This window comes from Natrix helvetica, assembly GCF_964273705.1.
Source record: "Natrix helvetica genome assembly, chromosome: 2".
Classification (NCBI taxonomy): Eukaryota; Metazoa; Chordata; class Lepidosauria; order Squamata; family Natricidae; genus Natrix; species Natrix helvetica.
This window is the reverse complement of record NC_138552.1, coordinates 137,888,413-138,010,700: the sequence shown is the minus strand read 5'-3', so window position 1 is coordinate 138,010,700 and position 122,288 is coordinate 137,888,413. Positions and strand designations below refer to the sequence as shown.

Here is a 122,288-nt window from a genome sequence, read left to right as displayed (position 1 = left end):
TGTCTGAGCATTCCTGCATGGTTAAGAATTTGCACTATTCATATTTACAACTAGGAAGCTGTATCATATCCACAGCTGTAACAGCATGTTTAAGTTAGCTAGATATCTTTAATCACCAATATGGTTAGTCATAAATGAAGTATTTCTCCTGGATTCCCCATCACATGTCTGCTTGTGGACAAGTGCTAGCAACACTGTTTGGTGGGGACCTGCATACCAAGTATTAGGAAAACTGGATGAAAAATAACCCCCAAAATGGTAGGAAATAAGACTGGGGGCTTTAAAAATTAGGAAACAAGACTGAGCTATAAAAATTATCTTTGGCTTTCAGGTAAATACTGTTTCACATCTTGCTATTCATAAAAAAATACCTGACTTAATGGTAGATGCTTTTAAAAGTTTCATAATCTAAATGGTTATGGCTTCAATCAGGCTAAATTAGAAGTCTGAAATGAAATGGGCTCTTGTGTTAAGAGAGGGACCCTGCTTTGTGCACAATCCAAATCATTACTGGACTGTGTGTAACCATATTAAAAATTGGGGCCTCCAATGTAGAAGCCACAACTGGAAAAGTCAATTGGGGGTGGGGGGGAATACAAGGAATCAGAATGACCAGTAGATATTAATAGCATTCATGAGATTTCCAGAGTTGGCTGATAGCTACTGTGTTGCTTGTTCATCAGGCAGGTAAAAGCAAGATACTACTTGTTTGTCTTTTAAACACTGAAGATAATCCTGCTAGTTATAAAGAGCTATTACATTGATTTTGTTGTATTTTAATATTTTTTATATTCTGACCTTGCTAAGCCATAAACCATTGGCCGAGTCGGAATATTGACACACATTTCCTTAGACTGCTTCAATCATTGAGCAGTTTACAATTCTTGTATAAGGTAATTTAATACACCAATGTTTAGCTGACTAAATTATTTGCAAGATGCAGCAAGGGAATTCAAAAGAGATTTTTGTTAACTCAGGATGGAGCAAATGGTTCTGAGCTTGCTTCATTTTGATTCTGGATCTTCACATAGCTGTTACAGGACTGACTTTCCCAAATTCCACTCAGGGAGAGGTGTACTCTCAAATCAATGATCCCTGTGATTAAAACATTGGTTCTCCCAGTCATTGCATCTTGGGATTGAAAGCTAGTCTTTGTGGCACTCTGAAGAGTGTTCATTTAAATGTGTGTTCTACCTAATCTGAGCTCTTTTAGCTGTTTTGTGAGTGCTAGTAGTCAGATTTACGAATTCATTCAATCACTATGAATAGGAGTACCAATAAGTTAATTCCTTATACTTCCACTTTAAGCATCATCTACTTGTGTTTCTTCATTGCAAAAAAAAAAAATCATTCTGGATCTGGTATTGAGTAAAATTGGACTGGATCTGGTGCTGTACTGAGTAGAGGTTAGGGTTTCATGGCCATCTCCAGTCCTTTACCAACTGCAGCTTGAAATGAGGCTGCTCAGTACCTCACTTGCTGTGGAACAATGGGGTAGAGTAAGGGTGTCATTGCCCCTACATTTAATCCAGGCAATATATTACAGCAAAAATCATACAGACCTGGAAATGATACTGTCTTCCAGCATGGCTGGCAATTCTAGCATTATCCATAGACTTATTCAACAGCATTGGGAATAATAGGCTGCTCAATAATTTGTTCCTTTGAGTTAAGAGTATACACTAGTGTAATTTGGAGGAACAAAAAAAAAGACGAGTGTATACTGTAAATCAAAGGAATATTACGTTTTTTTCTGTTTCTTTGATTCCTGGTGACGATTGCTTGAACTAGTTTCAGGATTTTCAGAAGTGGTTTTGCCAGAGGGACTGGCCCAAAGTCACCCATTTGGCCTTGTGCCTACGACAGAACAAGAACTGGTCTCCCAGCTTCTAGCTTTGTACTTTAACCACTAAACCAAGCTAGCTCCGGAGTGCTTTTTTTGAAGAAAGGCCATTTCATTAATTTCAACCTAGGTGGGAGAAGGGTGAATGGAAATTGAGTATTTGGGTCTGTTTTCCAAATGGCACAATTCAAGCATCTTTTCCCAGAACAAAGCATCCATATTCTGAGGAGAGAGGATAGACACTATCATAAAACATGCTGGAAAATACAAGAGAATGGAGCCAACTGTGATTATTCCAAATACCCCCTATCACATTACAATGGCAGAGTAATTCTCTGTCATTGCCTAAATATTCTTTGTTGTTTTTCCAATCTCTTGGTCAGATCCAAGATGCTGTATAAAGATCTTGTAATACTTTGGATCAACTCTTCATCACAAAACCAACCAATAGGAACAAAAGGATAACTTTTGATCTGGAGCTTGCAGGCACTTAGAAGTTTGGGCTACAATAATTATGAGGCCAAGTGAGATTCCCAACTTTTAAGCAGTGAATTCAGAAACCTGGATACTTTATAGCCTATTTGTGCTAGTGGCTTTGCCAAGAGTACATCTATGCAAAGCGTGGCAAAAGTTAGCAAGAACATATAAAGTAAAAAAAAAATCAAATTCTTTTCCAACACTCTAAAATCCCCCAACAGTAGGTGCATTCTGGGCTCAACTTCATGAGCAGTGGCAGTTGTGACTAGGAGGGCCTTTGCACAACTTAGAGCTGTGCATTAATTGGCCAGGTCCTTGATTGCCAGGTTGTACTCTCATGCCCTGATCACCTGAATTGATTAATGAGCTCTCTGTAAGGGGCTACTCTAAATATCAGGAACTTAATTGGTACAAAATACAGGGATGCAAACAGTTACATGTGCCAGTTTGCTTCTGGGTTCAATTCAAGGTGCTGATAATGACCTAGAAATGCGTAGGGTTGTCCTATTACGGTGGACAATCATTCTAGTATGTCTTAAAAGGCAAGTGTCAAAATTAGGTACCTTTTCTTACCCATATTTGGTGCCTCTTAATCAGGTCAGGGAGAGAATGGTATTATTTTTTTTGCTACTCATATGGGTGAGTTTCTGAAGTCGTTTTGTTTGTTTAAACAAACAAATATTTGCTCTTCTCAGAATATCAAAGAAAAGCTGTTGGCACAACAGGAAAAAGAATTGGAAGCATACTCAGCGTTTTAAAAAACTTAACCTTCGCTAATGACATTAGCGATTAACGGTTGAGTGGAAGAATCATGCTTGCATTTCTGTTCAGATATGGCCACAGATTTTTTAGTTCTTACCCTAGCACCTCAGAAGTTCCTCAGAGATGTTGATTACAAATAAAACAAATCAATAAGGATTACTTTTTTTAACTACTCTCCAGAAGAGCCTGGAAAGAGTTGCACATATGGTTTATACACCAGTGGAAAGTTTGGGAAATAAAATTTCCCCTATCCTTAAAATTAACTATGCAGCTACTGAAGAACCCACCAAGTCCTTATAAAGAGACATATATATTGGATAATAGAATTCATTGTTAAAGTCCAAAAGGAGGAGAAAGCGATTGGAAAAAAAAGGCACAAGTAGTTAAGGTCAGTGGGGCTTCTGAGCGGAATATTAAAAATCCACACTTCAAATGCTGTATTTTCACCATCGCTTTGGAAGGTTGGGAGGAGGGAGAGTAGTTTAAAAAAGTAATCCTTATTGATTTGTTTTATTTGTAACCAACATCTCTGAGGAACTTCCTATCAGAGGTGCTAGGGTAAGAACTAATAAATCTGTGGTCATGTCTGAACAGGAAGGCAAACATGATTCTTCCACTCAACCGCTAATCGCTAATGTCATTAGCAAAGGTTAAGTTTTTAAAAATGCAGAGTATGCTTCCAATTCTTTTTCCTGTTCTGCCAACAGCTTTTTTTTTGATATTCTGAGAAGAGCAAGTGGAATCTTTCTCCAGGTGACTCGGGTGATTTAAAAAAAAACCAATTAGTCTGGGAGCAAGAATCACAGCTAGGGATATTAATGGTTGGTTGAAAAAGTTATCAGATAATGTATAATTTACTGATGCTTAAAACCAAATGAGATCTCTCATTACTGTCTTCCTGTCAATTTGCATGTCAGGATTTCCCCAGAAGTGTAATTATTCCAGGAACCCATTGTTTATTACATTTTTAAGCAGTATTTTTCTGCTTCCAGAGGCAGGAAGAGGCATAAGCTAAATGTAGGTCAGCCCTATCATTAGACATGAGGCAACTATCTCACACTCTAAAAACTGTTTTGTGGTCAACTTGTCCAGTCTGTGGTCTAGTTTACTCATAGAACAGACTATTCGGCCTCCAAGAGGAGAGAGTGGGCTAACTCATATGAATGACAATAATTATAAAACCAACTCTTTTTAATGAGCAAAGTAGCACAGCAAAGTTGTCAACATACTATGCCATGGTGTTTTTGAGAAATAGCCTATATTAAAAGTACAATTGTTAATGAAAATCTAACCAAACCCTGTGAAATACAAAAAGGAACATGATGGGGCTCCTCACTGTCATCTTTCTTTTTTCTTCTGGTTTTTGAAATACTGAATAGAAATACAAGATGAAAACATTCCGGAAGTAAAGACTAAAAAAAAAACTTATAAGAGCTTTTGCAGATGACTTGGTGTTGGATGGAGAAGATCCTTTAAAGGGAATTGAAATATGAACGGGCAAATTAAAAGAATTTGTGCATTAGCTGGCTTCAAGATTAATAAACAAAAGATGAAAAAATTAAAAACATAAAAATGAAAGATAAAAGAAATGATCAGTAAAATGGGCTTTAAGATTGAAAAAAAGGTAAAAGATTGGGACATAACTATGACAAAAACAAATTGTATGTTATTTCAAAACAACTATGTTAAGCATGGAATGAAATTAGAAAAGGCATGTCAAGATGGGTGAAACTACAGCCGTCATTATTGGCAGGAATGTCTTACCTGGAATGATCTTTTTATTTCAGACAATACGTACTTTGACAATTGAAGTATCGTTTAAACAGTGACAGAAAGATATATCTTAATTTGTGTCTCAGGAGAAACAAACCATAAGTTAAAATATAATGTGTTCCAAAACACAAAGGAAAGGGCAGGATTGGGTTTGCCTGATTAGAAACAGTACTCTGCAGCTTGCTGTTTGGTTTAGATGCAAGAGTGGGTGCTGTTAAGGAATAGAAGGCTTTGGGAGTTCAAAGAATGATGTGAGATTTGGTTTGCCTAGATATTTGTGGTACGGTACGAAAAGGTTAATGCTGATTTTAAGAGAATATGGAACGTACTGGGAATATGGAACAGATAAAACCTAGGTCAGTGATGGCGAACTTTTCTTGGCTCGCGTGCCACAAGTGGGGGGAGCGCAGGGGGGTCGAGTGCAGGCGTGCCGCACCCATAATGCAACGCGCAACCCCCCCTAGTGCGCATGCGTGCACAACGCGCGACCCCCCATTTTTACATTTTTTTTGCCCTCCCCAGGCTCCAGGGGCTTTATAGGAGCTTGGGGAGGGCGAAAAGAGCCTCCCCCAACCCCCCGGAGGCCCTCCGGAGGCTTCAGGGACTGTCCGGAGGCTTCCTTGAAGCCTTCGGAGCGCTTAAAACCACCCTCCGAGCAAACCGGAAATGACTTTGGGGTTCCTCGGAGGGTCGTTTTAAGCGCTCCGAAGGCATCAGGGAAGCCTTGGACAGTCCCTGAAGCCTTCGGAGTGCTTAAAACCACCCTCCGAGCAAACCGGAAGTGACTTCCGGGTTGCTCGGAGGGTCGTTTTAAGCGCTCCGAAGGCATCAGGGACGGTCCCTGAAGCCTCCGGGGAGGGGGCGGGGGGGCTCTTTTCGCCCTCCCCAGGCTCCTATAAAGCCTCTGGAGCCTGGGGAAGGCAAAAAATATATTTTAAAAAACTTGTGGCATGCGTGCCATAGGTTCGCCATCACGGACCTAGGTTATGCCTGAAAACATCTCTTTGGCTGTCAGCACAAGAAGCATTTTATAGACAAATAATAAATACAGCCATCTTATCCAGAGATACTGTAATTTTCTCAAGGGGAATGTAAAACAAAATGAAGAGAAGGCCTGTTGACAGAGGGTAGTTGTCCATCTCTTGCTAATTACAAGTATTAGGAAGATTTAAAGTAGACAAAATAGTTTGTGGTTTTGAACATTGCAAGAGTTTGAAATAGAACTGTGTACAAACAATAGACGTGTGATTGCTAAAATGTATACATTTTTCCTGAAACTTGAAGCCGAAGAACAAGTGAATGTATGATAAAATTCGATTAAAATGTTGGTTGTAATATGCAACATGCAGATGGCACAAAGGGAAAATATGTGGCTGAAAGGATTGACATTTACTTTATGTGATAATCTTAATGAGATTTTTTATAAAATTATGGTACTGTTGCTATATCATCAGAGAAAGCCTTAAGCATGTATAAAGGCACTTCAAATTTAGGTGAAGAAGGGACATTTTACTAGATCATGTTTGATGGAAGTGAAAAAAAGCTGAAAAATTCTGGATTCAAATACATGCAGTATACCGACATAGGGAATTTTGAAGATTAATATACAACTGAGACTAAAGGTCTTTCTTTTGGGAATAATGGGACAAACAGTTGGGAAAAAAGCCCCTTTTGTGGCCCTGGAGCCATTGCTGCAGCTTTGGCCAGTTACCCAAAGCTGCAGCACTGTTTCCTATCTTTTTGAAGTGGGACACAAACAGCATTCAGTCATTAAATATATTTTTAACAATTTTTTAAAAGATAAAATCTCCAAACATCCATCTAAACAAAACAAATCTTGACACCATCTACCTTGTGTCATCAGCTTGTCTGTGGTGGTTTTATATACAATGCAAGGTTGTCCATCCCAGTCCTGAAATTAGGTTTTATCTGGATAAAATTAGCAGTCTTTTTTCCAAGTTTATCTTAGATAATTTATGATGGCACTACCACAATCCCAAAATGGTAAGCCCAGTAGTGCTTTTAAAGACATCTGATCATATATTGACCCTGTCACATCTCTGATCTGTTAATTTTTCTCTAGTATAGTATCATGAGGAATAGAGCTAGGGTTTGTTTAAAAAACAAAATGAAATTATGAGTTTTGAGAGAAAGATATAGCAGCTACATTTAAAAAAAATCTAGTACAAATGTATGAATGTTACCTTGAAACCCTAGAAATGTTATCTAAAATAATGGAAAGAGATGAAATTTGATAAATACGAGTTAGACAAGCTGAAAATAAACCCAAGTGCCTGTTTGCAGGCGAGAACGCAGTCACATACGAAAAGCATACCAGGGACACCTTGGTGACAACCGATTATGTGAAAGCAGCAGCTACACACATTGCTTTCTATTCTCTCCATCTCATTTACCAACTATTGAACATACTAGGGCCACCAGTTACAAATAGGATTCTGATTTTAAGATGAAAATGTTGATTTGTCAATCTAACATCATTCCCCCCTCTTCTTTTTAAGATATAAAGTCAGCAAGGGCCAAAAGGAATTACTTTAATTGATTTCAGCCACATTGGGCTTAAGGCACCGTCTCTCAAGATTACTTAATAGATGGAGATCTCTACATTTTGAACTAGAGACAAAATGAGTTAAAAGCCATTCCGCCTGCCTTAAGGGAATTAAAAATCATTCTGAACTACCCTGTTTCATACAGGCCTTGGATTTTATTTGGAGACCCACCACAGCTTTGTTGGGTACAGCATTATCCTCACTCTAGATATGCATGAAAGCAATACAGTAAAGACTCCCTTAAGCTGAGCTCAGCCTCCATTGTGTCTATGTGGGGAAGTCCATGTAATTTTCTTGGCAATTGTATGGTAGGATTTGCTATATAGGGACATGGTGGCTCAGTGGCTAAGACGCTGAGCTTGTTGATCAGAAAGGTCAGCAGTTCGGCGGTTTGAATCTCTAGTGCTGCGTAACAGAGCGAACTCCCATTACTTGTCCCAGCTTCTGCCAACCTAGCAGTTCGAAAGCACGTAAAAATGCAAGTAGAAAAATAGGGACCACTTTGGTGGGAAGGTAACAGCGTTCTATGCGCATTTGGCGTTTAGTCATGCCGGCCACGACTACGGAGATGTCTTCAGACAGCGCTGGCTCTTCGGCTTTGAAATGGAGATGAGCACCACCCCCTAGGGTCAGGAATGACTAACATATATGTGCAAGGGAACCTTTACCTTTACTATTTGCTACATGAGATGTGCAAACTATACTGGAGAAGTGCAGAAAATGCTATTTTCCTGCCATAATGTGCCAATCTGTTCCAGGAGTGCCCCGGCAATTTTTGAGAAGCAAATCCACTTTTATGTTCAGTTTACTTCTGAAAAATGGTTACATCACTTCCCAGAATTAGTCATTTTCCTTTGGAGGAAGAATAGAATATTTCATTCTAGCCTCTAGCTTTTAGAGTTGCAGGTGGTCTCCCGTCATGTTTTGTACACATACAAATTAGAAGGAAGAAAAGACATGATGCTACAAATCTTTTGCTTCATTCACTGGCTTTAGCAGGTAGTTTATGATCACTGCTAGCATGAAAAGGTGTCTTATGAAAGAACTGATGGATCTCGTTTAAAAAAATTGGCTTGCATAAGGAAAAGAAACATCAAGAAAAAACAAGCTTTTAAAACATTAGAGTGTGATTACAAGAGACTTGAAAAAGAGCTATAGAAATCTCCACAAAAAAGGACATTAAAATAAAAATGGAATAAAAACAAATAAAAAATGCAGCCTATACCACTGTTTATAACACACCAGGGCAAGAAAAGCCGCAAATACAGCTTGTTTCAACCTATAGTGAAAAAATAGAAATTACTCACAAAGTGACCGTACCATTTCTTAAACACCTAGCATAGGATAGATCAGTGGTTCTCAACTTTTTCTTCACCACAGATCCCCTTTAAATACCTTTTGTGGTCACTGGCCATGGACACCCCCCCCCCCCAGACTTAAGATCTAAATCATAACATTTCTTTAAGCCTTCACGGACCACCTGTGATGACATCATGCCCCCCGGGGTCCGCAGACCACAGGTTGAGTACCATGGGGTAGACAAAAGGAAGTACGGTAGTACTGCTCATAGCCCATGGTTTACTTTTGGAATCCAGTTTACTCGTGGAAGTTACCACTAAAAAAACCAAAAAAAAAAAAAACCCTGCCTATTTAAAGTGAATTTAAACTATGATTATTAGTTATTTAAGATATAATTATCCAGAGATCATTGAGAAAATTTTCAGAAGTAGTAGTTCAACAGAAAAACAGCAATATGATGAATACATTTTAAAGGAATATCAACATTTCCTAAATTTGTTTAAAATAGTAGTTTGGAAATATTAACCCACATTTTAAGATTTATATTAAAAATGCCATTTTCCAATGTAATATGATTTTTCCTCCAAACTAAAAATATGAACCATGGGGAGCATAATGTTTAGATACTAATTTCCCAAGGGCTAAACATTAATGCCCTGAAAATCTGACTATGGAAACTCAGCTCTTCCATATTTCTCATGCATTACACTGGACTAAAAGTAAAAGATCCATATTACAAAACTCCTAGGAATCTTACTATAATAATAGACTAGACAAAGAACGTTTAACAAAGCAGGAAGATGTTTAAGAAAACAGGAGTCCTGGCCCAAAACTAAGAGAAAGCAAATGCTTTAAATGTAATCAATTCAAATTATATTTTGTCCTGGCACTGATGATATTCATTAATGACAAGAGAATAAGCCCTATTAGCTTTGATCAAAGAATGAAAAAATAAACATGTTAAACAAGATCCAGATTTTCTCAGACACTGGTGCTGGAATATTTCAACCTAATAAGAACAATTTAAAAAGTAATAAGCCAAGGCTGTGTATATCCTTTATAAAGAAATAAAGTAAAATATTGAGATGAACAATTGGAAACAAAGTAATTCCAGATAGGGGGACTCCCAAAACAATCCAAACTAATGTCTTAAATCATTCAGACCATTTTTTCCAGCAAGCCCTTCCCCATAACCCCCCACTCCCCAAACTTCTAGATTCTACTGATCTAGTGCTATTTCAACATGGTTACTTTCAGTATAGGCAATCATAGGTACATGACAATCAATTCTCTACAGAGTTAATTTTACACAGAAGTACGTCTAGAATTCCCACAGGGCAGGGTATGTTTTGGTATGTTTTTAAAACATGAACATTAATTTCACATTTTAAATTGGCAAATGGTAGGCAGATCACCAATTCAAACTATGTCATTAGACATCCTCAGGAGTTTAATTCAGCAAAGAATGACTAGATGCTAAACATTTATTAACAATAATTGTTTTTATTTAACGTTGAGTTTAAAAATAGGTTGCCAAGTTTTAATGATTACAAAAATCTCTTTAAAGACCATATCTAACATTTTAAATGTCCAAAGTGATATTTTAAGCATTTAGACTTTTATAACTTATTATTTTTCCTTTTAAAATATTTATTTTTATGTTTTTTTCTTAAACTACAGGTAATCCTTGAATTGACTGTTCAAAGTTACAATGGCACTGAAAAATGTGACTTAGGACCCTTTTTCACAGTTGACATTTGCAACATCTCCATGATCATGTTATCAAAATTCAAATGCTTGGCCTTCTGACAAAGAAAGTCAACGGGGAAGCCAGATTCACTTAATAACTGGGTTACTAATTTACCAACTGCAGTGATTCACTTAACTGTGGCAAGAAAGTAAGTGGGGCAAAACTCACTTCAATTTCTTACTTAACAACAGAAGTTTTGGGCTCAATTTTCATTCTACGTCAAGGACTACCTGCATTCTTTTGAAACTGAACATAGAACTCTTGTTTAGGGATGGAACTCTACCTTAAAAATGAAACTTGCCCTTCCAATTGTCATCAATCCACACAAACAATAAGCATATTGTTTGTGTGGATTGATGACAATTGTAAAGGCAAGTTTTAAAATATAAAGTTTGAAAAAAGATCAAGTAAAGCGAGTTGAGAGTTAATGGGTACAACATTCATAAAACAGAAAAACAATTTTTTGGCAGCTTCCCCATGAAACCATAGCTGCTCAGAAGAAATGTAGACATTTCCAGAGAAGATGCTATAAGTGTGAAAATTCTTCTAATAAGTTGACTCATACTGATTATATTCTTTTTTTTTTATTAAAAGAGTTTTATACAAACAAATTTTCCCCGTTTTCACCCCCCCTCCACACAATATAAATCTCATACAAATGCTATACCCCCCCAACCCCCCCGCAAAAATTCACATTCAAATATTATACCAAACACTTTACCCCCTCCCCTCCCCCCATCTTAAAATAGATTACTCATAACCCCTCTCCTCCCAACAAACACTATATAAATTTCTCTTAAATTAATAATAACACATTGATCATTTTCTAAGCTAATTTAACATCTATAACTCTTAATATAAATTTCTCCTAGCCTAACAATGTTTCATTAATCCCATCTTCTAATTTATTCATATATATATATTGCCCCACCCTCCACCCTAACCCTCCCCCACCTCCCACACAAACCCACCCCCCTGACTTCCGCTGTATACCACTCTAACAATTCCAAACATCCCATATACTATTTACTCTGATCATCTATCGGTCTAAACATTCTTACCTAAAGACTAGATAATAACTCCTAGTCTGATATTTATTCTGTATATAATCAATCCATTTTGCCCACTCCTGTGTATATTCCTCCTGTTTCTGAGCTTTTAAGAAAGCTGAGATTTTTGCCATTTCGGCGAACCCCGCCACCTTCTGAATCCATTGATCAATTGTCGGTAAAAAATCTTTTTTCCAATGTTGCGCAATTAACAACCTAGCTGCTGTAACCATATACAAGGCCAATTTTGTTTCCCCTTTGGTAAAATCCTTAACTATACCCAATAAAAACATTTGCGGAGTGAATTGTATTCTTTTCTTAAATACATTCTGCATAACCCACCATATCTTTATCCAAAAAGCTTTCACCTTGTTACAAGTCCACCATACATGAAAAAAAGTAGCATCTAGACACCCGCATCTCCAGCATTTTGGTTGAACATTTGGGTACATGCATGATAATTTTTTAGGATCTAAATACCATCTGTAAAACATTTTATAAAAATTCTCCCTTAAATTCTGTGACTGTGTAAATTTAACATTCTGAATCCATATTTTTTCCCACGTTTCCAACATAACCACTTCACCAAAATTCTGAGCCCATTTAATCATACAATCCTTAACCAATTCATTTTCTGAGTCTCTTTCTAACAGTACATTATATATTTTTTTAACTTGTTTTGGACCAGTCTCTTTTATCTGCTTAATCAGTTCCACTTCTTTATCCATAAAACCGACCCTGCAATCTTCTTCCCATCTCTTCTGAAGCTGTATATAATGTAACCAATTTAAGGTAATTCCTTCTTCCAACAGCTGTTCCAAAGTTTTTAACTTCCATTCGCCCCCATCAGCAATAAGCACATCTTTATATAAACAACCCCCGAGTGACTTAATATTCATAATCCCCATGGTATTCTTATATAGTCAGCATATGAATATGAATTTTTATAAAGCTTGCCTTAGACTGGGCACACAAGTAATGCAAAATTTCCAGAAGCACTTCTTTGTATTTACACTTTGAGAAGCCCTTTTAAGTGTGATTTTCCAGCAATTCCATCCATCAAACAACTCTTTATTTGGAAATAATCACACAATTTTCTTTAGTCAACTGGAACCAAGACAACTTTGTTGTTTATGTTTTTTTTAAACATGCTTGTGGTGGATCAGCTGATTTTGATTCAACATATTCTGAGAAATCATTTTAGCTGGAATTTGAGGACATTTAAAATATTTTTTTCAATACTTCTCAAAAAGCCCTTTCTAAGGCACAATTCTCCAACTCCCAGATTATAAATCAAAAGTGAAAGCAACAGCAAGAGAATAAAGGAAGATCTCAGAAACAGTTATAGTTAATAACAGCTACGATTTGATTCACTAAGAACGTTAAACATTGGATCTTTGTATATTATCAAATGCCAGAGGAAGAAAATTCATTTTCTGAATTATGTAATGATATAAGGTAAAAATAAAGGTTCCCCTTGCACATATGTGGTAGTTGTAGGGGGTGGTGCTCATCTCTGGTTCAAAGCCGAAGAGCCAGCGCTGTCCGAAGACATCTCTGTGGTCATGTGGCCGGCATGACTAAATGCCGAAGGCGCACGGAACACTGTTACCTTCCCACCAAAGGTGGTCCCTATTTTTCTACTTGCATTTTTACATGCTTTTGAACTGCTAGGTTGGCAGAAGGTGGGACAAGTAAAGGGAGCTCACTCCTTTGTGGTGGTAGGGATTAGAACCGCCGAACTGCTGACCTTTCTCATTGACAAGCTCAGTGTCTCAGCCACTGAGCCACCGCATCCCTATATAACTTTATACACAGTATTAAATTTAGACCGCCCTTAAATAAACGTAGGCATTGTTATTCACTTTAAGTTGTGCGTTTGCTGTCTGTTTTTAATTTTAATATATATACAAAACATCAGCGATCCTCATTAGAACTTCATGCAAGCACCTCCATCTCCAAAGACTTATAAACCGGCCCATCTTTATATAGCGCGGTCGGTTACAATCTCTGAAGCTGGAGCTGCCTTCTCGGGATCCCGATGACTGACCGCTCCAAACCGAGCCGGCCAGAGCGGTGCGAACTCCACCGAGGGCTTGCATGCGAAGGAGACCTCCCTCATAGCAGGTATTTCCTCCACCACCCGGAATCCGCGGCCCGAAACCCGCCAGGCCCCGTCGGGCTGGCACTTCGGCTGAGGCCTTTTAAGAGGCGAGACGGAACCCGAGGAGTGTGACTCAGCATGTGGCAGCTGCTGCGGCCTAGTCATCTCTCGCCGCCAATTCCAGGAAAGGCCTCCAGAGAGGAAAGGGTGGACCCGCGGAGCCCTCTAAGGAAGTGCGAAGATACTTTATTCTTCCAGCAAATTCCGAACTCTCCCCCCCCCGCCCCGACAAACCCCCCGGAGGAGGGAGGGAGGGAGGGGGGAAGGGAGGCAGACCTATGCATGCTGGGAAACGGAGTTTTCTTAGGCCGCTCCATCCAAGAACAGGTGGTTTTTTGGGGGGGTCTTTCACCCCCTGCATGTCGGCCTGTGTAGTTTTTTTCGCTCCGGTGGCCGCAAAGCATGTCGGGTGCGGTGGTTCTTCGTTCCCCTGCGGCGGCGGCGGGTTGTCGCATCCCCGCAGCCGACCAGGGCCGCGGCGTTTGCCGCTGCTGTTGCAACCGCGTCGGCCTGCTATCTCACTTCCTCTTCCGGGCGCGCGGCCGAGGAACAGGAGGAGGAGGAGGCAGCGGCGTTGGTGGTGGCGGCGACGACGACGGCGGGTCAGTCGGTCGATCTGTCGGAGCCGGCGACGGCTCTCCTCCTTTTCCGCCTCCTCTCCGAGCCGAGGGGGTCGATTGCGGGGCTTCCTCTCCCCCTTGCCGAGGAGGAGCCGTTTTCGCCACAACCGCTGCCGCGCGCGATGGAGCCGGAGTCGGTGATCGAGGATAAGACCATCGAGTTGATGGTGAGTGAGCGGGGCTCGCAGGAGAGCCGGTGCGGATCCTCTCTCTCTTTCTCTCCCACACACCTATTCTTCCCTCAGGGCGGCCTTCGCTCAGGGGGCTGGGGGAGGGAGGGAGACGCCACAACGGCGGCGGCAGGAGGGGGGAAGGGGAGAGAAAGGAAGGGGAGGCGCCGGCGCGGTGGGAGATGGTCTTTGTAGGCCTCGATTTCGACAGAGGGGCCTTTCCCATCTCCCTCTTCCCATGGCTGGGAGGGGCCGGGTCTCGCCCTGAGGCGCACTTCTCCCCCTCTCCCCCTCCTCCCCCGGTTGAAGGACAAGAGCCTCCTTCCCTCATACAGTATAAAGGAGCCGCGCTGGATCCGGCTCTCCTTTTCTCTCTGTCTCTCTCTCTCTCTCCCGCTCGTTTCCTGTTCCTCGGGCCCCACAGACGGAGAGAGGAAGGTCCGGCCTCGCTGGCTTCCTTCATCTCCGGTTAGCCCGCTCGCATCCTAAGCGACCGAGACAAAGCGGTGCAGGTGCCTGACCCCTGTAGGTGCCGAGGGCTGGGCGTCGCTCTCCCTCCCCCCCCCACCTCATTCTCTCTCTCCTTCCCTCCCTCCTCCTCCATCTTCCCGCTTTGCGGACTGAAGGTGACATTCCCCGTAGTGATGCCTTGAGCGGGAGGAGCTACCACGTGATGAGGCGCCCACTTCCTCAAAAAGAGTTGGGTGGGGGTGGGGTGGGGGGAGGGGCTGAAATCCTTCTCTGGAAACGCTGGGACCCCTAGCAGGGTCACCGAGCATTGACTGCATTTGGCGCTATTCGGATTGTGTGTGTGTGTGTGTCCCACCTTTCTGTCCCTTACTAGATTTGGGTAAAAGCAGAGAATTTGGGGCCTTGGTCCTGCTGAGCGCCCTGCAGGCTTGCCCAACAAAAAAAAATGTTCTGCTTCAAGATGGAATTTGCTTTATTGTGTTCATTGATTTCCAGCGATTTCTTTCACCAAACGTGTCTCCCCCTCTTTTAGAAGTTCCCCTTTCGGATATTGGTGATAGGTACCTGGACCCCTCCTGCCTTTCGATTTAACTCCGATTGCGAGCTGAAATTTGCTTTGCCCCAGATTTAGTAATGTTTTTTTTTTTTAAAGCGTTTTAACTTCTTTGGGGGAATGCTTTAGAATAGATTAATCTGCAAATTATCTGAAATTTGGACCTCTTCCTAAGGAGGATTGCATCTGTTGTGGATGCATGTGTGAATATCATGATCCGTAAAAGGAATGCCTGTTCTATGAAAAAGGCATATCTAGCCTTCCAGAGTTCAAAATATCCCTGATTAATTCTATTTGCATATCCAAACATCATGATAGTTTCCAGTTATTTTTTATTAAAGTGTTGAATAGATCAAACAAAATGCCTGTGATACTGTTCCTTCAGACAGACTTTAAATGCCACTTTTAGAACAGAACAATTTAAATGTTTTTTAAAAAATTCTTTATCACACATTATTTCCTTCCTGACATTTTCTTTGCCATCATCCTGGCTTTTGGGGTTTTTTTAACGGTATTTCCCCCTAAACCATGAATTATAGTAATGGAAGTCAAAAATGCAGTGATTCATAGGTGGCAGTGTTGTATGATGGCATTTTCAGTTTCTTTCAGTAGAGGATGATAATCCATATGATTGCACTAAAGCAATAAATGGGGCAAAGACTGAATTTACACATTTGATAGTTTTCCAGTTTTAATATGGCTAGGTCCTATTTGCAATTTAGAAACAATTATATCATAACTTTATTCTCCTTTCTGTTGAAGTTTTCGAATGTCAGATCAAAAACAATCTTGTGGATTAAAGGGCACTTAAACATTAATTAATTAATTACAATAAACTTGTTTTAATCTGCATATAATGAATTTGTTCAGCACAGCTGTTCGCTATCATTGGTATAATGTTAGTGAAATGCAGTATGGCTGAATATATTGTTGGGGAGGCCATAGTAGATAAAATGGCCACAGATTAAATGGAAATGGGTGATATCACTATAGCAAATATTGAAGGTGTTTTTCTACAGTTAAAATGTTCAATGTATTGATTTTCAGGAAATTAAGTGTATGTTTTTAATGCAGTTTTTTTATGTCAAAAATGTCCTTGAATGTTTGTTTGAAGCCAATGTGTATTGCTAGATAATGACATTACTTATGAGTTATTTGAACTATCAAAGAAACTGCCACCTTATCAAACATGAACTTTCCAAAAATGCTATTCATTGTACTTCAACTTATTCTCTTGTGTTATTTTTGTGTTTCTTATTGTTGGTCAGTATGAGTTTCATGAATCAAATAACATATTCATGTAGCACTTACAAGTCTGTAGTAAAGAATATGCTTTTAGTATTCATAAATATATTGGACTTTTTCACACTATTATATAGCTTTATTTATTTTCATTGAGCATGGTGTGAGACCCTAGTGTGTTCATAAACTGCATTTAATCAAACTGCCTTATCAGTAATGGATAAGCTGGTCAGAGGGTGATTCAACCTGGAAATAAGGAGGAATTGTTTGACAGTAAGAACAATTAATCAACGGAATAGCTTGCCTCCTGGAGTTGTGGTGCTCTATTGCTGGAGGTTTTCAAGAAAAGATTCGATAATCATTTGTCTGGTAGGGTATTAGGATTCCTGCCTTGAGCAGGGGGTTGGACTAGAAGACCTCCAAGGTCCCTTTCGGCCCTGTGATTCTCTGACTGTAGGTTAATTCAGCTAATGCCTGTTACTAATAGAAATCCTGGGAAAGTTGCTAGAAAGCAGCTTTGAAGAAAGTTGCTGGATCTTCCAAAAGGCTGTGATCGGATCATTGGTAGGGACACACCAGGCGTTGAACTACTGCACCAGTCATTGATATAAACATATTTCTTCCCTTCTCCTTTTCAGTCATCTATATTGCAGAGACTAGTTTTATTCAATTTCCCCTTCCCCTTGGGAGCTGTTACAGTACACAATTCTGAAAGATGAGAAATAGCTCTCATCAAATGCAACACTCCTTTCTTCTCTGTGGATTTCAGTTGCAAAACAATTGGGTTTCACAACTTGGATACAGGCCTATGCTCGTATTCATATGATAGTAAAAGTGTTATGAATGTTATTCCCATTTTTGGGGATTTCTTTGTGAATTCTTACATCATTTTGATGAGATTTATTTCAATAATTTTGGGGAAATTTTTAAGAGCCCAGTTTTTATAGTGGGGAAAAAGTACTTACAGATAATGCTATACCTAGTTTGTATTTCTTTTTGACTGCCAAGTCAAAATAGTTTAAATGGACTGTGCTACTAGATTTACAGTCTTGACTTTATCCCAAGTCCTTAGTAGATTTGTTATTTAGCGCGGGATATTAGTTTATATCGGTTGAAGGCTCTGTGTATATGAAAAATAGCTTGTGAAAGAATTTATGTTAGTATGATGTCGGCATAAATCTATATAAGTATGAAAGACTATGTTTTATAATTGAATATTCTGTTACCCTTTAAAGCCACCAGGCTTTACTTTGTGTAAAGTTGTAGTCATAAAGAAGAATGAATCTAGCAAAAGATGTTAGGTAACATAATTTACCATTGCTGATCGTCTGTTAAAATGGAGATAACTATTGCTCTTGTTTCACTGTATTTGTATCCTACAATTTAGCTAGTTGTGGAAAAAGCTGGTCTACTTTCATAGACCAAAATCAGACATAGATTATTGCTCTACCAGGATGTATGTATGTATGTATGTACGTACACACACACACACTTGAATTGTGGTTGTTTTGCTGTCTTGGTTAAACCTGCTTTACAAGAAGAATAAAGGAAAAACCTTAAAAAGGCTTTTCTAGCATAGAAAACATGAACTTTTGCTGAAAAGGCTGGGAGACACAAGAAAATGTTTAATACAGCTGCCATTTTTACCCATAATTTGTTGACTGAGAATGATGGCCAAGCTGTTGGCCAAACTAAATACAGAAAATGTGAAGATACAGTGCATTCATCCATGAATATTTAATTGCCTCTTAAAACAATTACAGGAATTTACCCAATGGAGAGTGGGATCACATTAATTTTGTGTGATTAGTTAGATAGCTCCTTAATAAAAAAAATGCCCAGATATTTTTTATCACATCCCATTCCAGTATTGACTAGCCCCCCTCCTCCCCTCCCCCTGACTTTTACAGAGAAAATCTCATTAACTTTTTGAGTTCAGTTTGAAATGGTGACAGACATCAACAGGAATGAAGTCAATCTTATCAAATATCTTTTAAGGCAAATGAGTTGCACCCTGTTCCTATCTGGGATTCCTTCTTATGACACATAGAAGCTTGTTCAAAAGGCCCCTGGCAACTCATGAGATAGCAAATGAGTTCATATCATTTTGGGACCCTTTCAGAAGCTACATACAATATTTAAAATTATAACTTTATACGCACATTTTTATTCATATGTGTTCATTTTGTATAGGTAAACACATATATTAATTATGAAACAATGGCTCTTTTCTGGCACAGAAATTGGGGATATTTGTAAATTTTCATGTTACATGATCCTAAAAGTGAACAGGTTTTGCTGCGTATCCCTTAGCAAATTATAAATATGGTACTGTTCTCCGGTATTAATCGCAGGAGGTCCAGGAATGGGATTATCATGTCCTAATCTGCCCTGAGACTGTGTCATAACTTTAGCCACACCTCTCTGATTCTTCCTCCTTGGCTCTAGTTTCGACTCAGTCTGGCCCAAGAGAGGACTTATTTCCCTTGGCTCTACTGATTCAAAATTCCTAACCTTCTTCCCTTCCATTTTTACCTTCCTAACCTTGATTCTTTACAAGGATAATTGGCAATCTGAGTGAGTTGCAGTTACTATGACCATCAGCAGTTAAGAGTGCCGACGGCGCCCCTACAACGGGCTTATGTCACATGGAGCTCAGAAGAACTGGGCTTCTTCAGCTTCGCTCCGAAGACTCTTTAACAGCCTGCGGTCTTTGGAAATCGCAGGCTTGGGTACGCCAGAGCGTGGCTGGTTCTTCTCAGTGCCAATGGTGCTGCTCCTTTGGACCAATTGGCCAACGTGGTGATTGGAGGAGCAGGGCTTCTCTTGGCAGCATCCCGAAGATCGTCAACAGCCTGCACCCTTCGGAAAGGCCAGAACAGTGTGCCAGAGCGTGGCTGCTGCTTCCCACCGCGGAAGGGCAATTTTTTTTGGTGTACAAAAGAGTCCTGCGTGTACCGGCAGCCATTTTATCACGGCTAAGGTGGATCCGGCTAAAATCACTCCTGCACATTGAGGACTGACTGCAGGAGGACAGGACAACACAAGCCTTACCTTCAAGAAGCCTCTTGTTTCGGTTCGGTGCTCAGGAGATGGACAGAGATCTGAGACTTGCTGGGCGCAAGACCGTGAGTAGAAGGGACACAAAATGGCGGACACCTCACCAACAGGGGAGGCAGACCCTTCATCTTCGGCTACAACTACGGCAACCAGAGCCAGGAGTCCTAGAAGGCCACCTAGATCGAAGCAGCAAGGCAAGTCACCTTCCAGCCGTGCCTCCAGGGCTGCAGAAAAGGATGAGAGGAGGAGGCAGAAGGTACTTGAGAAACAAGTTGCCAGAGCTGGGCCTTGTGCTCGTCAAACTACCACCAGTAATGTATCTGCTTCTCCACGGGATTCTCTATACCAAGATCAAGTATCCCCTGACAGGGACCGCTCTCTTTCTCCTCTATCTTCTGGGAACCCAGGTGACTTTCGGGGGACCCTTTTGAATGTACAGTCCCCATGGCAGGGACTCAGGAGCAATCTAGGCCTAGATTGGCCCCCGAGGCACCTCTTGCGCCCACAGCGATTGACTTTGGGCCTGAGCCTTGCCCATGCCGGAGGTTCCTGAGCAACTGTGACTAATTATTTCCCAAGCCATTTCACATGGCATTGCATTGGGTCTCCGGCAACATAAGCCACCAATACCACCAGCCATGCCTTGGCAAGCGAATCCTAGGCATTCCCTGGCACAACCTAGCACATCTCATATCCAGACCTAGGTCGCCATCCATTGCTAGCGAGGGATCCATTTGGGGTGATGAAGAGCACAGAGAAACTGATCTATCAGATGACGAGGGTCTGATCCCATATCCCTCTGCCTTTACGGGGCTCTTTCCCTTTAACCTATTCAGATCCTTGGTTCACAAGGCAAGAACCACCACTAAATTGGGATCTGTTGCCTTAGCATCCGAGCAGTTCTCTAGCGTTCAGGGACAGGATGGGGGTGTGTTCACAGAGGCAGGAAATCCCAGGCCTTCAGCTGTTTAGGGGTGTAGTCAAGAAGCAATGGTTGAAGCCAGCTTCCTTTCCTAATCCCGAGGGTAACAATAGAAAATTTTACAATTTAGAGCATGAATTTTGCCAGGACCTTGACCCCCGGTAGGAGGCCGAATTGACCTTTAGAAAAACATCCCAGTCAGCGGCCTGGGCCGTTAAGGCAGCAGCTTTGGCCTCCTATTTTAACCACATGACTCTCTGGATTAAACAATTGCAGAAAAGGATACCCATTCAGGATGTCAGGCTGCAGAAAGATCTCAATAAGTTTCTAGCAGCTACACAATTTTCTGCAGACTCCACCTTAAATGCGGTCAAATTTGCATCCAGGGCCCTAGCCTTGTCTGTTACTTCCAGATGCTTATTGTGGCTTTGTAAGTGGCTGACGGATACTAAGTCAAAATGGTGATTAGCAGCTTCCCCTTACTCTGCCGGGTCTTTGTTTGGTGAGTCGTTGAATCCTATCCTGATAGAGGATAAGGATAAACATAAGGTGCTACCCACATTATCCAGATGATCTGATCGTCTGCCCACACCATACTTCTGGAGTCAGGTTTTTCGCCCCACAGGTCAAGACTGCCAACAGCAGAGATATTTTCCTGCATGAGGAGATAGACAGGCTGACCAGTCATCCTTCCAGGACACACAAAGGTTCCACTCCAGGGGTAAGTGGCCCTTTCGAGGGAGCGGCGGCCATCCCTTCCAGAGGGGTAAGTGACTCATACCTGGGTCCTCCCATAGGTAGTCGCCTGACACTATTTGCGGACCTATGGGAGAACCAAACACCAAAGTCCTGAACATTATCCGTTTTGACCTCGGACTGGACTTTCTCTCCACACCCCCGAATCAACTCAGAACTTTTCCTGTCTCCACCAACAAAACAAAACACAGACTCATGAGAGCCACAATCCAACACTTGTTGGACATCGAGGCCATCAGGGTTGTCCCGGAGGCTTACAGGAGGACGGCGTTCTACTTCAACCTCGTTGTGGTTCCAAAGGGTTCAGGGGTGGTGGTGGTGGAGGACAATTCTAGATCTCAAAAGATCTAAATTCTTATCTCACCTACAAGAGGTTCTTCAAGATGTCCTCCCTGAAATCCATCTTAGAAGGCATCAGGGAGGGAGACTACATGGCCTCTAATAGACCTGACGGAGGCTTACCTGCAAATCTTGATTCTTCCGGAACATCAGAGATACCCCTGGCTCTCCTACAGGGGAACCCACTACCAATACAGGGCCCTGCTGTTTGGCTTGGCTTCTGCCCTCAGGACCTTTACCAAGCTATTCCGATAAGAATAGAGTACTACCAGGATGACATTCTTGTCCAGGCAGCATGTGCAGCTCAGACCCTCCAAAGCCTTCAACTCTACAGGAGCATGGCTTCCTGGTTAACTTCGAGAAGAGCCATCTCATCCCTTGACTAGAATCCTCCACTTAGAAGCCCTGATAGACACCAAAGTGGAAAACTTATATCTGCCTCCTGATCACATAGACAGTCTCAGGTGATTGCTTACACAGATTCACAAGGAACGCATGGCCCCAGTCATTCTTCTCTCCAAACTACTGGGAAAGATGATTTTGTGCATGTGCCATGGGCATGGCTTCATGCCAGAGAATTGCAGTGGTTCCTTCTCCCCTTCCAATGGAGGGGCACCAGTGCCTCAACTTTGAGATAAGGGTCCTGGCTCAGGTGCTGCTCTCTTTCCGCTGGTGGTCGTCCCCCTTGCTAACCAAGGTTGTACATTCAAAGAACCGCACAGACTCACCCTCACCACGGATGCCAGCCTGTTCAGCTGGGGGGCCCTTGTGGGATCGCAACCAGCTCAGGGACAATGGACAGGAAAAGACATAGCCCACAACATCAATTGTCTGGACCGGAGACCAATCCACCTGGCCCTTCGCCACTTCCAATCGAAGGCCAACACGTGCTCATATTGACAGACAATGTTGCAGCAAATGTGCATGCCAATTGGCAAGGGGGGGGGACCCACTCAAAGACCTTATGGCTCGAAGCACATCAGCTGAGAATCTGGGTGGAGAGACATATCCTCTCGATCAGTTTGGAACACATCTCGGGACAAGCAAACCATCAGGCAAATTGGCTCAGCAGGGCCACAGTGGACCGTGGCGAGTAGCTTCCTGAGCTGTTCAAACAGATTTGCCACAAGTTCAGTCATCCGGAGGTGCACTTGTTTGCAACCCCACAGAATGCTCAGCTGCCCAGGTTCCTTTCCTGCTTCCCAACTCGGGGGGCGGTGGGAACCAATGCCCTTCGTTGCCAGTGGCCCAAGGTTCTCCTTTATGCTTTTCCTCCCCTTCCTCTGATCCCGGGGGTCCTCAAATAGATAGTGCTGGAGGGGGCGGAGGTCGGTATTTCTTAGGAGGGTCCAGGCCCTGCCCTAGGTCTGTAGTTAAGCCGCTGGGAATGAGATGAGGTGTGGGGGGGAATCTTTTCCCTTTTTCTCTCTCCTCATCAGATCTCATCAGCTTCATCCAATGCACATATATATGGCTGCGTCCTTGTCGAAATGAGCCAAGGAGGAAAAGTCAGAGAGATGTGGGTAAAGTTATGACTCAGTCTCTGGGCAGATTAGGACATGATAATCCCATTCCTGGACCCTCTTGCAAAATACTGAGAAAGGTAGGACCAATGTTCCTTTTATTACATTAATATAGCTCATGGGATTTTGGTAGTGATATGGAGTGTAGGAGAAGGAAAGCCAAGCATCATCTTAGCCTACAAATTAAAATATGTTTGATGAATATTTCCGTGAAATCAGTGAGATTTACTTACAAGTGGAATACTTTTTCAGAATTACTTACTCAAATACTGTCTAATATAAGATAGAAAATATACTTCTGCAGTATTGTTTCTGAAATTTTCATTTGACTTTACATATAGATTCATATTAATTTATCATTGGGGATATATTATTCAATTTGACAATTTAGATGGATATCCTGTCTAAAATAAAAATTGTAATTCATGAATACATATGTATATATGTATGTTTATAAAATCTATGCAGAATTTCAAATATGGTATATTAGTAGTAGATTTACAGCTTTTTCATTCTTTTCTTTGAAAGTCCAGCAATAGGAAATGCCTTTGCTCTTATCAAATCTTAAAATATTTTCAAATATTTCCATAAAGTATTTGGAATGTTGAATATAAATTGACTGTTTTTGAATATTATTTGTTGAATTTTTCTTTCATATTAACTATTTTATATGTTCAAATATTTATAGCCTACACTAAGCTGACATGGCATATTTTAATATTTTTTTATTTTTTACCTAATATCCACCAGGTATACTAGGTGTGTCAACTTAGGGTAACAATTTCTAAATATTTTTCCAGCATTACTGATCGTATTCTAGGTCTGTAAAATGTTTTGCCCCTCCAAACTTGAAATGTTCACTGTTAAATCTGATTAACATAGTCTACAAATTATAGCAAGGCTTGGTAACTTCTATGTGCTTCACCATTAAAGAAAAACAATATTTCACCTTTCATTTCTTAACCTGTGATTCATTCCATTGAATTTCTCTTTAAATAATTCTGAAATTCTTCAGATATTTCCAGGGGTGGGCTTAAATTTTTTTAGCAATGGGTTCCCTGCCCAGTTGCTGGGTGGGCATTGCCTAGTCGACCTCCTGCACCACGGTGGGGGGGGGGCATTTTCACCCTCCCCAGGTTCTGGAAGCTTTACTCAAGCCTCTAGGAGGGTGAAAACGGCCTCCCCGGATTCCGGAGGCCGGAAATGGGGGCCCTTCTGGAACTTCCAGGAGGCCCATTTTTCACCCTCCCCAGGCTCCGAAGGCCCTGCAGAGGCCGGAAACAGGGCTGTTTCCGGAACTTCCTGGAGACCTGTTTTTCGCCCTCCCTGAGCCTCCGCGTGGGCCCTGTACTTACCTGGCATGCCAAACGGGCTGCGTGGTTCACCAAACTGGGCAAATCCTTAGCTAGAGGATTGACCGAACCCGCAGCAGCCCACCCGTGGATATTTTTGAAACACTTTCAGATATTTAAGGTATTTCTACTTTTACCACAAGAACATACTGTAAATTTAGGTTTGAAATGCCAATTTTTACTTATCAGGTTCAAATGCAAACCTGTTAATTTTGATGCAAGCTATTAAAATTTGTATTATTTTCCTAGGTTTTTTTTCTATTAAAGTAATAGTAAATGTCCAACGTTGTAACTGCATCTATCAGTGGAAAGGACAATCCTGCACCTTTGTATGTTTCCCGGGTCTGCTTTATTTGATTTATTTATAATCTGTACCACATTCATCCACATTCATTCATCTAGCAATAAATAACAATTAAAGCCATTATATAAGAATAATGAAAACAGTTCTTGATTTGTTGGGATGTTCCAGGAAATATTTGCAGGACATGCAATGGGAGTGAAGAGAGAGAGAAAAATCAATTAATAAGTGAATATTTACACATGTAAAAAGAATTAGAGCTCTAATTTTTGTATGTGGCTTTGTAAACCTGCTTAGTGTTATTTGTTATTTTTTTAACATGGATAAGCTTTGTCAGATTCCGTGGTCTTCCGAATGTGTATATTTAACTTAATATCAAAGCATGCTGCAGATATCCAATGCTATGCAAGTGAAATTTTCTTTTACCTCTTCCTTCTTCTTCCCCCGTAATATTTCTTCAATGAATAAAAACATAGCTGTTTAGCAAATTTAGCTCTTAATTAAATGCAGCCTTATTATTAAACTGCTAGTCTGAAATAAGAAAGGGAGAGAAATATATTGCTGTTTCTTTCTGTATTTTTTTCCAATGATCATTTAACTCGGCACAGTTAAAATAGCACTCTCATTAGCTTGATAGGTAGTCCTTGACTTACTTACATAAGTTCATTTAGTAACCGTTCCAAGTTATGACACTGGAAAAAGTGACTTATGACCATTTTCACACTTATGACCATTGCAACATCCCCATGATCACATGTTTTACATTCAGATGCTTTGCATCTGGTTCATATTTATGATGTGACAAGTGAAGTCAATGTAGAAGCTAGATTCACTTAACAGCCCTGTTACTAACTAAACAGGTGCAATGATTCACTTAACAAATGTGGCAAGAAAAGTGGCAAAACTTTCTTAACAGATTTCTCACTAAATTCTGGGCTCAATTGTGATCATAAGTTAAAGACTACCTGTACTTGGATTGTATGCATCCAGGAAAGTTATTGAATAGAGCCCTCTATAACACTCTGCAAAAAGCTATTTTAATGAGACTACAAGAGAAATTATTAAATGAGTAGGAAATTGTTGTTTTAATGTATTTGTTTCTATCTAAGTGTAAATAAAGTCAAATGAAGTTTTGTGCTGGGTTCTGTTTCTTTGTTTTCCCTCTGTCTTGCTTCTTAAAAGGTCTTCAGTTTCTTTGAATCTGTTTATCAAATTTAGAGGCCTCCTTTACCTCTAAAGAATCTGGCTAGCTTATAATTTAAAAGTTAAAAAAAGATCATAAAGTCCCCCCTCCTCCATTTTTAAAAAACTTTGGCCTACTTTTTATTCATGGAAAGCCCAGTAGGCAGGAAAGAAAAAGGTTATATAGTAGCACATTGTCTAATGTTGGCAATCCCAGGTAATACATGCATGGTGAAATCTTGATTTAATGGATCATTTAGTAGGGTTTGGAGCTGTCTATTAATCCCAAAGGTCAATTGCATCTCAAAGTACATCATTTGCAGCAATTTACATTACTTGTATATACATATGATGTAATTTAACATTGATTTTTATGAATCATCTGGACTACTTTGGATACTAAGGACTTACACATTATTTCAGGCAGATGTCTGGTTGAAGATTTTGTTTACTGAATAAAGACCTGTTAAATCGATGTTTTACTATACTGTTGCTATGAGAACCAGCAAGCTTTAGTAGTTATGGGGCTGGAGTAAGAGCAGAGAGGTTCTAGCTTCCTCCCTTAGGCATGGCGCTTGATGATGTTGGGCTAATCGCTTCCTCTCAGCCCAAATCAATGTCAGGCTCTGGAGCAAGACTGCTGAAAAACATATGATAGGCTTCCCTATAAGAAGAAAGCGAGTATGGTTTAGAACAGGCGCTGTGGCTGAGCTGGACACTAGTAGTATTTATGTAGCCTTGTATCCTAGTTTTATGTTGTGCATTAATACTACTTTAAAATAACACATGAAGATACTGGCTGGTTGTGAATTGCTAAAAGTTCTCCACAAATGCCAACAGACCTGTTTCATGAGAAGAAAGCATCTGGCAGTCTGGTTTCTCTGCTACATATAAATCCTACTGGAGAAAGATTTTCAAAAATGTCCATATATTTCTATAATTTAAATGATAGTAAAATCCATCTATGAAAAGTATGTTTTTTTGTGTACATTCTTTTTCCTGCTCTATCTCTCAGAGCCAAATGTTGAGATTATGAGAAATTTTGCTATGACATTCATTTCTCTTAATTGCTTTAGTCACAACAGAAAGCAAGGACTGTGCCTGTGCTAACTTTAGAATTTAGCAAATTATTGACTATGTATAGCAGGTGTGAGCAATTTATGGCCCCCTCTAACATTCTGAAATCAGAATTAGATGAATTTTAGATAGTGCTTTTTTGATTGTGTTAAGTACAGAAAGGTGATTTGGCAGTTCAGCCTTTGAAAATACCAAAATGTTTGAAAACCATAGTTGTACTGCTTCCAATGATATCTCTGCGTCTGTATATGGTCATTTGTAACTTTCCAAATCATCAAGAGACTAGCTAGGAGCCCAGTCCCATCTTAACTATGGTGTACAGAGTAACTCCTACTAAATTGGAGTAATTAAGTAATTAACAATGTTAATTACTGTAAATTATGTAGACCTTTACTAGTAGCTTCCAGTTCTCTTTACTGTCCAATCTTGATTTAAATAAGACTTTTTAAAGGCTTTCTTTTATAACACATGGGGGCTAAATGCCTTTGTAAATTTCAGAAGGATATGAATTAGTTCCATTGAGTCCAAAGAGCAGCATCTTTCCTCCTTGGCTTTTTCATTTATAGCAGATCTCTTTTGAAACTCAGATTTTCTTCCCTCAGAAAATCTTTATGATCACGTTCAAGTTAACTCTTTGAATCCTGGACATGTTCTAAAAATTTGCTATAATGGTTCCACTATTGTACTGCCAACTGATGGTTTTGAAGAGTTATGTGTATATTTTTAGTCTCAAATGTAGTACTGAATTTGTTTATTGTACCAGCCCAAATATTAGGACTCTTGTCAGTTGTTTGTTTCAGTTCATGTGGGTGGTGAAAAAAACAAAATTGTTTGTGCTGGATTGGTTGATTCAGTTATGAGGCATTGCAATTTCTTGTCTTTAATTTAGTTTCTTGTCTTAGATCCACCAATCCGTTGTTTCATCTGATCTAATGACTACTGGAATCCTGCTAGCTGTACAGGTTTCCTTGTCTTTCTAACAGCATTAGGTGTGCATATTGGGATTTCGTTCAAGAAAAGAAGTAGATACACCAAGCTGAAGATGATTGGCTGCTCTTTTTTGACAGACAAGTGTGAAAAGGAAAACCCATTCGATTTCCCATTCATTCTGGATTGGTGGATCTGAAGCACAGAAACAGAGTTTCAGGTAAGAAATTCCCTGTACTAAATAGTGTTACAAATGTCTTTTTTGGTTAATCAAATATGTTCTTCTGCATCAAGTTCTCAGAACATGAAAACTTATATGATGACAGGTGTTCCCAGTATGTACTTTTCCACATGGGTGGAGTTTATCAGTTAACATATGTCTTGACGAATGAAAAATCATTTGTGGGCTCTGAGTAAAGTCTATCACTTTTTTATGATCAAAAGAAAATTTGCCAGAAAGCTCTACATTTTGTCTTTGGAGTATAAAATTGAGCTGAATGTATAGTAAAAGAATAAGAATATTTACAAACGTAATGTGCATAATAAGTGCTCTTCGTATATCTTTATTTTCTGATGGAAACATTAAAATACATGTAAATGAATTCCAAGTCAGGGTTTCATGGTTCTATAGGAACTGAAGGAAATGGGGGGGGGGGGGGGAGAGGGAACTTTGTTTTAAATAAATAATTGTGGTTCACCATTTTGTGAATATTAACAAGTCTGATTTAATACAAGTATTAAAAAACTCCCCAAAATTCATAGCACACAGCATTTTTACATTATCCTGCTCCCTTGAAAGATTTTCCTCTATAATTAAATTTTATTTACTACCAGTTTTGTTTTCACTGGTAGTTTCAACATTGCACATAGTCCATGGTCTGGATAGTTGTTTAACGGCTGACACTTTTCTTGTTTGAATATTCATGACGTTTTGGCATTCTTCCAAAAAATCTCAATATTTCATTTAGAACTATTATAATCTTATAGAGATTGATGATTTCATTAGATTTCAGTTATCAAAAATACATCTTTAAGGTACCAGGGGAGTTCATCTCTGGTAGGTAGAAGAGGATCAAATACATTCCGTGTCCACAGAGTTAGTGTTCTTATGTGATATTCATGTAGTGGACAGTATAAACGAAAGATTGGGAGCTCTAATATATAAGAAAAATGGCACTTTCCATTATTTAAAAATGACAGTTCTTTTGCTTAAATGGGCCAACTCAGTTACAACATTTAGAAGATTTACTCATAATCTCATTTTACTACTTACAGGAGAAACTGCTATCTGTATTGAAAGCATTTTACAAGGATCATCTGGATTACTTACGTACTTGGTCTTGATGTTAGTATAGCACAGTGATGGTGAACCTTTTAGACACCGATGCCCAAACTCTGCGTACGTGCGTGCATGCATGCCCAAACTGAAAGGTGCACGAATGTGCATGCCCATACATGCACGCACGAACATGCATGTGAACGTGCGCAGGCATGCACAGCAGAGACCCAAAGACCAGCTGGCCAATGGGAGGCGGGGCATCCCAACACCTGCAGTGCAGCAAGAGGTAAGATCTTTTTCTTTTGTGAGCTTGCAGGAAAACAAAAGCTCATGAAAGAAACGCCACGGAGATCTGACCTGGGACAATGGCATGCCTGCCAGCAGAGAGGGCTCTGTGTGCCATCTCTGGCATGCCTGCGATAGGTTCGCCATCATGGGTATAGTACAGAAATGGCGAACCTTTTTTGGCTCGCGTCCCATAAGTGGGGGGAGTGCAGGGGGGTCTTGTGCGGGCGTGCCGCACTCATAAAGCAATGCGCACCCCCCAGTGTGCATGCGTGCACTACAGGTGCTCCTCCCCCCCATTTTTACCTGCTTTTTTCGCCCTCCCCAAGCTCCAGAGGCTTTATAGGAGCCTGGGGAGGGCGAAAACAGCCTCCCTCTCCCCCCCCCCCCGGACACCCTCTGGAGGCATCAGGGAAGCCTCCGGACAGTCCCTGAAGCCTTCGGAGCGATCAAAACAATCCTCCGAGCAAACCTGACTTCCAGTTTTCTCGGAGGATCGTTTTGAGCTCTCCGAAGGCTTCAGGGACCGTCCGGAGGCTTCCCTGACACCTTCCGGTTTGCTCGGAGGGTTGTTTTTAGCGCTCCGAAGGCTTCAGGGACCGTCTAGAGGCTTCCCTGATGCCTTTGCAGTGCTCAAAACGACCCTCCGAGCAAACTGGAAGTCACTTCCGGTTTGCTCGGAGGATCGTTTTGAGTGCTCCAAAGGCTTCAGGGACTGTGCTGAGGCTTCCCTGACGCCTCCGGAGGGCGTCCGGGGGGGGGCGGGGGAGGCTGTTTTCGCCCTCCCCAGGCTCCTATAAAGCCTCTGGAGCCTGGGGAGGGCGAAAAATGGCTTTAAAAAGGATGAACTCAGCTGGCCAGCGCCTCGCGTGCCCTGACAAATGGCTCCACATGCCACCTGTGGCACGCGTGCCATAGGTTCACCATCACTGGTATAGTATATGGCTTTTTTGTTGATCGCTAGTTGAAATTTAAGGAACACTGTTAAATCTAAAATACAGGCATTTCTTTTTGAAGAAAGGAAAATTGAACAAGGCAGTGTACACACATTAAATTTTGAAATATATATTTTTCTCATACTGGTTTATTGAATAAAAATACCTCATAACTAGATATATTAAAAAGAAACAAAATTGCTGTGTCATCCTTTCAGTAGAACAGTATTTCTCTCAGGTATAATGGTTGACAACCAAGTTTTGAAGTCATAAAGATGTGCTTTGGTCAATCTCTGCTATACCGCTGCTTGTATAGATGTGCCTTCTTTATGTCATTGGACTACTAAGAGTAGTATTCCAGCAATTGACTTTTATCTTATATGAATAATTGGTGTTGACAGCAGGACTCCTTCCATTCTAATCACTGAATAATACCAGTTACTCTTCACCTGAACTTATTCACATACCTTTTTTAAAATTAAATTTCTAAGATTATTATTGCCTTCCTGGCCTATTGGAAATCAAATCATGGAGGCCAACTTTCCTGAAATGCTAATTTATTCAGTTTATATCTAGATAGCACACAACAAATTAAGCCCAACTCTACAAATTTTACTGTTGCTTAGTATTGACAGATCTGACCATCAGAGTCAAATGTATTTATTAATGCTTGTGCGTGTGTGTGTGTGTGTGTGTGTATCAGTGGTGAGTTCCGGACCCCGTCGCAACCGGTACGCTGTGCACGGGGCCGGGCGTTCTAGTCAGGCATGCACGCTTGCACGTGCATGCGCACACCACCGCCCTGTGACACCCAGCTGCTCGGCGGAGGTCGCGCAGGCACCACACTCTGTGCGCATGTGCACAATTGGCCGGTCACATTATAAACAGCTATGGAATGTAGGTGAGCCAAACGAGCCAAGGTACCAGTACGGTGGCTGCTGCTCTCGGCTACTACCGGTACGGTCGTACCGGGTTGTACCACCCCGAACCTACCACTGGTGTGTATGTACGTACATAGGTTAGAGTTTCCTATAACTTTGTGTCAGTGCAGTTTGTTTATTTTGTTCAGGAAACTATTTTGTTCAGGAAACATTTACACTGAAAAGGTTTAGCTACGAGAAGAGAACTGAGTAGGTGAACAACAATAAATAGCATTTCAAAGAGACTGATAGAGGAGACTTATTGATGAAACAAATGGATCGGCTATAATTGTACCGTTAGATTCCTGAGGAGTTGATAAAAACCTGATTTAGACAAATGAATGATACTCATACTCTTTCCTTTAGAATTAGATATGTGGTTGATTAAGAACTGCAAATAAAGGGGATGGAAACCCATTGGCTAGGTTCACGTATATGCAGCTGTGGTTTGTTTAAAATACAATTTGTTGAACAAATAACATGTGTCCTCAGAAGCTAAAATAATTAATTGCATAACTCTGGCTATGAGTTGACTAAATACAAATTATGGATACTGACAATTGCTGGTTTCATAAATTACATTAAAATGGAAACCAAATATAGCTTAATTTGACCCATGAACCCTGCAAGAAATTTCTTTGTTAGCTAGACCTGGTGTTTTTATACTAAAGGGTTAGGTGAAAACTGAAAATAGAATAAAGTACATTGTTGGCTTTATGTATTTTTCTTATACACTTTAAAATTGATAGATATACTTGGATTTTTCAACCCTGGAAGCTAAACCCAAGACAGATATTGAAATATACTGCTTAAAATGCTTTTTGCAGGAAATAGCCTAAAATATTCATATTGAAGTATTTGTGACAGCAGGTATAAGTGTCTTAAAATTTAATGATGTAAGTATGTAAAAGGAGCAAAGTAGCAGCATTTGGAAATAACACTAAAGCACAGCATATGATTTATATAGCTATACCTTAACTCACATGTGGATCAGAACCTTGCATTTAAATTAACTGCAGTTGATCAGCGTTACTGAGCCCAACCTGTGTATATGGGGCTTCCCTTGCGACGCGCCCGGAGACTGCAGCTAGTCCAGAACGCGGCCGCGCGGGTTGTCATGGGAAGGTCTAGATATTCCCACGTAACACCGCTCCTGCGCGAGCTGCACTGGCTACCTGTGGTTTTTCGGGTGCGTTTCAAGGTCTTGATTACTATCTTTAAAGCGCTCCATGGCACAGGAGCTAGTTACTTGCGGGATCGCATCCTCCCACATCCCTGCGGCCAATCCGCTCTCACAGGGAGGGCCTTCTCCAGGTGCTGTCCACTAGGCAATGCCAGCGGGCGGCGCCAAGGAGTAGGGCCTTCTCTGTGATGGGCCCAACCCTCTGGAATGACCTCCCCCCCAACATTAGAACCACCATGGACTTCCGTTCCTTCCGACAAAAATTGAAGACTCACCTGTTTCGATTAGCTGGCCTGGCATAATTATAATTGTTACAACTGCTACCTCCTGGAAGTATACTCTTAACTGGTTATTTTAAGGGTATTGTTTTAAATCAAAGTGATTTTAGGGCTTTTAGAGCCATATTTTATTCTTCTATACAGTTCTTTTAATTTTTAACCTCCTCCATGTGTATATGTATATTTGTATTTATATTTATATTTGTACTTATTATTTATTATGTGTGCGGACTGTACACCGCCCCGAGTCCCTTTTTGGGAGAGGGGGCGGTTTAGAAATGCGAAGAATAAAATATGGCTTGAAATTGGCTTATTCCTACTAACTGTAGTTACATTTAACCATTGTATTGGCTAATTAATGTGAAAGAAAGTATATACATTATTGTACACTCAGGGACATAGCAGTCCATAAAACATTTGTACTATAGATACTATAGGTTGACTGCTGTATCATCATAATGTTCTGTTTTTAGCTTAATTTGTAGATTATTTGAATAGTTGAATGGCCAAAGAATTTGATTCCAAATTATATAGAATTAAAATAAAAAAGGACTATAGGTGATTCCTGAAGGATCTCCAGGCTAGGAGAATGAAATTAAAATGTCAAATGCATTTCCTTATAAGCAGATTTAGGCAAAAACACATTTACCCATATTCATGTAGGTGCAACACAAACAGTTATGCAGTCTTATAAACTGCTAACTAGATAAAGGATCTTGGAAGGTAGGATGAATAGCTAAATGCAGGTAGTCCTCAACTTACAACAGGTCATTTAGTGACCTAAGTTATAATGGCACTTGGGACCGTTTCAACATCCTCATGATCAAAATTCTGATGCTTGGCAACTGGTTCATACTTACGATAGTTGCAATGTCCTGGGATCATGTGGTCCCCTTTTATGACCTTCTGACACGCAAGGTCAATGGGGAAGCCAAATTCACTTAACAGCTGTGTTACTAACTTAACAACTGCAGGGATTCACTTAACAACTGTAGCAAGAAAGGTGGTAAAATGGGGGGAAATTTACTTAACAAATGTCTCGTTTAGCAACAGAAATTTTGGACCCAATCATGGTTGTAAGGTGAAGACTACCTGTAAAAACATTTGCTCATTGTGCATATCCTTAAAAAACATACTAATGGGGTCTCATCCAGGAAAAAAAAACGAATAAGCTACCATGCTGGGAACGTTGTTACAGAACTAGAAGAGGGACAGAAAATTGCTACCAAAGCAACCAGAAATCTGAAACAGTTATCAGGTGTGGAAATAATACAATTGGGAAATCTTAAAAACAAGATAAAATATAAATCAGTGAGGAATTATCAACTCATGGCAAAAAAAAAAGTGATCAAATAGATTTAGATACAGGTAGTCCTTGACTTTGGATCACAGTTGGGACCAGAGTTTACATTGCTAAGCAAAGTGTTTGCTAAATGAATAGTGCCCAATGTTATGACTTTTTTTGCCCTGGTTAAGTGAATCAGACAGTTGTTAAGTGAATCTAACTTGCACTATTGATTTTTGTTGTCCAGAGCTGACTGGGAAGGTTGCAAATGGCAATCACATGACTCTGGGATGTTGCAATCATTGTATATGCATGCCAGTTGCCAAAAGCCCAAAGTTTGATCATGTGACTGCAGGGAGAGTGCAACCGTTGTAAGTGTGAGGACTAATCATAAGTCACTGTTTTCATTGGTTTTGTAACTTTGAATAGTTGCTAAACGAATGGTTGTAAGTTGAGGATTATATGTTTGTAGTAAAGCTTAACACATAATATAGCTCAGCATTGAGAGGTTTTTTTGACAGAGGGAAGGATGAACTTCACATGCTGTCCTCTCTGTACGGGGTGTCCAAACTTGGCAACTTTAAGACTTGTGGACTTCAACTCCCAGAATTCCCCAGCCAGCGCTGGCTGGGGAATTCTGGGAGTTGAAGTCCACAAGTCTTAAAGTTGCCAAGTTTGGACACCCCTGCCCTAGGATATATCGCATTCATCTGCTGTTTATAGATTTTTTTTCCAGGTAGAATTAGATTGGGGAAACTTGATTCTAGAACTTATGTTTATTTTTTTTCATCAACAATGCTTTTAGTGCTTATAAGAATACTTTATTGTTACCAAGGGATGATACTTTTTGCCATTTTTAACAGCACTCACTTTAACACACACACACACACAGAGTTTGGTTTTTGTATTTGGATCTGGAATTTTCTCCTAGGTCAGACTAGCAAAGACATTATGGCTTCCTTCTTCCTTTTCATTGCACGTATTTGATCTATGCTACCTTGACAAGTGTTACCTTTGTTTTTGGCCCATTGTGGTCGGAATAAATTGAAGGAAGGATTGGTGCAGGCTCCACAAACTTTGTATTTTTTAGATTTTGGGGGGGCAGGATTAGAGCTGTGATACTTCAAGTGTGAATGGAAATAATTTTAGTTTTATACTACCAAGGATAGCAATTTGTGAAAGACTAGACAGGTGGATGATTGGCCCTGCCTTATTGAAGAAGGATTGGACATTTTCAGTTAATTATCTAGAATATTTTAAAGAGTAATTAAAATAGATACTTAGGTATCAAAAGTTATGTAGATAAATTTGAGCTTTTATCTATAATTAGATTATGCTGCTCCAGTTGCAGCTCTTTAAGGGAAGATGTTTGATTTCTTTAGATCCCTGTTTTTATATTGAGGACAGAATGAAGTTGGACTGGGATTTAAAAGAGACTTTGTTCTCGCTTCTTGAATACTTCAATATTGCCAATTACATGGTAGCAACTGAATATGTGATAGCACAACTATTATTTGGTTTTAGATGAAGATATATTCCATTTAATTATCATGATTTGAAAACAAGCATTCCTAGAGATTATGATAGTACTATGTTATATATGTATATATAAAACCATTGGATTCAGATTGCCAGATGTCTACTGGAAAAAAGGATATGTTCTTTCAGTCAGTTCTTCTGCCACCTGCATTCTCCCCATGTGCCCCCTCCTAAACCTGCTATGAAGGTTTGAGAGGCCTTTTGAAATAGCTGTGTTAAGTTGCACTGCAGAGGAAAGGAGAAATCAGCAAATATTCCCCCTGCTCCCAGTCCTATATGGACTCCTATTGCTTCATTTTTTTCCCTTTTATTCAAATTGCAGTGCTAGTTGTAAAAGAAAAAGTTTTAATTCGGCCCTCTACAATTTCTTTATTCTGATTTAAAACATTGGCCTGTCTCACTAGTAATTTGTACCCTGATTAATAAAGCTTTACACAGCTAAAAGCATCTGTGAAAGGCTTTTCAGCACAACCTGGGATCTTTGGAATACAGAAAATATTTTTTATCAGTGAAATGTAAATTGTTGCATCAAACCTTCAAATAAATTTAGTCAGTATGGTAATTTTTAATGTAACAATTTTGGTAATGCAGTTTTAGAGCCAATTTGTTGATACTTTGGGGGCTTATTGAGGCAAAACCCTTACACAACATTGATGCCGTATTAACTCTATCTCATTTTTATCCTGATTATCTTGTCATTTGTACTGCATCCTTCATTGTTTTAAGGCATACATTTATGGAACTTTTGAAGTTACATTCATATGCTGCTATTTCCTGTACAGACCCAGGATGCCCTATTTTTTTTTATTTTTACCAGTAACAAACCATCAATCTCCTTTTTTAAAAATTTGAGTTCTAGGACCTATATGAGGACTGAGTTGGGGGATGATATTCAAAAGAAAATAGATGCATTTTAGCTAAGTCCTTCAAATGAAAAAAAAATGATCCCATAACTAAATCGGAAGTGACTTCCTTTGTTTCATGCATTGGTATGTATGTACCTCAGAGGAACCCTAGAAATTAAGATTGTGGGCAGTAAGTTTTGACTCCAGTTCTGTTTCTGTACATTACAAGTGTAATCATCTTTGAGGCTTGCCTCTTCATTTGCAAAGCAGCTTTTGGTTTATGCTACTCAAGCTGCAACTTGCATTAGCACAAACACTTGGGGTATTTTTTGGAAACCCAAGTGGTTTAAAAACAGGAAAAACAGGCAACTTGTTTTGGGAAGAAACTCAAACTTAAATAGTTTTCGTTAGTATCAACCTTAATTTCAGATTTTGTAAAAGTTCAGCATAGAACTGGAATGAAGGAGCCATGCTATTTATCACTGCACACATGTCATCTTTAGGAAACCCATAAACCACCTTATTATGCTTTGAAATCTTAGATTATGCTCTTGATAAATTGCTTGTAGAACTTGAATATGATGGTTGGATAATAAAAGTCTTGTCAAATACCTTTTTTAAAAAATTGCAAAAAAGATTTAAAACCGACAGATGAAAATAAAGTGTTAAAATTGTTTTGTCCATACAGAGTAGATAAGTCAGCGTGCCTAAATTTCTAATATTTTTGGATATTTCAGATCTAATTGTTAGTTGCAGTAACTTGTTTCCTTTAAATGAAAAAAACCCACTTCCTCATAATGAGACCACCACACATCCACTAGAGTTATTTAAAGGTTTTTTCCAAAGGTCATCTTACCACCTTGAATAGCACCTATGGCTCCAGTAATCATAAATATTTGCAGTAGTCAAGCATTTATGATTAAGTGTATTAAATTTGAAATGTATTAATAAAAATGGTTAAAGAATCATGCTCAACTGAACTTTTGATTCGCTGGCAAATAATTTTTAGAATTAAAATTTAAAAAGATATTTTATCAATAAAACATTGAATCAGATCCTTAAGTAGACATATAAGAAGGGAGGCAATCACTTAGTGCAAAAAATTAGAATTCAAAAGAACGCATTGAATTCAATTTCCCAAAGTTAGAGTTCCACTTACTACATTTTTGAGCTGATGAATTGAAGGGATTAAGCCAGTGGAAAAACAATTGCGGTATTTTTCAGAGTATAAGACACATCTTTTTTCCTCAAAAAAGAGGTTGAAAATCTGGGTGTGTCTTATACACCGAATACAGCATTTTTTTGCTTCCTGAAGCCCCGCCCCCTTCACCAAAATGGCTCTACATGCCCTTATGGAGGCTTTCAGAGAGCTCCTTGGAGCTGGGGAGGGCAGAAATGAGCAAAAAACAGGCCGTTTTTTGCCCCCCAGCCCCAGCAGCACTCTATAAGCCTCCATAAGGCTATGCATGCAATTTTTTTGACAAAAAATGAGCCAATTTTTGCCAAGCCCCCCCAAGACTATTGCCTTTAAAAACAAAAACAAAAACGGCTGTTTTTGCAAAAAACGGCCCATTTTTGTGAGGTTTGCAAAGTGCAAAAACTTCCCCCCCCCCTTTTGGAAAGCTCTTTAACTGATTGATGAGAATTAGATTGATCAAGTGCTGTGCCAGCAGAAACAAAGTCTTAGGTGCTGCAGATTGTCAGCGATTTCCTTCTCCAGCACATGGATAAATACACCTGGAAACATCTCCCTACCTACCTACTCTCTCTCTCCCTACCTACCTACCTACTGTATTTCTCTATTTCTCTCTCTATATATATATCTTTATCTACCTACCTACCTACCTACCTACCTACCTACCTACCTACCTAACTTCTCTCTCTCCCTCCCTACCTACTATATTTCTCTCTCTTTCTCTCCCTCTCTATCCCTCTGTCTACCTACCTACTTTTTGAAAAAAATTGCCTCTTCAAAACCTTGGTGCGTCTTATACTCTGGTGCGTCTTATACTCCGAAAAATACAGTAGGTGTCTCGGAGCCTCATTTACTAAGAAACTGCTGTTTGGCATTTTCTATTTTGCCAAGAAACATCAACAGGCTCCCAGCATGTTATTAGTTAGATATAAGCCCCAGCAAAGTCCATTTAAAAAGCTAATTAAGACAACTGGAAGGATGAAGAACTTTCTCTCATGAAATTTCTTAACCCCAATGAGAGATTCTAGACTCAGAATAGATCAACATTCCTTGAAAAAGAAATAGTTTTTCACACCCCTAATTATGATTAACTGAAGATATATTGATTTCAGAATGTAGCGGACTTAAAATCCAACCCCAACTTAGAATATGGTTTGGAATGTGTAGTTAATGCATGCAATATAAAAGCAGCGTTCTGTGGCTAGGATCTTTTGACAATCTGGGATGTAACGTTGCCAATTGCATACCGTTGGTTAATTACGTATGCATTTTAACATACTAATAAGTTACCTGCGTTCAGTAACTTGTGGCCTCTAACTGCTTCTTCTCTTCCTTCCTTTTTGTCATCCTGCAGTGTTCTGTGCCAAGGTCTTTGTGGCTAGGCTGCTCCAACCTGGTAGAGAGCATGTGCGCACTGAGATGCCTGCAGAGCATGCCCAGTGTCAGATGTCTCCAGGTGCCTTTCTTCTTTCTTGTTGTAAATGTGTTATGCGTATGCTGTGGTCATTGTTAAAATCTCTCTGGATTCAATTTAAATTGCATTAAGTCTCCTGAATGTTTTCTGTATGATTCTCATTAGTTTGTGCAGGAGACTTCCTTAAGAAGGCTCTGTATGACACACACTTACTCTTAACTAAGAATGGTAAGCATTTTGCTCTACCTGTTTGTTCAATGCAAATGAAGAATGCATGTTGCCTGTGTTCATTTTGTGTGTTACATGCTGCAATTATTGGAACAATGGATGAAAGGTAGCATCAAAATCCTTACATAGAAATAAGCAGGTAATTATTTCTATAAATCAATTTAATATATACTGCTTTTGACAATATGCTATCTAATGGTACACACACACACACACACACACACACACACACACATGTTTTAAAGAAATGGAATAAGTGACTGTTTCTTTTAAATGTTAAATCATTTAAATAATGAAAACATGAAATATGCTTGATTGGCCTGAATTTCTTTGAAGTAGGAAAATGGTTTTAATTAAGCAAAATTATTAGATATTTTGCTTTAAGTTGCAAATTAAGGTTTGTATATAGTTATTTATAAAAAGAGCTGAATTAGTAAAATATTTAGTCTTATCCACAGATTTGACATCTCATAATTTTATCAATAGAATTAATGATAGGGGAGCATAGAAGTGTTTTTAATTAGCTAAATAAAAACAAAGCAATTTCCTAAAATTCTAAACAAAGGGGAAAAGCTAAAAAATAGAGACATACAAAACATGCATTTACAGACATGCATGTTTCAATAAACTGAAGCCATGATTAATTACAGTCATCCATGGTTGATCTTTATGAAACAATTCTGCAAAGAACTGAAAATGCTTGATCATTTCATGTAATAATGGGCTATTTTAAAATATGTCTAGTAAGCATTATCTGCTGCGGATTGCATAGGACTCATTTGTTGAGATTTCACTGCACTGATTTGAGTCTTTCCACAATGTGCCAAAGAACTAAACATTATTTAAGTAGGCAAAGATATTGTGAATCTTGAAAGTTGACCGTGAATTTGTGAATGTAGCCTATAGGTATGTTAAAATTTGAGGAAGAACTCCTTCCTCTTCCTCCATTATTGAAAAGAATTAGTTGTTCCCAACAATTCATCTCAAAAATTATTTCCCTGAAGTCATCTGAAAATTCATCACTGCTTTCAGAAAAGAACCTGAAATTCTCTGTGCTGGCTATAACACTTTTTTGCAGATAATAAAGAGACTAGTAACAGTAGTTTTTTTTTCTATCTCATCAGTTTCATCCAGGTATTTGTAATTCTATTCTTAACCAAAGCAAACCCTCTCAGCTAATATTCATTTTCTTCTGTGAATTTATATCCTTGTTAATACTCTCCATTCTCATCTGAAAGGATACATATTAGCAGTTCATCCTGAATGTTGTAATAAATGCTGTTCAGTTAAGAAGCAGACTCTGTGCAGACAGTCAAAGGAATCTTTCCAAAAGATGCAGGTATTTTGACACTTAAAGCACAGGGATTTTGTTTAGTCAGTGTAATTTAAGTGCCCCTTTATAAGGTTTTGCAGAGCCCAAGTATTTCTTTTTATATTGTTCTTGATTCTAAATGAAAAATAAATTCTGTTTTTCAACAATCTTGAAAGGCATGTTAAAACAATTTGTAAACGTTTGCATCATATTGCTTTGGGTTAGTGTATATAGTTGGTATGTTGGAGTATACATTATAGATTCTTACAGTGAGCAAAGTCCATCACTACTAAATAAATACTGCATGAGGCTGCTCTTGAAATGTGTGTAGTTAAATCAATGGAAGTGTGATATATGCTTGGAATGCTGTGGATGGCAAACAGAATTGGCTTGGCAGTGTGAAAATATATGCATGAAAACTATTTTCTATAGTTTTGCTTATAAATGATTTGTCCTTTTTCATTTTGTGGCTAAACTTTAGCTTGTACTATTTGCAAATTCACATGACATATTGGCAGAAGCAAATAAAACCTCCTAACAAATGTGATTCTGTGATAAATCAGTCTGAGAATAATATCAGTTTTATTTTTTAAAAAACTATATTGACAGCTTCTTTTTTTGTATAGTACAGAAAACTTCTCAACCTTCTTTGTCTTTGCTTAAACACAAAGGGACTGTAGAATCAGAAATTGTAAAATGGACAGTATTTTCAAATAACCCATAAATAAAATTCAAAGGAGAATCGCTTCAAAATGAATGATTGGGCAAATAATTATCAGAAATAAAATGACATTTTAAATTGGTATGCTACATTTCTGAGATACTGAAGATTGTGTTTTTCAGAGTCAGGGGAAATACTTTTCAAAATACGAAATTTGTGGATGGACCTTGGTGGTTCTAATCAACAAATTTCAGATCGACTCTGGGGACTAATTCATATGTTTCAGAAGTTACATGTTGTGAAGAATTGATTGGATAAATCAAATTCAGTTGATTGGGGTTGTTATTCCTAAATCTAAATGTTGGTATTCTCTAATTTAATCTGGTTATAATTTATGAGAGGTGAAATATAATGTATTCTTAATTGAACTGTGAAAGGGAGACCTCAGGATTGTGGTATAGAGTTCAGCAAAACTTTTTCTCCATGTGATGTGGTAATGCAAAAAAGCAATATTGACGTAAAGTTTTTTGAGAGTTTGGTTATTGGCCTAAAGTTATATTACTATTAATTGTCCTGAAGGGATTCATCACCATAGGGAAAGGATGGTAACAGTCATCATAAATCCTTTGTTTGAGTACAACATAACTACTATCAGCCTCTGAAAAGAATCCTAAAAATTAGTCAGCTTTATTTTCCAAATTTTTTTATTGTTTATATGCTTGTAAGTTACTTTGAGAGAAGATTGTTAACTAAAAGATGGGATGTATACCATAGATACTAAATATATGAAATGAATGAATGAATCTATTGTATAATGCAGAAAAGTATGAATAAGGGAGCCAGTTTGGTGTATTGGTTAAGGTAATGGGCTAGAAACCAGGAGACTATGAGTTCTAGTTGCGACTCAGGCATGAAGCCAGCTGGGTGACTTTCTTCCTCTTTCTCAGCCCTAGGATGGAGATAGTAATAAAACTTATGATGAAGTTTACAATCTGTAACTAACATGTGTACACACACAAAATAAAATGCACGTTAAAATAGCAATCTAAATAAGTTATGTAACTTAAAAAGAAAGGAGAAGAGGAAGAGTTGTAAATGTATCACAGAAATATGGTTTCAGTTGCTTCACTCCTGCAGCAGCAAGACAGAATTTGGCAACATTATGGGTGATGGTCATGGGTGTCCCAAGCTGTGGAAGGGATTTTTTTAATATTTACCATCAATAACTGCTGAAGGGGATGGGGTGACTCCAGTGAGAACAAATGCTCTGTAATGTCTATTGTTGATTAGAGACTGACAATAATCAGCTGGCTTAGTGGTAAGCCTCTTCTCCAGTGATCTTTTTGCTTGGTGGTGTTTCATGTGCTAAAGAAGCCATAGAGAGTAGCTTTGTGTCAAATGATATCTTCCAGTTAAATTGGAAGTTATCTCAGTTAAGGGATGTCAAGCCAAATCCCGAAAATCTTGCCAACAAAACTGCAGGGATAAGTCCAGGCAACTATCAGGAGTCAAGCCTTATACAAAGGCATGCTCACACACAGCTACAAAAGTTAAATGCTTTTAAAATTGTATGGGGTGGGGAAGGCATATTAAGATTTTAATAAAGAAAATTAAAAACTCTTCCAGTGAGGATTCATGGCAAGCTAGATGTCCCTTGAATGGAAATTGTGATTGGTTATAGGATCTGGATTGAAGAAGTCTTTCCAGAGGAAAGGGGAGAGTGTGAGGTATCCCATCTGTACTCCATATAGCCTCTCCTTGTGAGTGAGTAGATTGCAGGAACATCATGTAATCATTTTCTGAACTAAGTGAATAGGAGTCAGGGATTCTCTGTTAGCTCACAATTATAACACAACCTTTTTAATGTACAAAATGTCCAACCGAGCCTCATTTCTTAATCACATTTGAAATTATTCTTTTACTACTTTTGAAACCTTAAGAAACTTCAGGACAACACGTTTAATTGCATTCATAGGATGAATTCCTCCTTGCGAAAGATGTTTGACATTTGAGTTTAAGGAATTAGAAAAATAGAGTTGTTTTTTTTAAATAAACGTCAATAGAAAGTTTAAAGTGATGATTTTCAAAAGTTAAAAATGAACTAAGGCTCCAGATGGTTTTGAAATAAGAATTTGTTATTTAATATAATATGATAAGAAGGTACTGTTTTTTTCGCACCATAAGACGCTCCAGACTATAAGACGCACCTAGCTTTTGGGGAAGAAAACAAGAAAAAAAATCTGCCTCTGCCTCCCAGCAATTTGCCTCCTTGCAGCAAACAGCCTGGTCAGTTTTAGCACAGCCCGATTTAGCACGAGCAGCTGATTGGCAGTTGTATCGGCCTCCTGGAATACTGCTGATCAGCTGTTCCAGGCTGCAGGGTTCACTGCTGCTCATCACCGCTGCTGCCTCCGCAAGTCCCATTTTCTGCTTCCGTGCATCGCGTTTTTGACCTGTTCCAGGTGGCGGGGATCTCCACTGCCGTTCATGATAGTTAGCAGCGGTGATGGCCAGCAGCGATCTTAATTTCCATATTTTCATCAAAGAATAGAAAAGTAGATTAGTGAGGTAACTGAAAATGTCAGTGGAATAAACTAGAGTAACATTTGAGATGTTCCATCAGTCCAATCTGAAGATACTTGCATTTGTGATTGGGAATAGAGGAAGAGGTATCTTTTCCAGCATGATAATTAACTTTAGGACAGGAAATATATTCTGAACTCTGATAATGCACATTGATGGAAATCCAGAAAGGTGCCTGAATATTGATGAAACATTAAATTAGACAAGTGATTTCAGCATTAGAAAAAAAAACCTTCTTGTACACAAGATTGGCAGGACTGTATTAATTTCATTTTTTTGCTTTTCTCACACCTTTTCTCCTGATCTAATTTTCCTTTCTTCTCTCTTTTAAAATCAGACTTTCGATGTTGCTAAATAAACAGCACTGTAATAAGTATTAAATAACTCAACATTGGGCAAATCAAATCCAAAGAAAATACTTTGTTTGAAATGTATGTCTGCCAGAATATTTTGGGGTAATGACTGGTAGTTGCTCCACTGACCTACATTTTCCCATAGTTATTGCGTGACAAAACTAGGTCAACTTCTGTTTTAGTTCTGTACTATGTCTTATCCCCATTAGATCACATGAAAGTGAACAGACTTGTGTGGATCTTCCTATGGTGTTTTTTTTTCCTTACGTAATCTCTTAACGTTACAAATGCATAGTTCAGCGCACAAAGAGTACAGAATCTACAGATATAAAAACTGGATTTTCCCCCTTTCAGAATCCAGTGCCAAATTTTGACTATAACACAACAGGCGTGTCCCATCTCACATGCTTTTACTTGAATTTGAGAGGAGTTTCCAGTGCCGTGCAAAAGCAGCAAGGTTGCGATTGTTCTGTAGGGCTGACTTTAGTTTTATATCTGCTTCTAAGTTGATTTGTTTTCTGAATTCAGACAAATTAGAAAGTGTAACAATCAGCGCAAGAAAATCTACCATAGATAGCTTTTAATTTAAAAAAAAATGTGATCAGTTTTCAAACTCGGCATGAATGAAAATATTCCTAAATGGTATTTAGTTACCTTATTGTCATTATTAAGCTAGTATAGAATTGAAGTCATGCGGGGAAACAACATTCCTACTAAAAATGGTTGGCTGCTACCTGTCATGTTGAAGATAGTATAAAAGTACTTCCCTGGGAAAGTATGATATAGATAGCCGAATTATAGTTGAAAAGATACAATTTATGATAATCCTGCCTCTATTTTATAGAGGACTATAGATATTGAGTCCAAAATTTATGTTAAGTGAGAATTTTCTTAAGCAAGTTTTGTCCCATTTTGCAACTTTTCTTGCCACATTTGTTAATGCAGTTGTTGTGTTAGTAACATGGTTGCTAAATGAATGTGGCTTCCCCATTGAATTTGCTTGTCAGAAGGTAGCAAAAGTGGATCAATGACCCAGGACACTGCAACCGTTATAAGTATGAACCAGATGTCAAGCATCCAAATGTAAATCACATGACCATAGGGATGCTGCAGTGATCATAAGTGTGAAAAATGGTTATAAAGTCACTTTTTTCAGTGCCATTGTAACTTTGAACGATCACTAAACAAACTGTTGTAAGTCAATTACCTGTAGAGATAAAGGTACTTCTCAGGTTGCAACAGCAATTGGGCCCAGGATTGCCATCACTAAGTGATACGCAACATCACATGACCACTTTGCTTAGCAATGACAATCCCTGCAGTCCCGGTTGCCAGCATAACCTCAAGACACAGATTGTTAAGGAGGAATTAGCAGAAGTTCCAGGTAAGGGATGGGGGTACCACGAGGGTTTAAGTATATACAGGTAGTCCTTGCTTACCTGGTTCAGTAGCTTTGAACTTAAGATGTTGCTGAAAAAGATGTAGGACTGGTTGTTAAACATGATTTATTTAATAACTGCAGCAAAACTGACATAAGTTGAGCATTATCTTAAGATGTTTCATTTAACAACCACACCACTTAGTGATGTAATTGTCAATCCCGACTGCAGTGATTAAGTGGAGGGCTACCTATGTATATGTGTAATACACAGGTGTGTGGGTGGGTGTGTATGTATGTGTGTGTATATAGAGAGAGACAGACAGACAGACAGACACACACACACACACTAAGGTTTTTTGATATTTGGCCTCGGTACACCACTACATCGAATTTGAAATGAAACACTCAAAATGTGAGTGAAGACTTTCAGCTTTAATTCAGTGGATTTGACAAAAGTGTGGCATTAACCATTGAAGAATTTTAATACACCAAACTCCATTTTGGTGGCTCATAAATGATGGGAGAAACTAACAGAATTATAAATATAAGAATTGTTTTTAATGCTTGGATGAAAATTCTTTGCAGTTAACTCATGCCTGAAACTCATGGACATGACCAAATGCTGAGTTTCTTCCTTGGCGGTGCTTTTGCCTGCTTTTACTTGCAACTGCCTTTAGCTGTTATTTGCTTATGGGTCTTTCTGCAGTAAGTGAACAACATTGAGATCAGGTGACTGACTTGACCAGTGAAGAATATCCCATTTCTTTGGCTTGAGGAACTCTTGGGTTGCTTTTGCTGTATGTTTTGAGTCATTATCCATCTGCAATATGAAGCAGTGTCCTATAAGTTTTGCAGGATTTGGCTGAATCTGCCAACTGCAGAATATAGCATTTGAATATAGAAAATTCAATGCTGAATCTGAATATAGCCCTCTACGCTTCAGAATTCATCCTCCTGCTTTTATCAGTAGCCAGTCATCAATAAACACCAGTGACCTGGTTTCATTGGCAGCCATACATATCCATGCCATAACACTGCCTCCGTCATGTTTGACAACTGATGTGGTACGCTTTGGATCATGAGCTGTTTCTTCGCCATACTTTTCCTCTTCCCATCACTCAGGTAAAAGTTCATCTTGGTTTCATGAATCAAAAGAAGGTTATTCCAGAACTGGGCAAGCTTTTTTGGTATTTTCTGCAAAGTTCTAATCTGTCTTTCTGTTCTTGAGCGTTACCAGCGGTTTGGACCTTGTTGTGAAGCCTCTGTATTTATTTTCATGAAGCCATATTTTGACTACAGACTTTGACACACCTACCTTCTCAAGAGTGTTGTTGTCTTGGCTAGCTATTGTCAAAGAGTTTTTCTTCACTAATGACAGAATTCTGTGCTCATCAATTTAGTTGTCCTTTGTGGGCTTCCAGATCTTTTGGCGTTGCAGAGCCTGTTAGTTAATTCCTTTCTTTTTAAGAATGTTCCACATTGTTGTTTTGGCCCCTCCTGATGTTTTGCTATCCTTCCGATGTAATATTTTATTTTTTCAGCCTAATGATGGCCTCTTTCACTTGCATAATCTCCTCTTTGGACTTCATTTTGTCTGTTCCAGCGAACAACTATCAAATGCAAATGGAACACTCAGAACAACAAGAAAATCCAGTTGCCTCTTGAAAAAACATCTATGGGACAACCATGACCTGGATTACTGAGAATCTCTATAGACATATAACACTCAGAAGGAACTCCACCTTTATCTTTGATTTGTCATGGAATAATAACAAGGGAGCAGATCGCATCTGGCCCCGAAACATCTTGGCAGCCATTTGTCCCTCATTTATGAGCCACCAAAAATGGGGGTGGGTGTATTAAAATGACTGTAATTCCTCAATGGTTAATGCCACACTTTTGTCAAGCCCCTTGTATTAAAGCTGCAAATCCTGACTCTCATCTTGAGTGTTTAATTTAAAATTCAATGTGGTGGTATACAGAGGCCAGGGGTGGGTTTCTACCGGTTTGGACCGATTCAGGCAAATCAGTAGCTCCAACCATTAGCTGGGAGTGAACCAGTTTTCTACAACAATGAAGTGGGCCTGCCCACCCACCCGCCCCTGCGCTTAACTCACCTATATCTTCTCAGCTGAGTCACGCAGCAGAGCGGATTGCTGCGCTTCAGCTGATCTCCAGTTTGCTGAGCAGACAATCCAAAGAATGGGTTAACTCTGCCTTTCTGCCCAGAGACTGAGTCCTTTTAAACTTCGCAGCTATGCCTCTCTCCAGTTTTTTTACTCAGTCTTAGCCCAAGAGACATTTTTGAGGAGAGCTCTTCAGAGCAAAATGGCAGAGTTAAATTCTTTGGATTCTCAGCGGTTTACAGCACAACGAGGTTTTTTTTTTGGAGCAGCATGGTTTTCAGAGAGCAGCACAATTTTTGGATGATCGCTGCAGCCACTTATGCTATCAGTTGTTCGGCAGGAGGGGGAAACAGCTCCCGTCAGCTGTTTGTCGGTGAATGGCGCGGCTTTCGTGTGAGCAGATGGCTGCCGCAACAATCAGCTGTTTTGGAGGAAGGAAAGCCTCCCGATGACTCAGCTGGATACCCCGGTTTAACTGGCACAGCGCTGCAACGATACAGCTGGCCACCTGTTGGATCGGCATAGCCGCCGCAACAATTAATGTCTGAGACTGGCAGAGCTGAGAGAGCAATGATTGAGCTCTGTGACTGGCAGAGCCGAGAGAGCAATGTGGCTGGTGTCTTTATTCCACCCTGCGCAACCACCATCTTCTGGCTGATTCAAACAGAGCCGAAGTTTGGCGTGCTTTTCAGCGGCAGATGCCTTGGCGCCTTCCCAGCAGGGGACTGGAAAGTCTACAAAACAGCAGGAGAAGCAAATAATGGAAGATACTGCTGCATCAAAGAAACATGAGATGGCTCACGTGAGTGAGGAAGAGAGGGGGGCTCCAGTACCTCCCCATATTAACCAGAAAGGTCCCACAGCATCAAGAGCGGGCAGCAGAGGAATGGCTGCCCAAATAAGGGCAAAAGCCCTGCATTCCAGAATAGCCTCTAAGGCTGAGGAAAGAGATGCCGGCCAAAAAGTTCTGGAAAAAGAGATCTGCAAGGCAGAGAGACAAGCAGAGCAAAGAAGACAAGCAGATCTTCCTGGGGAAATTTCCATCACTCCGCATTCCTTTCCTGATCCCACTGGGAAACAGGAGACTCTGAGCTCCCAGACTCGGTCACCAGAGGGTGCAGAGAACAATCCCCACAGCTACCTTTACAAAAGGCAGCAAGGAGAATCCCTTTGCCCCACAGTTAAATAGATTGCCAGCAGAGAGTCACTGGGAGCCTAATTTTAAAAAGAGGCAATCTACCCCAGAGGCCACATTTACCCCCACAGCGGTGGGGCTCTGGCCAGGGGAGAATCAAGGACTGGAGATTTCTGAACAAATAAAACTCCTGATCTCCATAACACAAGGAATTGCTGCAGTATTACAACAAGGAAGCCAAGCTGGTTATGTGGCATCAGACTCATCCCTAGACATCTAAAGTTCAGGCAGACGTGGCGAACCTTAGGGAACCTCAGTCTCCCACTCCATCCCTACAGAGTAGGGATTGGCTCTCAGATTAGGAAGACCAGAGAGAACAAGGGGTTAGTTCCAGACCACCCTCCTTTCACAGGGCTCTTTCGCCCAGCCCTCTTTAAATCCCTCCTGTTTAAAGCCAAGACCACAGCCCACATGGGAGCTGAGCCAAGCACATCAGAGCCGGCATTGGGACAACCAGACCCAAACCAGCTCCTCTTTACTGAGCCAACAAGGGAGAGTGAGGAGGTTCCTTCACCCCAACTGTTCCAGGACGTGGTCCGGAGGCAATGGGTTCACCCAGGAACCTTCGCCAATCCAAGTGGGAATGACAAGAGATTTTATAATATAGCCTCAATTCACTGAGGAGCTAAAATTACCAACGGTAGTGGCAGCCTTAACATCCTCTACTTTCCTGTCTTAAGATACGGCAGATGCTCTGAAAACAGAGGATAGAAGGGCCGAACTGACCCTTTGCAGGCGGATCAGGCGGCCTGGGCAGTAAAAGCAACAACTACCGTTTCCTTCTTTAATAGAGTCTCCTTACTCTGGCTTCGCCAGATGCAAACAAGAGATTCACCTGATGACCAACACTTCCAACAGGACATCAACAAGTTGATAGCGGTGACAGAATTTTCAGGTGATGCCACCCTGGATGCAGCCAAATTCGCAATCGGCTATTGCATCGTTGGTAATGGCCTGATGTCTACTGTGGCTTTGCCACTGGCAGGCAGATGCAAAATACAAATGGAGTGTGGCCTCTGCATCCTTCAAGGGGGGAAAGCTGTTTGGTGAGGCCATAGAGCCCATCTTGGTGGAAACCAAAGATAGGAGAAAGATCCTGCCTTCCCTATATAGGTGAGCATTATTTTCGCAGGCCTTCCTTTCGGCCAACAGACACAGGAGTGTGCTACTCCCAGAGGATGTACCCCCACAGAGCTGATCTGGATTTCAGGATAGAAACAGACAACAATTCCAGAACAAAAGACCATTTCGTGGTTCCAGAGGATGGCCCTTCCGGCGCTACAAGTGACTCCAGATCCAACCCTCCTATTGGTGGCCACCTAGGGCTATTCACAAATCAATGGGAGGCAACCACAACAGACACCTGGGTCCTAAACATAGTGAGACTAGGCCTCACGCTTGAATTTCTCTCCACACCCCTGAGATTCTTCATATGTTGCCCTATATCAAGAAACAACACAAAGAGGGGCCTCATGGAGGCAGCAATCTAACACCTGTTGGACATTGAGGCTATTCAGCCGGTCCTAGCAGATTCTACTCCGATTCTACTACTGGCAGAACTGGCAGCCCACCTCAGGGCGATCCCAATCTGTGTCCAGTGTTACCCGGACGACAACTTAATCCAGTCTTCCTCCCACCTCTGGGCGGCAGAGAATCTGCAAGACACAATCAGGGACCTTCAGGATCACGGATTTTTCATCAATTACGAGAAGAGTCATCTGACTCCTTCCACCCGCTTACCACACCTGGGGGTGATCATAGACACCTCATTATGCAAAGTCTTCCTATCACAGGAGCGTCAAGACAGCATAAAACTACTCCAAACCTCTCATGCAGGAGGCAGAGAAATTGGGGCTCTGGGCAGAGAAGCACCTTTTGTCCATCAGGACGGAGCACATCTCGGGGACAATGAATGTACAGACGGACTGGCTCAGCAGGACCACAGTCAACCACTCAGAGTGGCGACTGCATCCAGACCTGTTCAGGGCGCGGTCAGAATGTCAGAACGGTTCGGGACCCCGTTCCTGGACTACCCTGTCAAACACTCACTTGCCAAGGTTTTACTCCAGGTTCGCAACAATGGGAGCAGAGGGGACCAATGCATTCCGCACTCCGTGGCCTCAAGGTCTTCTATACACCTTTCCTTCCCTTCCCTTGATCCCAGAGCTATTCAGGAAGTTGTTGATTGAGAAGGCAGAGATATCGCCCCTGGCTTCACACTGGCCCGAACAACCTTGGTTTGCAGATCTGGTCAGTCTGTCTGTATCCAGGCCATGGAGGATTCATCAGGACTAAATATCCCTCAGTCAGGGGGCCTCAGTCCACCCAGAACCACAATGGCTTCAACTGACTATGGCACTTGAAGATTCTGAGGTAGGGCAAGTTCTCTACCAGGGTGATCCAGGCCTGCAGGAGACCATCAGCCAACAGAATCTATGACTCAACTTGGAAGACCTTCTATAGCTGGTGCTCCAAGGGCAACATTAATCCCACCTCTATCTGTAGCCAGATGCTGGAATTCCTCCAGGACGGCCTGGACAGGGGCCTATTCCTCAACACCATACACAGACAGGTGGCAGCTCTGTCATTGGTGCTGTCAATGTGTGGATTTGGAGATCCTATTGTATGCAGTTTCATTAAGGGAGCAACCAACTTAAAGCCTCTGGTGGTACACAGGTATCCCACCTGAGATTTACCTAAGATCCTATAGGCACTCTCTTTGGCTCCCTTCGAGCTATTATGGATGGCCAGTCTGTGTTTTCTCACCTACAAGGTAGCCTTCCTTGTGGCGATTACCTTGGCTAGACAAATTTCAGAGCTGGCAGCCCTCTCCATAAGGGGGACTTGTGCGTATTTCATTCAAACAGAGTGGTTCTGCGGCTAGATCCCTCCTTCCTCCCCAAGGTCAATACCTTGTTCCACAGAGGATAGTAAATCATTTTGCCAGACTTCTGTCCGGGCCCAACTCATGCCTTAGAAAAGAAGTGGCATACCTTGGATGTCAGGAGGGCCCTCTGCATCTACATCAAAAGAACAAATTCTTTCAGAAAAACAGAATTTCTATTCATGTACTTCCAGCCTTCTATGTTGGGCAACAAGGTCACGGCATTGAAAGCGTATGAGCTTCATGTTCGTCTGTTGCCCTGGCAAATAATGGCCGCTATGGTGGCATGGGCGACACAGGCCTCTCTAGAAGAAGTCTGTAGGGCAGTGACTTGGTCCTCACCATCCCTGTTCATCAGACACTACAAGCTGGACAATTTCACTTCGGCTGAAGCGGCCTTCGACAGACTGGTCCTCCAAAAGTTACACTCAGACCTGGAGACTCCGGACCAGACCGCAACCCACCCTTAGGACAAGCCAGCTTTGGTATGTCCCATTCTTTGGATTCTCTGCTCAGCACACTGGAGAAGGGACGTTGGTCTTACCAGATACAATCCTTCTCAATTTGCTGAGAGAGAATCCAACCCCACCCTGGCGTCCATCTTGTCCAGAGTCCAGGAGTGAATAACAGGATCAGCAATACGTCAAGTCAACCACTAAGCCTTCATCAAAAACTGAGAGAGGCGTGGCTGCAAAGTTTAAAAGGACTCAGTCTCTGGGCAGAAGGGCGGAGTTAACCCCTTCTTTGGATTCTCTCTCAGCACACCGAGAAAGAGCGTATCAGGTAAGACCAACACCCCTTTTCCTCCCCAGCAGTAATGCGGAAGTTACTTTTTCTCAAAACTGCGCAAGTGCGATCACTGATCCGGTTGTTATACCAGTAGGATCCCACCACTGACAGAAGCCATATGCTAAAAAAAACCCCCACCTTATTGTCTTAATATATTCAAATCTGTATCTCCATATCCACCAACCCTGGTAAGTACCAATCAATGCTTTTGGTACTTTAATAGAATTGATTTTCACTTACAGTCTCTGCTTTCTATCATATATATGTATGAAATGAAATGTGTGTGACAGGAGGTGCTAATGGTTACAAAACTTTGCAAGGTAAAAATGAACTATATGAGAAGCTGAAAGAAGCGGGTGGTACTTACACTTTTGAAGATCTAAATATTTTCCAGAATTGTGTTCAAATTGTTCTTTCCACTGTAAAATGTATTATTGTTAGGAGTTTGTTGAATAATATGCAGTCTTTCATTCCATTTCCTGACCCTTCTGCATGAATGGAAACTATTGTCAGACATTATAAGGAGGGTTACCACTATGCTCTTCTATGGAGTTGAGTTTGAGGTTTAGAACACATTAAAACAAATACAAACAGCATCTGAGAAGTAGTTTAGGTGTGGATAAAAAGATTTATGTTGCTGCAATCGGAGCTGAATTAGGAATTAATATAATTTGTTCTTGGTCTAAAATTAGGATGTGCAATTATTGGTGCAAAATCAATGCTATGGAAACTGACGGACTCCCAAAATTTTGTTTAACATTAAATCTCAGGAGACCTCTTGGATTGCACAATTGACAAATTATATCAGGAGCTGTGGTCTCCCTTGTTTCTTGTCCAACAGTCTCTGTAACCCAAGTAAAAAAAGAAGCTACATAAAGAATTTTGGATATAGAAGCTCAAGAGAGTTAATAGTTACCTTTAATAAGGCAGGCACATCGAAATGAATGAGTCGCTATAAGAGCACCCTCCAAATTGTGAAATATAGAAACACAGAAATGCCCAAGAATTTTCACGTATTTATCGAGAGAGATTTGAGCAGTTGGAAACAATGTTTAAATATGGAAGGTTTAAATGAGTTCCTTAGGATAAATATATACTTGTATTTGAGGGGTCCTCTCTGAGCTTGCTTGTTTTCTTGCAGACATTTAATTATCCAAACTAGGTAACGTCATCAGTGCTAGTGCAATTGTTGTGGCTCTACTTGTGTTTGTGGAGCCCCAAATATAGACGACATAAAGGTAGTCCTTGACTAGAAGGTTAAATGATAGTTTGAAGTTCCAGGGGTTCTGAAAAAGCAACTTATGAATTATCCTTGAAGTTGTGACTGTCGCACTATTCTCATGGTCATGTGATCGTAATTTGGACACCTGGTATGTGGTTCACACTTAGAACCTTTGCAGCATCTGGTAGTCACATTACAATTTACAATCTACCAATTTCTGACAAGCAAAGTTAATTAGGCTAGCTGGATTTGCTTAACAACCATGTGGTTCACTTAATGGACCCAGTAAAATGGTCATAACTTCAGGTTTGGTCACATGATGACTCACTATCGACTTATGATGCAAATACCAATCCCAGTTGTGGGGCTCCCTGTAGTATATATATTTGAATTATATGAACTGTATAAGAAAGAGGGAGAACAGTATGTTGGACCACACATTACATAAATGGCCTATTGGGAACCTTATACAGATAGTTTTTGACTTACAACACTTCATTCAGTGACCATTTGAAGTTATGGAACTAATTTATGACGTAATGTTCAGGAGTCATTTTGCGACCTTCTGATAAGCAAAGTCAGTGGATAACCCAGATTCACTTAACAATTTATGTTATCAGTTTAACAAATGCAATCATTCACTTAACAAATATGGCAAGAAAAGTTGTAAAATTGGATAAATTCATTTAACAAATTTTTCACTTAACATAAATTTTGGGCTCAATTGTAATCGTAAGTTGAGGACTACCTGCATTAGAACAACATATTTCTTGTGTGGCCAGAAGCTAACTATTGCATTAAAATACAGCTCAGTATTTGAACAAAACAGTACAATTGAAAACTGCATGTGTGAATCTGATTGGGATAAATTGTAAGGATGGCACAGAAATAGGATTTGTATTTTCTTTTAGTTCTGCCTTTTACTGTATTTTGTAATACATGGTCTTTTATTGTTCTGTATTGTGCAGGTAATCTACAGTTAGATTCACTGAGTAAGATTGGTGGTACTTTTTTTACCTATGCAACACTTGATCAGTTGGCAAACATTATATTAGATGGACAAGCAAACTTTACCCTTTGAGATTTGTCTATAGGAACTCTGATTTTCTGGGAGCCAAATCTCAAACTGGAAGTCTGAAGCAGGCTGCTGCATTTTTGGACAGATTGCTTATTTTCTTATAATAGGGCTATAACATGAATACAAGCGAATGGGTGAATGTTTTTGGTCACTTTTTAACTTTTTCTATTTTTCATTCTCTCCCCCCCCCATTTGCCCCCTGTTTTTTGTCTTTTTGTGTGTGGGGGGGTTGTATCTTATTTTGGGGGGGAGGAATTTAATAAGGTTGATAAAAAAAAATAAAAAATGGGCGATGTTGAGAAAATATAAGGATGTCATATATTATTGTGGGTGCTTAAACACAGATATTAGCCAAAGAATTGAAGCTATACAGGTAATCCCCACTTAATGACTGCATGCTTAACGATCATTCAAACTGAAAAAAAAGTTATTTATGACTGCCCCTCCCCACCATGGACACAACTGGCTCACATTTGCGACCAGTTGCAGCATCCTGCAGCCATGTACTCATGATTTGTAGTGCTCTTTGCTGTTTTTCACCAGAAAAAGGCAAAAGTTACACATTGGATATGTTGGATTCATTTAATGATCATGTTCGTTTAACGACCATTAAATGAAAATTGTCATAAAATCAAGTCTGGTCACTTGATGACCCACTGAAAAGGTTTACAACCAAACTCTATGCCTGATTGTGGTTGTTAAACAAGGACAATCTATAGGGGCTACCCTTCACCTCCAGTTATCTAAAGGTGTTTTTTCTCCCATTCATTTGTCTCCAATTCTCAGAGATTCTTTGGAAAAATCTTGGTAGTTTTGTTGACTAGAGCTCACAGTTCCCTGGTTTCTAACCTGATGCCTTAACCACTAGATCAAATATATTCTTATGGAACCAATTTTTTAAAAAAATGCTTATCTGGAGTGCGTTTCTTTGTTTTGTTTATTTCAGGGGTGTTCAAACTTGACAACTTTAAGACTTGTGGACTTCAACTCCCTGGCTGGGGAATTCTGGGAGTTGAAGTCCACAAGTCTTAAAGTTGCCAAGTTTGGACAGCCATGGTTTATTTATTTGTGTCCCACATTTCCCATTTTTACAAAAAAAAAACTCAAGGCAGTGAACCTATCCAACATACCTTTCTCCTCTTATTTTTCCCACAACCATCCTGTGAGCCTTATTTATATAAAATAAATCATGCATCTCTGGCCAAATGATATATTTGTAAATAAACTCCTAAGAGAGCAGAAGCTAACTGAAACTTTGGTACCAAGTTAAACCCAACATCTTTCTGCAAATTTGGCTGCATAGTTCATGTTTACTTTCCATATTCATTACAGTGAATATGGGAAATGCAGTAGTTTGGACACCCATTCAGGTAATCCTTTTTAGCACCAGTGGCAAAAATAATAGCTTCAAATATTTCCTTTAGCTAGCTAGGAGCTATTCTTGCTTTTTAATTCCCCCCCCCTCCATTCATTTTTTTTTGGGGGGGGGGGAATCCATAATCAACTGTTTATATTTCAGAAAGCTGTTGAGTGGAGAATTGCTTGATCGTCATTGTAACATCACACATATATGACCCGCTTAAAGAATATAATTTAAAAGTGTTGAATGCCACTACGTAGCATAATTTTTTTTTGACCCAAATCTTGTAGGTCTTCACCATTATTGTTTGAATTTAATGAATTAATTTAAAAAAAGAGCAGCAAAGGCTGTCGTTTTGTTTCATGGTTCCAAAAATATCATTTAGAAATATTGCAGATGTCCACATACTCAGTGCATACTTGGGGTCTAAAGGGTATGCATTTGAAAATGGTACTTCAGCATTGTACTCAGATCCTAACCATGGGAATCCTTTTAGTTGCTCTTTCAGTTAATTTGCTTTTGAACAGTTTACTTTGTAATTTACTCTTGCACAGAGCTCTCACGAGGGGAACTTCTCTGTAGCTGATGAGGTTATTTTAGTGTGCTGTGATCTTCATTGCTGCGACAAATTGACTCATAATTGAAGTGGCATTTGTACTATATCTTGTTTTCTGCACAGTTTCAAATAAAGGTCTCCATAGTACATGACCAAGTAATGGTTTTTATATTTTAATAGTATGACTTTGATATATACAGCATTCTAATATCAGAACTTGTATGATATATGTTTTGGCTGATGGGAAATCTTAAATGCTCTCTGAGGTGCAAAGATGCCATGGTTAGTCCAGGGCTTTTCTTACAGTCTGTTTGAAGTTGAAATTGCTTTTTAAAGGGCTCTGAATATCTTTTGTCAGCACCAGTTCAACCTTAAATTCAGAACTAAAATAGCACCTTTTTTATTGTTACCTTTTAGAACAAGGCATTGAACAGCTGAATTCCCCCCCACCCCCCGGAGTCAGGCACATAATAGTCGTTATGGAGGGAGCAGGATAAACAATTCCTAGTACCTCATGAATTTAGTACAGAACCGTTGCCTCCGCCAGCCAGTTGGTTTTCGGGTCTCTGCCGCGCATGTGCAGGGGGGAGGGGTGCATGCAGGAGACACACTCACATGCATGGGGGTGGGGGTGACACACATTGAATTATGGGTGTGCACACTTTTGGCACGCAGCGACAAAAAGGTTAGCGTATAGAAGATTGTATGTGTGTTGGGAGGAGGGTGTCTTGGTTATTCCCATATCACAATTTATTATGAGCAGATATCTACCTGTGATTCCTGTGCCATTAAGATTTCTCAGTGTCTCTTTTTCTTTCTGCAGGTGACTTGGTTCGAATGGTTGTGTAAATTGCCACAACAGTAGTAGATATAGCCATTTATTCCAGCATAGGATAATGGCCTCTGGAATGGAGACTATGCTGGTTTTGTTGTATTCGGGTCTCTCTGTATATATATATATACAGAGAGAATGAAAGTAGACACTTAATTTGACTTTCTCCTTTAAAAAATTGTGAACTAACAATTCCGTCACTATAAATATTTCAGTGACTTCTTTTAGAACTCGTGTTCCATTTCCCTCTCTTTTTTCTCTTCAGTCCACCTGTTCTTTCAAGATAAAATATGGTTTTTCAAGTGTCTGCTACATTGTTTCTTAGATTAGCCTTCTTACATTAGCCTGTAACATGTAGCGGCTTGAAATTGAGTAAAAAGTGGCACATGCTCATTGATCCCACCTATTATTTTTCTCAACATTTATGTACTGCATTCATGTGAAAAATTTTAAATAACCGTTCTCATTCACATATATCTCTCAGTCTGGTCCAGGGTCCTCCTTTAGTAAATCTTGAATAGGTGCAGAATTCTTCTTTGAGTGGAAGTGAATGCAGTTCTGCTGTTTATGTGGAAGCTAAGGAAAATGAGAGGCCATTGAAAGTCCATTCTTTCTACTCAGTTTTCAGAGTTTGTACTTTCAGATAAATACCTGAAGAAATCTTAAATTCCATTTTTCTGAGTGGTGCAACATACTAAATAATGAATACAACATCATCATTTTGAGAATGAAAGCTGCTTGAGAAGCAGGAGAGTGATGAGCCATCTAAAATGATTATATTGGGCAACATTTTAGCACTGTTTTTGTTGATAATCAGCATCTCAATTTTTTCATCTATAGATTATGTGTCAATGTGAGCTTGTAGATGTAGAACACCTGATGGACACAGTAATGATGTTTAATTTTTATGTGAATGCTATATAGAATGCTATTTAAGCATCATAGAAGACTAATGAAATGTCCTCCCCAAAAGTAGCAAATAAACCAGTGGTGACATCCAAGTGTGGGCGTGGCTTGGTGGGCATGGCTTGGTCATATGACTGGGTAGATGTGGCCAGATTGACGTCACTCACTGTTAGATCCAGGAGCAGCACATTCTGCCCTTCTGAAGCCCTCCAACGCTTTGAGTTTCAGTGAAAACCAAAGACAGCACATTTCCCTAGAAGAATCTGATACCAACCCAAAAGCATGGTGGTAGAGATGTTATGGTTTGGGGCTATTTGGCTTCATTGGGACCTGGGCATCTGTCCATCACAGACTCCACTATGAATTCTTCATTGTATCAGAGGGTGCTTGAGGGTAGTGTGAGAACAACTGTCGGAAGACTGAAATTCAGCCAAAAGTGAACCTTGCAACATGTTTACTAAACAATTTACCGCTAAACTGTGGTAAATTCCCCAAGAAATGGCTGGGGAGGGGGAGGAAATGAAGGGTTTCTAGAAATGGATTGCATAGCTGAAAAGATCCTACTTGGTGGAGCAGAGGGGGAAAAGTTCCTCTTAGTCAATGTCAGAGACTGATAGACAGTTGCAATGTAAGAGAGATCTGGGCATTTTACAGCTCCCAGGCCACATCCGGCCCTTTAGTTGTCCCTGTTGGCCCTTTGGCTGTCTATGTCCTGCCTGCATGCAGTTAGAAATCAAATGTAAATAAGTCAATATCATGCATGCAATACAACTGCATTACTTTTATTTTGACGGCAACTGCTTTTATTTTCCAGTTTACGTATGTGCGTGTATATGTGGCTATGCACCTTCAGAGCCCTATTGGTTCACCCTTCCATAACAGTCCCGGTTTCTTATGTGGCCCCTTGGAAAAATTAATTGCCCGCCCCTGGTATAAGATATGAGGTGCCAAAGGGAACAGTACCACATACTGTTTCTTTCAAGGGGTGTCTTTATTTTTTCCACAGAAGGAAATGATATGTCTATTAATTTGTTGTTAAATAAATGATTGCAACATCTATTCTTCATAGGGTTTTTTTTGTCCAATTACATCACTTTTATTTTTATATACTATTTGAATAAAGATAAAATATTACTATATCCACATGTGTTTGAAAATAAAACTCTACACGGGGCTACTTCTTCACATAACTATGCCTGAATTATTTTCTGCTGTAGCTTTTTCGGTGTTTCCCGTTCTCTTGTTCCTTGAAATATGATGTTTCTTCCTTGCTTTGGTGTATATCTTCATGTACTAATGATTACTGTAGATACACTATATTGCCAAAAACATTCGCTCACAACTGATTCTGATTATGTGGATGGGTGAGCGAATACCTTTGGCAATATAGTGTATATTTTAAAAAGTTTGACTTGAAATTCAAGTGTTAAGTCTGGTAAGAAGGTTAGATAAATGAGCTAGTGCTGCAGGCAAACAGTTTAGTGGCTTTTATTATACATTAATCACTTTATTTTAGGCTCTCGTTTAAGATGAGACTACTGAAATGCTGCATTCCAGCTATTTTTTAAAAATGCCTCCCCCCTTTTAATAAACACTTGTATTTGTGATGAAGTTAAGTAGTGGCTAGCAATTCTGCTGCTATGTGTAGCTATTAAGTAGGATTGTATGATGTGCGGGTGTGTCTCCGAAAAAATGTGACGTATTGAAAAGTTCACAGAAGAAAATATACTTGTATTTCTTCTTTTTTCCCAGAACACATCAGTAATGGAGGATCAGAATGAAGATGAGTCTCCAAAGAAAAACACATTGTGGCAGGTAGGCTTAATTCAGATTTCCTTATATTTAATATTATCTTTAATAATTTACACAGTTACTGTAGAAGTGTTCCCTTTGATGCTGGTTTTATTTAGTGTACTATTGAATAAGGAGCAGCTGTAAGAGCTTTTGTTTTGCTAAGACAGAATTGCTAAAAATATTTGCTTGCTCACTGAGGCCCCAAGAAGCTCATCCAAAATTCTTTACAGTTGTTTATTAGTCTGTTGTCTAAACTGATACGTTGATCCATACTATGGGTTCCTCATGTTTATGCCCACCTTCCTTACATTCCAGATTCTCTGCTTACATATTCTGAATTCCCTTCACTTTCTTTGAACCTTTTTCTTTTGCAGTTGATCTCATAGTTCTCTGTAGTCACTAGGTGGTGCTGTAGGTACAGAAATACTGCCTATATGAGAGACCATGAGCATTGCTGCCATTATTCACCGTTGCAACATGAAGATGAATAGTGGTGGGGATAAACGTTCACTTGACACTTGATTTTTATTTTATTTTGTATTTACGTTGTAGAGATTGGAATTGTCTTCCTAGACTGTACATGATTTAATCCAGGGCTGTCAAACTCACGGCCCGCAGGCCAGATGCACTGGCCACACCCACACCTAGTTTAGCAAAGGGTGACAACACTGACGATGCAAGTTGGACCACCCTGATTGAATCCATTCAGGATTTTTAATCAGAGGGGTTTTTTTTTGGTAACGACTGGCAGTTCTTAACAAGAGTTTGCTTGTATAAAATTGTAAAATACTCTGGGAAATATTTGTATTTTGAATGATTGATTATCTGCCATCAAGTCGTTTTCAATTCCTAGCAACCAACAGAGCCATCTCTAACCAGTTCTTTCAAATCTCCCAATGGTGCCCTCATCTTCATCATAACTGAGTCCACCTATTTTGCTGTTGGTTGTCCTCTTCTTTACATTCTTCCCACATTTCTCAGTATCAGAACCTTTTTCAGAAAGCTGCATCTTCACATAATGTGTGTGAAACTTTGCATAGTGTGTCCAAACTTTGCATAATATGTCTGAAGTTTGTACTTTAGTACGTGGTAAATGTTAGTAACAACTTGTTTAGCCACAGTTACTGTGATGAATAGATAAGGCTTTTAATGACTGTCAACAAATTTATTAAGAATGAAGTATTTATTCTGTATTTGGGGGAAGAGGGGGTAGAATAACTCTAGTGACAGTATTTCAATTGCTATTTTTTTTAATGGAAACAAATATATAAAGAATGTATCAGGTGATAAGAAATTTCTCATTCAGGATTGAAGGGGGAAGGATACCAGTTGGTGTTTCTTGGAAATGAATCAAACTTTTTAGACTCAATGTATGACATGCAAAATGTGGATAACTAGGCTATTGCTATTAATATCTGTAATAGAATATCTGCAATACAATTCTAAAAGTTAAAGGGGAAACATATTTTTTTCTGTTTGTGTTTTTCATAAAACAGATAAGCAATGGAACTTCATCTGTAATAGTCTCAAGGAAACGACCATCTGAAGGAAATTACGAAAAGGAAAAAGACTTGTGTATTAAGTATTTTGACCAGTGGTCTGAATCAGATCAGGTTGAATTTGTGGAACACCTCATTTCACGAATGTGTCACTATCAGCATGGACATATTAATTCCTACTTAAAGCCCATGCTGCAAAGGGATTTTATCACTGCTTTACCAGGTAGGTTTTGTTGCATGTTGTAATGAAATGTAAAATTAAGCCGTTTAGATTACATTACACACTTAACAAATTTTATTAATCACTAAAGCAATTATATGCTTTGTACTCCAGCTGAATAATTGTGATGGCCACTGGATGCCAGTATTGTTCCATTTAAAAATAGATTTTGAACTGTGTGTTTTAAATGGAGTTGTTGCAAATTACTACATTAAGGCTTTCCCTAATTTTGAACCTTGACAAAGGATTTGGTTTAAAGAAGATTGTACTCTATTGTACTTATCTGTGCTTTTCCTAGCTGCTGTTGTAATCTCATTTGGAAGAAAGGCAATCTCTGCTCTTTCTGCTGATCTACTCGGGGTTTTTTTTCCTCCCTCTCTCTGACTTTAAAATTTTACTTCTGTTGTCGTTAGTGTTCTTTTTTGCATTTTTGTAGGAAAAAAATGGTTTGTGTGGGATTAGTTGTCCAGAACACCCTAAAATCCAGATTCTAAATAGTTAAATGGAAATAGGTTCATTGTAGACCCTCCAACTTTGTCAAACTGTGGAATATATTTAGAAAAGGGGAATCCCAAAACATGTCATTGTCCTCATAAAACCTATAAACAAATCAGGAAGACACATTGCAAACAAAATATGGTGAAACAGACTTGTTCCAGTTTGCGGAGGAGTGAGACATACTCTCACTGTATACTCTCCCCTTAATTATTAGACACATGCTGACTTTATGTTAAGGGAAACTAGATTGGAATAAGATGAGCATGTTTTCAAAATGGAGGAAGAACTATCAATATCCTGTGATATATTGATGACACCACTCTGGTAGCTGAATAATGCAAGGATCCTATGAGCTCTGGTAATAGAGTTCTCTCAAACTGTGAGCTGTGGGTGACTACTACTATTATTACTACTACTACTACTACTACTAATAACAACAACTGTTAAGTTTTTTACCAGACTGTGAATCAAATTAAAGATGAAAACGATGACGATAACAACATCATGCAAAGAAGCTGAAGAAACAGTGGACTACCTGGTAAACTGCTGCAAGATGATCGCACAGATTGACTATAAGCAGTGACATGACAAAGTAGCAACAATGGTGCATTGGACGATCTGCAAGAAATACCATTTGCTTATAAGCAAGAACTGGTGGGACCATAAAATAGAGAAAGTCATGGAAAATGAAGAAGTTAAATTGCTCTGGGACTTTAGAATTCAAACAGACAGGCACCTGCCATATAACACCCCGAACTTAACAATTGTCGATAAGAAAGACAAGGAAGTCCAGATAGTGGATTTGGCAGTGCTTGGAGACAGTAGAAGAGAAGACAGAGAACTGGAGAAGATAACAAAATACAAAGACCTACAAATAGAAATAGAACGACTGTGGCAAAGGCAAGCAAGGGTAGTATCAATAGCTTTGGGTGCAATCCCAAAACAACTGGAGCACCACTTGAACACCATTGGCATTGACAAATTTGCCATCCTTCAGTTGCAGAAGGTGGCTTTACTTGGAACAGCTTCCATCCTGCGATGATATCTGTAACACCGTCAAACATCCAGATTTGCCTATCCCAGGTGCTTGGTAAGGATTGGAGAGGTAGCAAAAATGTCAAACCCAGTCTGAACATCTGGCTGACTGCGATGATTAATAATAATGATGATGATGATAATAACAATAATAATAATAATAATTGACTGCACAAGAACAAACAAGCCTTGCAGACTAATTCTGTGAAAGCAAAAATTCAACACGCCAGTAACAACAGCAAATGTTGCTTATGCAATGAGAAAGATGAAACAGTGGATATATTATCAGTGGCTGCAGCAAAGTCTCACAGACTGATTATCTACAATGTCATGATTGAGTTGCCAAAATTATACATTGGAACTTTTGCCATATGTTTGAGTTGGAATGCAGCAAACATTACTGGGAACATCAAGTTGAGAAAGTTCTTGAAAATGAACAGGTCAAGATCTTGTGGAATTTTCGAATCCAAACAGATAAACATCTGGCGCACAACACACCTGACATCACTGTTGTAGAAAAGAAAAAATCTGGTTCATTGATATTGCAATACCAGGTTATGCACGAATTGAAGAGCTGGGAAAAATAATGAAATATTGCAATCTGCAAATTGAAGTTCAGCAATTGTAGAGAAAGAAATCAGTGGTTGTACCAATAGTAATAAGAGCCCTTAGAGCAGCAATGGCGAATCTTTTTTGGCTCGCGTGCCATAAGTGGGGGAAGCGCAGGGGGGTCGTGTGCAGGCATGCCACACCCATAATCAACGCGTGACCCCTACAGTGCGCATGCGTGCACTACAGGCGCAAACCCCCCCCATTTTTGCATGCTTTTTTCGCCCTCCCCAGGCTCCAGAGGCTTTATAGGAGCATGGGGAGGGCGAAAACAGCCTCCCCCGCCCCCCGGGAAGCCCTCCGGAGGCTTCAGGGACCTTCAGGAAGCTCATGAAGCCTCCGGAGGGCATCCGGGGGGGGGCTCTTTTCGCGTTCCCCAGGCTCCTATAAAGCCTCTGGACCCTGGGGAGGGCGAAAAATGGCTTTTAAAAAGGGTGAACTCAGCTGGCCAGCCCGCACATGCGCGCTGGCCAGCTGACAGGGCAGCGCCTCGCGTGCCCTGACAAATTGCTCCGCGTGCCACCTGTGGCACGCGTGCCATGGGTTCGCCATGACTGCCTTAGAGCATACCCCAAAGGGTTGCCTAGATATGTGGAAATTTTGAACTTATTAAACCTTATTAGACCAACGTACTGACTTTGCAAAAAAACACCTTACTTGGAACTGCCTATTTACTCAGACGTTATCTTAACAGCTCCTTGGTTAGGATTTGTTGACTTCTTACCAGTCCCAAACTGTGAATTGAATTGAAGATTAAATCAATAATAATAATCATCATTATCGATAGGTTGTACCTGCCAAGAAAAATAAGGGGCAGAGGGCTATTGCAAATCCATCAAACTGTAGAAGAAAAAAGATGAAGTTTGAATGATTATGTGAACCAAAGTACAGAAAAATTGCTGCAGGCTGTGAAAACGGAGAACAGCATAAAAACAACAGAAACAAAGGCAGAATATAAGGAAAAACAGCTGGATGACAGATTAAATAGATGGAAAACCAAAGCTTTGCATGGACAACACTTGAAAAACATTGAAGGAAAAGGTGATGGCAACCTTACATGGGCATGCCTTAAGTTGGGAACCATCAAGAAAGAAATGGAAGGTTTAATACTCGCTTCTCAAGAACAAGCACTACAAGCTAATGCCATGAAAGCAAAGATACAAAAATCGCCCTGCAATCCAAACTGCCAACTTTGCAACAACAAAGTCGAAACTGTTTCACATTTAAAACGCCAAATGCAATCTGAACATCTGGTTGACTGCAATGAACCATAACAATAGTTTCAAGAAGCACAGTAAAAGTGAGACTAAAGTTAAAGACAAAGAAAACCAAACTCAATCATAATAGGCACAACAACCAAGCATAGATTTATCAGTGAGGGTATTGTGATGATAGGCAATTTCTGCTTTTGGGAGTCAACCATCCTAAAATCATCATCAAAAGACCTGAAGGACAAGTGATTAGGGACTATCTTAGAGAATATCTGTGTGGTTCAACACCAACTTGATGGCATGTGATCAAATCAGTCAGGGCAGTTTGACATTCTTTGATTACATTTGTTGAAATGATTTTAAGTAACTGCCTTTCCTATGTCCCCTGAAATATCAATTTATTAATAATATTGTTGTCACTCCTTCAGTGATGCTTCAAAAAGAGCGAGAGAACTGAAGACAATCTTGTTTTTATTGACTTTCTGTGATATTCAGCCAAATGTATACGAATGGTAATTGGATGAAAACTATGCTAGTGATTCATTCTCTCTGCTATTGTGCTGGCTTTTCATGATGGTTGTCATTAAGTTTTGATTCTGACTTAGGTCTCTTCATGCTAGCTTCTTGTCTTGTTTATCTTTTTTTCCCCTATTGTATATAAGCTAGCTAATTCACTGTTGTAATATTTGATTCTTAATTTTCTTTCCCCCACCCTAGCGCACTTGGAACAAGTGCCATTTCTTTTATTTTCAGTACTTTCTTAATGATCCATCAGTCTATAATTTTTTATTAAACATTTTTCCTGACCTGCTGCTGCTTGATGTTCCCCAGATTCATCCTCGCTATCCGTCTTTAAACTCCTTACTTTTCTTTTCTTTGGCCTTCTCTATTTTTTCCTCTCTGTATTATTAGCTGTCTGGTAGGGTTGTGCAAAATATTTTAAATTCAATACCAAGTACACGCCATTTGATGTTTATCTTACACTCAAAATGCATGTCCTGAATTCAAAATGCTGTCTAAGGGATTGATCACTTTGGAAGTATTTCAACTTCAGAATGGTTCTGTTTCGAACTTGAGAGTCATTCATAATTATTTAAACAGCTTGTTTCGAACAAGCTGAGGAGCTGTCCCAAATTTGAAAAATGGGTTTCAAACTTGAAACGCGATACAGTATTTTTTTTTAATTTAAAATGGTTCCACTTGTACAATGTGTATACTCATAATCTCTTGCATGGAATGCATTTAATTTTCTTTGTAGCCATGATGTATCTGCATTTTTTGAAAATGAATTTGATTTTCTTTTCCATATACATTTTTCAAATATTTATAAAACTACAAGTTGGGAAGGAAAGGCAGCATTTTTCCTTTCTTTTCCCTCCCCCACCCACTCTGTGCAAATTGTAGCAAGCAGAGTAGCAAAGGTATAGAAAGCTGTGGCAAACTACTTGTGTATTGCTGCCAAGGAAGGTATCCAACAAGATGCTAAAAGTCGGGTTTTACATGAAAGAAATGTTTTCCTGATAGTGCTATTATTAACAGAAGTTCAAGCCTTGATGTTTTTCTTGTTACCATTTTATTTTTGGATCCCTGCATACCATACCACCTAAGTCAGTGATGGCGAACCTATGTGCGCGCTGGCCAGCTGAGTTCACCCTTTTTTAAAGCCATTTTTAGCCCTCCCCAGGCTCCAGAGGCTTTATAGGAGCCTGGGGAGGGCGAAAAGAGCCTCCCGCGCCCCCCAGGATGCCCTCCGGAGGCGTCAGGGAAGCCTCCGGACAGTCCCTGAATCCTTCGGAGCGCTTAAAACGACCCCCCGAGCAAACCGGAAGTGACTTCCGGTTTGCGCGGAGAGTCATTTTAAGCGCTCCGAAGGATTCAGGGACTGTCCGGAGGCTTCCCTGACGCCTCCGGAGGGCGTCCAGGGGATGGGGGAGGCTGTTTTCGCCCTCCCCAGGCTCCTATAAAGCCTCTGGAGTCTGGGGAGGGTGAAAAAAGAATGTAAAAATGGGGAGGAGCGCCTGTAGTCCGTGCATGCGCACTGGGGCCGCGCATTGCATTATGGGTGTGGCACGCCCGCACATGACCCCCCCTGCGCTCCCCCCACTTATGGCACGCGAGCCAAAAAAGGTTCACCATCGCTGACCTAAGTGGTTTTTTACGAAGGGGATGGAAAATATTTTGAATAAATAACCGGAACCCGCATAGCCTTTCACAGAAGCTTTGCTTTCTGTATTCTAGAGCAATTAAAAGGGTGCATTGTTTGGGGAATCCATTTGCAGTGCAAAACAAAGATGCATTATGCTTGAAGAGCTTCTGTGGCTTATTTGGTTAAATGTGTAATCTTAGCATTATGTTACTAACTCAAATAGCAAGCACTAATCATAATTGAAAAAGTTATGTTCAAATGTAGTTTTAAAATCTCACCAGTAAAGAAATAGGGAGGGGGGAATGGTGTTTGCATAATCCTGAAAGATACATAAATGGTCATGACCGTTTATTCTGTCAGCTGTTCTGAATTAATCGTATAATTGGCTAATGTAACATAAAAACAAAACGTTCTGAAAAAAGATAGTTTTATATAAACTTAGAATGTTCAGCTAGTTTCCTCTTGCTACCATCCTTTCTGAAATGTGCACCTGTCTACATATACATAAAATGGAAAATATTTGTGGTTTCTGGCTTCTTTTTAATGGAAAAAAGTGATAACTACAATATGAACTTTAAAAAAAATTGTAGTAGAATGTTTAGTCTGCATAGACTGTTCTTGTCAAGCTAGTTGCGGTTAGCATGTAGTGGTGAAGGCATTTGTTTCAAACTTCAGGCAAACTATAGCGTCACATGATTTAGATGATGTTGCTGGAGTAAAGGCTGTTCCTAGCGTTAAAAGTTTGAGTTTGGTCTCCTGGTTACAGAGAAAGAGGGGGGTTATTTTTTCCAATGTATTCGTATACAGTCACAGATTTCCTCCACACAGTCTTTTCCTATATAATCAGAAAGATATAAATTGACATAAATGATTGTGTGGGCTGTTTAATTGTCAATTATTTTTTATCAAGTCATATGTTTTAACTGATCACTAATTCTTCCTTGTTGATCTAGTATAAAATAATGAATTTAATAAATGAAGGTAAGTGGACCCCCAAGACTGAATGAATGGTGAATGTGAGAAAGTATATTGTCAATTTAGGGGGGAAAACATGTGGAGTTAAAGTTTGGTTGATGAATGTGATGAGATTGATATAGTCTGAAAGGCCTTGCATACAGCCAGTAGCTGCTTTGCAAAGGGCCAGGCCGGGCATTGCTTCATCAGTAGTATTGCAGTAACAGGAGGAAGAAGACGCAAAGGTCAGTTGGAGGCAGTAGAGTTTAGGATGGTTAGAAGGGCAGAGATGAGGAGAGACAAATGGCGGGCTGGAATTGAAGCAGAGGCAAGTGTGGTAGAGAGGGAGAAGCATGAGGTCCTCGTTTAACCTTGGCACAGTGCTGGCCTAACAACTTCTACCAGGACTAACAAAACTGCTGTCTCTTAAGCGATGAAGTTATATGAAGTTTTGCCTAACGAAAGTATCACTTAGCAATGTAAATTCTAGTTCCAATTAAGGTCATTAAATGGGGACGACTATCCAGGATGGTCCTACTGGTGGTCTTCCCCTCCCACATCAAGAAGTTGCAACTGAATTTTCTACTGGTCGTCAACCTTCTCTTTTGGGGAAGGTATAGAAAAGACGGTGGGGCTCCAGCACTCCTGGAGAAAGCAGATTACAGTATGTGAATCTTTCAGCTGGGTTGCAAATCTGCATACACGATGAAGATAACATAAATTGTGTGTGCATGTGTGTGTGCATGCATGTATGCACATTCCATAGTACAGTGATTCGTTCTCTTGTGATCAGTTCCTGTGGTGTTGATATAAGTAATGTTTACGGAAGAAAGTTAGAACCACTAAGAAATTCCAAGAAATTCACCAATTACCTTGAATCAACTTCGATTCAATACCTCATTTTTTTTTCTTCCCACACAATCTAATAGACGGTTTGTTTTTGAGCAGGTTGGATTGTTATCTACTCTCCTTTGTTTTAACAATAGCTCGATCTGTGCTGATCTTGTTTTCCAATAACTCTGAGATTTAACTATCACAGTACATTAGCCTTACCCTAGTCACCCCACATGACACTTCTTGACTAAAGTCTACAAGTATCAACAGTGTCCTCCACCCCAGATGTTTGAGGAAATGGGAGCCAAAATTATACTTCCAGTTTTTGAGGACCACAGAAACTATGAAGATTTCTCCTGAAGCATCATGACTGTAATATGGAGAGTGGTTGAGGGTGGGAATGGAAGCTAGAGGCTTCCATTCTTCATCCTATAGATGATGTAGTAGAGAGAATAGCACTGCTGAATATTTGACATTTGTGCCGCCAGATGTTGACCGTGTGATCTAAGTCGGGCCCTGTGAATAATAAATTGTCCACCATTTTTTAAAGGGAGATATAATTCTTTGACCAAATGCATGTTTTGGAGCCCAAGGTAATAACATGAGTTCTAACTTTCAAGCAGCTAAAGCTAGAAATCCCTTTTGAACCAGCAGCCATATTGATCTGCTTTAAATGATGTTTTCAGCCAGGTGAAAAGAAGCAAAGCTCCCAAGAGCTGTTTTATGCTGGCCAAGACTAAGGCAGGATTCATTTGTCCTGGCAAATTTGGACAGGGAATAGTACTTAATGCTGTAAGGCAAACATTCACCCGTACCTTCATTGAATGGAGTTGGAATCATGCCTTGCTATTTCTAGGAATAGATGGTCCCTGTCAAATCGGAAACAGCACTTCAGGAGCTGCTTTTTGTTAGATCAGTGCCCTTGCCCAATTTGAGATTGGCATGCTTAGTATTGGATTGAACCACACAGAGCAATTCAAAATGCAATCACTTGGTTGCAGTGCGGGTGCACACACGGCCATTGAAACTCCAAAATGTTAATATTTGCATTGCAAGTCCTTGTAGTAGAGATTCCTTGAATTTTGTTCTAAAGGCTTGTTATCAAGTAAGACTATTGTCATTTCTGTAGGAAAACCATGATGTACTAAAATCCTCTTTGTATAACATAAATTAAGAGTCTAGATCACAGATTATTCTACTTATAAATAAAGATATGTTTTTTTATACTAAATAATTGGGTTCATTTTTGGTACCATGTTTTCCCGAAAATAAGGCCCAGTCTTATTTTCTTTTGGGCAACAAAATAAACATCAGGTCTTATTTTCAGGGGATGTCTTACACTGCAGCCAGGCCTCCCATGGCCCAACACCTATCACGCTGCTGGCTGACTTCTGCGGCTGCTCACATCCAGACGCTGTGGCTTGTTGCGCCAGTGCTGAAAAATGCAATCAGAAAAAAATAATGAAAATGTTTCTTTTAATCATGTTTAATGCAGCTCTCTGGTTCCCAGCTAGACATATATTTCCGGATAACATGCAGGGGTCCAAAAGATCTTATTTGGGATGGGGGGGGGCACCTTCAGCTCTTGAATATTGAATCATAGCTTTCTGTGGAGTATTTTGTGCGCATTACACCGCATTTATCTGCAGTCCTGAATTCAACAGTTTCACAGTTTGAAAAGTATTGCAGGTTTCAAAGTGTTTGTTTCACTAAGATTGACAATTCTTCTTCTTCTCTCTCTCTCTCTCTCTCTCTTTTAATAGAACAAGGCTTAGATCACATAGCAGAAAACATTCTCTCCTACCTAGATGCCAGATCCCTTTGTGCAGCTGAATTGGTTTGTAAGGAATGGCAGCGGGTTATTTCAGAAGGAATGCTTTGGAAGAAGCTTATTGAGAGAATGGTACGAACTGATCCACTCTGGAAGGGGCTCTCAGAAAGGAGGTGCTGGTATGTATTTGTGCAAAAGGAATAAACATTCATTCTCTTTTGGAATGGAAATACCTCCCTTAGTGTACTGAGCACATCTGGTCTGATTGGGCAGTAATGGTGGTAAATGTAGAACAAAATGCAATGCATTTCTTAGTTAAGAGTTATTTAGCCCAGTTCTTTCTCTATCTTTTTTGCTTCTTGAATTGGCTCTGATCGTCCTTTTGCGTGTGTATTTCATTGAGATCAGCTAATAAAGTCAATGCAGGGAAGCCTTTGTATTTTGTAGGCAACGAAGCTATTGGTGTTTAATTACAGAAAGAACATTCATAGCCTTCCACACTATTCTGTGTGATAAAGACATGGAAACTAGTGTCTAAGCCTCAGGAAGATGAGAATACATCTCTGGTTACATTCAGCTACCCAAGCCAATTTCTCTCTAGGGCAGTATTATTATTTTTTGCAAGTGTGGGAATAGAATCAAAAGTAGAATTTTTAACTTTTATGTGTGGATTTAACAAAAACGAACAGTATGGATCATTGAATTCTCACTTTGGCTCTTTCAATGTTGCTTTTTAGAATGGAGTTTTTATAAAACAAGAACAAAAAACACAAAATAAGGTGTGAATGTTATAATTGGTGGTAGGTTCAGGGTGTCTAATTTTTTTTCATGCAGCGTAACAGAATTAGTTAAGTGGCTTTACAGCGTCAGTATATTGCTGATATCCATAGAATCATTTCAAACACCTTTATTTCTGTATGAAAAATTTATACCTCTCTTTCTTCTTACTGTTTTATAGGGATCAGTACCTGTTTAAAAACAGGCCCACAGATGGCCCTCCTAATTCATTTTATAGGTCGCTGTATCCAAAGATAATACAAGATATAGAGGTATGTTTTTTCAGATATTACTTAGTTTAAAATGTGCTTGATGTTGTAAAAGGCAAGAGGAAAAAAATTGAAACTCACTGTTTCTGGAAGTTGCAATTTACTTTAAAGGATTTTGAAAATTAAAATGTAGATTCCCTGAAGAAAAAGTGAGGTATGCAGATAATGAGACATTCTTCAGTTGTTGAAATTCATTTTTTTTCCTCATTAATTTGCACTCGGTACTCCATAATGTCAAAGTGAAAGCAGAACTTTAAAATGTCTGTCAATTTATTAAAAGGAAAAAAAAGAAATATCACATTGGCATGTATTCCAACAACTGTAGAATCAGGATGCAGCATAACAAAATTGACCAAAGTGAAGGAGGTCTGAAAACTTTCTGAATGCACCGTAGGTGTCTACTAGATCCCGACTTGTTTGTTTGTTTGATATCTCCCTCCTCCCTCCCCCCAATATTGTCATAAACATTTTGGGAAGACAGATAAGTATACACCATCGAACTAAAGAAATAGGAAAATAATCCACATAGTAAGATCCCAGAGACCTGGATGCATCCTTCTGGGCCATTTCTAAAGTTCTCTGCAGTAAAGCAGAACAGTTGCCCAACAGTCTCTAAACCTGCCATAAAAACAAGTCAAGCTTCCTGAAATATTTGTTCCAAATAGTTATACATTTGTCTAATAAATAATAAATATAATACCAGATAATGATATATCCAGCCTGCTCCAATCTTAGTTGTACATGGAGCTTTAGAAGGGTTTCCCAAGAATTCTGATAAAAAATCAGGATGTGGCCCACTACATTGTTTGTTTGTTTGTGTTCATAAGTAGACTTGTATGCTGCCCATCTCACTTAGAGGTGATTGTTACCTGTTTTGGTGATCTTGGCAGCTAGACTGCCCTTTTTGTCTTGTTCACTTATTAGGAATAACTCCCAATTTCAAGCTGACTCAACTTCTCAATTCGTCAGGGACAGATTTCCATCCACACCTTAACTCCACCACCTTTAGAACTTGAAGGCTTCAGTTCTCTGATATCTCCAGGTCAAGTCAAAGCAGGTCTTTTTAGGGTACCGTAGTTCCTCTCTTTCAAAATCAAAGCTTGATTGAATTAAAACATCATGCATTCTAACTTTTTTCCTAACCTGCTGCCAGGTCCAAGAAACCAAGAGCAGTTACTTCTGAGTAGTTGCTTTGTTGCCTGTAGAAAGAAATCTTGCCAGACGAAAGCGCTTACCTGCATAACTACTAGATATACCCTGCAAAGTGTTAGAAGGAGTCCATCTTCCCTCTTTTACTGCTTACCAAAAATTCAACGTTTCTCTCTACTTTGCTGGAAAAGCCCCCCCCCCTCCAACACACACACACACACACACCTGCCAGCACTATGAAAGATCATTTTATGCTTTGAATGCTGTTGTGCTCTCACGACAGCACCATTTCTCCACGATCACCAATTACAGTCCATCAAAAAGATACGGCCTTTCCTCCCAGCATCTCTTTAGATAGCTATTTGCAGTCCTTAAGCTTTGCTGTGAGATGGCCAAACTGCCATTCCCTTTTCTGATTCATGCTGCCGCTACAAAAAGCAACAGCACCTGCTTGGTGACTTTATGGGCTAAACTGTCTACTTTCATCCTACACTTTTATCTCCATTCCCAGGAAGTTGTGCAGCCTTTGGAAAGGCCACTTTCTGTTTGGTCAGCATAACTCATCTAGTTATGTGAATCCCAGAGGCCACAACAAAGAACTTTATGTGTAGCTTCACTTCTTTGGTTGTCTGTGAGTTCATACAATCTGCAGTTCTACCCTGCTTGTCTCAGGTGACCTCATGATCTCACTGTTCTTTTGGCTCTACCTTGCCAGCCAGGAATTAAATTAAATGGTGTGGTATGTGTGGGTGTGGAACTCCTGCTAAGCAGTTATGGAAGATTCTAGATAGGGCTTTACCTGGTGCACCCTGTGTGAATTCACAGACAACCATTTGTTGAAGATGAGTAACTAGCATGGTTAGTAGAGAGGAAACTTTGCTCAGGGTTTGGTTTTCATGCTCTGAGTAGCAAAGCATCAGCACAGATGTAACAGAGTAATTGTAGTTATCCTTTGAATTAGGAAAATAGTGATAGCTATGTAAGAGGCAAGTAGTGCCTGAAATAGCCAGTGCTCTGATTGCCAAACCTGGATTCTGTAATGGGCAGGGTTACACAGTCTGTGTTGTATCATCAAATACAGTATTTGATTTGGGTATAGATGAATCCTGATAGCAAATAGAACCAGGTACTGCTGGTCATCCATGTATCTACCCACTGGACTATTGTTTAATTCTTTCAGATGTTTTCCTCTTCGTATTTTCATATATATTTATCCCTGCCAATTTCTTTGCAGCTATAATGTTTCTGTGGATTGTGGCTATATTCCCAGTATATTGGCAACCGTCACAGTGAAAAAGATTTTAGAAATTCTCAAAAATATGAAACTTTTTCCCACAGTAGCAGTACCACATTGCTGTTTCTCTGAAATCTCATACACCCAGAGAATGGAATGGTGCACCTGCTTAGGCTTTTTTCTTAGCTCTTTGGTTTAGGGAGGAATAGCACATTCCTGTTGCTTTGATGTTCAATCCACACATGGAAAGCAAACTCCCTCTAAACATTTTGATAGAATTGATTTGACTAGGATTAATGAACAGCCTCTTATGCTGCAACTCAAGAATTAGTGACCTTCCAAAATATTTGGATCACTTCAGCTATTGCCCACATGACAAATGTGATGAACTGTAAACAGAAATTTTAATAAGTTAAACATTAATTAATTGGAGCCTTATAGCTTAATCCTGAAAGACCTATCTAATGTATGTGACATTAATAGAAAGAGATGTAATCAGTTTACATTTTGGGATGAGAGGAAGCAAATTAAATGAGGTTTCCCACAGTCAGGGTTTTTTATTTCAGAGTATAACACATATACCGTATTTTTCGGAGTATAAGACGCACCAGAGTATAAACCGCACCAAGGTTTTGAAGAGGCAAATTTTAAAAAAGTTTTTGCACACTGCAAACCTCCCCAAAACGGCCCGTTTTTTGTCCAAAAAAAGGACATGGATAGCCTTTAGGAGGCTTATAGAGTGTGACTGGGGGTGGGGGGTGGGCAAAATTGAGCAAAATAACAGCCCATTATTTGCTCATTTCTGCCCTCCCCAGCAGTTCTCTGAAAGCCTCCATAAGGCTATGCACGGCCATTTTGGTGAAGGGGTAGGGTTTCAGGAGGCAAAAAATGCTGTATTCAGTGTGTGAGACACACCCAGATTTTCAGCCTCTTTTTTGAGGGAAAAAGGTGTATTATACTCCGAAAAATACGGCAATACTTCACACTGTGAAAGTTCTATTTAATTCTATGTTCACATCATATACATGAAGAAAGAAATGCACCAAGCTAGTAGGACAAACAGGTATGATAATAATTGAAATTCCAAAAACAGCCAGCAAACTACCTATTTCTCAGCTCTGCCTTACTGATTTATGTATGCTTAATCTGCAGTTGTGAGCAATAATTATAAATGAGGAAAATAGTGAACATAGTGTTTAAAATGACAAATAATATTAAATTGCCACAGTAGTAAATGAGGTGTGTGTCACAGGGGAAAAAAACACTTTATATTTCAAAGCCAAGTCAGATTGTCATGTTCTGCTAACCATTTTAATCAGATCAGCCATGATCAGGCAAAGGCAAAATCTCGAGAGCTTGGTTGTGCTGAGTTTCAGATGATCTGTTCAGAGGAGTAGAGCAAGACTCGTATTCCTCCCTTACTTTCTCCCTGGAGCAGCTTCCAGCTCAGCATAATCCACCAGCCCTTGCTCCCAGTTTTTCCAGCACTTTCCTTCCCTCCCTTTAGCTGATGTCCCAGCACAACATAGTTGCTAATCACCTGCCCCGTCCCCGGTATTTTGTTTCCTTTATCACCCTTAGTCACCCATGGTCTTGGTTTTTCTCTGTAATCCCCAAAATAATTCTGCCTGACTCAAAACTGCTTCATTTTGTTCCATGAATGGAGTCAAACCACATTTGACATGGGTCATCCAAAATCATCTGTTCTGTGCAGAGAAGATTTTGTGTAGCTTTATTATTAATTGTGTCATCGAATATATCATTTGGTTCAGAAATGTGCTGACCTCTCATATACAGAAATGCCATAGCCAAGGTTTGTTGTTCCCTCTATTCTCTTTAAGTGAGCGCAAGAAACGTAAAACCTCTAAACTGAATAAAATAAATGTTAACTCAAAATGTTTTTATATGAAAAATTAAATTATAGAAAGTATATGCATATCAACATTAAAAACCTGGTAATAAGCATCTATGCCCTTATAGTTCTGTTTTTAAGCTTTTCTAAAATTTGGAAGCGGAGGCACGGGCAGCTCTCTTCTGTGGTTCCTAAGGATGAAGCCTGTCACTATGAATTGTGCCTCCCTCATAGAACAGGAACTGCAACTTGTGTGCTTGGAACAAGTGCACTAGAAGAGTAGGGCCCTTTTGAAGATAAACAGTCCTGCAGGTGCCAAGCACTGTAAGGCTTCATAGGATGATGCCGGTACTTTGAATTGTACCAGGAAACCTATAGGTTCAAAGGTTATTTCTGAGTAGTGGGTCCCACATATTAATGTGTGGGCTGTTCTATGTTGTTCCAAAAGCAGCTTCAAAAGCAGCTTCAGGAGGAGCCACTTTAGAGGATTCTAACAAGAAGGAGGCAAGAATGAATCCGGAGTAGCTGGCAAAGGCTTGCTTAAAATACCATTGCGATGATGAAATTTTAGTGGTATCTGGTAGGATTGTGTATCACCCAAACATTTTCTGCTCTCTTGCAGACAATAGAATCTAACTGGCGATGTGGAAGGCACAACTTGCAAAGAATTCAATGCCGCTCTGAGAATAGTAAAGGTGTTTACTGTCTACAATATGACGATGAGAAGATTATAAGCGGCCTAAGGGATAACTCCATTAAGGTAAAGGGATTTCTTGACGTTAGCAGGGACGAGAGAGGTAGATCATTTTTCATCATTTTATCTAGTCTGCTGTCCTATTGCAGAACCTATCATATCCCTCCAAGGATATATGAAGCAGAGGACTAATTGAAATTAAAAATTGAAATATTAAGCATCCACCACCACTCCACCTGCGAGGGGTTTAAATTAGTGGAGACATGGCAATAGAGAGAGATGTGTTATTTCTATTTAAACATCTTTTTATAAGCCTACAACCTTACATTCAGGGTTATTATTCAGTTCAATGCCAGACTGTGGCACAGAGGCATCTACCGTATTTCTCAGAGTATAAGACTCTCCGAAGTATAAGACGCACCTAGCTTTTGGGGAGGAAAACAAGGGAAAACAAATCTGCCTCCCAGCAATTTTCCTCCTTGCAGCAAACAGTACAGGCAATATACACAGTTTGTGGTGTTACATTTCAGACTATACTTGTACAGATGCTGTTAAAATTGATGTGGCTTTCTGGAAGTATACATTATTCTCTGCTATTTAAAAGAAGATACAATAACTTTGGGCATCTTCAGATCAAGCATTTATTTTAAAAAGCTTCTTCATTTTGTTAACTTGTCTAGAGCAATAATAAAGCAGTCTTTAAAAAGTAAGTCTATTAATTTGAACATCCTATAGACCTTTATAGTTATTGACTTACTTCCTTGCAGCAAACAGCAAACAGCCTGTTTCAGTTTAGCCTGATTTGAAGGGGGGGGAAATCTGCCTCTGCCTCCCAGTAATTTGCCTCTTTGCAGCAAACAGCGCGCTTCACTTTCAGTTTCCGCATGGGCTTCCCGATGATCAGCTGTTTCAGGCTGCAGGGATTGCCATAGCCTATTACCACCTCCGCAAGCCCCATTTTCCTGTTTGCTGCAAGGAGGTAAATTGGTAGGAGGCAGAAGCCAAAGGGTGGGGATATGTGGGTGGGCGGGGCTACATTTGGTGTATAAGATGCACCCAAATTTTCACCTTTGGGGGGGGGAGGTGCATCTTGTGCTCTGAAAAATACAGTAATTATATGTTTTTTTAATCTTTGTTCAGATTTTGGGGTTTTTTATGCCATTCCAAAATTGCACAAATACAGGAGGGTGGGGACAGAAAAGTCTGTGTCCTACCTTGGAAGAATAACTGCAATCTTTCTCACACCAACTCAGCATTTAAATAATTCCTTTATTTATTTATTTTTGTTATATGGTAGATATGGGATAAAACCGGATTGGAATGTTTGAAAGTATTAACAGGACATACTGGCTCCGTTCTTTGTCTACAGTATGATGAAAGAGTAATTGTAACTGGATCGTCTGACTCAACTGTCAGGTGAGTATTTTATAGTAAAAAATATGGCAGAAAGTGGAATGGAGTAAAGTAAATGTAGGACTGCCTTTCCATATTTAAGAAACACTTTTAATATTTTATTTCAATTAATTGGGTTTCCTTCATTACTGTTGTAGGCGCAAATGGATCTATCCTGCCCTATGTAAAACTGACTTGTACCAGAGTCAATCATCAAAATGAAATTATACAAAGAATGCCTTTTCTATTAAAACTGTTTCATTGACTATCTGGACGTGAAAAGGGAAATAATGTTGATGTACAAGAAGTTTGTTTCCAATCCCAGTAGCATCTGATTTCATAGATAAATTTTGTATAATTGTGTACATCAGGGTCCCCAACCCCTGAGCCCAGACCGGCACTGGTCTGTGGTGTGCCAGAAACCAGGCCACCCAAATGAGCAAAGCCCCATCTGAATGCAGGCAGCGCAGGAAGCCATACCCCCCTCCACTCCACAGAAAAACCTCTCTCCACGGAACCAGTCCCTGATAGCCAAAAGGTTGGGGGCTGCTGGTGTACATCATTCAATATTTAATCAGTAGTCATGGCACTCTGAAAATTGGTATAGCGTAAAAAACAAAAACTCTCCGCTAACTTTCAGCTTCATAGCACTTGACCCAAGTTTTCTTTCCTCAGAGTCTGGGATGTGAACACAGGCGAAGTCTTGAACACTTTAATTCATCATAATGAAGCAGTGCTTCACTTGCGGTTTAGTAATGGTTTAATGGTGACCTGTTCAAAGGACCGCTCTATTGCTGTTTGGGACATGGCTTCAGCAACTGATATCACTTTGCGCCGAGTATTAGTTGGCCATCGGGCTGCTGTTAATGTTGTGGACTTTGATGATAAATATATTGTATCTGCTTCTGGAGATAGGACCATTAAAGTAAGTTGGTAATATGTTTCTAAAGCAGTGATCAATGTGTTTAGCACACGTCTAACTTCTGAAATCTCTCTAAATTAATTTCTGTAGCTATTTGTTCAATTGCATTTGCTTTTAAAATATTACCTAAATATTACCTTTTAAAATTCATTTTGATGGCTTGAGACTTCTATCATATGTTTTCATAATGTCTTTGGAGGATACTTTGATTGGTACATAATATTTCCAACATATTAAATAAGATACATTTGTATTGGTTAATTCGTTTGAAGAGCGTGGTGGCTCATTGGTTAGGATGCTGGGCTGACAATTGGCAGGCTCATGTTCATAACTACAGGATGGAGTGAGCTCCCATCACATCTCCAGCTCCCGCCACCGCCAACCCAGCAGTTCAAAAAGGGGTTACTGAGAGTAGATACATGGGCACCACTTTGGTGGGCAACTTAATGGGGACATGAAAGGAGCCTCTAATTGGGTGTCTCCTGGGCAACGGTGATGTCACTTTTCAATCCAGAAGCACTTCAGTGCTACCAACACAAATGACATTGTCGTCATCATAGTTAATTTGTGATTATAATTTTTTTTTAAAAATGATATTCTGTTTTAGTCACAGTTCAGTTGGCTAAAGACCACTGGCAAATGAATCTTTCCAAACTAAGGGTGGTATAATGGTGTGCAGTCAAGATTCATTGCTTGTCTCCTCCAAATGATAGTCCCTGGAAAGCTTGAAGATGACGAGATGTCAGTGGGGTTAATTTTTGAAAGGCAATAAATGCTTTACAATGTTACACAAACATACTTCTGCTTGCACAGATTCCTATATCTTCCTCCATCACAAAATGTGCTTTGAAAGTCTTCCAAACTAACAAAATATTGGTTATGGTGGTGGAGAGAATGGGTGTCATGGAGTTGGTGATGAAGGACATTAAGGTTCTGTTTGACCAGTAAGACAACATCTATGGGTGCAATAAATAATTCGGTCCAACCCAGAGTTGTCATATCAATGGATTTTAATGCTGATTGATATTTGGGAAGAGTATTTAGCAGATTGAGGGCATATGCTGTGGGGAAGAATGGGGTGGGGGGGAAACCTGCTATTCAAAAATACTCTTCCTCATTTAATGCAAAATATTGTCCAATGCTGTTGTGCAATTGACGCTGTTTTATGTTAATATAACAAAAATGCACTTGTGAGTGATATATACTAAGGAAAGTTTTCAGCACTGAGAATTAAGATTCACAGAATGAAAATTTCATCAGGATTCATGTTAAGCTCTCCAAAATTTTTGACCCGTGGCTTTTCATCCTTAAGTGACAGAAAATCCAAATTGCCTCACTCTTTATTTTCCACACAGGTCTGGAGTACAAGCACGTGTGAATTTGTTCGCACTCTTAATGGGCACAAAAGGGGTATTGCCTGCCTCCAGTATAGGGATCGACTTGTTGTGAGTGGATCATCAGACAATACCATTAGGTAGGTAGTAAATTTCTTTTATTTGGATAATGTAAGTGGGACATGTTTTGATGCATAAGAGCAGCTTTAGTTTTGTACATACTAAATATCTGAGAGTTGGGGGAAAAGACGTGGAAAGTAGGAAAAAGTAAAAAGAAAATAGCAATATTTTTAGAGAAGTGTAGATGGTACCCGGTTCATTCTTTGTTGATGGGATCTCTGACAATAGGACAGAGAAATTCCCACTGTCTCATGACGCTCCAACATATCCCTCATGGCTCAGATGTCGAGACAAATCAGGATCAGATTTCTGGGTCTGCACAGTGGGAGTGGGAGGAGATTTTGAAGAGCAGATTTATCTTTGTGTGATGTTGGATTTCAGTCATTTTATAGAGTTATGCCAATACTGAATTCAGATTAATCTATATACAATAAATGCAACTTCTTATGTTACATTTCAATGGTTCCCAAATTTTCCAATTCTTCTAAGTAGAAAATAAATGAAGAAAAGTCTTGAGAGAAATGGAAAAGACCGTTCTCCAGGTTTTTGGGGGGGAAGGGGTGGGGTTAACCATCATTCCTTCATATTTCTAAGCCCAATTCCTCCAGATGCTCTTTACTCACTTCCAGAATAATTCCCACATGCTTCCCTAGATGTCCTCCCTTATGCTATTTATAGGTCCTTGGCTGTCTTATTCAAAACTCTCAGATGATCTTATTGCAGAGAAGGGAATCTTGGTGGAAAGGATGTGCAAAAACAATGCACTCAAAACAAGCCAATATGTTGATACCGAAGCAACAGTTGATTAAATACTAAAACATAGAAGTAAAAAATGTAGCTTTTCAGAATAAGTTAATGCCTACCAAATTAATCTGTTGATTCAGATATTATGCTATGTTTGAATATGTGCAGGGCAAAGCAGAGATGGGATTGGATTGAATTTGTCCAGTGCATGGTTTTTTCCCCAGACTTTTAGTATAAGTGCGGCTTTGTGAATTACATTTGCTGTTTGCTGGTAGCTTGTTCATCTTGATTAAGTGGCAATTAGCCTTGTAACTGTTTAGCTATAGCTGTAGCGAGTGAACTCTTCTCTACAGGAGATAAGTAAACACTTCATACATGTCCACTCTATTTTTTAAAACAAACTGTATTTGGTTTTTTTCCCCCCCAGACTTTGGGATATTGAATGTGGAGCGTGTTTAAGAGTGCTAGAAGGACATGAAGAGTTGGTTAGATGTATACGATTTGATAACAAAAGGATTGTAAGTGGAGCCTACGATGGGTATGTGTTTCAAAGCTTTTTTCCTAGGCTGTTGTTTTGTTTTGTGTTTGTGACTGTATCTATGTGTAAGAAAGTCACCTTATAAAATTTTATTTTCATTTTGTAGCAAAATCAAAGTTTGGGACCTGCAAGCTGCTCTTGATCCTCGAGCTCCAGCAAGTACGCTGTGCTTACGTACATTGGTGGTACGTAGATTTTGATAAAACTCTTCATTTAACAGTTTTATATAACAATAGTGTGTATTTATGTACTGGATGTTTTGTTATAAAAGTACTAGATATAAGTGGAAATTCTGAGCCTTTTCTTTTGAAACCACTGTGGTAAGAGCCTGAGAGTTGTGCACTGGGGGAGGTGTTGGGGGGGGGGGGTAGGGTATCCGAATATCCATGCCTATGAACTTAATGTCCTAAGATGTTATTGTTATGGAACGTTACTCCAGGCATTCTGTCTTCCAAATCGTATCCTTTTCTTATGGAAATGTACTTTTATGTCATCTGTTCTTTACATACACTTTTTCTGTGAAGTAAACTATTACATTGCAGCAAATATGATTGTTTCTCCCTCCCCCCCCCCCCCCAAAAAAAACCTTTGAGCTATTCCCAAAAGTGAGTATCTGCCCTATTAACTATAAACCACTGCATGTTTCAGGAACATTCTGGACGTGTGTTTAGACTCCAATTTGATGAATTTCAAATTATTAGTAGTTCCCACGATGACACCATTTTGATTTGGGATTTTTTAAATGTGCCTCCCAATGCACAAAATGAGACCCGCTCTCCATCCAGAACGTACACCTACATCTCCAGATAACACTCTGCAGTTGATGTTTCTCCAAGGTAAGCATTTATCTTGCTCTTTCTTTTGCTGCAATTTCCATTTTTGATTATGGCCCTTGTGCTCCCAAAGAATGGTCATTGATACTTGTGAATTCACTTCTCAAACAAGAAAAGAAAAAAATAGATATGAACCATTCTATTGTAAAAGCAATAATTGGCAAATTGTAATATATATGCATATATTTTGAAATAGGATGTTCCAGATTTGTACCATGGTGTCCATCTCAATTTACCAGCATCAAAATATTTCTGAAGGAAGGCCTTCAAGGGACGCCATTTTACATGAACAAAGTGAAGCAAATCGATACACCCCAGATATTTTAGGAATACTATTCCTAGCAGATTAGATTAATGTAAATAATAATCATTAGATTAATGTAAATAATAATCATTAGATTAATGTAAATAATAATCGGGCATTGTAGAAGTGATGGTCCAGTTCATCTTGTTACCTGCTTAGACCCTAATTAATTTTGAAGGATTATAATGTTTTTGTAGTCTAAACCAGGGGTGTCAAACTCAATTTCATTGAGGGCCATATCAGGGTTATGTTTGACCTCAGGGGGCCAGGGTGGGTGTGGTCAGGGTGGGTGTGGTCAGCTTGACATCACTCATGTCAGGGTGGGTGTGTTTTGGAGGCCTGAGTGCTCTGCCAGCAAAAATGAGCTCCTGAACTCCAATTTGCAGCTGCGATGGCGTCCTGCAACCCTCTGCCAGTGAAAACAGAGCTCAGGAGGGCCACACACAGCCTCCCAAGCTCCATTATCACTGGCAGAGGCATCGTGGGCCAGTCCTTTGCTGTTTCCAGGACGACCCCATGGGCCAGATCCAGTCCCCGGCCCTTGAGTTTGACACCCCATATCTAGAGTGCAAACGTCCAGATGACTACTAGATGGCAGCACAATGTTGACGTTTTCCACCATCTAGTGATTTTTGCAGCCCAGATAGATCAGACCTAATGCTTGAATTCTTTAATCACAATTGGAGTGTTCATAAAATCTTTGTTATTATTATTATTATTATTATTATGGAAATGGCAAGAGTATTGACTGGATGTAAGAATTCAAATTATTTTGATTGAAGAGGTGTTCAAAAGAGTGAATAAATTTTGATTGTCTTATTACTCTTCCTTTGTTTCAGCTACTTCACTCTTTGCTATTGCCTTCGTTGTCAGAAGGATGCACTGATACCATACCATTACCATTAAGACAGGCATTATAAACTTGTAAAATAACACATCATATAAAATAACAATAAATAGTACTAATGATCAAGGGACAGTTTTATACACAGTGCTAGTGTCTTGTGCTTCTGCATGAGCGAAGAAGATATTTAAGGTGAAAACCTCTTAGCAGGCTAATAAACTAATTGTTTTGGTGGGAAGGGCTGATTTTCCTACTCCATGCTCAGAGTAGAAATTGAACATCTTGGTAGAGAAAATAATTATTTGTATGGAACACTTATGCCTCCAATTACCTATTAGGCGTAACACGACCCAACACATCAATGTTGATCTTGTTTTCCTAACTCTAAACAGTAACATTCTTGCTACTTTGGAATGGTTCAGTAACCTTTTGGACAATAATTTACTTATTTCTGCACCTGTAATTTGCTTTAATTTAAAGATTGTAAATTGGGCTAGATTATCAAAACTAGATGTACAGCAAACAAATTTCAATCAAAATTTAAGGGAATCAAACAATCTTATTTGTTATAAGTGGACAGAATAGCGGAATAAGCCAAATTGAATTTAAAACCGTTGTCTTTAAATGGTGGTAAGTATCTCCAGTGGGTGCATCAAAGAGACCTCTAGTGCCGGTGGCCCTTCTGACTTAGTTCAGTTAGAGAAGCTGATGACCTCTGTCCTCCATTGTTATTAGATCTCTAATTCATAGTCTTCTATCTCCCAATAAGACATAATTGTTTTAACTTAATTTTAAACTAGTGATTTTCATATTTTTTTTGTAGGATTCCACAGTCTTTGAACTACTGGACATTTGGCTATCACACATCTGAAGACAATAGCCACAGCTAAAGTTGGAAGTGGTTTTAGGTGCTGTGTAGATGTAAAGCAGCACAATTCTTTATCTCAATGTAACTTTTCCAGTCCTCCTCCACTCGGTGGTCTCTTAAGGAATTGACTAGGAATTCACTGAGTTCGGCCTCTCCCTCACCACAGTGCAAGATCCAAAGCTTCATGAGTAAATTGCCCATATACACTGAACTTACGGTTTGTTTTTCCAGGAGTAAATCAGATGTCAAGGATGGACTTGACCTAATTTATATTTGCTTTGCACTTTTTGTCTGACTCTGAAGAAGAAAAACATTCTCAGTGAAACGTGGGTGCCAAACGCATAACCCAGAATGTACAGAGCTTTGCTTTCAAAATCGCCTCATCTCGCAGCTTTTACATTTCACGATTAATGCGGATCCTGCTGTGTTTGCTCAGAGTCTCAGTTGGACTGGTTGAAATACTTTGGAATGGTTCAGTAACCTTTTGGACAATAATTTACTTATTTCTGCACCTGTAATTTGCTTTAATTTAAAGATTGTAAATTGGGCTAGATTATCAAAACTAGATGTACAGCATTGTCTTTTCTTTAAATTGTACCCTGTACTACAACTGTCTTTCTCTTCCTCCTAATGTTTGGTATAGTCAGATCCTGTGTGCTTGCCTCATTCTTTCCAATACTGTACCTGTATAAGCATGTAGATATAATGTACATAAAACATTGTAACCTCCAAGGGCTGGGAGTCGGGGCCTTCTGATGCTGTATACAGATGCCAAGGGAGGTGCTTTTAAGTACCCAGGCATTCTTACTACTGGCGCCATATGCAGTTGGGGTGTATTGGAAACATTTTTCTGTGAAAGGGAGATCGTTGGCATTCATTAGGATTTTCTCCTTCCTTTTTAACTGGGAGGACATATCTTAATGTAAACTTCTAAACATAAGAAGCATTTTTTATTTTTTAAAAAAACTTAAAAAATTTCTTTCACTATTCCACAATGCAATATTTGCAAATCATCTTGAAACCACTGAAGAGACATCAACCCTTTAAAATATCTGTTTGAGTTGTCCGTGATTTCCAGGCCAGTATGCTGCATTGGAAGATGAATGGCTATTCCGCTGAGACCTTAGAGGAGATGATTGGTGCACCTTACCATTTCTTTGGAGTAACCTAGTAGTAAATGGCACCATGGATTTTTTTCTAAGCATGACTGGCCATGGCTATTGATTCAGTATATCCCGATTACAAAAACATAACTCTTTCGAAATTATTGTCTCCATGTTTTTAAATTATTGCTCAGCAACATTGTTCAATAGCTTCTCTTAATGTTCTTTAGAAGATATTAATAAATAAAAATACTGGTTGGTCCAGGAGCAATTGTTGGCATGGATGTGGGTGATATCATGTGGTATTCTGTCTGCTTTCCTTTTGCTGCCACTGCTGATCCCCTCCCTCTCTTATTTCTCCCCCCTCCTTTTTTCTTTTCTTTCTTTTTTGGTTGAGGGGTCAAGGAATGTTAATAACCAATATGAATGACCAATGAATGAATTTTGCTTATTTAGTGGAACAGCTTATGGTTGGCTATTTCACTTGCACACCACCTAGTTTCTCTGTCGAATAAAAAATGAAAGCACATGCCGGATTTGAGAAAGGTACAACTTGAGCTGCTTCTGGTTTCCAGCCTTCACCTCCCAGTCAACTCTGTTGAGCTCCTAAGTTCTTCTTCCCAACGCGGAGGGAAAAAAAGATATATTACATGGATCTGATCCAATCTACAAAATGCTTGAGAGGACACTTTCCCATATCAGATGTCGAGATGGGCCACAGTTTTACAGAAATGGTTTTGCCTCCCCCCCCCCCCCCCAATCCCCATGTCACCTAATAGCTGCAACATGAAAGACTTGATACTGCAGCACTGAAAACAAAAAGGTATTTACGGACAACCATCCATTTTTAATGCATGTGTAAGATGAAATTCATGTTTTTCCATGGGAAATGATGGTATTTGAAGATGCAGCCTAAACTACTTTTTGATTGTGCTTGGTGTAACGTAGCCGTGGAATTTGTAACTGACACCCGAGGAGGTTTAACTCCTGGGATGAATGATAGTACCGGCTGTACTCTGGACTTTGTTTTGCTAATCATTACTGAACAGCTGTATGTTACTGCTAGATTAATGTTTCAAAGCACTGGGATAGTCTTATTCTAACTTGTAATTATGTTTGCCAGTTACCTGTTTGGAAAGTTTGTGTATGAACAGCTTATCGGACAACTGTTGAAAAAATGTACAGATATTGTTCATGATATAAGGCTTTGTACTGTGGAATGTGCTTAATAAAAAAAACCCTCTAAATTTACATCTTTCTATACATGTAACCTATGCTATTCAACACATTTGTATAGGACTTAGATAAGAGGTTTCCAAACACAGCTATCAAATTTACAAATGACGTATAGTTTGGTGAACAACAATACGCATACGGGAAAAAAACTGGACATCTTGTAATCCCCAAATTGAACACAGTGTAAATGAAGCCAAAAAAAAATATAATCCTAAACAATCCTAAACTCCATCAAGAAAAGAAAAGAAATCCTTCATTGGTTAGACCATATCTGGAATATTGGGTTTCAGTTCTGGGCACTGAGATTTAGGGAGGAGATTGAGAAACTGAAGCATGTCCAGGGAAAAACAATAATAAAGAGCTCACAAGGAAAAACCTGAGAGAAACGGTGGGGTGCATTAAGGATGTTTATCCTGGAGAAGACGGAGGAATGGCAGCCATCTTCAAGTACAATGGTACCTTGGTGCGCAACTGCTTTGAAACATTTGAATTTGGTACTTGGCGCATTTCGATTTTTGTCCCGGTCCTCATCATTTGGTACTCATTGGGCCTCCCAGAACCAACTAATGAGTACTGAGGTACTATTGTATCTGAAGGGCTGATATGGAGAATTCTGAGCAGAATTGTTTCAGAATCAATTAAAAATAGTTTTGACTAAGTTTTTGGGTAGGATAGCAACAAAAAATTATAACAGCTGTTTAACAAAGGCTGGATTGCTATTTGTCAGTCGATAGCACTGGAGAACGGGATGAACAGTGATATCTGGTCCCTTCTGATTTTTACCTTCTATAGTTAATATGATTCTGCTAAATTTGCTCATCAAATTTTGTTAAATGAAATTGATAAGAATTGAGAGGTGTGGCATATTTAATGCAACCTATCCAGACACAGGGCTATTCCCAGCTCTTAAGTTCCCTGCAGAAGCTTATGGAAGTCTCTCTCCTGTGGTACTTGTAAGGCAGAATTGGTTTGTGGGTGGATGCAATAAGAAAGGGGAATTGTAGAAAACCAGGCAGCAGTGTAAGCTCTGTTGAAACAAGAAACCAAGGACTTTGCTAACCATGTTGTGCTGAAACAAAAATAAAGACTGAATTCAGATCAGCATCATACAGCAACCAGCTATTAGGTGAAAGGCATGTAATTTAAATATAACATCATGTTCCAGCCAGACCATAGTGGAGAGCTAGTGGTGCTCTCTGCATATTGCTGAGCCACAATGTTTGGCCTCACTGTTTGGTCATACTAGATACAAGTTACGTATGAGTTGATCTGAGGGAGGGTCCCAGATTCTATATCCCTCCAACATCTGGGAGCACTTTTACTAAGCGACTAGAGGGTTGCTGTAGGATTGGATTGAAATCTCCACTCATTCCATTGTTTAACCTATTGGATGATGATGGATTTTAGCATCTGGGCATAAAGGAGAACAATACATCCATTTTCTCCAGAGCATGCATTATAAATATCTTCTAACCCTTGAACGCCACTTTTCAGAGTGACCCCTGGTCATTTTACAAAACCCTTACCTGCATTTCCTTCAATAGATGATGCTATGAACAGAATTGTACAGGATATGCCAACTGATCACCCCCCTTACCCTTGTGCAAAATAATTAACAGTCAATTTCATTTTTAAAATATTGATGGCAAATAAAGACTGCCATTTTCACAGAAATTATATGACACTCCAAGTATCCTTGCATGATTATTGGTGGGGAAGGGGTCGGGGGAGATAAACGGAGCAAAATAAAAGAGGCCTAAATACAACAGTTTGTGTGGATAACTATCCAGGTTTCCCCCCCCCCCAAAACCAGCTTGCTTTTAGTTTTCATTACTCCCAGCACCCCCATCCTCTTTCTCCTTCGATCACAAATCAGCAGCCCTGAAAATAACTTTCCATTTCAATTCGCTTATGCCAGGACTCCTGCTGCTTGGCTGTTTCTTGGGGTGTTTCCCCTCCATCTGCATAAACAGAAATGGGCTAGCTTTGCACCTCAGGAATGAGAAGATTTAAAAAAAAAGGGAGATTATTTATTTTTCCACCAAAGTTAGAAATATGTTACAGAGGTTGCAAAAGTGTTTTGTTTCAGGAAATTTCATCATGTCTCCAGGAAAAAAAAAAGCCTATCATAATTGGCCTCAGATTTACTAATAACCTTTTTTTTTTCATTCTTGTAATTTGAGGAGTTGTAGGTCATTGCGAGGTGACTGTAGTTAAGGATAGTTTAGTTCCTCTGCGAATACCTAGTTTGTGCAGCAGTTGCCCCCTCCTCAGATCTTATTTTTTTTTAAAGAAGGCATTGGCCTGGTGCTCTAATAGCCAGTATTTTTGGCGTAAAGCTTGCATACCTTTAGCATATGGAAATATTTTTAAGAACACATACCAGGCTTTGAGTCTTTAAAAGTGAAATGTTCCAAAAAATTAACAAACGTATATATATAGCATTCTTTTTAAAAATATTCAGACTCCTCCCACCCCCACATACAGCATAAAATAATTACATAAAATATTGCTCATGTGACACCATGTTGCAAAAACAAATGAACGCAGGAATGTCAAATTCAAAGCTAACTATGGGTTCTGTTGGATCGAGATTGACGGCCCATTCAGCCTAAGCACAGGGGAGCACAGGGGCTATACCTTAGAATAGAACTCTTTTTTAGCCAAGTGTGATTAGACACACAAGGGATTTGTCTCCAGTGCATAAGTTCTCAGTGTACATGCAACAATAGCGATAGAGCATAATCATAGTCATTGTAAAAATACATTTATCATAAAACATTACATACATCACTTAGTGATAATCATGGACACTAAACCTCTGATGAAACCCTGCAAAAGAGCTCTTTTTTTTTGAAGTGCTGTTTGTTCCTAAGCGTCTTTCTTTCCCAGTGCATAAAATAAACAAGTAAATAAATCTCCAGTACCGGTGACCCTCAACCTATGACCACAATTGAGCCCACAATTTTATGTTGCAAAGTGAGAAATTTGTTAAGTAAGTTTTGATCCATTTTGTGACTTTTCTTGCCGCATTTGTTAAATGAGTCACTGTACTTGCTAAAATAATAACAGGGTTGTTAAGTGAATCTGGCTTCCCCATTGAAGTTGCTTGCCAGAAGGTTGCAAAAGGGGATCACATGACCTTAGGGGACGGCAACTGTCCTAAATGTGAATCAGTTGCCAAGAATCCGGATTTTGATCACGTGAGCATGTAGATGCTGCAACGGTCATAAGTGCGAAAATTGGTCCTAAGTCACTTTTTTCAGTGTCATCGTAACTTTGAACGGCCACTAAATGAACTGTTGTAAGTCGAGGACTACCTGTACTATACTGCAGTGATGGCTAACCTTTCTGTCGGCGCGTGCCACATGCAATGCGCTTGTGACAACCCCCTCCGCATGCCCCTCCCCTCCGCACATGCATGTGCAGCCCCACCCCCATGCCCTGGAAGGCCTGCTGCACCAACCTGGAAGCCAAATGGGGCATGGGAGCGCTATGCGAGGCCCAAAAATGCAAGGCGAGCACCCCCCGTTCATGTGCCCTGTGTCCTTAAGTGCAGAATTAAAACACACACAGAGAGAGCTGGAAAAAGTGCCACTTAAAAGTTACGGAATATAATTCTATAATCTTTTTGAAGCTTTATATATTGTTTAGTTGTAAGTGTTAAAGATAGCATCTTGGCCATTAGTCATTGGTCAACTAATTTTTCCTAGCCTTAATGATTAACCAACTAGCTGTTCAGTCCAGTTAAACACTACAAAAGGTTTTCTGTGTGTAACATTAAGTTAGCTTTTATGATAATCATGTTTGCTTGTTCAGAACCATTGCTTTACTCTGCCTCATGCACATCGACCACAAACACATGCATTTCAGATTGTCCAAATAGTCCTAGCTACACAATGAAGGAGATACCAACAGACCCAAGGAAACTCTTAACATTTGCAAATATTTCTTGGCTAAAACTCATAGAAATGGAAAACATGACCAGAAACCTGTAGTAATGAATATGGAATAAAAGTCTGGATGTCTTGAAACCCCTCTCTCAAAAGCCTCCCAGCATTCCATGTTTCTGGTTTTATCTCCTATTTCGGAATATCAACTTGGTCATTTCTGCTTTCACTGCCTATCTTCCAGGAATTGTCTTATCTGGTGTCCATCCCTTAGCCTTGGAGAGTGAGAGAGAGCACATTCACGCACGCCCTATGCTGCTTTTGTGTTTTAATAAACACAAAATCTTTTAATAAAGATCAAAATGCAGAATCTGAACTGATGCATCTTGGCCATTTAATGTAAAAGTGTAGCACCTAGAAGACCATTGAGTTATTTCTTCTCCCCTTGTCAGATAAACCAATCTGAAAGTGGTTTTGTATTGCTTTTATGTTTTGCTCTAAATCGAAAAGTGGTTTGAATTTATGGCTTATTCCCAATGGTTTCAGATAATTTAATAACACATCTCTCTGCTCTTGCCAAGCTTTTCCCCCCCTGTTTGATGCTAGAGAGATAAAGAAATCTCTCATGGTTTGTTTTACTAGCCACCCATACTCCAGCTAAGAGGTTCCAGAAGTAAAATTAGTCCAGAAGAAACCATTCAATTTCTGAGGATACTTCAGTTTGATAGCCTCTTGTAGTACGAAGTCTCCGCCTACTTGATGAAGGAATTCCTGTTTAGTCTTATCAGTATTGGGTTATGATCGGCCCACGTTTAAACTGCATCAATGAATAAAGATACATGCATTTTACAATTGTGACCGTTGGCTGTCGTCTTAGTGTTGTTGTAGAATTTATTCTACAACTTCCCTGAATTTCCAAAATTTTGTCTTTGTTTATTAAGTTTATAAATCTTAAGTAGGTTTACTATATTTCTTTCTAGTTCTTCTTAAATCTTCACGTATCTCTTTGTACTTCACTTTTTTGTTTTTTGTTTTGGCAGACTTGAGCTTAAGGCTAAACTTAAACTTTGAAATAAATGTCCTTATGTAACAATGCCTATCAGGAAAATCAGCAAAGTGGATACTTTCATGTATGCAAAATAATGGGAGAATGGATTTGTATACAGGGCAGGGCAGGGAAGGAATACATTTTTATCCTTGTGCCCTCTAATAAGATCCCAAATGCCCCATAAACAAGGAGGGGTTAATGTGTATGTTGGTCCAGTTTGTGGAGGAGGATGCCATTCCAGTGTGCTCTCTGGGCGAGGGAACATAATTCAATCATATGTCATGTACATAAATATATTTGGTACAGTGACTCCTGGTGTCTGCCTGGACAAGTCCCTGTAGTTTTCGTGGTAACATTTTCAGTGGTTTGCCATTGCTTGCCTCCAGAAGTTGTGAATGCCCCAACACTGGAAGTCTTTAAGAAGATGTTGGATAGCCATTTGTCTGGAACGGTATAGGGTTTCCTGCCTAGGCAGGGGGTTGGACTAGAAGACCTCCAAGGTCCTTCCAACTCTGCTATTGTATTGTATTGCTTGCTTCCTAGGCTGATAGACTGGGCCAAATCCACTTTGTTGGCTTCCTACCTATGGCAGGATTAGAACTCATGATCTTCTGTTTTCTAGCCTCATGCCTTTCACAATTTGGTTCTATACGAGCAGATAAACCCAGATTCAACTCCCTGGTAAGAGGAGAAGAAAAACGAAATGTAAAAGTTGGGCCTTTCATTGTGGAAGTGTTAAAAAGCCAGGCCGATGAAAAGATTCCATTGCCAACAACATTCATATTAAGTCAAAGGAAGGAAGCTGAGCAGATTGATAAATGACCCCTGCTTAGTTACCAGCTGTGGCTTTGTAGTTTGTAAGTTCTACAGGTAGGTGAGATTCCAGCTGATGTGAGCACCAGATGGGCAAGAAGCAGCAGGCAAAAATAACCCAGTTCCTTAGTTCAGGTTACAGACAAAGGCATGAAAGCCTCACCCTAGAATACATAAATTATGGTCTATCAAGGAGACTAAAGCAATCATGACAAGGGAGGGGTCAAATGAGTAAGGCAGCGAAGGAGGAAAAGCAAACATTGTGAGTAATTGCCCAGACGGAAGGCCATGTCTGACCACATAAGATGATAGCACTGCTCACTGCCTTAGTCTGGGCTCCGTCTACATGATAAATCAAATGGATTTTTTCCCCTTGTTGATTAAACAGTTTCTTCTCAGTAGTTGGATTTAATATTTCCTGAATCTGTAATGACCTCTCCGCTTCAGATGCTTTTCCAGAACTATGCTAATGGTGGATAAAATATCACAAGATAAACTTGGAAAAATGGAGACACCTACAAGAAGCTAGCCTTGGCGGCACTCCTTGGCTTTCTCCTGTTTCTTTAACCCCTTCTGAAATCACTTGCCTTCCTCTTTTTGATAATTTCACCTGCCCAATCACTTTCTGTCCTCTTTCTCGTTTTCATGCTTGTTGCTCTCAGTTGGATATCCTGACTATTTTAGCAGAATTTTCAGTTCAAGGAAGGAGTTTGTGTAATATCCTCCAGGCGAAGATAACAATCTGAGATTTTAGATCTAGGAAAGACGTGTCAGCCACAGGTTGCTGATGATCACCAGACAGATCTTCCCATCCTAAGAGCCAATTTTAAGTCATGGTCATTTTCAAGATCATTTTGCTAAATGTTTATTGTCCAAATATGTTCCCTTCCCACATAAATATTGCAAGTTTTACAATAGAAGCTATACTGGAATTGTTGAATTTTGGAAAGCAGAGAGAGGAAATATTTCTTTCTTTTGTCATTTTTTATTCTCTTACATACCATTGTAAGTATACATTCATATAATTGTTATTCTTCTTTACATTTGTCATTCTTACACATTTGTTTTCCATTTAATAGGTTATAATGTACAGTTTGGGTTGCTTTATTTACCATCCCTTCCACCTGTTGTAACACCACCTTATTTTCCCTTTCTTTTCTCTCTTCCTCCCTTCTCTATTTACTTACTTCCTCCTGGAGAGAAAGTCTGTCCCCTGGGAGGACGAAGACCTCAGTATTGAGATGCTAACAATGGTGTATATTGAGAAATCATGAGAAAGCAAGCTTGAAATATTGTTGGATCAAAAGTCACCCAAAGTTTTCAATACTCTACTGTGATCTGTATTTCTTCATACTTAATTATGGGCACTTGTTTACTTTTTCTTCTTAGGCAAGATGTTTGTGTTGGTTATTCTAGGAAAATTCAAATATTCCTGGAAGCTCACTTACTATTCTCATTTCAATCTGGATTCAGGTCTGACTCTGGAACAGAGAAGAGGACAGAGAAGTATGACTCTTTTGATCCTCTTAGACTTTTCAACAGCTTTTGGTGCCTTTGATAAATTATGATGTTTTTCTGGGCAGGCTATCTCAGTTCGGAGCTTGGATTATTTCTTTGAAGTGGTTTCCCTGTTTCACTCTCTTTTTACTAGCCATGCCCTTATGATTGTGTTGGGGAATTATTGCTTCACTTCAGGCAATTGTACTTCAAGATCCTACATCTCTCTTTCCTGTGTCATTTAGCATCTGAATTAGAGCACTTCATTAGATGAGATTATCTAGCAATTTGGAAAAAAAAGATAGATGATTCCCAGAGCTGTCTTTTTGCACTGAATCTAGTAGATACAACATATACTCTATCCAAAACAGTGTGTGGATGCAGGAATAGACAGACTGAATGGCAAACAATAAATTGACTCTCAGTCCAAAGAAGGTAGGGACAATCTTTTTGGGACAGATTGGACATGTAATAATTTACGCTTGGGGAACTAGGTAGCATTAAAAAAATATAAGATTAGTATTTGGAAGTATTCATTGATCTAACATCAGATTGCTTTTTTAAATGTTTGGGCTCACAACCCAATAGCAGATAGTGCCTTGCATCTAAATCCTAACAATTACTAGAAGTGCCTTTTAAATATTGATATTCACATCACCTTGAAGAGAAGCGGAGTTTTTAAAAGACATATCCCTGGCCATATCCCTTGTCTTAAAGCCAGAGTATAACACCCTCAGCCCTCTCAGTAGGGTAGAGATGAAGTTAGAAGAGGGATAAAAGCAGTGGAAATTTTATAATGAGAAAGAAAATATTCATAGTGATGCATAACCCAACTGAACCCTTTTAAAGTTTGACCAGTGAGAGTTAACATCTCCTGTGGCAATGATCACATCTATAAATATTTGTTCATTTAATTTTTCTTCATTTGGTTGGGATTTCCTACCACAATTTTCCTGCGTGCTTATTTCCTATAGGAAAATCAGAATGTATGCAGCTTTCTCCACACCGATTCCCTATAGGCAAGTCAGACTACAACTTTTCATAACGTATCTGCAGAGCATCAAAGTAGGGAAGGTTATCGTAAACAGTTCTTCTTGAATTTAACTCAAGAATATGGGTTGTATGATGGTAACTTGGGACTCTTCAGTAAAATAGTGGAACCTTCCCATCAAAGCTGGCCTTGATATTTCACCTCCCCGGGGAGAAGTTCAGTATGAGTTCTGTAAAATTTCAAATAACATTTGCCTGACTTCTGACAGAAAAATAAACAATATGACACTACCCATTTAACAACCTTCTGGATTGACCTCAACTTCACCTGAAGAGACATGCATAACAACATTCATTCCATAATGTGCCACCTGTTGACCTTGGAAGCCTCCTGTCTTTCACCTTCCTTTAGGCCATCTTTGGAGACAGACAGAAGAAGAGCGAGTTCACCAAGAAACAATAAATCCTCACCAGCTTCAGAAGGCTGTGGAATGCCACCTGAATTCCTGACATATTAATGTTACCACCAACAGTTTCAGGCCAATATGTATCAGTCTATCTAGACTAATCCTAATAGTATAGATGTTAGACCATATATAGTTTAGCTGAAATAGGAAGAATATTTATCTGTAGATTAGTTTTTATTTGAAAAAAAAAACACTTATGTGTAGGTACAGAAAGAATAACTGTGCTCTGAACTCAGGAACTTCCCTGGAAATGTTACAACTGAAATGAATGGTCTCACTTGTCAGAAATGGTGTAGGGTCTCCTGCTTGGGTGTTGGTGTTGGATGTTGGACTAGATGACCTACAAGGTCCCTTTCAACTCTGTTAGTCTGTTATTTGGTACCTAAGAGACATTTTAGGCAGAGTTGTAAGAAGAGAGATGTCAGTATCAAAGAAGCTCATCCTTCTATTTAATTTACCAGGCACTCTTAGATAAGTTGCTAAATCCTGATCTGCTTTATATCCATCTTCAATCAGAGTTTAGCATTGCAGATTCCACCAACACCAGTCAACATGACCACTGACAAGGAACAATGGGATTTGTAATCCACTCACAATCCTTTAACAAGACTATTAGTGGTTGCATTTATGTCTAAGCCAGCAGTTGCTATACAGATTTGGTGAAGAAGCTAAAATAAGAAAATAATTAGCCACAGGCCTCTCTGTGAACCCTAGAGAAGAATAAAAGTATACCAGAAAGGGTATGTTTAAATGCATCTTGATTATCCTTTCTGAGGATAATAGCCTGTTTTCATTTCCAACCATACAAGCAACAAGAGCCGTCAGAATGTCAGAGCTGTATTGGAGGGAAAGCAAATTCTTAGAGGCATCAAGACTTTTCTAATAGTAATAGCAATAGTACTTAGACTTATATAGCGCTTCATGGCACTTTATAGCCCTCTCTAAGCGGTTTACAAAGTCAGCATATTGCCCCCAATAATCTGGATCCTCATCAAAGAGTTTGGTTCTGATTTTGCAATGTTCATTTTTCTTCTTTTCGAAAAACTCTCCTTACTGCATTAAACTGTATTTGTATAGCAATAGAACTTCTAAATCCTAACCTTCAATTGCTTCAATCTGAAAACAACTGATTTTTCACGAGTGTCACCAGTACATTTTATTAATGGCTTAAAATCAAAACAAGCCATGGAGTATGTACGTAATCATGAATAAGATAGATTTGTTCATTCATCTCCAACAATTATTCAGACACACAAATATACAGGTCCTGGATAGATATTCATAATTTGATGCTGAGTATGGTTTTCCATGCTCCAATGAATTTCATTTTTTGAATGAAATCTCTTTACTCACCCTTTTGACATTTGAAATGGGAGACTCTTCAGGAACAAAAGTTAGATTGGTCTGCAAAGTCAAAGGTCAAATAACAATGTCTGGCACAAAATCATGCTTGGAAAGCTACAGGAAGAACATTCTATGGAAAGTCACATAAAAACACATTGACATATTTTAAAAAAAGAAGTCTATCTAGGAAAGCATTTTGTGCTCCTGCACTGTTTTAAGAGATGGCACTAGCCAGATGTGGAAAGGACTCATTGACAGATTTTCCTGAATATAGTATTTCAGTTTTACCAACTGAAAAACCATGTTGCATGTAAGAAATCACTACCTAACTGCCATTTTGTGAATTTTTCAGATCAGGGCAGGAAAAAAACTAGAAACCCTTGAATGTGTTTGAAGCTTTGTTCCATCACAGTTTTAATACTTCCCAAGAACACAGAAGTTAATTATAAAATATAATAGTGAGACATGTTTCTGACTACATGATGGTTAATTTATAAGGCTGCATGCAAAATTACTGGGAGTGTGCTCTTGGAAAGATGCTTTTGCAGAGATGGGGAAACCTCAGATATTTTGGAGGTTTGTTCTGGAAATTTTTTTTGGCTTGGAAATTGGACAGAAGTTTGCCACAGGATGGTTAGAGGTCTGGGCGAGGTTGATTGCAAAAGCTAAACACTGTTTTACTTGGGAACAGAGACTTAAATGGAAGTAGTGGAATATTTAAAACTAGCTGAGATAACATGAAAGCCACTAAACCCCCTTATTTTAATTATCTAATACAATAATGTTTCTATTGCCTCTATTTTATTTTACTGCAGTCACTTGACTCCTCTCCCCCACAATTAATTGGCAACAAAAACCTAACAGCTTTTATACACCTTGAACAATCTTGAATAATGTCTGAATGAAGAAGAAAACCCTGCTATCACATCAATATAGCCACAAGTTATTCATAGGCGTTCTTGGGGAAGGACAAATGACGAAGCATACATTGCAATGTCAACTCCACTCATTATGTATTTGTGCAGCTTGTGTCCTAATGTCACACATGATAACACCATGTGTTTTGGTGTTGTTTTGATATCACTATGTTTAGAAGTGGATGCTTATTGGTACCCTGTCCCTTACGCACACATTGGTGCTAAAATGAGATGTAGTCAATATTATGGGGAACCAGCAAGGGGGGGGGGGAATAGTTGTCTGTGAATGTGCATTTGAGAGATATAAAAAAATTGGGATGGGGTAAGGAAGACTGAAAGCTTTGCACCACAACAAGATTTGCATTATGTGCTCTCCGCAAATAATGTAGAGGAAATGCTACTGTTTTTGGATTCTTTGAATGACACAACTCTGAAGGCTTATGATGACATTGTGTTATGGGCTTGTAAATATAATAGTGAAAGCAAACAGAAACAGCAAATCCTTTCAGCCAAATTGCAATTTTAAAATCAGCCTTCCTCCCTCCCTCCCTCCCTCCCTCCCTCCCTCCCTCCCACCTTCTCTGTTTTTTCCTCTACTGTTAAAGGAACACCCTGTTTCTTAAGCTCTGGCAGAAAACACATTTGAAAACAGAAATAACCAGATAGCATCCTATCACTGTCCAGGGATAAAATGTTCATTGTGGGTGATCATCTTTTTAGAATAAACCAGGCTATGCACAAAATACACCTTTACATCACTAAATATTTTCATCAGGTCATGGATTGCTTCAGTGGTGGGTTCCTACCACTTTGGACCAGTTCAGCTGAACCAGTAGTGGTTTGGTGGCCTGGGACGCCGGAACCAGCAGTAACCCAGGCCTGCCATGCCCCTGAACTGGTTCCCTTGGTGGTGCCATAGGCGGCACCATCTTATTTTTCAGTTCTGCGCCTGCACGGAACAGTTTTAATTGTACTGCGCATGCATGCGCAGCACACATCAGATGTGTGTGCACAGTGCACGCGCAAGCGAACTGGCAGTAGTGCCTGCTGGAAACCGTTCCTGGATTCTTGTGTTTCTCTATTCCTGCTCTCACCCATCCTAAACAAATAGCTCTCTATCTGTTATGAGTACCTTTGGAATATAGTTAATGAAATGTTTATTTGGTTTCCATTTGTTCTGGCTTTGGGCTTGTTTAAGAGAGTATAAGGTAAGCAGTAAGGTTAAAAAAGGGATGTGGTGGCTGAGCTGAGCTTGTCAATCAGAAGGTTGGCAGTTCAGCAGTTTGAATCCCTAGTGCCACGCAATGGAGTAATCTCCTGTTACTTGTACCAACTTCTGCCAACCTAGCAGTTCGAAAGCATGCAAAAAAATGCAAGTAGGAAAAATAGGAACCACCTTTGGTGGGAAGGTAACAGCGTTCTGTGCGCCTTCGGCATTGAGTCATGCTGGCCACATGATCACGAAGACGTCTTCAGACAGCGCTGGCTCTTTGGCTTGGAAACAGAGATGAGCACCGCCCTCTAGAGTCAGGAACGAGTAGCACATATGTGCAAGGGGAACCTTTACCTTTAAGGTTAAAAAAAAAAACCCAAAAGAACAAGAACATCTCTCCTGCTGTAAAAGTGGCCTCAGGATTTTCACCTGGTGATTCTGCTGTAGGGTTGTGACTAGGAAGTCAAATTTGTCTTCTTCCATATTTTTGCTCCCAATCCAGGAATTTGATTTACAGAGGCAGAACAGCCCTTTCCTTGTGCCTGCAGCTGCTTTAGGGCAGAATGGGAGAACCATTGCCCCTTCCTTCAGGAACTTTGCTTAGGCCATTTACTTTCAGAATTATAAGACCCGACAGAGGAGGGGACCCGGAGTTCTTTATGTGTGTTTGAACTACAACTCCCAACATTTATATGCGTATCCATGCTGCTTGAGGTTGCTGAGAGTGTATCGAGTTTCATGTGTCCTCATTATTCAGGAAGAGTCTTGGTTAAGTGCTCCTCCACTGATCCCAAATGCAGCAACTTCACAGAAAGATGAAGGATCTTCCCTCACATGTGGAAGGGTAGTTAAGGAGATCCTGTGCTCCATTTTGGCAACCTTAGTGAAGCTGTCAGCTTAGCTAACTATGAGCAAAGTTGCCAATCTGGCCCTTCAGGATACATCTGAAAGGTCACAGATGCTCCAATACCGGGAGAAGTCCGTTTTATTTTATTGTAGTGTCTTCCAGAGGAAAACTCTTTGAAGTCATTTTACCATAACCTCTGAATTTATACATGGGGTCCAAAGTCACATTGAAATAGCCATGAATGCAGCAAAACAAAATTTAAAAGCACCACTTGGAAGCAAGGAAGAAGGATCAAGATGCAGCTAGAAAGCCTGTGAAGGTTTTTGAAATAGGTACAGTAGAACCTCTGGTAACGAACGCTTCTGACGACTAAAAAAATCATACTTTTTTCCCCGTGGCTGATTTCCCCTTCCACTCCATTTTTTTTTTTGTAAGTGCCAAATTTCCAAAATCAGGTTCAGGTCACAGCCAAATCAGTTTGCGACCAAAGTTATGGAATGAATTATGTTTGTGACCAGAGGTTCTACTGTATGTAGTAAAAACTCAGTGTGATGTCTAAGCGTCAATTCCAAACTGCCTAAAACACCTCCATGAGAAGGTAATTCAAACAGGTTCCCTATTGGGGATCTTGCTCACTGATGATCAAAATTTACTGAGCTGTTTTATACAAACAAAAATAAATGTGGCTATTATTGATATTAGTTCATGTTATTTCACTGGGTATTTTTGATCAGGCTCCTACAATCTTTTCTTTAATACTACATTCCAAATGTCTATTTATGCCTTGCTATATTGATATGTAATACATAAGGGAACCATTTCTGCTTAAATTTGGTTAGCTTTTACAGGATTATGGATATACTGTATACATATTCTCCAATTTGGCTCTCCCAGTCTGCTATTGCGGAAGGTTTTTTTTTTTTCCTCCCTCCAAATTTGTCCTTGTAGTTGCCAGCACATATCTTACTAAACAGGGTTATTTTTCAGTTATATTTTCTGGAATTATACCTAATAGAAATTTCAATTTATTTTTTGTTTTTTAGAATTTTCTGAATATTAGCAATCCAGTTGGAAGTGAACCACAATTGAATTGTATTTTACTTTGTTAAATGTATGCCCTGCCTTTCCTCCAGGAATTCAAGGTATTATGTATAGCATGTCCTCTTACACTCTTCTCTACAACCACCATCCTGTGAAGTAAGAAAGGCTGTGGGAGGGTAACTGGCTCCATGAGAGCTAGTGGCTGGGGCAGACTTTACAGTCAGTCTGCATTCCCTGTGTCTTTATAAAAGACTTCTGAGATAAAGGGAATATAAAGGAATGTTCAGCTTCCTGACAGTATGATGGGAGTGATCTTCTAGGCACCAACGTGTCCACTACTGTCCCTGTCCTATTGTCCCCACTTATTTATATCACTTTCCTGTATTCACTTATTCGTATCCATTTCCTGTATTCATAATCATGTTTATACTTATATCTGGTATAGAGGTGGGCTTCAAAATCCGGTGCTACCGGTTCGTTCGTACTTGTGCGTGCGGTCGTGTGATGCTTCTGTGCATGCGCAGAAGAGTCCGGATGGTGGGCGGAGCCTCCCGCTGCCACCACTATGGGTTCGGCCAATCCGGGCTGAACCAGGAAGCGACCCACCTCTGATCTGTTATCTTATACATGCTTGACAAAATAAATAAAATAAAACCTTTTCTTCACTATGGATCCCCCAAGATTTAACTCAAGTTTGAAATAATAACATTTCGTCAAGCCTTTGCAGTCCCCCCCCCCCCCCGTGACATCGCAGCCTCCTCCCCAGAAATCCAGACCACAGGTTGAGAGCCACTGTTTTAGGTGACTATTAGCAATGCATGTCTGTCTGTCTGTCTGTCTGTCTGTCTGTTTGTCTGTCTCCCATCTATCTATCTATCATCTATCTATCTATCTATCTATCTATCTATCTATCTATCTATCTATCTATCTATCTATCATCTATCTATCATCTATCTATCTACCTACCTACCTACCTACCTACCTATCATCTATCTATCTCTATCATCTATCTATCATCTATCTATCTATCTATCATCTATCTATCTATCTATCTATCTATCTATCTATCTATCTATCTATCTATCATCTATCCATCCATCCATCCATCCATCCACCCACCTACCTACCTATCTGGCTGCCTTACAAATAACCAAAAAAACAGTATGAAAAATAGCAAACCAATGCCATAAGTAAAATCTATGAGAAAGACCATCTAAACTCTCAAAACAACATTCATAAATCATCTCCACCTCTCGTCGTCAATATAGCTACCTGCACCGGCTCTACGGGGGAAAAGTGCACTTTTAAAAGAGCACTTTAAAAGAAAAACCAACCTGCCACCCGCTTGCAAGGGACGAAGAGTTTTAGGTCCTAAGGAAAGAGGGGAGGATCCGTTTTCTTTTTCCAAACGTGAAAAATCGTCCTCCATTTCTCCACCGCCCTCCCACCCCTGTGCTTAACCGAACTCTCCGCTGGATGTCATTGTTTCCCTACGGGAAGAAGAAGGGGGGAAAAAAGGTCGCGGCTTATTTTTATTTTATCCCCCCCTCCCCCGTCCCCGCCGCCCTTGGGTTTTTGGTCGGAGGAAGCCATCTGCTGAGCTCGCCTCAGGCAAAGCACGCTTGGCACCTTGCTCGAAGCGGCGGAGGGGAGCCGCTCGGACTTCTTGTTTGCTCAGGGCGGGAAAGGCGGGCACTCTTTTTGGCCCCCAACTTCAGCAGGTGGAAAGCCAACTGGGGGGGGGGTGAGTGAGCGGGGGGACGACGGGGGCTGGTGCAGCTGCCGCCAGTTTGTGCCAGAGAGAAACATTGCACCGCGCCACGTCTGTTCCTTCCGCTCCTGGTGGAAACAGGCGTCGCCTCCACCCTGTTCCTTCCTGGCGCATGACTGTCTCCCTCCCTCCCTCCCTCCTGCCATATGCCATACCTTTCCTGCAACCATGACCTCCCTTTGGAAGCCCCCTTGGCACACGGACTTCCCACCTTATTTTGCTTCTCGGGATTGGACGTGATACCTTCCGGGCAACCGTGGGGCGAGGCTTCTCCTAGAAGGTGCCACCTTTCAAACTGCCAGAAACAAGCAGAGATGTCATGTTGGAACGCTCAGAATGACAAGAGTGGGAAGGGACCTTGTTGATCATCTAGTCCAACCCCCCCAAAAAACCTACATCATGTTTGACAGAAGTCTGTCCAATCCCTTCTTGATAGCTTCCACTGACAAGCTGTTCCATTGGTTGTTAGTTCTCACTCTCAGGAAACGCCTCCTTATTTCTGGGTTGAATCTCTCCTTGATCCGTTTCCATCCACTATTCCTTGTCTGGTCTTCAGGTGCTTTGGAAAATAAGTTGACCTCTTTGCTCTCTGTGACAGCCGCTCAAATATTGGAACACAGCTGTCATGTTTCCCCTGGTCATTCTCTTCACTAGACTAGACATACTCAATTCCAGCAACCGGTCTTTATATATTTTAGCCTCCAGGCCCCTAATCATTTTGTTACTCTTCTCTGCACCCTTTTTTATCTTTCTTTCTTTCTTTCTTTCTTTCTTTCTTTCTTTCTTTCTTTCTTTCTTTCTTTCTTTCTCTTTTTTTCTTTCCCTTCCTTCTCCGCCTTCCTTCCTTCTCCGCCTTCCTTCCTTCCTTCCTTCCTTCCTTCCTTCCTTCCTTCCTTCCTTCCTTCCTTCCTTCCTTCCTTCCTTCCTCTCTTCCTTCCTTCCTTCCTTTCCCCTGCTCCTTTCAGGATGAGTAAAACCCCATCTGTAGACAAGTAAACAATTGGGTGCAGATTAGCTTTTTATCTGGTGTGCTCTTTTGCTGCATTCAGGATTAAAACAAAACAAAACAAATGATGATGGAAATGAGCAATGGGAAATGTTATAACCCGGCAAATATCTTTAGCTTCTCCAGGTGAATGTATTAAAAGTTGTCCTCGGCTAATTGAAGGAAACTATTTTGCACAAAACTGTTTCACAGAAGCTTTGCCTTATGCAGTAGGGGGGGGGAGTCAACCTCATTATTGTGTTTATTGTATTTTCCTTGTGTACAATTGTAGGAGCCTGGATGCAGAAGAATTTGTTTGAACTCTGATTGGATCATCTTTGAAGATACAAACTTTGTTTGCAATGGCATGCAAAGCAGTAATAGTGTTGGTTTGTCAGTAATATGGGTGTTGTAGGGAGCAAGCCCGTTATTTAATAACCCATTGTTAATTAAAACATGATACAGCATCTCATTTAAGCACAATTGTTTTTGGTCTTGCTCTTTAACCATAGCTTACACATCTCAAATGGTGCTATGTCAACGCCATACAAACCGCACTATGGCTTGAGAAGTTTCCTTCTTGTAAGAAGTGAGAATGTTACAAACGTAATTTAATAACAAGGTAGGTATTCCTACACAAATCAGTGTTATTTGAATGGATTAATTAATTTGATTTAAAGCTTTAAGATTTCTTTCATTGGAGGCAAGTAGTTAAAATAACTATCCAAGCATGATTTTCAGCAGCAGTATGGAAAGTAAAAAACTGAGTAATTTTTAAAAAAACTTTAACAGAGCAGTCATATTTGTTTGGTTTGGTCACAAAACGCAGTAGGAAATACAGGAAGTCCTCGATTTACAGCCATAATTGGGACTGGATTTCCATTGCAAACAAGGCGGTTGTCAGGTGAGTGGCACCTGATTTTACAATATTTTGTTTTAACCATGGTGGTAAATAAATCACTGCAGTAGTTAAGTCAGGGGTGTCCAAACTTGGGAACTTTAAGATTTGTGGACTTCAACTCCCAGAATTCCCCAGCCAGCATGGCTGGCTGGGGAATTCTGGGAGTTGAAGTCCACAAGTCTTAAAGTTCCCAAGTTTGGACACCCCTGAGTTAAGTAAATCAAGTGGTTGTTAAGCAAATCTGGCTACCCCCATTGTCAGAAGTGAGCCGGGAAGGTTGCCAATGGTCATCATATGACCCTGGGATGCTGCAACTGTGGTAATGCATGCCAGTTGTCAAAGTTCTGATTGACGAGCTCAACCAAAGTAAGCACGGCCAAGACGATCCAATCTCTTAATGCAAAACTTTATTGAGTACATCATTTTGGCACCGATGAGGGCGAAATCAGATTTGGCTATTTCCCCCACCTCCCCCCCACAAACCCACATAGTCAAATTTCAGGTTCTGCCTCCCTCCAATTAGAGCAGGTCACTTTGTCCAATTGAGACTCCTGGTTGTTGTGAGAAAAGTTTTTCTGGCTCTGATAAACATCTGCCGAAATGCCCTTGGTTCTCACACCTGGCACTTGGTGTCTAAAACCTAAGTTCTATCTCCCCTCCCCCCACAGTTTACTGGCAAGCTGAGAAGCGACAACAGTTGCAACAGCAAAAAGCGGCATTTGAAACTTGACACCAGTTGCCAAGTACCCAAATGTTGATCATGTGTCTGTGGGGATGATGCGACTGTCAATAAGTATGAGGATCAGTCGTAAGTCATTTATTCAGTGCCATTGTAACTTTGAACAGTCATTAAATGAATGGTTGTAAGTCTAGGACTACCTATAAGGTACCTCTACATCTCAAAGAGGACATGTAATGGTAGTCTGCATCCCCAGGAGGGAGGGGATGCATCCCAGAAAAATAAGAGACACCTCCGTGCAGATATGTTGTGTGAGAGAAAGAGGGTGAATACAGCCTCTCCCTAACAGTTCTCAGAGTATATGTGTTGAGTACTGAGGAGCCTGGCCAGCAGAGGGCGTTCGGAGGAAGCCCTCTGATTGGCCAAGGCGCGCGCTCCAGCCGGTGGGAGAATTTAAGGTTTCCTATTGGTTCTACCGGCTGACAGCTGTAAGTATAAATAGCTGTCAGCCGGATCGCGTTTTGTCCGTTGTCAGTTAGCCTGTTCCTAATAAACGACGTTGAACTGACCGCTGCCTCAGTCTCCTCACTACGGATTCAACACTGGCGACGAGGACGGGCGACACGGACCCCTTCGTCGTGCCACCAATGGCTACCTCTGCCGCTTTTTCGCCTTTCAGGCCAGAGGCTGAGGCTTGGGAAGCGTTTCTAGAGAGATTCGATTGCTTCCTCATAGCCCATGACCTCATAAACCTCTCTCAGGAGAGAAAACGCGGCATCTTCCTAAACTACTGCGGCGCGGAGATGTTCGCCACTGCTAGGGCTCTAGCTGCCCCAGAACCAGCGAATTCGCTGCCGTGGGAAGACCTGATGACTCGCCTCAAGCATCATTATGAGCCCGCGCCGTCCCGTTTTGCCCGCCGACAGTACTTTCGACGTTGCATCCAGAAAGAGGGCCAAACCATTGCCCAGTACGTCGCTGCTCTTCGGGCTGAGGCGAGTCTGTGCGAGTTCAGCGACCTAGAAGAGGCGCTGCTGGAGCAGTTTATCTATGGGCTCCGCGATGTAAAACTACATCGCCGCATTCTCGCACGACCAGAACTGACTCTAAAAATCGCGGTCGATGATGCCAGAGCCTATGAGATGGCTGACCAATCCACCCCAGATTTCAGCCACCTCAGCCAGCACCCTCACGCTGCCTATGTACCGCCTTCCCCATACGCGCCTTCCACCGCCTCATACGCGCATTCGACAGCATCTACGTTTCAAAATGAAGTCGATCAGGCCGTCGACCGCCTCCAGTCGCTCACCACCAGAGACGGACGTCAATGCCTGAGTTGTGGCGGCCGCCACCAACGATCTCAATGCCGATTCCGTCAAGCTATTTGCCACAATTGCGGCCGAAAGGGCCACCTGGCTGCTGTGTGCCGCTCCGCGCCTCCTGACAGAAGACCCGCGCAACAACCCCCTCACACTCCCCGAAATCCAGCCAATTTCCCTGGCCGTCGCCAAAACTCCCTCACCGTTGGCGACCCGGCCGCTGCTTTCCCTGAATGGCTGGTGGACTCGGCCTCTTCCTCTGCGGAGGGCCGAGGTAAGCTGCACATTCCAATTACCTTAGAGGGAGTGACAACATCCATGGAGGTGGACACGGGATCGGCTAGGTCCATAATGTCATGGGACACCCTTCACTCTTTGCTACCTAAAATCCAGCGATCTAGCCTATCGCCCCCAGACTGTCGCTTACGAGACTACCAGGGAAACTCCATTGAATTGCTGGGTTGTGGCAGATTTAAAGTTGCCTATGGTTCCCGCCACGCCAGGCTCCCGCTCCTCATAGTAAAAAACCCTCTATCCTCTTTGCTAGGCTTAGATTGGTTTAGGGCACTAGGGCTCTCTATAGCGGGGGTGCATTCCTTACTTCCCTCTCCTCTTCCCTCTTCTAATTCTCCCTCTTCTCTCCTAACTGAATTCGCTGACGTTTTCAGCCCCTCCCTGGGTTGCTATACAGGTTCCCCCATTTCCCTGAACCTCGACCCTTCTGTAGCCCCCATACGCTTGAAGGCTCGCCGACTGCCGCTGGCTCTTAAAGCCAAGGTGGACGCGGAACTAGATAAGCTTCTCCGCCAAGGCATATTGGAACCCGTGGATTTTTCTCCATGGGAAACTCCAATAGTAGTCCCCCTTAAGTCCGACGGATCCGTGAGGATCTGCGCGGACTTTAAATCTACATTAAATAAAGCCCTACAAGCGCATCCCTATCCTGTGCCCGTGGTGCAGCATGTTCTACACACACTAGGCAATGGGCGCATTTTCGCAAAATTAGACCTTGCGCAGGCGTATCAGCAGCTGCCCGTTGACGAGCCCACCGCGCTTGCGCAAACCATAGTAACCCACCGCGGGGCTTTCAAATGTCGAAGGCTGCAATTCGGAGTCAGCGTGGCCCCGGGAATTTTCCAAGGATTAATGGAGCGCCTGCTCCATGCCATTCCCGGAGTCACCCCGTACTTCGATGATGTCTTGATTGCAGCCCCCGACACTGCGAGCCTCGTTCAGACGCTGCGCGTTGTCCTCCAGCGCTTCCGCGCTGCGGGACTCCACTTAAAGCCCGGAAAATGCCAACTGGGGGTCTCTGCTGTAACCTTCTTAGGTTACCGCATCGATGCCGCGGGCATCCACCCCGATCCACATAAACTTAACGCCATCCTAGCTGCCCCCCCACCCCAATCTAAAGCAGAGCTACAGGCTTTCCTGGGGCTTCTAAATTTTTATGCTTCTTTCATTCCCCACAAAGCTTCCCTAGCCGAACCCCTTCACCGCCTCTTGGACTCCAAAGTCCCTTGGAGCTGGAGCAGCCGCGAAGCGCAGGCGCTCGCGGCTGTCAAGCAATCCCTCACCACTCCTCCAGTCCTCGCCCAGTACGACGAGTCCCTTCCATTAACTTTAGTTTGTGACGCCTCTCCTTTTGGGGTGGGGGCTGTTCTTACCCATTCCTTTCCTGATGGCTCGGAGCGTCCCATAGCGTTTTACTCCCGCACCTTATCAAGGCCTGAGCGCAATTACAGCCAGCTTGATAAGGAGGCGCTGGCTGCCGTTGCGGGAGTAAAGCGCTTCCATCACTACCTATACGGACGTCCCTTCTCCCTCATTACGGATCACAAGCCCCTTCTAGGTATCATTGCCGGGGATCGCCCCACTCCTCCCATCCTCTCCCCGCGCATGTTAAGGTGGCTTGAATTCCTTTCTGCCTATTCCTATACTCTTGCCTATCGCCCTGGCGGCCATATATCCCACGCAGACGCTTTGAGCCGCTGCCCCTTGCCAGTGCCCATTCTTGACCCGGCTCCTACTATTCAAGTCTCCCTAATTGATGACTTGTCCCTTCCTATGTCCGTCTCGGACATAGCTGCGGCGTCTGCTACCGACCCTGTCATTATCCGAGTTATGGCCGCCGTAACTCGAGGATGGGCAGCTTACTCTACAGACCCCCTCCTCCTGCCGTTTTTCCGCCGCCGTTACGAACTTTCAGTCATGCAGGATTGCCTCCTCTGGGGCACCCGCGTCGTAATTCCCTCGTCCTTGCGCGCCTCTGTGCTGTCTCGCCTCCATGACGGCCACCCAGGCATTGTCCGAATGAAGGCCCTTGGCCGCGGATATGTCTGGTGGCCGTCTATGGATGCGGACATCGCTACCTACGTCCAAGTTTGTTCTGCCTGCCAGCGAGTGCAGGCTGCCCCCCCCACTGCACCTCCCCGCGAGTGGGAACAACCTTTAGGCCCATGGAGTCGATTGCACGTCGACTTCATGGGTCCCATTGATGGCCATTCCTTCCTAGTTGTGGTAGATGCATGGTCCAAATGGGTTGAGCTATTCCCCATGACCTCTACCACCTCCGCGGCCACTATCCGCGTTCTCAATTCCCTGTTTACAACCCATGGGCTGCCCGATGTTATCGTTTCCGATAACGGGCCCCAATTCGCCTCCTCCGAATTCTTTTCTTTCCTCACCTCCCTGGGCATCCGCCATGCCCCAATATCACCATATCACCCGGCCAGCAATGGCCTGGCGGAACGTGCGGTCCGTTCTGCAAAAGATGCCTTTGCCCGTATGGCAGCACTACCCTGGCCCGACCGCATTCACACGTATCTCCGTACCCAACACACCACCCCTTGTTCATCCACGGGCAAAGCCCCCTCCGAGCTACTCATGGGTCGCCGCCTCAGGTCTACTTTAGACCGTCTGCATCCCCTCTGTTCTTCCCCCCCCTTTCACCCTCCCACCTCCCCGAGATCTTTTCTAGTGGGGGAGGAAGTTTTCGCCCGGAATTATGCGGGGGAACCCAAATGGGTGCCTGGAAAGATCTCAGATGTAACAGGGCCCTGCTCTTACAGGGTCCTCCTCAACGATGGGAGATCTTGGAGGCGCCATGTAGACCTGTTGCGGCGACGACCGGCAGAAGTTCCCGGAATTGCAACCAGCGGACAGAAACAGCCAGGCCCTAACAACGCCGCCTGCCGGCCCAACTGCACAAAAAACTCTAGCTCCGAGTCGGCGCAGGTTGCCCCCGGTGCGTTTGGTTCCTTACCTGTTCTGACGCATCCATCTCCTAGGGTTGGGCCTGTAGCGGCCGCTCCTCCAGGGCCTCGTCACACGGGCGGGGCCGACACTCCTTCCTCCTCGAACGCCACACCAACTATGCCAAGGCGTTCCCAGCGCGTGCGCAGACGACCAAGATATTTGGAAGATTACGCATGCGCAATCCGGGGGAAAGGGGTGTTGAGTACTGAGGAGCCTGGCCAGCAGAGGGCGTTCGGAGGAAGCCCTCTGATTGGCCAAGGCGCGCGCTCCAGCCGGCGGGAGAATTTAAGGTTTCCTATTGGTTCTACCGGCTGACAGCTGTAAGTATAAATAGCTGTCAGCCGGATCGCGTTTTGTCCGTTGTCAGTTAGCCTGTTCCTAATAAACGACGTTGAACTGACCGCTGCCTCAGTCTCCTCACTACGGATTCAACAATATGCTTGATGTGGATAATAGCTTCGATTTGGCAAGATTCTGTCTATAGGTATGGAACAATAAAGAACTCTGCTTGGAAGAATCACCATATGTCTTTTTCGGTTCTTGAGTCTGACAGATGGCAACCAAAGAAGACTTCTAACATTACTCTTGTTGAGCCCATGAGAATGCCAAAGCAGCTTAATCCCTTGGCCTCCTGGCACAGCGACTTCCCTTGCACGTTGGCATTTTGCATTTCCCCAGCAGAAGCTTATGCTATGCTGTGCTGACTTTGGCAGGGTGTCTGGTAGTAGCACACAGATCAAAGCTTCTCCTCTTGGCACACATGTTTCTCTGCGAATGATCTATGATGCCTCCTTGATGATGCTGTTGGGGACGTGGGCAGAGCCTGGATTCTGCCCAGCAGCTTTAGTCAGAGGTGAACAAGCCTCATGCCTGCTCATTGACTTCCAGGGACATTTTACTTTCAGCAGTGGGAGAATCTGGTTCTTTCATCCCAGTCACTCCCCTGTATTTACCAGTCTCTAATTGGAGCGTCAAGAGATTGGGATTTAAAACACCATCTCTCTTTCTCTCCACCTTCTGCTTCTCTTTCTGCTTCTCTACCTGGCATCAGACTACCAGGGATAGGACTGCTTGCAAGATAAACCCCATATTTATGTTCATGCAACTAGAGCTGCTTCTTAGCTGAGGGAGCCAGAATTGTCTGAAGACACTTCTGAGCTCATGTGGCCAGCATGACTATACACCAAGGCCTCTAGTACCTTCCCACTGAAATGGTACCTATTTATTTAGCATTTGGATGCTTTCGAACTGCTAGGTGGTCAGGAGCTGTGGCAAGTGATGGGAGCTCACCCGTTGCGCAGGCCTTGGGTCTCGAACCCCGGCTGTCAGCTTTCCAGCCAACAAGCTCAGTATCTTTAACCCCTGAGCCATCATGGCCCCATACATAAGTTGTATGAACATGGAAAAGCTCAAAATGGTGACACTACACATTGAATCTTGAATTGAATTCGAACATAATTTTTAGTTGGAAGATCATCTGTTTGCTACCCAACACACACACACACACACACACACACACACCAACTACAACAAAGAAAAACAGTGTTGCTTTCATAGTCTGGAAGGATATAGCCAGGGCAGTATAAGGATATAATGAAATAAATAACCAAATAATATCAATTAGACCATGAAGAATCCTATTATTCGATGTTTGTTGCTCCAACCACTCATGTAGAAGAGTAGGTTCACAAATTTTATGATCAAGTTTAATCTGAAATCAACTGAATATGCACACAATATATGCTACAGTACTTGTGGCTGGAGTCTGGAATGCCAAAGTTTGGAGTATTAAGGAAGAAAATGTAGCTAAATTGTATGAGCTAGGAAAGTGAAATGAATCAAAATAATGACTTATCATTTTTTTGCCAATCCAGTTATTATTTCAGAATAACAGAGGTGAAAAGCACTTTGGAGGTCTTCTAGTCCAACCCTCTACTCAAGCAGGAGACCCTGTATTATTTCAGACATGTGGTAGTCCAGTCTCTTCCTAAAAACATTTAATCTTTGCTAATATTTCTATATATAGACATCAGCAAATTCATCTTTGCTGGTATTTTATACATGGGCATCACCAAATGACACACACACAAATCTAATTGACTTTATTATTAGTGCAAGACCCTAACCCTAACAGCAAAAAAGTGGCCAGGGTCTGACTATTGAATAGATCACTAATTGCTCATGTGCATGTTCCATATCAGCCTAAAGCAAAAGAAGGAAGCCATGGACAATCTTTAGTAGATGCCCAAGGTGAACATCAAGAGTTGTGTTGGCTCGCCAAAGAAATTGTTACCCTGCCTGGGGTAAGGGGGACAGCCAATAAATTGAATAACTAACTAACTAACTAACTAATTAACTAACTAAATAAATAAATAAATAATAGTGGAATAAAATTAAAGATGTCAAGGATGAATATGAAAAAAAAAAAGATTGCTAAAGATCAAGAAACATAAGAGAACTGAGTTTCAGAACAAATCCCGAGGGGAAGAGAAGCTAAAGACAAGAAATAGAAAGATGTTAGGATCTAAGTTAACAAAGAATTTCAGAGACCTCTTGGAAGATATAAAAGGCAGCATTACAACATCTGTAAATATATCAAAAATAGAAAAAGACATGAAAAAATAAGGGAAATCTTCCAAAATATGTCCAAATTCAGAAGGATATTCCAACTTCAAATTAATATGCGGAAGAAATTGATTCTATGAAAATCAACAATGGAAGTTGTTAGATATGGCAATGAGAAGACAGACACAGGCTTAACACAACAACAGCTCTTTATTACAGAGGAACAAGTATGTACAATCCAGCAACTGTTCGGTCTGACAGCTCTCCTTTTATAGGGAGCTGTCAGACCTCTTAGCCAATCAGATTAAACCTCTGCTCCCGCCGGAACAGAGGACTAGAGTGGAAACCACGGTAGCTAGTGTTAATATCTAACAGAAGTAGACTGAAATATTGAAATGTCAGCATCCAAAATACTATATCTCTACCTACAAGTGCCTCTAGTATTGAACTTAAATCAGCCCTCCAGTCATTACCAAATTGCTTTTAAAATTGGAGGAAAGGACATTAGCTGTGCTATTCTGCTGATACGACTCTGATAGTTGAAAATGCATATGATCTGGAAGCTATAGTAATGAAATTCAAGAAGTACCATGAAAAAGAGGGGCTAAGGTTAAATGTAAAAAACGAAGTAATGACAAAGAGCTTAACAAGTGACAATGAAGTTGTTGAAGTGATGGACAGCTGACCATCAACAATAAAGGAGTCAGCACATCACAGACGAGCACTTGTGGGAGTAGCAATGATGGCCTTGGAAAACACATCCAGATGTTACAATGTACCCATACCTACAGTACAAAGGTCAAAATTATGCAAGCATTGTTTTTTTTTTCTGTGGCTATATGGAAGTAAAATTTGGATGAAAGAGAATGAATGCTTTTGAATTTTCATGTTGGAAAGGCTCCTGAAAATATCATGTATAGCCAAGAAAACAAACACATGGTAGAGCTCTGAACAAGTCTACCCAAAGCTCTTTAAGGCACAAATGGTCAGGCTCAAAATTACCTTAGTTTGGGTATGGTATGCAAAAGACCCAGCTCTCTTGAGAAGTCTATGATTTGAGAAAGGGAGAAGGAGGGAGAAGAAGAGGACAAACAGCAACAAGATGGAGGGACTCCACTACAGCAGTGGTGGGTGAACTTTTAGAGGATCTGGTAGACCAGATGTAGGACAGATTATCCTGGAGAAAAAGCTATGTGACTGTCTGGAATCAAATTATAAGTATAAGTAGTCCTCAACTTACAACCATAATCAAGACCAGAACTTTCATTACTAAACAAAGTGAACCACTGCGTGAACTTGCTCAACTTTAAAAGCTTTTTTTTTGTGTGCCAGGGTCATTAATCCTGCAGTTGTTAAGCAAACCCGGTTTCTCTTATTGACTTTGCTTATCGGAAGCCTGCTGGAAAGATTGTAAATAATAGACATGTGAATGAAGACAATTATACGCGCCCCAGGATAGTGTTGCAAGATCCGATCTGGGGCCAGAAGTATCAGGATGCTGCAATTGTGGTTAACTGCACATCGATTACCAAGCACCCAAATCACAATCACGTAACTGTGGGGACACTCCAAAAGTTGTAAGCATGAAGACTAGGCATAAGTCACTTTTTTTCAGTGCTGTTGCTAAATGAATGGTCATACGTTGAGGCATAATCATCAATTATATGCATACAATTATCCATATGGAGAGGATTTTTCTGTTGGATGGAACCCTAACTGCTTCACAAAGCGCCAGACATTATTAGCTCTTTTTTAAAAAAGAAAGAAAGAAAGAAAGATGGAAAGAAAGAAAGAAGAAGAAAATGAGGTATGCAAACTCCAGGTGGTCTCCAAGTTATTTTTCATAATTCATATGTTGGGGAGAATCCCAGCATTCTCATCTTTTAATGTGCATGGAAATCTTACACCTTTCACGTCTAGCAGTGATTACGGTTAAAGAAGTAATTGGTTATTTTAGCTTAGCATAGTTCTATTTATTTTATCAGTTGTTCTCCAATGAGTGATATGTTTTTCTTTGGTTGATTCAAAGCAGTGTTTTCTCAAGCTGAAGCTATAATCCCAAAACAAAACAGGCAAAGACACGGCTGCGCTACAGGGGGAGGCGAATGAGCTTGGCATAGCAAGAGGAGGTTTTGAGATCCGCTATGGTGTCAACCTCTAAATTGGCCCTATATTTTTCCCTGGCTGAGTAGAGGAGTTGGCATTTTAAGAAGCCTCTCTCTGGGTCTGGAAACTGCTGAATAAGGACAAGATGAGAACGCAGCTACAAACATCAGGACTGCAGACTTTATAAAAACGGAGAGAGAAGTCGTTGAGACAGGTGCTCCTCTTGGAAATGAAAGGCCACTGTAACAACTCCGGTTAGGTTGCTGAGCTTAAAGAATTATCACAAGAAATCTTTTTTTTTTAAAAAAAAAGTCTTTAAAAAGGTTTGTAAGCAGGCTATTAGAGAGCTAAGATACCTTGGCTGAGGTTCATCTCCTGAAAATTTAACACATTACTCTAGTCTCTGTTGCTTTCTGGTTGTCACTTTTTAAAACAGCAACTTCAGCTGTTGTGTAGAGTGAAATTGCGTTATTGCTTTATTTACATCTGAAATGATTCCTCCTCCCCCCCTCTCAAACCTTTGCAATGTTTTCTTAAGAGCCTATTATTCAGGATACGTAATACTCCTTCCAGACCTGATACCGGTAATCCTCGCCTTATGACCTCAATAGAGCCCAACATTTCTGTTGTTAAGGAAGGCAGTTGTTGAGTGAGTTGTGCCCCCATTTTAGTATCTTTTCTTTTTTGCCACCGTTGTTAAGTGAATCCCTGCAGTTATTAAGTGAATGTGGCTTTCCCCCTTGTTAGAAACTGGCTGACAAGGTCACAAATGAGGATCACATGACCCCAGGGATAGTGCAACGGTCATAAATATATGCCAGTTGCCAAGTGCCTGAAGTAGGGTCACATGACCATGACCATTATGATCACATGACCATGATCACATGACCACGGGGATGCTGCAACGGTCGTGCGAAAACAGGTCGTACGTCACTTCTTTTAGTGCCATTGTAACTTTGAATGATCACACAACAAATGGTGGCAAGTTGAGGATTACCTGTATAATGTGAAAACTGAAGAAAGAAAGACAAAGACTGAAGAAATTGCTGTAATTTGAATTAGACTATTGGACCATATAGATCTCACAATCCTTTGAGTGGCAACAATTTTCCAGGTACTCCAGGGAGAGGATTTCCCCCCCTCCCCAAATCACTTGCTATCTGATCACTGAAGTGGAAATGATCAGGAGCAAACCGGGGGGATCTTTTTCATGCAAAGCATGGATTTAGCCATTGAGCTGCACTCCCATGAATTGCACATATTAGTAGTTTCAATCTGAGATGGTGCCATAAGCAAGGACAGTGATGGATAACCTATTTGGCACCAAGTGCCGAAAGCAGGCATGCGCACACCCATAATGTAATGTGCATGCGCCCCCATGCATGTGCACGCAACCCCTCATGTGCACCCCTGCAGATGCATGCACAACCCCCCATGTGTGCCATGCACATGTGACCCACACGTGATCTCCCACATGCTCTCCCGCATGCTCCTGCCCCTTACGCATGCGTGTCAGAGACCTAAAAATCAGTTGGCTGGCAGGAGGCGCATGCGCGACGGGAACTGAGCTGGGGTGACAGCTCACATGTTCGCAGAGAGGGCTCTTTGTGCCACCTGTGTGGCACACTTGCCATAAGTTTGCCATCACTTAGTTAGGACATCCATGTATTTGGTGGGAGAAGGTCACCTAAGGACATTAGACTCCATGGAACCCAAAAAACACAAAAACCCTAATGTGAATGAACAATCCCCATTCGATTATTTGTAGCTTGGCTTTCAGAATTCTCGAAACCTACGTGTGAATTGGCACAGACTTGTGGAAAAACAGTTCAGGGCATGTTTGGGACTTTCGGAATCTGCATGGATTGCATTGCTTCTGACCCCGGGGTCAAAGGCAGCTGCTTTAGCATTGCACTGAAGTGTAGCCTTCGTTTGATGAGGGCCTTTCAAGGGCAGCTTTAGAGGGATGGTAAAAGTAGGGCTTTTTCTTTGCTCTCGGTTTTAAAAATAATGAGTCTGTGACTTACTCTGTGGCTTGTGAAAGATTGATGATGACACTGGTAATTATTCATTTCCTCGCTTATAAGTGCTTGGACATTGTAAATGCATCATTGTCACTTAGCAACTGAGCTCGCTGATTTATAACTCTATAGATTAAATGAAGACAGCTATTTCAGGAGAGAGAGAAAATATATGAATGTGCTGATGGGCCTTTGTGATAAAAAGCCGGATGGCACGAAACATTTTTAGACTCCTTACCAGGAGAAGGTCCCTCGGAGGAAGATGATTAATTAGTGCTGAAGAAAGATAACTTCTCTAATGGATCAGATCCTCCCAGTTTTTGTGCTTTTTGGAATTTCTACCTATTGTAGGGTGGGTGGCAGGATCTGGCTGTGCATGACACCAAGTCTGATTAACTGAGTTGAAACAGGCTCAGCTTTTCTAGCGGCTTCATTTCTACTAACATTGGTGACACCCAACCCTGCCGAGATCTTTATCCCTTTGTAGAAAGGAATTCTTCCCACAGAAAGGTTCCTTCTCTGGTGGATCAAACCCTGTGGATGAAATACATTGTGCATATCTGCCAAAATTAAAAAAAAGAACATCTGCAGGACACTCTCAGACAGCCCACAAGTGTCCTTAAAACCTCCAGTGCAAATTGTGGAGATGAAGTGGGGTGCAATGGGGAAGGGAAGTCCTCTTGTTGGAGCAGTTTTTGAACAATTAAACATCCAATGTGGGACATTTATTATGCTAATCTCCCCCCCCCCCCGAATGAGATGGATACAAGATTTCATATGGGGTTCAAAAATCTAAGGTGATTGCTTATATGTTTCCTGATATATTTATGAATGCATCTGTTTTGGCTAAAGTGAATGAAATAAATAGCTTGTTATTGCCTTTCCTTGTTGCACTTGATATATGAGCAGAGAAATGGCATTTTAATTTTAAGTGTAGCAGTACAAACAGTATAAAATGGATGGATTTTCCTCTGGACTCATTCTTGATTTAAAACAAACAATGGGCATAATGAATAAACGAATGAATAAACGAGAGGAAAATTGCAAGGCATATAGCATTACTACAAGCCTGTCTCTTGCCCCCTTCTACTTTTGAGTTTGCATTTAATTGAGGAGAGCAGACTGATTCTCAACAAAGCCAGAAGAATAATCAAGTCTCTCTTGATTCATCGGTTAGGGCTATTTGGATTTGCAGAACAGAAACATTTCAATTTGAAATGGGACGGCACCTCACATTTTATAGAGTCTCAGGTTCTATGCCTCCGTATAGGTTGTACATTGAAGATGAAGTGGTTTCATTTGAAGAAAACTTTGCCATCCCTAGACTTTCTTTTTCCTTTTTTCCTTTTCCTTTTCTTTTTCTTTCTTTCCTTCTTTCTTTCTTTCTTTCTTTCTTTCTTTCTTTCTTTCTTTCTTTCTTTCCTCCCTCCCTCCCTTCTTCCTTCCTTCCCTTCCTTCCTTCTCTCTCTCTTTCTTTCCTTTCTCTTCTTTCTTTCTTTCTTTCTTTCTTTCTTTCTTTCTTTCTTTCTTTCTTTCTTTCTTTCTTTCTCTTTCCTTGTTTTGTTGCTTCTGCTGGCACAATGTTCTCCATTTCTTCCTCCTCCTTTTCCCCTCATCCCTCCTCTGTACTCAACACTCATACTCGTAATTTAATCTCTCAGTCAATGTCTTGCTTTAATCAAGTCTCTGTCATGCCAATTATATCACACTTCTTCTCCGCCACATGTGCTTCTAATTCAGCCACATTATTAATGCTCAGCTAGCATTTCTATAAAATGCCTTTCAGGACTTATCCTTTCTTGGCCAAGGCTGGATAAGAGTAGTCAGAGGTACCCCATTCCTTCATTCTGCCCCTCCTCCTATGTGCATGGATCTTCTCTTAAGAGGGGACACTTCTGAGCACTTCAGTTGATTGGATGGATGTCATTCTCAGCAAATAATGGATACATCCTCTTTATCTGGAGGGGACAGGCACATTGTATCTGTCGATTAAATCACTTCATCAGAAGGGGTTTAGGCAGACTGCCCTTCCAACTCCTTGTTCAATGCAGAATTCAAATTAAATCATCTGCAATAATTGTTGTCCTTCCTCTGCTTTGAACATTTAATGAAGAGGAGGTCAACACTCCTTTTGGTCTTAGTAAATATAATGAGGAGGTAATGCCACAACCCAACTAATAGCCTGCTTGTTCTCCTTAGAATATTTTCTCAACCCTGCCAGAGCAGAGACACATATTTCTATAGCTTGGAGAGTTTCCCCAATGATTATTTGATATGCAGACAAGGAATGGTGATTGGTGGAACTACTCCATATGAGCAGTTGCTGATTTTGTGTTCCAAGTGGCCCCAGGCTTTACCCTTACAGCAAACAAGGAAGGATTTGGGGAGAATTAAGACAAATTGCTATCAAAGGAAGAGCTCTTCATTGTTATGACGCTTTGCTCTCCAGTGAGGTATGGGCAAGTGGAAAATGGAAGTGAAAAACGGCAATGGAAGAACTTCATATAGAGGGCTGCTGGCTAGCCCTCGTCTCCCCCTTCTAAGTTCTGGAACAATTCCAGGGACACTGCAGTTGAGTCAGCAATAAATCAGTGCAACTCTCTGGACTATCAAGGGAACCAAAAGTATTTCTGAAGTGGGGCAAAGATTTGTACAGATATACAACTAGGCACCTTTTCCTTTGTGTAATATGATGGTGGGGAAGGGAAGGAGAGATAATGGTGTCATGCTTGCAAAATGGTCACTATATTCAATGTTTTTTCAGGCCTGGAGGAGAAGAGAAAGATAAATCCTATCCCAAATAGAATTTTATAAATAAGCAGACCCATCCTGGCAACCATGGTCATTTGAATGACTCGGTGAGCCAGCAAGGATGGGGACATATCCTTAAGCACATTTCTCAAAAGCTGCCAATCCCAGTTGCTGAGGCAGCCATCATCCTATACCTTAGGCCTCCAAGTATATGATGAAACTAAATCTATGCACTGATTACACACAATCTTAAACTGAATTAAGCTGGTGTAGGTGGATTTGGGAGACATTCAAGCAAACCAGTGTTTGTTAGAGTTCATTGCAGAAATCAAATCCAGAAAGCACACACAGATGATTGATTCAGCAGGATTCATTAACTTTTCTTTATATATAAGAATACATACAATACCCATGCAGTTCTCAGAATCAGAAGCACAGTTAACAGAAGAACCTATTCACAGAAGGACATTAATAGTAGCACACATCTTATATTTATACATATCAGTTAACCTAAGCCCCACACAGGCTCCAAACTGTTTCAGCTTCCAAACAGCCCTCATTGGCTGACTTAGTTGCTATACCTATACATCGGCTGACCTTTTGCCATGTGTATCCCAGCTCATGAACTATATACACTGACAGAGTTCCTCTGAAACACATTAATACAAGGATGGACCAGTGGTGGGTTTCTGCCTGTTTGCACCGGCTCGGGAGAACCGGCTGGTGAAATTTACCGATCCAGTGAGAAGAGGTTCAACCGGTGGACCCGGAAGTAACTTCTGGAACGCTTGCCCGGCCCTGTCGCTTGCCCTGGCTGTCCCGTCGCAGCTCGCTCGCTTCTCCACCCATCCACACTAAACTAGCCCAGCCCGCCACTCACTGATTGGCTGTAGTCACATGGCCGGCAAGCCATTCCCACCCAGTCACATGGCTGGCAAGCCACTCCCACAAAGCAGGCCACACCCACAAAGTAGGTTCCAAAAAGTTTTGAAACCCACCACTGGGATGGACCCTCCCAAAGATTTGCTGATGAGTCCATGTTTGGAGTGAAATAAAACCACCAGTAGAGCCAGAAAGAAAGCAATGGCAAACCACTTCTAGAAAACCTTGCCAAGAAAACTGCAGGGATTTGTCCAGGCAACCACCAAGAATTGAACATGATTGAATGGGTGAAGGGGGAGGGGAAGCTACCTCATCTGGTCCACCATTAGAAGACAGCAATGTGGCCCAGAAGATGAGCTCCTTGCTACTATCTGGTGGTCACTGAGATTCTTAGACTCCTGATGGTCCTACTCTGGAATGAAAGTGTGCATTTGCAGAAAATATGTTTCTCCCACGTATAACGAAAATGCTGGAATGAGAAGGGAAGGAAAAGAGGGTTGTAGCTTTGTGACCGAGAGCTCTAATTTCTATTCAAGAGCAAATCATTGTAGAAGAACTCTCCATTCCTAGTCCTCTGGGAAAGGAATATGGAAATACTCCATCCTATTAATGATCTGGAATGTAGTGGATTTGGTTGGAGCAACAATAAATATGGCTGTTCTCCTGACATGACGCTCCTCTCAGAAGTAGAGGTGAACATTTTTAAGAGACTCTCAGACGTGGAAGATGGTTGTTTGGATGATTCCAGATATTGAAGACCTACTTTTTTCTTGCTATTGCTTGCTTTACATCCATCCTTTTTGACTGTCTGGTTGTTCTTACTCTATGAGCTGAAAAATGTTGTGTATCATCAGGCTTGAAAAGGTAGAAGTCACTTAAATAGCACAGGTACTGATCTCTTGGGTAAAAGAGAAAGGCTTTACATCGATATCCATTATTTTTATTTGATTATTATTTATCAAAGAATTTATGTATGCTATCCTTAAGTTGATGATTACCTGTATACATATGTATATGTGTTAGTGTGTATGTATATTTATATGTACATACATACATACATACATACATTTATCTTTTATGATTGTAAACCATGCCCTTGTGGGTGGCCAATAAACTTATATACAGTATAAAAAGGTAAAGATAAAGGTTTGTGCTAATCGTTCCCGACTCTAGGGGGCGGTGCTCATCTCTGTTTCAAAGCCGAAGAGCCAGCGCTTTCTGAAGACATCTCCGTGGTCATGTGGCTGGCATGACTAAACACTGAAGGCACATAGAACGCTGTTTCCTTCCCACCAAAGGTGGTTCCTATTTTTCTACTTGCATTTTTACATGCTTTCGAGCTGCTAGGTTGGTAGAAGCTGGGACAAGTAACGGGCACTCACTCTGTTACACGGCA

The 122,288-nt window shown here is 40.6% G+C and overlaps 1 protein-coding gene across 8 annotated transcripts; it reads left to right on the top strand.

Annotated features, from left to right (window-relative positions):
- The first annotated feature begins 13,370 nt into the window (after positions 1-13,370).
- Positions 13,371-87,602, top strand: FBXW11 (F-box and WD repeat domain containing 11). 8 transcript variants are annotated; one of them, XM_081942675.1, is made up of 15 exons: positions 14,226-14,471; positions 28,320-28,399; positions 39,278-39,379; positions 60,556-60,618; positions 62,094-62,319; positions 71,367-71,553; positions 72,333-72,423; positions 77,278-77,415; positions 78,647-78,765; positions 79,417-79,666; positions 81,019-81,137; positions 82,289-82,399; positions 82,506-82,584; positions 83,048-83,235; positions 85,204-87,602. In XM_081942675.1, exons 3-14 carry the CDS (start codon positions 39,329-39,331, stop codon positions 83,207-83,209), a joined length of 1,596 nt encoding a protein of 531 aa, XP_081798801.1. In that variant the 5' UTR covers positions 14,226-14,471; positions 28,320-28,399; positions 39,278-39,328; the 3' UTR covers positions 83,210-83,235; positions 85,204-87,602. The 8 variants fall into 8 exon arrangements, with proteins under 8 accessions (XP_081798807.1, XP_081798800.1, XP_081798801.1 ...); XM_081942674.1 differs by lacking the exon at positions 28,320-28,399 and having other exon boundaries at positions 14,224-14,471; XM_081942678.1 differs by lacking the exon at positions 39,278-39,379 and having other exon boundaries at positions 14,227-14,471.
- The last annotated feature ends 34,686 nt before the right edge of the window (positions 87,603-122,288 follow it).

Bases quoted from the DNA above. Each gene is read 5' to 3' on its own strand.
- FBXW11 (XM_081942674.1), top strand. From the start codon at position 14,427: ATGGAGCCGGAGTCGGTGATCGAGGATAAGACCATCGAGTTGATG. The intron at 72,424-77,277 runs GTATGTTTTTTC...GCTCTCTTGCAG, and splicing joins AGATAATACAAGATATAGAG to ACAATAGAATCTAACTGGCG. The intron at 79,667-81,018 runs GTAAGTTGGTAA...TTTTCCACACAG, and splicing joins CTGGAGATAGGACCATTAAA to GTCTGGAGTACAAGCACGTG.